Source organism: Cornus florida, unplaced genomic scaffold (assembly GCF_030987335.1).
Source record: "Cornus florida cultivar Cherokee Brave unplaced genomic scaffold, ASM3098733v1 CherokeeBrave_3.0.0_Hap2_Chr10, whole genome shotgun sequence".
NCBI lineage: Eukaryota > Viridiplantae > Streptophyta > Magnoliopsida > Cornales > Cornaceae > Cornus > Cornus florida.
Window position 1 is genome coordinate 42,682,900 of NW_026775580.1, and position 144,179 is coordinate 42,827,078.

Consider the following 144,179-nt stretch of genomic DNA (forward strand, 5'->3'; position numbering starts at 1 on the left):
GAGAACATTTGATTAGGTTTTAAAACCTTTTATTTAATTATTTTCTAGTATTAAAGTTTAATACTCATGGCCGTACCTTGCATGAAAAATTCTTGTAACATGCTTTTAAATCAAGTCTTGACATGTTGTATAACATACATTAAATTAAGATCATTTGGATAAATTTCAAAATCTAGAAATTTTAATTAAATAAATTAATTAAAATTCATTCAATGGCTCATTGGTCTTGATTAAGTTTCTAACTTGGTATTCATGCTTTCCTTGACAAGTTCCTTCACATGTATCAAATTGAGAATAATCGGATAAGTTTTAAGACTTGCATTTATTTATTTCCCTTATATGGAATCTAATTCACATGATTGTATCTCATATGAAGTGAACTTATAACTTGACATTGAACTTGTCCTTGACATATCTTGTTCATAGAACATTGGACTTGCCTTGTAATCTTGATGATTTAATCCCTTTAGTAGATTAAATTCCATTTTTGTGCTTCCATCGAGTTAATCATGCTTTGATATTGAACTCTTGTTAACTTATGAATTGGACTTGTGTTCCATGAACTTTTATCTTTTTATCAAGTATCGTGACCCCTTGTACCTAGGTTTCATTAATGTACTTAATGAATATGCACATTTGTCTTGGAATGATTTAATTACACATGTGTTGTTTAGTAAGTAATTGAATCATGTATCTTATACTTGTGGTATATTTACTTCAATGGATTTCTTGTGCTATATATCTTGGTTCTAGTCTATATATATAGATGCACACTATGATTTCTTGACATTTCACATGCTATCATAGTTGAGAACTTAGGGCATGACTTGTGTGTTCTAAAATCTTGGTTGTGCATGAAACGTGGTTAATGCATTTCTTGTATTTTGATACAATCTTGACTTGCACAACTTGTTGATTTTGGGACTTGAGATATCAATTAAGAATTGACATGGCTAGGAATTGATTCTAGTACGGGAGATAGAGAGCTCCCTATACTATAGTGCGCACTAGGGGAAGGTACCCATGGGTTAGTAGCCCTAAAGTGATTCCACAAGTACGGTTTTAATCCGAGCGATATCCGAGTATTCACATTGGCTGATTTCACTCTTTAAATTTCAAGTTGTTATTCTTTGAAGATTTAAAACTTGTCGTGTTATGTGAAATGCTCCAATCTTGTTTCATTGCATAAATATTATGCATTATCTTTGATTTCATGTATTCTTTTTATCATGTTAATTTGAATGTTCCAATCATGTAAATTGCATTGACAATGTGATCTTTGTATTCTAGTATCTTCTTGTCGTGTTGTATGAATTATTTCAAATCTTGCTTAATTGTATTTACAATGCAATTCATGTTGATCTATATTCAAGTATCCTTCTTATCGTGTTCTTTGTATTATCCCAACCTTGATTCATTTCATATATGTATATATATCATGATTCTTGTTGATTTATATTCTAAGGTAGCTTGGGATGCTCCCTGAGTCTCACCTTTGACATAGATGTTAGGTGGCACAACCCTTTTGAATTGTTCCATATTAATGTAAAAATCTATAAGAAATCAAGTCGATGCATGCTCATTTCCTACGAGTAAACTTGTTTACTCACCCCGAAGTTACTGGGGGTATTGTTCAGCTACAGAATTCAAGATTCGTAGATTTGCAGTTGCCTTGGGTGGTTTGGAGATTTGAAGTTTCTTTTAAAGCATTCTTGTTCACATGCAAGTGTTAGCATGTTTAAGTTTTACTTTTGATGTTGTAACACTCAATTAGGTTCAATATGCCATTTTTGCCTTATGATATGTAAAGTGTACTTAGATACACTATTTGAGACCTATTTGATATGTATGACATGAGGCCATGGGCCACGAACCTTAAAGTTTAAGTGTGTGCATTTAAATTCCAAGTCTTGCCTTTGAAATGTAATTTTCCTATCTTTGAGGTTTGGCATATGAATTGGAGTAAATGTTATGAAATGAGGCCATGGGCCATGGTGACACACTTCAATACTTAAAGTACACTTGTTGGGATGCTTACATAGCTTAAAACCTTGTTGTTTTCGGACCACATTCATGTTGGGGGTTGAGGCATGGGTGAAACCTCAACATTTCTTATTCATAACAGGTCATTCAGCAGCTTTTTAAGTCATTTCGGTCGTCCGAAATGCTAGTTCGGTCGACCAATGGCTTTTGGAAACTTCATTACACAATAAAACACTTGTTTTAGTAGGCATTTTCACTGTTTTGGCTTGTTTCGGTCGTCCGAAACTTTATTTCGGTCGACCGATGCCTTATTTCGATCTACCGAAGTGACCTTCCCTCAAAAACATGTTTTTAGTAGAATTTCAGTCCAGTTCAGTCATCCGAAACTCCAATTCGGTCGACCGAAACAGCATTCATTCACCAGTCTTCCAGATTTTGTTTCAACACTGATGTTCCGACTTCAAATGGTCATATCTCCTTCATTTCTAATCCAAATGGGGTGATTCTTAATCCTAAACTCAAGGATTTTGAGTCATCTTTCCAATGGTACCTATGCCATTCTCATATTCAAATCACTATGGGAGTTATTCAAGTTTTAGTGAAGTAGTGTCAGGATTTTGTTCGAATTGGGAAAGGTGTTTTGTGGAATTTGTGTCCAAAGTTCTTAGAACCTCTTGGAATGTTGTGAAACGATTAGTTTTGGTTGTGTGGATCTCATTTGACTTGTTTAGAGTCAAATCTCTCTTCTTATTTTGCCCTTGCTTAGAGTTAAATCTCCCTTCTTATTTTGCCCTTGATTAACGGGTTTTTGCTCATTTTTCTGCATCTTGTTGTTTCTCCTTCGTTCGGACTCTAAATCATGTGATTCTTGAGTCCATCTTGATTAGTTTTTCATTCTATTTCTAGTGGTGTGCTCTATGGCAGCCGAATGCATATTTCAGAAATGACTATTTCATCCCTGGGGGCTTAATTATTATTATTATTTTTTCTATCTCTTGCCTACACACTTTATTCCTTTGGGTTCCATGACCTCATGGAAGGTCATCTTAGGGTCTTAAAGGTGTGTTATGCCTTGGGAGACTGTTGTTTTGTTTCTTGCTTCTGCATCTGGATCCATTAACGGGTCAATCTTCAGTTCATCACTAACGCACCGGGTTGAATAAAAACTCGGGTCACTACAAGACATATATATTTTATATGGAAACACCATCTTTATTTACTTTACATTTTCTATTATTAGGTGGAACAATTCAATGAGACACGATAATAGACGCGCTAGATTGAATGCATATTACAGAAATAGATATGCAAGTTTGTCACCTGACCAAAGAGACAACCATATTCGAAATGTAAGAAATTCAATAAAGAAAATAAAACGAGTGGAGATGGAAAAACCATATAATGACATAATGTCCTATGAGTTGAAGAAGGTCCCATAATGTGAATTTTGTTTTGCTAAAAAATTTGAATATGAACCTCCAAGTTTCTATTGCTCAAATGGTGAAGTAGTCCTAATGTCTACGAATATAGGTAATGATTTATATGAATTATTCACAACCCAAAGTGCACTATCTATAGACTTCCACCGTCACTTGCATGTCTATAATAATATATTCTCCTTCACATCATTTGGAGTCCGTCTTAATAAAAAATTATCAAATCTAAAGACCGGGATCTATACTTTTCGTGGACAAAGTCAAGTATACCATGAATTGCCATCACTTACACTTGGACATAATGGACCGTGTTACCTCCAATTATACTTCTACGACACTAATAATGAATTGAAAAATAGAATGACAATTCTTAAAGATGCAAATTTGGAAGAGCCAATTGTCGCAAAGTTAATGGAGATATTATCTGCAAATCCTTACGAACAGTTTTTCCGAAGGCTAAAAGATATTCCTGTCCAAGAGAGTTATGAGATCATGATAAAAAATGATGCTCACCTAGATCAAAGAGTTTACAATGCACCTTCATCGGACCAAGTTGCAGCTATGTGGATAGAAGGAACAAATTTAAAAATACACGTTCAAAACGAGATATAATTGTTACTGTGCACTCAGGAAGAAGACATAGAGTAAGGCACTACTTTGGATGTTATGATCCATTACAATACTTTTTGTTATTTCTATTTGGTGAAATTGGATGGCATCGTAATATCAAAACACGACATCAACCAAGTATCATTCAACATGTTACATGTGAAGAAGATATTTTTGAACATGATATTACAAAAAGAGTTGAACAAGGTAAATCTTATTGCAATATATTATTTAAATAAACAAAATTGATTCACATATATGTTGAAGTGATAATTCAAGAACTCTAATAAATTATTTTACGATGATGCAGCAAAAAGAACAAAAAAGGTTTCATGCAGACAATATTATTGCTACAAACTCCAAATAAGTGAAAAAGAATGTCAATTCTATTATATTCTGGAAGACTTTTGCAACAATATGTGGTTGATATGTACATTAAGCTTGAATTGACCCATTTAGATTACTACCGGACACAACAATCACATATTCGATCCGAATTATACCAAGGAATTGTTGATAGCATTGTGGTAAGATAATCTAGAGGAGATAAAGTTGGAAAACGGGTTGTTCTTCTTGTTTTTTTTTCATAGAATGACCTAGGGATATACGTAGATGATACATTGATGCCATGCGTTTGGTTTAGAGATTCGAAAAACCAGACCTTTTTATTATAATGACTTGTAATCTTGATTGGAAAGAAATTCGTGACGAACTAAAATTTGGTAAGTTACCACAAGATAGACCAGATTTAACAGCTAGAGTGTTTAGAGCAAAACTATATGACATAAAGCAACAATTATTTAAAAGATCGATATTTGGAAAAGTGACAGCGCATGTTCATGTGATTGAGTTTCAAAAAAGAGGTTTGCCACACGCACACACATTGCTTATATTTCAATCTGAATTCAAAATTACAAATGCTGAACAATACGACAAACTGGTTTGTGCAGAAATTCCTTCTGAGGAAGAAAATCCATCACTTTGTCGGAAAGTAGTGAAACATATAATTCATGGGCCTTGCGGAGATCTCAACAAAAAGAATGTATGCATGAATGATGGGAAATGTAAAAATCTTTATCCATCTAAATTTGTCGAACATACGATTCAAGGTAAAGATTCATACCCTAGATACAGAAGAAGAAAAGACAGCTAAATAGTCTTTGTGTGTAATGTAACGTTAGATAACAGATGGGTTGTTCCTTATAATCCATATCTTTTAGAGAGTTTTTCTTTTTTTTCTTTTTCTTTTTTTTTTTAGTTGGGACTCATACACACTACCTCCATTGAGTTTTGAACTCTTGACCTCCCTTTGGAAAGTAGGAACCTTGTACTGTTAGGCCACAGTCCTATTAGTCTTTTAGAAAGATATGACTACCATATAAATGTCGAGATATGCTCAGGAATAACAGCAATAAAATATCTCTATAAATATATATACAAGGGACATGATCGTGTTGCGATTCATATCTTAAATGTTGATGGAGGGAATTTCGTGAATGAAATAAAAGAATATCAGGATGCAAGATGGGTATCACCACAAGAAGCAATGTGGAGACCTTATGAGTTTAACTAAAATGAGATGTATCCTTCGGTTACCAATGTCCAATTACACCTTCCAAATAAACACACAGTTTGGTACTGGGAGAACAAAAACCTAGAATATGTCATTCGATCTAAAGATATATCATGTACAATGTTGACAAAGTTCTTTCATTTAAACTCTATATTTGAAATAAGTAGAAACTATTTGTATAGGGAGATTCCAGAGCATTATGTTTGGAACAAGTAAAATAAATGTTGGAGTCCCAGACACCACAAGGCAGTAATAGGACGAGTTAATATTGCCAATCCTTCCGAAGGAGAAAGGTATTATTTAAGATTATTGTTAAACCACATGAGTAGACCAACATCATATAAAGATTTATTATATGTTAATGGTCTGCAATGTGCAACATTTAAAGAGTCAGCAGAAAGAAGAGGTCTCCTTAAAAGTGATAATAGCATTGTTGAGTGCCTCAACGATGCTGTGTGCTTCCAAATGCCAACGACTCTTTGAAGGCTTTTTATAACTTTATTAGTTTTCTATGACCCAAGTAATGTTAGAAAACTTTGGGATGACTATTTTGAAGCTATATCAGAAGATTTTTTACACGACCCCAATTCTTCCCCTGACTACCAACTCTTGGAAACACTTAAGAGCATAGAAAACTTTTTAATAAGCATGGGCCGAAATATAAATGATTACAATTTGCCAAATATTGATTAATCGAATGATTCCAACCATTATGATTCCTCTAAAGAGATCAGCAATGAAATGGCTATTGGTACTCCCTCTGACGATTACAATGCAATGGTAAATCTTAATAATGAGCAATAAAATGCATATAAAACTATAATTGAATGCATAATCTCAAATCAACCAAACATCTTCTTCATTGATGGGCCAGGAAAAATGTACTTGTACCATGCATTACTTGCGAAGGTTAGATCTGAATATGGAATTAAACTTACAACTGCAACTTCTGGAGTGGCTTCTTCGTTATTACCATTGGTAGGACTGCACATTCAAGATTTAAGATTCCTACCATAGCTGACGAGTCAACTACTTGTAACATTTCAAAGCAAAGTTCAATAGAAGAACTCTTACGAAAAGCCAAAGTAATTATTTGGGATGAAGCGCCAATAGCTAAACGTTACGCAATTAAAGCAGTTGATAGAACTCTACAAGATTTACTTGGCAATAATTTATCTTTTGGAGGAAAAGTTGTGGTTTTTTACAGAGATTTCAGATAAGTGTTACCCGTACTACCTCGAGCGACTAGAGCTGAAACTATTGAAGCAAGTCTAGTAAAGTCTATATTATAGAAAAAAAAATGAAGAAAATACGATTGAAAAAGAACATGAGAGCAAGAAATGATCAATCATTTACAGAATTTTTACTACAAGTAGGCGACGGAGAGGAGTTGACTTTATTAGATAACATGATTCAACTGCCGAAAGAAATAGTTACAAACTCTATAATCGAAGAAAACTCTAAAAATGCATTGATAGATGCTATATTTCCATCCCTTCAAGAAAATTCTCACTCAGCGGAATACATTACTAATTGAGCAATTTTAGCAACAAGAAATGATTTTGTTGATAAAATAAACGGTCAGCTTATTGAACATTTTCTGGGAGAATCTTCAACATACTATAGCTTTGATAAAGCAAATGATGATGATGGTACCTACTACTAAGAAGAATTTCTGAATTTTTTACTCCCAAACGGCCTTCCACCTCATAGACTAACGTTGAAATTATTTGTCCTATACTTTTGCTAAGAAATTTAGATCCTGCAAATGGATTATGCAATGGGATTAGGCTTATATGTCATGGCACAAAAGAGACATAATTGCTGCTGAAATTTGCCATGGACAACATGTAGGGAAACAAGTATTAATTCCAAGGATACCTCTTTCCCTGGTAGAGAGTGAGGGATTGCTTTTTTGTTTTACTAGAAAATAGTTTCCAATATGATTAAGTTTTGCAATGACAATAAATAAGGTACAAGGGCAAACAATTCCTCATGTAGGAACATATCTTCCAGAGCATGTATTCTCACATGGACAACTATATGTGGCATTATCTAGAGGAACATCAATGTCGACAACTAAAGTCTATGTTAAAAAAGACCAAAGAATTGAAGGCAATGCTAAATATACAGAAAATGTTGTTTACAAAGAGGTTTTGTTGCTGAGCATGTAAGAAAGTTTATATATATATATATTGCAATCTTCCACTTGCATAATTACATAATAATTATTATTATTTACAATCTTCCACTTACATTAAACATATTATTGTTTTTATCTTGTGTTATAGAAACAATCTTCAATATAAGGAACCAATGTACTTTTAACACTATAAATTCGCTATGATGTTTTACAAAAGGAATTGGACAATAAAGGTTATAATGACCCTATCATTTTTCTTCCTTTTTTTTTCCCCTGTTTTTACGGATTTTTTTTTTCCGTTGATGTTTTCCTTTCTGAGTCTGAGTTTTGACCCTTTAGATCATCGTGAGTGCTTGGAAATAGTTCCCGACACTTATTCTTTTGGGAGATTGGTATCATCCTTGTGAAGACCGTGTCGTCTCCTCTTTTCTTTTACGGACATTTTCCTTTTTCGTCTTTTTCCCGTTTGTCACTTATTTTGTGTAACCTTACTTTTTGTGCTCAGATTTAATTTCCAATTTCACGTACCTTCATTCCATTTGGTTTCCATAAAATGCGTATCTTTACTTTTATAGAAAAGTACGCTAGTTGTTCACTGTGTCCGTAAAGGCATAGATGTAAAATTTATTCGAAAACATTCTTCTTTCTTGGGGTGTTTTTCATAAATATCTTTTGAAGATATTTTATTTCGGGAGTTTTTAAGAAAGTATCTTTTAGAAGATATTTTCATTTTGGGTTAATTGTGCAGTTATCCTTTTTTGGAGGGGGCATTTATGCAATTAATGAAAGTTAATGCCAAGTGTCCTGTTTTAGGCTTGGATTCTTATATGGTATTCATTTTCACTTTTCATCGAGTTGCGTACTCTTAGAATTGTCTTCCGGTCATTTTTTTTCCAGTTTTAGGGTTTTTGACCCAGTTGCCACCGAACTTGTTCGAGGCATATCTTTCTGTTCGGAACTCAGTTTTTGAAGCCGTTTCTTTTGTTGTTCATTTTTTCTCATTTTGGTTCTTTTTTGTCCGTGGTGTTTTTCCGTTTGAGTATGTCTGGATAGATTTAACTTTTCGAGGCCGCGCGGGGCCCGTTTAGGGCACTTTTTAAAATTCTATAAATAGGGGGTAAGAGAGAGAAAACATCAGATATTTCCTCCCTCTCCCCTGGTTTCTAGCCATTTCTTTTCCCCTTAGGGCTGCCATCTTCTCTCCTCCATTTCATCTCCTTCCCCTTTGATTTTTCCCTCATCGATGAAGGCTTTATCATCGACCTTGACGAGGCCTTCATTTCCTTTATTTTAGAATCCAATTTTGACTATTTTTTAGTTCGGGTTTGGATTTTGCTATTGCCGCAAGAGGGTTTATTGGTCCCCCAATTGTTCCCGTTGTAACCCTGAAGTATCGTAGGATTCGGAGAGGTTTCATTTTGATGTCATTTGAGATTTTTATCTCAAATTGAGATAGGGGATATTTATAGGTTTACAATCTTGGTGTCTTAATTATTTTTGAGATTTATATAACTTGTATGCATGTTTTTGTATATTATCTAGAATTTAATTTAATTATTCTTTGTATGAAATCTAATTCACATAGTTGTATTTAGTGTGGAATTAACTTAAGACATGATATTAAATTAGGCCTTGGCTTGTTCTTTGACATATATTAATTTGAGAATATTTGGATGAGTTTTGAAATCTAGAGATTTTAATTAAATGAATTAATTAAAATCTATTTAATGGTTCCATTGATTTAAGTAGGTATTTAACTTGATATATGTAATGATCCTGACTTGCTCCTTAGCATATATTAATTTAGAATCATTTGGAGTTATTTTAGAATCTAGAGAATTTAATCATATAATTTAATTAAATTCTATTTAATTGTTTCAATGATTTAATTAAGTTTTTGGCTTGATATATGCAATGACTATGACATGATCTTTGACATATAATAATTTGGAGTCATTTAGATGACTTTTGAAATCTAAAGAATTTAATAATTTAAGTTAATTAATTTCTATTTAATTGCTCCATTGATTTAATTAAGGATTTAACATGATATTAGAAATGATCTTGGCATGATCGTTGATATATCTTAATTTGAAGTCAATTAGGGTAGTTTTGAAATCTAGGGAATTTAATTATTTAATTTAATTTAATTGTCTCATTGATTTAATCAAGTGTTTGATTTTGTTTCTATGCTTAAATCATGGATTTAGACTTGTTGTATATTCATGTGTTTAAGATTTGAAAGCATGTTTAGTATATATGGATATATTGTATAACATGTTATAGTAAATTGTTTCATTTGTTAGCTTTTTAAATTTTAGAGATTTTGTTGTTGTGTTGATGAAATCATGTATAATAATAATGAAGTTACTTTTAAGGCTTATTACTAGATTATTGTATCCCTAGTAATTGTAGCTTGCATGATAGCAATTTGGTTTAATTAATAATTAGAAATTCAAAACATGTGTAGCATATGAATATTGCATAGAGGTTATTTGATTTAATAACTTGTTAATTCCGAGAAATGTATCTTGTTGTGTACTACTATATTTACCTTGGAAGCTGGTTACTAAGTTGTAGAATATTTAGTACTTGTAGCTTACTTGATGGTAATTTGATTTAGTTGAATTATAATGTCATTATAGCGTGTAACGAATCGCACATTGAAGATTCGACATTGTATACATTTGCATGTGTAACGAACCGCACATTGAAGATTCGACATTGTATACATTTGCATGTGTAACGAACCGCACATTGAAGATTCGACATGGTGTATGCCATTGTAGACTTGAATCCTTAGGACATGGTATGTGTGGTTTCACCTTACTTATGTTTGGCAAGTAGTTCATGTATTGTTGTAGAGTATGTGACGGCCCAAGTTTTTCAACCTGGTGCGTCAGTGATGAACCAAAAGTTGACCCGATAATGGATCCGAAATGCGGAAGCAAAAGATAAAACCAAAGTCTCTAGGGATATAAATCATCCCTAAGACACAAGAGTGACCTTCCATGAAGTCATGGAACTCAAAGAAATAACCGAAAGCGAGAGTTAAAACAAAAAGGGTCAAAGGTACCCTATGGCACCAATGACGGCCAAAGGAACGAGATTTAGTTCAAACTAGACTATGTACACCATTGAATAGCTTAAATGAAATGAACAAGGTCCTGTGGGGACAAACAAGCGGAGTTAACAAGCTTAAGCAACAAACCAAACAAAACCCACAAGACAACCCCATTTCGGTGCCGAAATGGAGCTTCGGTCGACCGAAGTGAGCCAAGAGAAGAAGGGAAATGACCCTTCATTTAGGTCGACCGAAATGACAAACCGGTCGACTGGTTTGTGGCTCGAGACTGAAAACGGCTACTGGAATTGAGTTTTTACAATGCAATTAAAACCCAAAAGAGCATTGGTCGATCTAAACAAACCATCGGTCGACCGAAACAGGTAAAAAATGTGAAAATGAACCTGCTATGCATTAAAATTGAAAAAGAGACTTTAAGTCTCATTTGAATCCCCCAAGGTATGATCAATTTGCATTAAATGCAAGTGTGTGATGATGTGAACATACACGCAAGTGTAATATAGCATTTTAAACATGCTACAATGGCCTATGGCCTTATTACTGTAACGACCTGGGTTTGGATTTAACCTGGTACTACAGTGATGAATCGAAGATTGACCCGATAACAGATCTAGATGCAGAAGCAAGAAACAAAATGATGGTCTTCCAAGGCACAAAGCACCTCTAAGACCCTAGGATGACCCTCCATGAGGTCACGGAAGAATGACAATTTAAGCCCCCAGGGGCAAGGTAGTCATTTCTGAAAGTATGAGTTCAGATGTCACCGAGCACACCACTAGAAAGGTAATGAAAAACAAATCATGATGGACTCAAGAATCGCATGATTCGGAGTCCGAACAAAGGAGAAACGACAAAATGAAGAAAGATAAGCAAATAAGGTCCACACAACCTAAACCAATCATTACACAACAGTCCAAGAGGTTCCAAGAAAATTGGACAAGAATCCCACGAAATGCCCCTTCCCTGTTTAAACAAAAACTGACACCCTCTCAGAAAAACATGAATAACTCTCACCACAATTGTATTTTGAATGTATAGTTGGTGTCATTGGAAAGCTGACTTCAAGTTCATGAATTTAAGCTCAAGAATCACCCCATTTGGATTAGAAACGAAGAAGTTATGGCCATTCAAAGTTGGAGCAACAGTGCTAAAACTGAACTGAGGCTACTCTTGGGATCTAGCTATTTCGGTCGATCGAAATGACCCACTGGACGATCGAAATGGACAAAATTTGTGCTAAAATCATGTTTTCAAGGCTTGGTTATATCGGTAGACCAAAATGAACCATCGGTCGACCGAAATAAGCCATCGGTCGACTAAAATGGCCCTGAATAGTGAAAATGGCTACTGGAAATACATGTTTTGAAGTTCAATCAAAAACCAAAAGGCTTCGGTCGACTAAAATGCCATTTCGGTCGACCGAAATGACTCAAAAAAGTGCAAAAAATTTCATGTTATGCACTCAAGGCTGAAAGTCTACTTGGAATTCCCATGGCATGTTCAATACACATAATATGCAAGTGTGTGATGATGTGAACATACGCGCAAGTGTAATATGGATATTTAAACATGTTTCAATGGCCTATGGCCTCATTACACTCCGTTTACAAAATTTCACATATCAAACCTCAAGGTTGGAAAAGTTTACATTTCAAAGCAAAACTTGAAGTTGAAATACATACACTTGAAATTAAAAGGTTGTGGCCCATGGCCTCATGTCATACATGTCAAATACATTAAAAAGAGTGTACTTATGTACACTTTACATACATAGAATCAAGAATACAAGTTTTGTCATGAGAAACTACAAATCATCCAAGGCAATGAAATCTTTAAGTCTTGAGTCATGTACCTGAAATATGCCCCAGTAACGTAGGGGTGAGCAACATAAAGCTACTCGTAGGAGATGAGCATGCATCGACCTAGCATTTTATAATTTTATCACCTTAAGGTGAAACATGTTAAGAAGGCTCATACCACCTAACGTCTATGTCACAATGAGACTCAGGGAGCATCCTAAGCTACCCTAGAGTACTAACAACAAGAATCATGATATATACTCATATGAAAAAAGTCAAGATTTGGGACAACCCAAGAACACGACAAGAAGCATACTCGGAATCAAGAACTAGGCATAATATCTATGCAAGTAAATAAGGATAGAATACACGACACGAAGTATACTTGAATCACGAATAAGGCATAATATCTACATTAATGACAAGATTAGAACATTCTAATTTACACCATATGAGTTATACAAGGAATCAAGAACAAGGCATAATATCTATGCAAATAACAAGATTGGGATAATCCAATTAGCAAGACAAGAGTCATACACGAAATCGGGAACAAGGCATAATATCTATGCAAATAACAAGATTGGAACATTCCATGAAACACGAAAAGAGTTATACATGAATCAAGAACAGGGCATTATATCTATGCAAGTAAATAGGATTGGAGCATTTCACATACACGACAAGTTTAAATCTTCAAGGAATAGTAACTTGAAATTTAAAGAGAGTGAAATCAACCAATGTGGAAACTCGGATATCGCCCGGATTAAAACCGTACTCTTCACTTTAGGGCTACTAACCCATGGGTACCTTTCCCCTAGTGCGCACTATAGTTGTAGGAGGACATTCCCCCATACTAGAACCAAGTCCTAGCCATGTCAATTCTTGATTGATATCCCAGGTCCCAAAATCAACAAGTTGTGCAAACCAAGATAGTATCAAAATACTATAAATGCATTAACCACGTCTCATGCACAACCAAGATTTTGGAACACACAAGTCATGCCCTAAGTTCATCAACTATAATGGCATGTGAAATATCAAGAAATCATAGTATGCATCTATATAGATTATAACCAAGATATATAGCGCATGGAGTTCATTGAAGTAAATATACCACAAGTATAAAATACATGATTCAAGTAATTACTAAGCAACACATGAGTAATTAAATCATTCTAAGACAAAGGTGCATGTTCATTAAGTACATTAATGAAACCTAGATATAAGAGGTCACGATGCTTGATAAAAGATAACAGTTCATGAAATTCAAGTCAAGTTCACTAGTTTAACAAGAATTTATATCAAGGCATGATTAACTCGATGGAAGCATATAAAGGAAATTTAATCTACTTAAAAGATTAAATTATCAAGATTACAAGGTAAGTTCAAGTGTTACAAACAAGACATGTCAAGGATCATGTGAAGAATAAGTCTAATATCGAGTTACAAGTTCATTTCATTCAAAACACAACCATGTGATTTTAGTTCCATACAAAGGAAATAAATGAATATAAGTTTCAAAACTTATTCGGTTATTCTTATTTTGATACACATAAAGGAACTTGTCACGGAAAGCATGAATCCCAAGTTAAAAACTTAATCAAGACCAATGAGCTATTAAATCGATTCTAATTATTTCATTTAATTAAAATCTCTAAGTTTTGAAATTCATCCAAATGATCTCAAATTTATATATGTTATACAACATGCCAAGACTTGATTTAAAAACACGACACAAGTAAATTCCATGCAAGAGAAGACCACGAGTATTAAACTTTAATACTAGAAAATAAATAAATGAAAGGTTTCAAAACCTAATCAAATATTCTAGATTTAATATATGTGAAACCATATAGCCTGCATATCAAGAATGTCAAGTCGGAATTCCAATGGGGTGAATAGTACACCCGGAGCAAATTAATTAATCAATTTAATTAATAATTACTAGATTTTAAAACATCTCCGATTAAGCTCAAATTAATCTATGTTGGAGAGCATGCTAGGGCCTAATTTAATATGCTAACACACATTGATTTTAAGCTAATTAAAGCCACATGAATTAATCTTTCACTTAGGATAAATATTAAATAAAAGCTTTAATACTTATTCAAATGTTCTAATTTTAATACACGACAATGAGCATATCAAGGGGCAATATAATATCATGCTACATGTTTAAACCAAGTCATGAGCAACCGGGAAAATCAGATCCTATACAAGAAAAATAAATAATAAAATCTCTAGATTTCATATTTAAGCATGTAATCAAGTTGTATAAGCATCAATATCATGCTATATAACAAGAATTAAACCTAGAACATCCCCTACCTTAATTTGAGATGAAAATCTCAAAGGCCCACCAAAATAAAAGTGCTCCGAATTTGACGATACCAAGAGGTTTTGTCGGGGACAACACTGTGAACAAGAATCCGCAAGAAGCCCCATGAAAATCTCAACTTGACCTCAAACCTAAACTCAAGAAATCTTCATAAATGAGTTCTAATAAGGGCATAAGGTAGAACACGTCGAGGGGTACAATAAACTTTAAGGCCGAAGGATTTCTACCAAGGAAAAATGGACCAAAAGAAAAGAGAGAAGATGACAGCCACGACTGCTATGGATTCCGGCCAGAAGAGAGCAGAGAAAGAGAAAAATCTGACTTTTTCTCTTAAGGCCTCCTCTTTATAGAAAATCTTAAAAAGTGCCCCGAAAGGGCCCCGCCGAGTCTAGAAAGTGGATTTTGAGTAGACGCGCTCAAACGGCGAAACTCCATAAACGAAAAAGATTCCAAATCAGGCCCGAACAAGTTCGGCGCTAACCGGGGTCAGAAATCCCGAAACTGGAGAACAATGATCAGAAGGAAATTCTAAGAGTACATGACTTGACGAAATATGAAAATGAATCCCATACGAGGATCCAGTCGAGATATTTAGCAATAACTTTCGTTAATTGCACAATGACCCCTACAAAAAAGGTTAACTGCGAAACTGCCCCAGAATGAAAATATCTTCCAAAAGATATTTTCTTAGATACCCCTGAAATAAAATATCTTCAAAAGATATTTATGAAAAATACCCAAGAAAAGAAAAGAATTCCAAAGAATTGTGCATCCATGCCCCTATGGACACTGGGAGCAACTAGAGTACTTTCTTGCAAAAGTAAAGATACGTATTTCATGGAAACTACGCAAGATCAAGATATGTGAAGTCAAAAACTAACTCCGAGCATGAAAAGTGAGGTTGTGCCAAAAACTGACAAACGGGAATAAGACAGAATAGGAAAAATGACGAAATAGTGGAAAATGACGAAATAGTGCATAGTGTCCGAAAAGTGAAAATGTGGAAATGACTCAGTCCTCAAAGGAAGTTGTCAATCCGAACGAAAGAGTCTCAGAAACCATTTCCGAGCACTCAAGACGACCCTATGAGATGAGAAACTGAACTCAGAAAAGAAAATTAAACGGAAAAAATTTATCCGTAAAATTTCAGGAAAAAGAAAAGGAAGGGAAATTTCCAGGTCGTTACAACCTACCCTCCTTAAAGAAATTTTGTCTCAAAATTTGGAACATACCGAAAAAGAACAGAACAAGGACTGAACAAAAGTTGAACCAAAGGACAGCTTATAAAGCACCGAAAGATAACTTCAGAAGTCTCAAGATCAACTGAAGAAACGTGAGACCACGAACTGAGACAACACCTCATACGAATCGGCACGTTAACTCAATGTCAACTACCGAAAGAATGCCGAGACAACGAAACGTTGAAACACGATAAAAGAATTGAGCGACAAGGCAGCACGAACAGTGACCAGAACCCGCCCACACTTACTCGTCAGCAAGGTAGCATGACAGTATAAGGCACTAGTTCATAACATGCCCCGAACTAGGTCAACTCAGAAAAACCTATCGATACCAATGACATTAATGTCAAAAATGATCATTACCAAAAGCACCACGGGAACCAGGCATCTGCGAGAGTTGGGGTAGCTAATCCCAAAACTCAGACAACAATGACACTGACACCATTACGCTTAAGGCCTTGAATCTAGAAGCCATGAAGGAAAAAGGAAATGAAACGATACCTCCCTAGCGTATGTCTCATTCCACCAGATAAGGATTGCGATCCTACGCTCACATGAGCTTTCTCGCATCAACCGACAGAACAGACAAGAAGGTTCCCTATATGGGTCCTTATGGAATGAAATTCTCCTATCCAAGGAAGAAACTCGTGAAACAAGAACAGATCCAAGGGATACGATAGATCCAAAAAGACAATGCCAAAACTTAACATAAAGTAAACAAGTAGCATGCAACATAGCATAACTATTTACTCAAACAAGTGCCCCGAAAGGGCCCCGCCGGGTCTGGAAAAGTGGAATTTGAACAGATCAGCTCAAACAGCAAAACTTCATGAACAAAAAAGATTCAAAATGAGAAAACATGAACAACGGAAGAAACAGAATCAAAAATCGAGTCCCGAGCAGAGAGATATACCCCGAACAAGTTTGGAGTAAATCGGGTTCAAAAACTCTGAAATTGGAGAAAAATGACCAGAAGGAAATTCTAAGAGTGCACGACTTGACGAAATTTGTAAATGAATCCCGTATGAGGATCTAGGCTCCAGACGAGGTATTTTTGCAATAACTTTCGTTAATTGCACAATGGCCTCTCCAAAAAGTAAAAACTACACTAATGGCCCCGAATGAAAATATCTTCCTAAAATATTTTCTTAAAAACCCCTAAAATAAAATATCTTCAAAAGATATTTAAGAAAAACAACCCAAGAAAAGAAAAAGATTCTGAAAAACTATGGATCCATGTCCCTATGGACACCGGGAGCAACTAGAGTACTTTATTACAAAAGTAAAGATACGTATTTCGTGGAAACCACTTAGAATGAAGATATGTGAAGTCAAAAACCAACTCCGAACACAAAGAGTTAGGTTATACCAACAAAGTGACAAATGAGGAAAAGACAAAATAGGGAAAAAAAATGAAAAGTGAATAATGTCCAAAAAGTGAAAAATATGAAAATGACTCGGTCCTCAAAGGAAGTTGTCAATCCAAAGAAAAGAGTCTTAGAAACCATTTTCGAGCACTCAAGATGACACTAAGTGACAAGAAACCAAACTCAGAAAGGAAAGATCAACGAAAAAAAAAAAAATATCCGTAAAAATCTGAGAAAAAGAAAGGAAGGAAAAAGACCGGGTCATTACAACCTTCCCACCTTAAAGGGATTTCGTCCCCGAAATCCTACCCGAGCAAAACAAAAGGCGAAACCAAGATAACTACGGAGGATATCTCTGAGTATCCCACACAACACGCTACACCAGCGACCTCAAAACTGAAAAGAAATCCACAAGCCAGTGTCATTTGCACCCAAATGCTCATGACAAGACAACCTCTCAGAGGAAAAGTGACCACATGGCCACATGACAAGTCAGAACTCATACATAGAACCCAAGGTCAGACAAAAGAACGAAAAACAATAACCATAAGCATCCCTTCAGATGAACCATCATACCGATCCAGAAACAATCGCCAAAAGAACTCCAAGATAACCACGTATCAAATCAAGGTACCGAACAAAGACGACATGGCAGTTCGAATAGCGACTAGGACCCGCCCACGACGTACTCAAATGTGTGGTAGCAATGATAGTACCTAGTGCCCACCCACACTTACTCGTCAGTAAGGTAGCATCGATGGCAACTAGTACTCGCCCACAACACACAACTTTATACGGTAGCATGACAATATAAGGCACTAATTCATAACCTGCCCCCCACCAAGTCTACCCATGAAACTTTCGATACAAATGACATCAATGTCACAAACGATCATAGCCAAAAGCAATGTGAGAACCAGGCATCTATGAGAGTTGGAATATAGTACAAGGACGTTCTAGACCATCCTGGCCAATCACAAACTCTGACAATAATGTCATAGGCACCATTATGCTTAAGGCCTCAAATCCTCAATACAACAAAACCAACAACTCCAATGTCTCAAAATACTCTTATTAACAACATCAATTAAGAATCCAAAGCCCGATAAGCAAATCAACGCCTACTAAAATCAAAACAAACCTGACAATAAGACATTTTATCGAAAGTCCTTCATTTCTCCCCGAAACAAATCAACTACAAGACTACACTGTAATCAGACATCGGATCCACATCTCGTTCATGGATAACTAAATGCTCGAAATGCAAGTCCACCAAGTAGCACACATATCATAATCTCGACGAACGAGGTCACAAAACGAGTCTCTCAAAATCGTGCTTGGCAACACCAAGCTAAATCAAAATTACTCAATTTCGATCCACAACCAATCATCGAAACTACGATTCCTCAAAACTACGCCTAGCCATCACTAGGACGAGAAAACTCCACAAACAAGCCATATCCAATAGCGATCCTCCAAAACTTCTCCTAAGAGTCAACCACATCCTGGCTCCAAAACGGTAACAGTCTCCAAAAGACATTCTCAAAAGAGCATCGAGCTCACCTCACGAATCAAATAGATCCTCAATGATATGGACACAAGTCCCCGAAAAATGATCTCACACCAAACCATTCACTCTGAGCACCACAACTCCGTCAACAACCACGGTAAAACTCCCCAAAGGAAGACACGAAGGAAAGGAACCACCAGTCCTAAGAAAGACAACACCACGACTTCATTTCTGAAATGAAAGACAACAAGGTCAAAGACTTCACCCCCTACACGGAAGTAAGTCGACCAAAATCTATCAAATCCTCAGCAAGGACTCAAGACAACGATAGTCATCCTTACGGAACCAGCCAACCCCAAAGTTGTGCACAACGTAACGAAGAAAAGAGACTCACTCCTTATGAAGTCCCTTACTTGAACCAAGAAAAGAGAAGAAATCCTATTCTCGCACAAGTATCGATATGACAAACACGAAAATGGAGCATCCTTCCCACCTTAGGGAAGTGGATAGCCCAAGACAAAACAACTGTGACAACTCCTCTTCAAGGAATCTCATAAGGAAACCCTTACGGAAACCCACATACACACTACGTGCAACCGAGGGGAAACAAAAGGGAAAAAGTAAACATGGAAGTCATGCAAATAACAAGGAAATGCAACTACCAAGAAAGTAATTCTACTCATATAGATAAAATCAAGGGTACATGCAGCACGTCTCCACGTAAGCACAAAATTATGTCGCTAAAATACAGTAACAACATGGCATCTCTACGCATATAAGGAAGGCATACTAATGTCACACAACAAGAAGGCAAAAGTGGATAGACCTTCACCAGACCTTCACCTACTCACGCATCACAATAACATAAATCTTACTACAAACATGGTAGTAAACGAAACTGCATAAGATAAAAATGATGCAACAATGAACCCTATGGACATCGTGTCCTAGAGTGTCTAGGTAAAAGGAAAGATCAATCCTAGCCATAAACGGACTCCAAAAAAACCAATGCGAAAATAACCTGTCTCAAAACATACGTAAGCCCTTACCACAATGGTAAGATTCTAATAATCCATCTCTGAATCTAAAGGTGACACTACAAGTGACACTAACAATGTGATGTTCTCTTTACCCAAACATCAATCAATCGACTTGATCCCAAAAGCGTCATCACGTAAGGAGAACTCAAAGAAAATGGCAACTATAGTGATACCAACAACAACCAAATCAATCACTACGACAGACCCCCAAAATAACCATCATCATCATCGATCATAAAGACAACGCCTATCAAAACAAAACCAATACTGATTCCATCCGAACTACACTTATAGTTAGCCAGTACGGTAGCATAACAGTGCCATGCAACCGCCCACAACGTACTTGCCCACGAAAATTGTAATCCCAGAGGATTCATCCCGATCGACCAAGGATCCTACGAGGTCCATAACCTCATCATGGCTCAAAACCAACAAATCCAGCACTACGGCAACGCCAAATGACTCACCTCATGAGAGCCTAAACAAAAGGTGTCCATCCACCTACCCCAAAAACCAATGCTAGGTCAACAACAACCTATACCACCACGAGACTGTGACTATAATCACCATCAATCCCAACTCGTGCCTTAAAAACTAATCCCGTGTCATGCCAAATATGCAACACAGTCATGCATATACAATTCTACTCTAGCATACATCACATGTCATGCTCTTTACATAGGAATTAAAATCATGCTTAAACAAACTGCATACTATATATACCACAGAAGCACATAAACATGTTATCAAACCACAACATGTCATCAGGAAGCATATAAACACATAGAGCATGGCAACATAAGCATAATATGTACCCAAACTCGTCGTCTAAGGTATTCAAACCTAGGAGCTCTAATACCACTTGTGACGGCCTAAGTTTTTCAACCCGGTGCGTCAATGATGAACCAAAAATTGACCCGATAATGGATCCAAAATGCGGAAGCAAAAGATAAAACTAAAGTCTCTAGGGATATAAATCATCCCTAAGACACAAGTGTGACCTTCCATGAAGTCACGGAACTCAAAGAAATAACTAAAAGCAAGAGTTAAAATAAAAAGGGTCAAAGGTACCCTATGGCACCAATGACGGCCAAAGGAACGAGATCTAGTTCAAACTAGACTACGTACACCATTGAATAGCTTAAACGAAATGAACAAGGTCCTGTGGGAACAAACAAGCGGAGTTAAAAAGCCTAAGCAACAAACCAAGCAAAACCCACAAGATAACCCCATTTCGATCGGCTGAAATAGAGCTTCGGTCAACCGAAGTGAGCCAAGAGAAGAAGGGAAATGACCCTTCATTTCGGTCGACTGAAATGACAAACCAGTAGACCGGTTTATGGCTCAAGACTAAAAATGGCTTCTGGAATTGAATTTTTACTGTGCAGTTAAATCCCAAAAGAGCATCGGTCGACCGAAACAAACCATCGGTCGACTAAAATAGGTAAAAAATGTGAAAATGAACTTGCTATGCACTAAAACTGAAAAAGAGACTTTAAGTCTCATTTGAATCCCCTAAGGAATGGTCAATTTGCATTAAATGCAAGTGTGTGATGATGTGAACATACATGCAGGTGTAATATGGCATTTTAAACATGCTATAATGGCCCATGGCCTTATTACAAATTATTTACAACATTTGACATGTCAAACCTCCAAGTTAGAAAAATTACATTTCATAGGCAAAACTTAAACATGCTAACACTTACATGTGAACAAGAATGCTTCTAAAGAAACTTCCATTCTGCAATTCACCCAAAGCAAGTACAAATCTCCAATCTTGCATCCTGTACCTAAAATATGCCCCAGTAACTTTGGGGTGAGCAACATAAAGCTACTCGTAGGAAATGAGCATGCATCGACCTAACGTTTTACAATTTTATCACCTTAAGGTGAAACATGTTAAAGGGCTCATGCCACCTAACGTCTATGTCAAGGGTGAGACTCTGGGAGCATCCTAAGCTACCCTGGATCATTTCTAGCATAAATCACATCATTCATGCAATTCAAACGACATAGAAGCATGCTATATACAAGGCAACAAGATATAGATTCTCGAAGTTATCAACTTGAAATCTAAAATATAGAAACAACCAAAGTGGGTCATGCCACCTAACGTCTATGTTCCAATGAATTTATAGGATTGTTCCTAAGCCACATTTGAACAACAAAACATGAATCACAATATCTATGCAATTAACCAACATAGATGCATGCTATACCAAGCAACAAAACATAGATTCTCAAAGTTATCAACTTGAAATCTAAAATACGAGACCAACTAAATATGGCAATTTAGTATAATTATAATTTCTAATACCACACATCAAGACATAGATTCTCTATGTTATCAACTAGAAATCTACAAGTGCGAAGTCAACTAAATATAACAATTTAGTACAATTAGAAATCCTAATACCACACATCAAGACATAGATTCTCAAAGTTATCAATTTGAAATCTAAAAGTGTGAAATCAAAAAAGTGGGAGACTTGGACATCACACTCGGAATTCTGCCAAGACCTCAACGGTTATTCCGGGCATTAACCTGCTGGGAAGACCACCCAAGTGCACACTATCTAAACAGGGAGAACTCATACCTCCCGTACTAGAGCTAAACTCTGGCCATGTCACAATAAAAATGTCCCAAGTGACTCCAAAATAGATAAGTTAACAACTTATATACGTATTAAATGGTACACAAAACTATCTTCATACACAAGTAGGTTGAAACCACACAATACATGTTATAAATCCACAACTACTATAGGATGACAAATGTCGAATCTTCAGAGCGTGATTCGTTACGCGCTATAGCATGGTCATTACATATACCACATGAAAAACTTAATTAGGTCATTAAAACAATAGGATGGAATTTAATTAAATCATGATAATTAAATTCCTAGATTCTAAAACAACATCAAATGGTCCCAATTTAACTTATGCTAGCGTGCAAGTCCTAGTCTTCGCAAATATCACGTTAAAAACTTAATTTAAGCCAATGGACCCATTAAATAGATTTTAATTAATTCTTTTAATTAAAATCTCTAGAATTTAATACTCATCCGAATGCTCTCAAATTAAAGTATGTTAAACAACATGCCATGACTTAATTTAAAAACATATCATAAGTTAATTTCATGCAAGGTACGACCATGAGAATTAAACTTTCACCAAAGATAATTATTAAATAAAAATTCCAATTCTTATTCAACTAATTTCAATTTAATATATGTTAACAAACATATCAAATCCAAGCTTTCTAGCATGCCCCAATTTATGTCTAAGTTATACATTATCATGAGAATTAAATCCTAACCATAGAAATTAATTTAATTAAATTCTAGGACTTAAACAAAAGCATGCATACAAGTTGTATAATCATGGAAAACACTCCATACAACACATAAAATCCTAAAACATCCCATACCTCAATTTGAGATGAAAATCTCAATTCCCCACCGAAAGAATAGTGCTCCGAATCCGACGATACCATGGGGTTTTGTCGGGGACAACACGATGAATAAGAATCCCCAAGAAGCCCCATGAAAATCACAACTTGACTTCAAACCCAAACTCAAAAAATGGTCAGAAATGAGTTCTAATAAGGGTGAAAGAATAGAGCATGGCGAGGGGAACAATAAATGTTAAGGCCGAAGACTTTTCACTTAGGAAAAGTGAATCAAAGGAGGAGAGAGAAAGTGGCAGCTCCATGGGCATCCATGGCTGCCAGCCAAGAGAGGAAGAAGAAGAGAAAAATCTGATTTTTCTTCTTTAAGTCCCCTATTTATAGAAAATCTCAAAAAGTGCCCCGAAAGGGCATGCCGGGTCTGGAAAAGTGGAATTTGAGTAGACGAGCTCAAACGGAAAAACTCCGTGAACAAAAAGGATTCAAAATGAGAAAATATGAACAACGGAAGAAACAGCGTCGAAAACTGAGTTTCGAATAGAGAGATATGCCCTGAACAAGTTTGGCGCAAACCGGGTTCAAAAACTCTAAAACTGGAGAAAAATGACCAGAAGGAAATTCTAAGAGTGCACGACTCGACGAAATTTGAAAATGAATCCCGTACGAGGATCTAGGCTCCAGACGAGGTATTTTTGCAATAACTTTCGTTAATTGCACAATGGCCTCTCCAAAAAGTAAAAACTGCACTAATGGCCAAGAATGAAAATATCTTCCTAAAATATTTTCTTAAAAACCCCTGAAATAAAATATCTTCAAAAGATATTTATAAAAAATACCCCAAGAAAAGAAAAAAAATCTGAAAAACTATGCCTCCATGCCCCTATTGACACTAGGAGCAAACAGAGTACTTCCTTACAAAATTAAAGATACGTATTTCGTGGAAACCACTTAGAATGAAGATATGTGAAGTCAAAAACCAACTCCGAACACAAGGAGTCAAGTTATACCAACAAAGTGACAAACAGGGAAAAGACAAAATAAGGAAAAAGACGAAAAGTGAATAGTGTCCAAAAAGTGAAAAATATGAAAATGACTCGGTCCTCAAAGAAAGTTGTCAATCCAAAGAAAAGAATCTCAGAAACCATTTCCGAGCACTCAAGACGACACTAAGTGACGAGAAACCAAACTTAGAAAAGAAAAATCAACGGAAAAAAAAAATAAATCCGTAAAAATCTGAGAAAAAGAAAGGAAGGAAGAAGACCGGGTCATTACAGAGTATTGATAAGTGCTGAATACTGTATATTCAGGCGCCCTAAATTACATTAACAAAGTCCATTAATTGATTATTTTATGTAGATTAACTCCATTTGCATGTTTTTGCGCATTTTCAGGTTAAAGTGCAAAAAGGAAGCAAAAATGATGCCTTGTGGAATTATGAACAAAAAGGGTGCCAATTCTGAATTTCTGGCAGCGGTAGAAACTGACTTTTGTCGCCATTTTTGACCTAGAAAACTCAAGAACTGGACTACCCATAACATGAAAGATTTAGAGCTCTGAATCAACTTTCCAAATCCTCAAGCGGTTCGTCATTCGGAGTTCAGAACAGAGAGTTATGATCTTCTTAACAGAGGTGCACAGAACTGCCTGGCAGCACTGAAGTACTGCCTTTCTCCCCATTTTCGACCAACCAGACTTGAGAATTAGGTCTTCATCAAAACATGAAGTTTTTGAAGCACTGAAATAGCTCTCCAAATCTTCAAACAGATCATCATTCGGAGTTCGGGGCACAAAGTTATAGCAGTTTTACCAAAGTAGGTCAGTGCTGAGCAAGAAGAGCATGTTGCACATTGCACTAATTTAGAGTGCTCGAGACCACTCTTCGAGTGCTCGAAAATCAGCCAGATTGCAGCTCGGAAATGAACCCCTCTTCAGCCCACTTGTGCATTGGTTTCCACATTTCCACCCTCCTTCTTTATGGAGTGGTTGGGAATGTCTTTGGAGGAGAGAGAGAGCTTAGTTGATAGCTATAAGGCAACTAAGGGCCACATGCATCCTATCCTTGAATTCTACAAGATTAGAGGAGAGAGAAGAGAGCAAGAAAGAGAGTTCTTCAAGCTTGAAGAAGGGAGCACGAAAATGGAGGAGGTCTTCAAACTTCTTCTTCATTCTAAGGCTCCGATGGGTAACTAACTCTTCTTCTAGGGAGGTGATGAAGTCCCTCCCTTGTAAGCATGTTCTAGTCTAGATTTTATTTTGGGATTTCAATGTATAACCTATGGTCTTTTCATGGTCTAGAACATTTTGCTTCTTGTAATGGATCTTCATGTATTTTAATGATTATTGTTGAATTAATTATTTATCTTAGATGGTTTATTCTTTTAATCATAGTGCTTGCACTCTCATGGTGACAATGGTAGTGGGATCATGGAATAGTTTTAATGGCATGAAGTTGGAGAACTTTGATAGTCCATTGCTTAGGTTCCCCCTTTGATGGTCTATTCTTGATTCCTAACTTTATGTGCTTTTATCATTCAATTAAGGGCTTGATAATCTTTGGCTTAGGGAGCATGTTGAAGACTACACCCTAGTTTAGGTAGTTTAAGCATGTATTTCTTTGATGGATTATTCTTGTTTTTGATTCAATGAACCTCTTGAGGATATTATAGCAACCAAGGGTTGTTATGTATCATGACCATCGTTTATGTTGATTTCCCGAATTTAAATTTAGCCTAGCATGTGTATAGGGATGGAGACGGATTCACTTCCTTAGTTTTTCTTACTCGTATCTTATCTCGCTTCAATTATTGCAAGTTTCTATTTCATGCACTTCACATATTCAATTTAGTGACAAACAAACAACTCCTTATTTCCCCTTCATCATTCTAAGAACGATTCTAGACATTTAGGTTGCCTTAGACTAGCGCAGTCCCAGTGGTTCGACTTACCCGACCAATAGCCCTATTTTACAATGATTCGTGCTATTGCGAAGGTTGATGTATGATTGACCAACCGATTAATTTTTGGCGCCGTTGCCGGGGATTTGCATACGGTTTAGCAACCAAAGTTTAGGGTTAATTTTAGTTTGATTGTTAATATTGTGTCTTGTGAATATTCCTTGTGTGTTTTGATCATCTTCGTGTAGTAAGATTCTAGGGACTCGAAGCTCGCCGTGGAATTGCTAGCAAATTGTAAGTCTAGAAGACCCCAGGTAAGTCTCGTGACTTCTAGTTTCGAATTGTGGATACAGTACCTGTGTTAATTTTAGAAGTAGTTAATTTAGTTGTGAAGCCTTTGTAGAGGCTATTATCTTGTTTAATTTCGTGTACAAGCATCGGTCCTTGTCGTGGCCATTTATTTTCTGTCTTGATAATTGAGGAGAAAGGGAACATCGTATGTGGAGTATTGATGATGAATTGTGTTGTTGAATATATACTTTGTTGTTGATGTTTGGCCGTAGGTCACTCTCTCTACCCACACTTGACTCGCCTATTGATATAAATTCACTTGAAATAACTCTTAGACGGAACCTTAGGGAACCCACTCTTACAAGGGATCTTGAAACTGAATTCAATACAATGGGGGATAACGTAGGAAATTCGGGGAATGAAAGGGCTGAAATTCCTAATGTAGAACCAATGACTCTTTGAGATCATTTCATTCCTACCACCTATGCTTCTCCTTCTTGCATAGTAATGCCAAACATAGATGCAGCTCAATATGAGATCAAATCAAGCACCATCCAAATGCTTCCATCATTTCATGGCTTTGATAATGAAGATCCATATAAGCATCTTGATGAGTTCCTTGAAATCTGTTCGACCATCCGGTTGAGAGGTTTTCCGGATAATGCACTTCATCTCCATCTTTTCCCATTCTCCCTAAAGGATAGGGCAAAATATTGGTTGAACTCCCTCGCTCCCAATTCCATTACTTCTTGGGCTCAATTGCAACAAGAATTCCTTAAGAAGTATTATCCGGTGAGTAAAACCAACCAAATGAGGCGTTCCATTCTAAGTTTTTCTCAAGTTGATGGAGAACAACTCCATGAGACTTGGGAAAGGCTACAAGATCTTCTTCGAAAATGTCCTCATCATTTGATCCCAAAATGGCAATTAGTGCAAGCTTTCTATGCCGGCTTGACCGAAACCCATAGATTCATGGTTGATTCTTCTTGTGGTGGGATGTTCATGTCCAAGAATGCGGATGAGGCTTGGACCCTACTTGAGAATTTAAGCAAAAATTCACTTCAACATAATTCTCGTAGGGCTCCGACCGCAACCATTGCAAAGAACACCAACCCTTGTCAACCAAAATCAATAAGGGAGGAATCATCTCAAGTGGATGCCATCGCTCATAAATTCTACCAATTGATGGCACCACATCTTCCTCCTTCATTGTCTCAAAATTCGGCAAGTTCAGTTTGTGCTTCATGTACTAGTCCATTCCATCTCTCGGAAGATTGCCCCACACTGGAGCAATTTCCCAATCCCAACCAAGAGCAAGCTAATGCCATGTTCTCGCGGCCCGGGAATAATCCATATTCCAACACCTACAATCTGGGTTGGCGAGATCATCCGAATTTCTCGTGGCGGCAACAAGCCCCACAAAATTTCCAATTCCAAAACCAAGGGCGGCAAAATCAGCCCTCTTCTCAATATTAAGGTAGACCTTTCCAAGCCTCTTCAAGCTACCGTCCTCCTTACAATCCAAATGTCTCCAATCAACCTCCTGTGTAACCAACTGATGAGATAGTAGCTGCAAACAAGCAAATGATGGAATCATTAAATAAGCAAATAATAGATGCCAACAAGTACCTCTTGACATCCTTGCAGCCTACTCTCCAAATGGTTCACTCTCATACTCAATCCATAGCTAATCTCGAAACTCAAGTGGGCCAAATAGCTAACTCGGTGAATCAATTGCTTCAAAAGGACAAGGGCAAGCTTCCCTCTCAACCTTTTGAAAATCCTAGAGGAATGCATGTAATTGATGACACCCCTCCACCGAGTGGGCCGACTCATGAACAAGTTCAAGCTATCACCACCCTTCGGAGTGGTAGAGTGGTTGACAACAAGGTTGATGGAGACACAAGTGAGAAAAACCCTCCTTTGAAAAATCCAAATCCAAGCTCTTCAAATCCAAAGTCTTGTCCAAATACCATTCACGGAAATCCCACACATGTCACCCCAAATGTGGAAACTACTTATGAGCCAAGAGCTCCGTTTCCTCAACGTCTTCAAGAGTCGACACATTTTGGGAACAAGAATTGTAAAATTCAAGACATGTGGGAAGTTTTCGAGCAAGTGAAGATTAACTTGCCCCTCTTGGATGCTATCAAGCAAATCCCTCCCTATGCAAAATTTCTTAAAGATTTGTGCACTCAAAAGCGCACTTCTAAAAATCATTTGCCAAAAAAAGTGAGGTTGACTGAAAATGTTAGTGCTATCATTCAGCACAGCACTCCTCCGAAGTATAAGGATCCGGGTGCCCCCACAATCTCTTGCGTCATTGGTGACAGCAAAATCGAGAGGGCCCTCCTTGACTTAGGAGCTAGTGTGAATTTAATTCCATATTCAGTCTACCAACAACTTGGTTTGGGAGATCTTAAGCCGACTTCCGTGGTTTTACAACTTGCCGATAGATCGGTCAAGCATCCACGAGGTTTTCTCGAGGACGTTATCATCAAAGTGGATAAATTCTACTTCCCGGTAGATTTTGTGGTTCTTGATACGGAACCGGTCCATGACCCAAAAAAGCACATTCCCGTGATCCTTGGTAAGCCATTTTTAGCCACTGCTAATGCATCAATTAATTGCCGAACCGGGGTGATGGACATTGCTTTTCGAAACATGCAAGTTAAACTCCATATCTTTCATGCAACTCAACATCCCTCCAATGAGGATGATTGTTTTCTTGTGGATGTCATTGATAAAGTGGTCGAAGAATCTCTCCCGTTCATTCTAAGCAAAGATCCTCTTGAAACTTGCATGTCCCATTTTGACTTCTCAAACTTTGATGTTGATTAAGCCATTCAAGAAGTCAATTCCTTGCTTGATATTAATGCTATCATGGATGTACCTCCTTGGAAAATTCCAAAAGAACCACTTCCCCAACTTTCCACCACTCCTCCGGTCCCATCATTGTTATCTCCGCCACAACTTGAGCTTAAGCCGCTCCCGGCCCATCTCAAGTATGTGTTCCTTGGTCCAAAGCAAACCCTTCCGATCATTATTGCCTCGGACCTTCAAAAAGACCAAGAGACCAACCTTTTAGCCGTACTCCAAGAGCATAAAGAAGCTATTGGTTGGACAGTGGCAGATTTGAAAGGAATTGACCCCTCCATTTGTATGCATCGCATTCATATGGAGGACGACGCAAAGCCTACTAGAGAGGTCCAACGCCGATTAAATCCAAATATGAAGGAAGTGGTCATGAAAGAGGTGATCAAATTGCTAGATGCGGGAATCATCTATCCTATCTCTGATAGCAAGTGGGTGAGCCCCACACAAGTTATCCCCAAGAAATCCGGTCTCACCGTTGTTGAAAATTCAGCGGGTGAGCTCGTGCCACAACGAACCACCACCGGGTGGCGTGTGTGCATTGACTATCGGAAACTTAATTCATCTACTAGGAAGGATCATTTCCCACTCCCATTTATTGATCAAATCCTAGAAAGGTTAGCCGGCCAAAGCTTCTATTGTTTTCTTGATGGTTATTCCGGCTATAACCAAGTGGCAATCGCCCCCCAAGATCAAGAGAAAACAACATTCACATGTCCCTTTGGTACTTTTGCCTATCGACGCATGCCTTTTGGTCTATGCAATGCACCGGCAACGTTCCAAAGGTGCATGATGTCCATATTCTCTGATATGGTTGAAAAGTTCTTGGAAGTTTTCATGGACGATTTTTCCGTATTTGGCTCCTCCTTTGACTTGTGTCTCAAAAATTTATCTCTTGTGCTCCAAAGATGCAAAGAGACGAATCTCATTCTAAGTTGGGAGAAAAGCCACTTCATAGTCCAAGAAGGCATTGTTTTAGGACATGTCATTTCTAAGCGGGGAATCGAGGTAGACAAGGCAAAAGTTGAGTTAATCTCTAATCTTCCTCCTCCGAATTCCGTCCGTCAAATCCGTTCTTTTCTTGGCCATGCCGGATTCTATCGTCGCTTCATCAAAGATTTTAGCAAAATCTCACGGCCCTTGTGTAATCTCTTGGCCAAGGATGTTCCGTTCAATTTTGATGACGCTTGCATGGAAGCTTTCATCAAACTTCGCACTCTCCTCTCATCCGCCCCAATCATGAAACCCCCTAATTAGTCTCTTCCCTTTGAGATCATGTGTGATGCATCCGACTATGCATTAGGGGCGGTTTTGGGCCAACGTGTGGATAAACTTCCGCATGTCATTTATTATGCTAGCGAAACTCTCTGCGATGCCCAATTGAACTACACCACCACTGAAAAAGAATTGCTAGCTGTGGTGTACGCCTTGGATAAATTTCGCTCTTATCTTCTTGGCTCCAAGGTCATCGTCTTTTCAGATCATGCCGCTCTTAGGCATTTGTTAGCGAAAAAGGAGACAAAACCCCATTTAATTCGATGGATCCTCTTACTTCAAGAGTTTGACATTGACATCCGGGACAAAAAAGGGACCGACAATGTTATCGCCGATCATCTCTCTCGCTTACTTATTGAGAAATCTTCAGAATTCGCAGCCATCCGTGATTCCTTTCTTGATGAGCAACTTCTTCAAGTTTCACATTCTACTCTTCCATGGTTTGCGGATATTGTCAATTATCTTGCGGTTGGCAAAATTCCAGCCCATTGGTCCAAACAAGAGAGGGACCGATTTTTCTCCCAAGTCAAGCATTTCTTTTGGGAAGATCCGGAACTATTCAAGTATTGCCCGGACCAAATCATCCGGCGATGCATTCCTGAAACCGAGGCCACAAGCATTCTAAATTTTTGCCATACTCTTGCTTATGGAGGCCATTTTAGTGCCAAAAAGACCGCTAACAAAGTTCTTCAAAGCGGATTCTTTTGGCTTACCTTGTTTCGGGATGCATACAATTTTTGCAAATCATATGAACGATGTCAAAAACTTGGATCCATGTCCCGAAGAGACATGATGCCCCTTACCAACATTTTAATTGTTGAAATTTTTGATGTGTGGGGGATTGACTTCATGGAACCATTTCCATCTTCTTATGGCTATGAGTACATCCTTGTAGCGGTGGATTATGTGTCTAAATGGGTTGAAGCCGAGGCTACCAAAACCGATGATCATAAAGTCGTGGTCCATTTCATTCAGTCTCACATCTTTAGTCGTTTTGGTACGCCCCGAGCAATCATTAGTGATGGTGGATCTCATTTCCAAAATCGTTATCCAAAATCCGTCCTTGCTAAGTATTCCGTCATTCATAAGGTTGCTACACCTTACCACCCTCAAACGAGTGGTCAAGTAGAGATTTCTAACCGGGAGATTAAGCACATTTTGGAAAAAACGGTTAGACCGGACCGCAAAGATTGGTCATTAAGGCTTAACGATGCGCTTTGGGCTTACCGGACAGCTTATAAGACACCCATTGGCATATCACCATATCGACTTGTCTTTGGCAAAGCATGTCATCTCCCGGTAGAATTAGAGCACCGTGCTTATTGGGCCATAAAAAGGTTCAATTTTGATCTCAAACAAGCCGGCTCTAATCGTGCATTGCAATTAAATGAACTTGAGGAATTGCGTAATGACGCGTATGAAAGCGCAAAAATTTACAAGGCAAAGACTAAAGCTTTTCATGACAAACACATCGTCAAGAAGTCTTTTTCCCCGGGACAAAAGGTCTGGCTTTTCAATTCCCGCTTGAAACTCTTTCCCGGTAAACTCCGGTCAAGATGGGATGGTCCATACATTGTCACTACCGTCTTTCCTTATGGAGCAATCGAACTTCATGATCCTGCAAGTGGATCACTCTTCAAGGTAAATGGCCAACGGCTTAAGCCTTGCATTGACGGCACAATCCTAACCCGAAAAGTTGAGGAAGCCCTCTTGACGGATCCAATTTATGAGGATTAGTGCCTGCTCTAGCTTTGTCTAGCTATCGACATTAAATTTAGCAACTCAAGGGAAGCAATTCTTTCAATTTCCAAGCTTCCTTCTCTTTGAAATTGCTCGTGCCTTGCAAATTTTCTGGGAAACGGTGTAGAAATGCCAAAATTTAACTTTCTCTGGAACTATCTTAAGTTGTGTTCCACATTTTTAGACTGGCTTCTTAGACCTTCTCAACTCTTGTTTTTATTCCCGGAAGTTTTTGGCTCTATCAGGCAATTTTCTCGGACTTTCGACATGGCTCTTACATGCATAGCCTCTCATCTTCGATGCATTGTTGGATCATGGTTTCTCAAAATCATCCATGCGTTGGAAAGGTGCTACATTTTGAAATTTTTTCCAAATTGTCCATGCATTAGAAAGAAGTTGAAAAGTTTTCAAAATTTTCCATCCATGCATTACATTGGAATGAATTTGAAAAAAAAAAAAAAAAAAAAAAAAAAAAAAAAATTCAGAAATTTAATTCATGCATTGTGTGATATTGCAAAGGTTTAAAATTTTTCCTACATTCATCCATGCATTTGAAGAGACCAAATTCCATCCATGCATTTGAGATGAAGTGCAAAGTTTAAATATTTTCCTATGCATTGGCTTGCAATTTTTCTTCCATCCTTAAAAAAATAATAAATAAAAAATAAAAAGAATATAAAAATAAAAAATAAAAAAAAGGAAAAAAAAAATAATAAAAAACAAGAGCTCATTCATCCATGAATGCATGCATGCATTGCATTCATGCATCATCACCTATGTAGTCAACTTCCTTCATGCAATTTGAGTTCATGCATTCTTTCATCCATTCAATCTGCTAGAAAACCTCATGCAAGCTTTTAAGTTTCAAATTTTGCAGCCTTTGCCTTCATGTTTCATGCAGCCATGCATTCAATTTGCATTCATTCATCCATGCCTTCTAGTTCGAGTGCTAGCTGCTTTGCCTCCAATATTGCATGTTCCCATGTTGAAATTATCAACAATCCATGCATTCCTTCATGCATTCATCCATGCATTCAGCCATGAAAATTTCATCCAACCTTTCAGCCCCAAGCACCCTCTGCCTCAATTTTGAGCAATCTCAGCTCCCTTTAGAGTGCCCGTTGATGCCCTTCAAATTCAGCCCTTCATGTGCAGCTACTGTCTCCATTTCGAGCACTTGAATTCCAATTTCGAGTGCTCGAACCTCCATCCCAAACATCCCAAGCACTCTACCTCACATTCGAGCACTTGAAGGCCAATCCAGAGTGCTCAAAACTTCTACAAAAACAATTCCGAGGCTCTGCTTGTTTTTGGAGCACTCGAAGCTAAATTTAGAGTGCTCGAACTCACCTTATCTATCTCATCAACCCACTTCCAGCTTCATCTTCCTCTCTCTCTTAAACCACACCACCCCAACATTCCAAACCCACAACCCAACACCACCATGCTCGGGCACCACTCCTGCACAGCACCATGCAATCTCCACCCTCTCGGCAGTTCCAATAATTAACCAAAAACCCACAACCAACTCCATGACCTGCATGCCCAATGTTCAACCAAGCACCCTTCCAACCTCTCGGTTCCCATCAAGCATGCATGCTAACCCCACCCCCACCATCCAACCCTCCCTCTCTCGGCATGCATTCCTTTCCCATCACACCCATCCTCCCAAGTTGTAGGTGACATGCATGACACCAGCCACCTCATATCCTACCCCCAACCATCAACCTCTACTCCTCTCGGCAACTTGAGACATGCCACTTCAAACCAAACAACCCACACCTCCTCACGACCAAACCACCACCACCTCTTCAAGCCGAGCACCACCCTCCAACTCATGCTCACCCCAACCCAAACCAACAACCTTCCCAATCTCGGCTTCTCTCTCTTCAGCTTCAACCCTACCACGCATGAACCACCTTAAACCATCCTCCACGATCACACCTACTGCAACACACAACCTCACCTCGCAGCCACCATGCAGACCTGCATGCATGCATGCAACCCCCATGCATGCATGCACAACCATCTTCTTCCTTCTCTCACCACACCACCAATCTTCCCTCTCCTCCACAAACCCAACCCTTCCCTCTTCCTCTCTCTCTCAACCCCAGCAACCAAGCATGTAAGCCATGCATGCTCCATCAACCCTCACTATTCACCCTCCACCCTCGGCACCAACCAAACCAGCCTCTCTCTCCATCAAACCATCACCCTCGCCATCAGCATCCCACATATGGTGGCTCACATCCCACACATCTACCTCACACACACATCTCACACACCATGTTTTCACCACCCTCACCTTGCACACCACCTCACTCACTGCCAAGACTTCGAGCACACGAAGTCCTATTTCGAGTGCTGAAGTGTGGAGCACAATGCACCATCCTCAGCTCAGCCCACTGCCCCAATTTCGAGCACTCGAAAACACCCTTCGAGTGCTCGAACCAAGCTTCCCTCTCTCTTTTAAAATCACACAACCTCTCTCTCTCGAACCAAGCCTCCCTCCTCTCTTTTAAACCCCGAACCCACACTCCACTTCCCTTCCCACTCTCGGTCACATTCAAAACCAACCAACCTCACATATCTCTTCTCGGCATTCACCAAGCCACCCACACAACCCTCTCAACCAAACCACCTCAACCATCCCTCTCAACCTCCTTCAAAATCACCCCCACCTCACAACCAACAACCCAATCTCATAACCCCTCACCTCTCGGCCTCCCTCTTCATCTCTTTCTCTAACCCCTCACCTTCGGCCACACACCACATACAACCTTCTCTCACTTCCACACCACCTTCCCAGTTTTCACTCTAATGCATGCATGCATTCAATCCATGTGCCTCCATTCTTAATCTTCTTCTCAAGGTATGTGAGCTTCATATTCTTCTCAATTCCTTGTCTTTATTTCCTTTATAAGGAGGATGGGAATGTATTGTGGAGGTTGTGTTGAATGTGGTTGATGATTGCTCTATGCTAGAGCTTGGTTTGGTTGTCAAAATTTTTGGTTTTCTTCATCCCTCCCACTCATCTTCACATTCTCCCTTTTGTGGTGCACGCCAGGTGCTCGCTGAAAGTCCTTAACCAAGTCCACCTCTCTAAATGTCTCGTGCCGGTCCTTCTCGCCCTCCTAGACCCTCTGCGGGTGCCTGTGCTGTCAATCGTGAGCGACCACGTGATCTATGGGATCGCAAACAACTCAACTACGAGCTTTCTTTTCCGCTCACGGATGCCTTTGACATTCTACCCACTACTTCGTGGGCTATAGCCGAATTGACTAACCGGCGTCTGCAGCACATTTGCGCACCCCTTGCCACGGTTGCCTACCGCCGCGTAGTGCACCTCTTCTATCAGAATCTCCAATGCCCTGAAGAGCCACCCATTTCTCTCACTACATCCATTGATGGCACCACCTATGCTTTCACTGTGACTGACATCATTCAGGTTTCTGGTTGTCCCATTGAGTGCCCCGATGACATTGTCAATCGTGAGAATCTCCCTTTATATGAGGAGCCAGATACATTAACTGTGGAGCAGATTGTCGCTGCCATTTGCACTGTTGACGATCCTACTAGGCCCCGGTCTTTTATCCGCAAAACCAATCTTCCGGAACGCCTCTGGTTCATTGACACTGTCTTCAAGCACAATGTCTGCCCTTTGGTGCATAGCACCAAGCGTCGGGGCCTCCTTTTGCAAGCCTTATATGCCATGGACCAAGGCCAATGGTTCTCCATCCCAAAGCTCATTTGGACCACATTTATGAAGTTTTGGCATGACGCTCATAATGCACGAGTTCCGCGAGTTGAAAATCAGAAATTGCCTTTGCCGTTTTTCATCACTCGGCTCCTTCAGCACAAGGGTTTCGTTGTTCCTCCCCATGAACCAAAAGGCGAAAAGATTAAAATTTTTACCAAGCGCTGGTGGATCAATGTTCTTAGCCATTCTAGTACCCCTCAGCCTGCTGCCCCCCTGTTCATCCAAGCTCCACATCCTCCTCCTTCTGAGGATGCTTCCACCGCAGCAGCCGCTGCAAGGGTAGAGCCTCCGGTCGACTCTCACCAGGACCAGGCTTTCATCCGGGCTAGCATTGCCGGTATTTATGAGCGACTAGATCATTTTGAGAATTCTTTGTCCGCGTACACTCGGACTCTATGTGAGACTTCTTCACGTGCTGAAGAAGATCGTCGTCTTGCTGCTGAAGACCATCGTGTCGCAGCTGAGGACCGTCGTTTGGCTTCCCCTGAACGGCGTAAGACTCAATCTCTCCTCCATTCCATCCTCGCCCATTTACCCTCTGGACCGTAGCTTGTTGCGAGTGTTGAACTTATCTTATTGTTTCATATGTACCTATTTCTCTTGTATCTTTTGTTTTCCTTTTGAACTGTAAGAATTTGCTATGTATAGGTTGCTCTAGTAGACATGATCCCTAAACAGCTCTTTTTGTAATCATGTAAACTCTTTTTGAAATGCAAATTCTTTCTGTTCTGTTAACTTTCGGTACATTCTTTTTCTGTATTTATGCTTATGCTATTAATGCTGTTTGTGGTTGTTTCTTTTTGTTCTTCATGATGCTCTCCAGGTTGCGCAGTCCAATTCAAGTTTGGGGGTTTGTGTATCACCATACCGTTTCCTCCCCCTGGGTATTGTTGTTCCTTTTTATACTCTTTGTTATTTTTGTCTCTAACTTACATCCATGTCCCACATTGAGGACACTGTGTAGTTTAAGTTTGGGGGTGCATCAAAGCATTCTTGGCATAGTTTTGGTATCATATTTTTGTAAAGCAATGATAGTGTAACTTGGAACTTGTCGGAGACAAAGCATATATTTAATACCTTGTGTATAGAAGCAATTGAGAAATTTTTGAAAATAAAGAAATTTGAATTTGAAGTGATCATGCAAATACAATGTAGTCTGTATAAATGTCTCAATTAGATTCTTGCTGGATTTACACTCTTATAAGCTTCACAATGCACAGATGCACATTGGAAACTTAACTGTGAGGCATGCAACTTGATTGACCTTGACCTTGGCCTAGTTAATCTGATTTGATGAACCTGATAGATGGATACCTTTGGCAAGGTTATAAAATAATAATAATAATAATAATAATAATAAAATAAATTTGAAAAGATGACCAGTTGACGTTCGTAGCCTTTCCAACTCGAGCTATTAAGCCCTAGGAGTGTCTCTACACTTAGCACCCTAAAGCCATCTGGTTTGGGAGTTGTTGGCCTAACGCTTGCTACAAGGGTTGGTTAGAAAGCTTAAGGGACTTAAACATTGCACGGTCATTCAAAAAAATAAACTAGTAATAAACATGGTTCGTTGGAGTTCGTAGCCTTTCCAACTTGAGCTATTAAGCCCTATGGAGTGTCTCTACACTTAGCACCCTAAAGCCATCTGGTTTGGGAGTTGTTGGCCTAACACTTGCTACATAAGTTGGTTAGAAAGCTTAAGGGACTTCAGCATTGCACAACCATTCTATGTTTCGCTTATGAGTTGCAATAAATTGTCAACAAGCAACAAAAGTTGTCTTGTAAATAAAATCATGCCTTAGGGACCTCATTTAAAGGGGAATTCAATGATTTGAAAACTTGTGCTTTGGAATTGGAAAAGAAAGTAAAAGCCGCATGTTGAGAATCCAATTCACTTTCACTGGAGTTTGAGTTATTTCCATTTAAGAGATGACAATTGAATTATTTATATGGACTATGATGTTGATGCATGCATGTTGAAATGGTTTTTCCCAATTTTTGTATCAATGCTTCATATATGCAAGGTAGTCTTCCCAATGATCCCGTCTCCTGCTCTTTATCTGTTTCAAGTTGTATTTGAGCTATGTTTATGTTTATTTTTGCCATGGTGAATATTTTTGTAATAGCATTCCCGTATTTTCATTCCATTGAGCTTTGCATTTTGGTTTTGCTAAGGGACTAGCAAAATGTAAGTTTGGGGTGTGATAAGCGCTGAATACTGTATATTCAGGCGCCCTAAATTATATTAACAAAGTCCATTAATTGATTATTTTATGTAGATTAACTCCATTTGCAAGTTTTTGTGCATTTTTAGGTTAAAGTGCAAAAAGGAAGCAAAAATGATGCCTTGTGGAATTATGAACAAAAAGGGTGCCAATTCTGAATTTCTGGCAGCGGTAGAACCTGACTTTTGTCGCCATTTTTGACCTAGAAAACTCAAGAACTGGACTTCCATGATAACATGAAAGATTTATAGCTCTGAATCAGCTTTCCAAATCTTCAAGCGGTTCATCATTCGGAGTTCGCAACAGAGAGTTATGATCTTCTTAACAGAGGTGCGCAGAACTGCCTGGCAGCACTGAAGTACTGCCTTTCTCCCCATTTTCGACCAACCAGACTTGAGAATTGGGTCTTCATCAAAACATGAAGTTTTTGAAGCACTGAATCAGCTCTCTAAATCTTCAAACAGATTATCATTCGGAGTTTGGGGCCCAAATTTATAGCAGTTTTACCAAAGTTGGTCAGTGCTGAGCAAGAAGAGCATGTTGCACATTGCACTAATTTAGAGTGCTCGAAAATCAGCCAGATTGCAGCTCGGAAATGAACCCCTCTTCAGCCCACTTGTGCATTGGTTTCCACATTTCCACCCTCCTTCTTTATGGAGTGGTTGGGAATGTCTTTGGAGGAGAGAGAGAGCTTAGTTGATAGCTATAAGGCAACTAAGGGCCACATGCATCCTATCCTTGAATTCTACAAGATTAGAGGAGAGAGAAGAGAGCAAGAAAGAGAGTTCTTCAAGCTTGAAGAAGGGAGCACGAAAATGGAGGAGGTCTTCAAGCTTCTTCTTCATTCTAAGGCTCCGATGGGTAACTAACTCTTCTTCTAGGGAGGTGATGAAGTCCCTCCCTTGTAAGCATGTTCTAGTGTAGATTTTATTTTGGGATTTCAATGTATAACCTATGGTCTTTTCATGGTCTAGAACATTTTGCTTCTTGTAATGGATCTTCATGTATTTTAATGATTATTGTTGAATTAATTATCTATCTTAGATGGTTTATTCTTTTAATCATAGTGCTTGCACTCTCATGGTGACAATGGTAGTGAGATCATGGAATAGTTTTAATGGCATGAAGTTGGAGAACTTTGATAGTCCATTGCTTAGGTTCCCCCTTTGATGGTCTATTCTTGATTCCTAACTTTATGTGCTTTTATCATTCAATTAAGGGCTTGATAATCTTTGGCTTAGGGAGCATGTTGAAGACTACACCCCAGTTTAGGTAGTTTAAGCATGTATTTCTTTGATGGATTATTCTTGTTTTTGATTCAATGAACCTCTTGAGGATATTATAGCAACCAAGGGTTGTTATGTATCATGACCATCGTTTATGTTGATTTCCTGAATTTAAATTTAGCCTAGCATGTGTATAGGGATGGAGACGGATTCACTTCCTTAGTTTTTCTTACTCGTATCTTATCTCGCTTCAATTATTGCAAGTTTCTATTTCATGCACTTCACATATTCAATTTAGTGACAAACAAACAACTCCTTATTTCCCCTTCATCATTCTAAGAACGATTCTAGACATTTAGGTTGCCTTAGACTAGCGCAGTCCCAGTGGTTCGACTTACCCGACCAATAGCCCTATTTTACAATGATTCGTGCTATTGCGAAGGTTGATGTATGATTGACCAACCGATCAATTTTTGGCGCCGTTGCCGGGGATTTGCATACGGTTTAGCAACCAAAGTTTAGGGTTAATTTTAGTTTGATTGTTAATATTGTGTCTTGTGAATATTCCTTGTGTGTTTTGATCATCTTCGTGTTGTAAGATTCTAGGGACTCGAAGCTCGCCGTGGAATTGCTAGCAAATTGTAAGTCTAGAAAACCCCAGGTAAGTCTTGTGACTTCTAGTTTCGAATTGTGGATACAGTACCTGTGTTAATTTTAGAAGTAGTTAATTTAGTTGTGAAGCCTTTGTAGATGCTATTATCTTGTTTAATTTCGTGTACAAGCATCGGTCCTTGTCATGGCCATTTATTTTCTGTCTTGATAATTGAGGAGAAAGGGAACATCGTATGTGGAGTATTGATGATGAATTGTGTTGTTGAATATATGCTTTGTTGTTGATGTTTGGCCATAGGTCACTCTCTCTACCCACACTTGACTCGCCTATTGATATAAATTCACTTGAAATAACTCTTAGACGGAACCTTAGGGAACCCACTCTTACAAGGGATCTTGAAACTGAATTCAATACAATGGGGGATAACGTAGGAAATTCGGGGAATGAAAGGGCTGAAATTCCTAATGTAGAACCAATGACTCTTTGAGATCATTTCATTCCTACCACCTATGCTTCTCCTTCTTGCATAGTAATGCCAAACATAGATGCAGCTCAATATGAGATCAAATCAAGCACCATCCAAATGCTTCCATCATTTCATGGCTTTGATAATGAAGATCCATATAAGCATCTTGATGAGTTCCTTGAAATCTGTTCGACCATCCGGTTGAGAGGTTTTCCGGATAATGCACTTCATCTCCATCTTTTCCCATTCTCCCTAAAGGATAGGGCAAAATATTGGTTGAACTCCCTCGCTCCCAATTCCATTACTTCTTGGGCTCAATTGCAACAAGAATTCCTTAAGAAGTATTATCCGGTGAGTAAAACCAACCAAATGAGGCGTTCCATTCTAAGTTTTTCTCAAGTTGATGGAGAACAACTCCATGAGACTTGGGAAAGGCTACAAGATCTTCTTCGAAAATGTCCTCATCATTTGATCCCAAAATGGCAATTAGTGCAAGCTTTCTATGCCGGCTTGACCGAAACCCATAGATTCATGGTTGATTCTTCTTGTGGTGGGATGTTCATGTCCAAGAATGCGGATGAGGCTTGGACCCTACTTGAGAATTTAAGCAAAAATTCACTTCAACATAATTCTCGTAGGGCTCCGACCGCAACCATTGCAAAGAACACCAACCCTTGTCAACCAAAATCAATAAGGGAGGAATCATCTCAAGTGGATGCCATCGCTCATAAATTCTACCAATTGATGGCACCACATCTTCCTCCTTCATTGTCTCAAAATTCGGCAAGTTCAGTTTGTGCTTCATGTACTAGTCCATTCCATCTCTCGGAAGATTGCCCCACACCAGATCAATTTCCCAATCCCAACCAAGAGCAAGCTAATGCCATGTTCTCGCGGCCCGGGAATAATCCATATTCCAACACCTACAATCTGGGTTGGCGAGATCATCCGAATTTCTCGTGGCGGCAACAAGCCCCACAAAATTTCCAATTCCAAAACCAAGGGCGGCAAAATCAGCCCTCTTCTCAATATCAAGGTAGACCTTTCCAAGCCTCTTCAAGCTACCGTCCTCCTTACAATCCAAATGTCTCCAATCAACCTCCTGTGTAACCAACTGATGAGATAGTAGCTGCAAACAAGCAAATGATGGAATCATTAAATAAGCAAATAATAGATGCCAACAAGTACCTCTTGACATCCTTGCAGCCTACTCTCCAAATGGTTCACTCTCATACTCAATCCATAGCTAATCTCGAAACTCAAGTGGGCCAAATAGCTAACTTGGTGAATCAATTGCTTCAAAAGGACAAGGGCAAGCTTCCCTCTCAACCTTTTGAAAATCCTAGAGGAATGCATGTAATTGATGACACCCCTCCACCGAGTGGGCCGACTCATGAACAAGTTCAAGCTATCACCACCCTTCGGAGTGGTAGAGTGGTTGACAACAAGGTTTATGGAGACACAAGTGAGAAAAACCCTCCTTTGAAAAATCCAAATCCAAGCTCTTCAAATCCAAAGTCTTGTCCAAATACCATTCACGGAAATCCCACACATGTCACCCCAAATGTGGAAACTACTTATAAGCCAAGAGCTCCGTTTCCTCAACGTCTTCAAGAGTCGACACATTTTGGGAACAAGAATTGTAAAATTCAAGACATGTGGGAAGTTTTCAAGCAAGTGAAGATTAACTTGCCCCTCTTGGATGCTATCAAGCAAATCCCTCCCTATGCAAAATTTCTTAAAGATTTGTGCACTCAAAAGCACACTTCTAAAAATCATTTGCCAAAAAAAGTGAGGTTGACTGAAAATGTTAGTGCTATCATTCAGCACAGCACTCCTCCGAAGTATAAGGATCCGGGTGCCCCCACAATCTCTTGCGTCATTGGTGACAGCAAAATCGAGAGGGCCCTCCTTGACTTAGGAGCTAGTGTGAATTTAATTCCATATTCAGTCTACCAACAACTTGGTTTGGGAGATCTTAAGCCGACTTCCGTGGTTTTACAACTTGCCGATAGATCGGTCAAGCATCCACGAGGTTTTCTCGAGGACGTTATCATCAAAGTGGATAAATTTTACTTCCCGGTAGATTTTGTGGTTCTTGATACGGAACCGGTCCATGACCCAAAAAAGCACATTCCCGTGATCCTTGGTAAGCCATTTTTAGCCACTGCTAATGCATCAATTAATTGCCGAACCGGGGTGATGGACATTGCTTTTCGAAACATGCAAGTTAAACTCCATATCTTTCATGCAACTCAACATCCCTCCAATGAGGATGATTGTTTTCGTGTGGATGTCATTGATAAAGTGGTCGAAGAATCTCTCCCGTTCATTCTAAGCAAAGATCCTCTTGAAACTTGCATGTCCCATTTTGACTTCTCAAACTTTGATGTTGATCAAGCCATTCAAGAAGTTAATTCCTTGCTTGATATTAATGCTATCATGGATGTACCTCCTTGGAAAATTCCAAAAGAACCACTTCCCCAACTTTCCACCACTCCTCCGGTCCCATCATTGTTATCTCCGCCACAACTTGAGCTTAAACCGCTCCCGGCCCATCTCAAGTATGTGTTCCTTGGTCCAAAGCAAACCCTTCCGATCATTATTGCCTCGGACCTTCAAAAAGACCAAGAGACCAACCTTTTAGCGGTACTCCAAGAGCATAAAGAAGCTATTGGTTGGACAGTGGCAGATTTGAAAGCAATTGACCCCCCCATTTGTACGCATCGCATTCATATGGAGGATGACGCAAAGCCTACTAGAGAGGTCCAACGCCGATTAAATCCAAATATGAAGGAAGTGGTCATGAAAGAGGTGATCAAATTGCTAGATGCGGGAATCATCTATCCTATCTCTGATAGCAAGTGGGTGAGCCCCACACAAGTTGTCCCCAAGAAATCCGGTCTCACCGTTGTTGAAAATTCAGCGGGTGACCTCGTGCCACAACGAACCACCACCGGGTGGCGTGTGTGCATTGACTATCGGAAACTTAATTCATCTACTAGGAAGGATCATTTCCCACTCCCATTTATTGATCAAATCCTAGAAAGGTTAGCCGGCCAAAGCTTCTATTGTTTTCTTGATGGTTATTCCGGCTATAACCAAGTGGCAATCGCCCCCCAAGATCAAGAGAAAACAACATTCACATGTCCCTTTGGTACTTTTGCCTATCGACGCATGCCTTTTGGTCTATGCAATGCACCGGCAACGTTCCAAAGGTGCATGATGTCCATATTCTCTGATATGGTTGAAAAGTTCTTGGAAGTTTTCATGGACGATTTTTCCGTATTTGGCTCCTCCTTTGACTTGTGTCTCAAAAATTTATCTCTTGTGCTCCAAAGATGCAAAGAGACGAATCTCATTCTAAGTTGGGACAAAAGCCACTTCATCGTCCAAGAAGGCATTGTTTTAGGACATGTCATTTCTAAGCGGGGAATCGAGGTAGACAAGGCAAAAGTTGAGTTAATCTCTAATCTTCCTCCTCCGAATTCCGTCCGTCAAATCCGTTCTTTTCTTGGCCATGCCGAATTCTATCGTCGCTTCATCAAAGATTTTAGCAAAATCTCACGGCCCTTGTGTAATCTCTTGGCCAAGGATGTTCCGTTCAATTTTGATGACGCTTGCATGGAAGCTTTCATCAAACTTCGCACTCTCCTCTCATCCGCCCCAATCATGAAACCCCCTAATTGGTCTCTTCCCTTTGAGATCATGTGTGATGCATCCGACTATGCATTAGGGGCGGTTTTGGGCCAACGTGTGGATAAACTTCCGCATGTCATTTATTATGCTAGCAAAACTCTCTGCGATGCCCAATTGAACTACACCACCACTGAAAAAGAATTGCTAGCTGTGGTGTACGCCTTGGATAAATTTCGCTCTTATCTTCTTGGCTCCAAGGTCATCGTCTTTTCAGATCATGCCGCTCTTAGGCATTTGTTAGCGAAAAAAGAGACAAAACCCCGTTTAATTCGATGGATCCTCTTACTTCAAGAGTTTGACATTGACATCCGGGACAAAAAAGGGACCGACAATGTTGTCGCCGATCATCTCTCTCGCTTACCTATTGAGAAATCTTCAGAATTCGCAGCCATCCGTGATTCCTTTCCGGATGAGCAACTTCTTCAAGTTTCACATTCTACTCTTCCATGGTTTGCGGATATTGTCAATTATCTTGCGGTTGGCAAAATTCCAGCCCATTGGTCCAAACAAGAGAGGGACCGATTTTTCTCCCAAGTCAAGCATTTCTTTTGGGAAGATCCGGAACTATTCAAGTATTGCCCGGACCAAATCATCCGGCGATGCATTCCTGAAACCGAGGCCACAAGCATTCTAAATTTTTGCCATACTCTTGCTTGTGGAGGCCATTTTAGTGCCAAAAAGACCACTAACAAAGTTCTTCATAGCGGATTCTTTTGGCCTACCTTGTTTCGGGATGCATACAATTTTTGCAAATCATGTGAACGATGTCAAAAACTTGGATCCATGTCCCGAAGAGACATGATGCCCCTTACCAACATTTTAATTGTTGAAATTTTTGATGTGTGGGGGATTGACTTCATGGAACCATTTCCATCTTCTTATGGCTATGAGTACATCCTTGTAGCGGTGGATTATGTGTCTAAATGGGTTGAAGCCGAGCCTACCAAAACCGATGATCATAAAGTCGTGGTCCATTTCATTCAGTCTCACATCTTTAGTCGTTTTGGTACGCCCCGAGCAATCATTAGTGATGGTGGATCTCATTTCCGAAATCGTTATCTAAAATCCGTCCTTGCTAAGTATTCCGTCATTCATAAGGTTGCTACACCTTACCACCCTCAAACGAGTGGTCAAGTAGAGATTTCTAACCGGGAGATTAAGCACATTTTGGAAAAAACGGTTAGACCGGACCGCAAAGATTGGTCATTAAGGCTAAACGATGCGCTTTGGGCTTACCGGACAGCTTATAAGACACCCATTGGCATATCACCATATTGACTTGTCTTTGGCAAAGCATGTCATCTCCCGGTAGAATTAGAGCACCGTGCTTATTGGGCCATAAAAAGGTTTAATTTTGATCTCAAACAAGCCGGCTCTAATCATGCGTTGCAATTAAATGAACTTGAGGAATTGCGTAATACCGCGTATGAAAGCGCAAAAATTTACAAGGCAAAGACTAAAGCTTTACATGACAAACACATCGTCAAGAAGTCTTTTGCCCCGGGACAAAAGGTCTGGCTTTTCAATTCCCGCTTGAAACTCTTTCCCGGTAAACTCCGGTCAAGATGGGATGGTCCATACATTGTCACTACCGTCTTTCCTTATGGAGCAATCGAACTTCATGATCCTGCAAGTGGATCACTCTTCAAGGTAAATGGCCAACGGCTTAAGCCTTGCATTGACGGCACAATCCTAACCCGAAAAGTTAAGGAAGTCCTCTTAACGGATCCAATTTATGAGGATTAGTGCCTGCTCTAGCTTTGTCTAGCTATCGACATTAAATTTAGCAACTCAAGGGAAGCAATTCTTTCAATTTCCAAGCTTCCTTCTCTTTGAAATTGCTCGTGCCTTGCAAATTTTCTGGGAAACGGTGTAGAAATGCCAAAATTTAACTTTCTCTGGAACTATCTTAAGTTGTGTTCCACATTTTTAGACTGGCTTCTTAGACCTTCTCAACTCTTGTTTTTATTCCCGGAAGTTTTTGGCTCTATCAGGCAATTTTCTCGGACTTTCGACATGGCTCTTACATGCATAGCCTCTCATCTTCAATGCATTGTTGGATCATGGTTTCTCAAAATCATCCATGCGTTGGAAAGGTGCTACATTTTGAAATTTTTTCCAAATTGTCCATGCATTAGAAAGAAGTTGAAAAGTTTTCAAAATTTTCCATCCATGCATTACATTGGAATGAATTTGAAAAAAAAAAAAAAAAAAAAAAAAAAAATTCAGAAATTTAATTCATGCATTGTGTGATATTGCAAAGGTTTAAAATTTTTCCTACATTCATCCATGCATTTGAAGAGACCAAATTCCATCCATGCATTTGAGATGAAGTGCAAAGTTTAAATATTTTCCTATGCATTGGCTTGCAATTTTTCTTCCATCCTTAAAAAAATAATAAATAAAAAATAAAAAGAATATAAAAATAAAAAATAAAAAAAGGAAAAAAAAAATAATAAAAAACAAGAGCTCATTCATCCATGAATGCATGCATGCATTGCATTCATGCATCATCACCTATGTAGTCAACTTCCTTCATGCAATTTGAGTTCATGCATTCTTTCATCCATTCAATCTGCTAGAAAACCTCATGCAAGCTTTTAAGTTTCAAATTTTGCAGCCTTTGCCTTCATGTTTCATGCAGCCATGCATTCAATTTGCATTCATTCATCCATGCCTTCTAGTTCGAGTGCTAGCTGTTTTGCCTCCAATATTGCATGTTCCCATGTTGAAATTATCAACAATCCATGCATTCCTTCATGCATTCATCCATGCATTCAGCCATGAAAATTTCATCCAACCTTTCAGCCTCAAGCACCCTCTGCCTCAATTTTGAGCAATCTCAGCTCCCTTTAGAGTGCCCGTTGATGCCCTTCAAATTCAGCCCTTCATGTGCAGCTACTGTCTCCATTTCGAGCACTTGAATTCCAATTTCGAGTGCTCGAACCTCCATCCCAAACATCCCAAGCACTCTGCCTCACATTCGAGCACTTGAAGGCCAATCCAGAGTGCTCAAAACTTCTACAAAAACAATTCCGAGGCTCTGCTTGTTTTTGGAGCACTCGAAGCTAAATTTAGAGTGCTCGAACTCACCTTATCTATCTCATCAACCCACTTCCAGCTTCATCTTCCTCTCTCTCTTAAACCACACCACCCCAACATTCCAAACCCACAACCCAACACCACCATGCTCGGGCACCACTCCTGCACAGCACCATGCAATCTCCACCCTCTCGGCAGTTCCAATAATTAACCAAAAACCCACAACCAACTCCACGACCTGCATGCCCAATGTTCAACCAAGCACCCTTCCAACCTCTCGGTTCCCATCAAGCATGCATGCTAACCCCACCCCCACCATCCAACCCTCCCTCTCTCGGCATGCATTCCTTTCCCATCGCACCCATCCTCCCAAGTTGTAGGTGACATGCATGACACCAGCCACCTCATATCCTACCCCCAACCATCAACCTCTACTCCTCTCGGCAACTTGAGACATGCCACTTCAAACCAAACAACCCACACCTCCTCACGACCAAACCACCACCACCTCTTCAAGTCGAGCACCACCCTCCAACTCATGCTCACCCCAACCCAAACCAACAACCTTCCCAATCTCGGCTTCTCTCTCTTCAGCTTCAACCCTACCACGCATGAACCACCTTAAACCATCCTCCACGATCACACCTACTGCAACACACAACCTCACCTCGCAGCCACCATGCAGACCTGCATGCATGCATGCAACCCCCATGCATGCATGTACAACCATCTTCTTCCTTCTCTCACCACACCACCAATCTTCCCTCTCCTCCAAAAACCCAACCCTTCCCTCTTCCTCTCTCTCTCAACCCCAGCAACCAAGCATGTAAGCCATGCATGCTCCATCAACCCTCACTATTCATCCTCCACCCTCGGCACCAACCAAACCAGCCTCTCTCTCCATCAAACCATCACCCTCGCCATCAGTATCCCACATATGGTGGCTCACATCCCACACATCTACCTCACACACACATCTCACACACCATGTTTTCACCACCCTCACCTTGCACACCACCTCACTCACTGCCAAGACTTCGAGCACTCGAAGTCCCATTTTGAGTGCTCGAAGTGTGGAGCACAATGCACCATCCTCAGCTCAGCCCACTGCCCCAATTTCGAGCACTCGAAAACACCCTTCGAGTGCTCGAACCAAGCTTCCCTCTCTCTTTTAAAATCACACAACCTCTCTCTCTCGAACCAAGCCTCCCTCCTCTCTTTTAAACCCCGAACCCACACTCCACTTCCATTCCCACTCTCGGTCACATTCAAAACCAACCAACCTCACATCTCTCTTCTCGGCATTCACCAAGCCACCCACACAACCCTCTCAACCAAACCACCTCAACCATCCCTCTCAACCTCCTTCAAAATCACCCCCACCGCATAACCAACAACCCAATCTCATAACCCCTCACCTCTCGGCCTCTCTCTTCATCTCTCTCTCTAACCCCTCACCTTCGGCCACACACCACATACAACCTTCTCTCACTTCCACCCCACCTTCCCAGTTTTCACTCTAATGCATGCATGCATTCAATCCATGTGCCTCCATTCTTATTCTTCTTCTCAAGGTATGTGAGCTTCATATTCTTCTCAATTCCTTGTCTTTATTTCCTTTATAAGGAGGATGGGAATGCATTGTGGAGGTTGTGTTGAATGTGGTTGATGATTGCTCTATGCTAGAGCTTGGTTTGGTTGTCAAAATTTTTGGTTTTCTTCATCCCTCCCACTCATCTTCACATTCTCCCTTTTGTGGTGCACGCCAGCTACTCGCTGAAAGTCCTCAACCAAGTCCACCTCTCTAAATGTCTCGTGCCGGTCCTTCTCGCCCTCCTAGACCCTCTGCGGGTGCCCGTGCTGTCAATCGTGAGCGACCACGTGATCCTTGGGATCGCAAACAACTCAACTACGAGCTTTCTTTTCCGCTCACGGATGCCTTTGACATTCTACCCACTACTTCGTGGGCTATAGCCGAATTGACTAACCGGCGTCTGCAGCACATTTGCGCACCCCTTGCCACGGTTGCCTACCCCCGTGCAGTGCACCTCTTCTATCAGAATCTCCAATGCCCTGAAGAGCCACCCATTTCTCTCACTACATCCATTGATGGCACCACCTATGCTTTCACTGTGACTGACATCATTCAGGTTTCTAGTTGCCCCATTGAGTGCCCCGATGACATTGTCAATCGTGAGAATCTCCCTTTATATGAGGAGCCGGATACATTAACTGTGGAGCAGATTGTCGCTGCCATTTGCACTGTTGACGATCCTACTAGGCCCCGGTCTTTTATCCGCAAAACCAATCTTCCGGAACGCCTCTGGTTCATTGACACTGTCTTCAAGCACAATGTCTGCCCTTTGGTGCATAGCACCAAGCGTCGGGGCCTCCTTTTGCAAGCCTTATATGCCATGGACCAAGGCCAATGGTTCTCCATCCCAAAGCTCATTTGGACCACATTTATGAAGTTTTGGCATGACGCTCATAATGCACGGGTTCCGCGAGTTGAAAATCGGAAATTGCCTTTGCCGTTTTTCATCACTCGGCTCCTTCAGCACAAGGGTTTCGTTGTTCCTCCCCATGAACCAAAAGGCGAAAAGATTAAAATTTTTACCAAGCGCCGGTGGATCAATGTTCTTAGCCATTCTAGTACCCCTCAGCCTGCTGCCCCCCTGTTCATCCAAGCTCCACCTCCTCCTCCTCCTCCTTCTGAGGATGCTTCCACCGCAGCAGCCGCTGCAAGGGTAGAGCCTCCGGTCGACTCTCACCAGGACCAGGCTTTCATCCGGGCTAGCATTGCCGGTATTCATGAGCGACTAGATCATTTTGAGAATTCTTTGTCCGCGTACACTCGGACTCTATGTGAGACTTCTTCACGTGCTGAAGAAGATCGTCGTCTTGCTGCTGAAGACCGTCGTGTCGCAGCTGAGGACCGTCGTTTGGCTTCCCCTGAACGGCGTAAGACTCAATCTCTCCTCCATTCCATCCTCGCCCATTTACCCTCTGGACCGTAGCTTGTTGCGAGTGTTGGACCTTATCTTATTGTTTCATATGTACCTATTTCTCTTGTATCTTTTGTTTTCCTTTTGAACTGTAAGAATTTGCTATGTATAGGTTGCTCTAGTAGACATGATCCCTGTACAGCTCTTTTTGTAATCATGTAAACTCTTTTTGAAATGTAAATTCTTTCTGTTCTGTTAACTTTCAGTACATTCTTTTTCTGTATTTATGCTTGTGCTATTAATGCTGTTTGTGGTTGTTTCTTTTTGTTCTTCATGATGCTCTCCAGGTTGCGCAGTCCAATTCAAGTTTGGGGGTTTGTGTATCACCATACCGTTTCCTCCCCCTGGGTATTGTTGTTCCTTTTTATACTCTTTGTTATTTTTGTCTCTAACTTACATCCATGTCCCACATTGAGGACACTGTGTAGTTTAAGTTTAGGGGTGCATCAAAGCATTCTTGGCATAGTTTTGGTATCATATTTTTGTAAAGCAATGATAGTGTAACTTGGAACTTGTCGGAGACAAAGCATATGTTTAATACCTTGTGTATAGAAGCAATTGAGAAATTTTTGAAAATAAAGAAATTTGAATTTGAAGTGATCATGCAAATACAATGTAGTCTGTATAAATGTCTCAATTAGATTCTTGCTGGATTTACACTCTTATAAGCTTCACAATGCACAGATGCACATTGGAAACTTAACTGTGAGGCATGCAACTTGATTGACCTTGACCTTGGCCTAGTTAATCTGATTTGATGAACCTGATAGATGGATACCTTTGGCAAGGTTATAAAATAATAATAATAATAATAATAATAATAATAAAATAAATTTGAAAAGATGACCAGTTGACGTTCTTAGCCTTTCCAACTCGAGCTATTAAGCCCTAGGAGTGTCTCTACACTTAGCACCCTAAAGCCATCTGGTTTGGGAGTTGTTGGCCTAACGCTTGCTACAAGGGTTGGTTAGAAAGCTTAAGGGACTTAAACATTGCACGGTCATTCAAAAAAATAAACTAGTAATAAACATGGTTCGTTGGAGTTCGTAGCCTTTCCAACTTGAGCTATTAAGCCCTATGGAGTGTCTCTACACTTAGCACCCTAAAGCCATCTGGTTTGGGAGTTGTTGGCCTAACACTTGCTACATAAGTTGGTTAGAAAGCTTAAGGGACTTCAGCATTGCACAACCATTCTATGTTTCCCTTATGAGTTGCAATAAATTGTCAACAAGCAACAAAAGTTGTCTTGTAAATAAAATCATGCCTTAGGGACCTCATTTAAAGGGGAATTCAATGATTTGAAAACTTGTGCTTTGGAATTGGAAAAGAAAGTAAAAGCCGCATGTTGAGAATCCAATTCACTTTCACTGGAGTTTGAGTTATTTCCATTTAAGAGATGACAATTGAATTATTTATATGGACTATGATGTTGATGCATGCATGTTGAAATGGTTTTTCCCAATTTTTGTATCAATGCTTCATATATGCAAGGTAGTCTTCCCAATGATCCCGTCTCCAGCTCTTTATCTGTTTCAAGTTGTATTTGAGCTATGTTTATGTTTATTTTTGCCATGGTGAATATTTTTGTATAGCATTCCAGTATTTTCATTCCATTGAGCTTTGCATTTTGGTTTTGCTAAGGGACTAGCAAAATGTAAGTTTGGTGTGTGATAAGCGCTGAATACTGTATATTCAGGCGCCCTAAATTATATTAACAAAGTCCATTAATTGATTATTTTATGTAGATTAACTCCATTTGCAAGTTTTTGTGCATTTTTAGGTTAAAGTGCAAAAAGGAAGCAAAAATGATGCCTTGTGGAATTATGAACAAAAAGGGTGCCAATTCTGAATTTCTGGCAGCGGTAGAACCTGACTTTTGTCGCCATTTTTGACCTAGAAAAATCAAGAACTGGACTTCCATGATAACATGAAAGATTTATAGCTCTGAATCAGCTTTCCAAATCTTCAAGCGGTTCATCATTCGGAGTTCGCAACAGAGAGTTATGATCTTCTTAACAGAGGTGCGCAGAACTGCCTGGCAGCACTGAAGTACTGCCTTTCTCCCCATTTTCGACCAACCAGACTTGAGAATTGGGTCTTCATCAAAACATGAAATTTTTGAAGCACTGAATCAGCTCTCTAAATCTTCAAACAGATTATCATTCGGAGTTTGGGGCCCAAAGTTATAGCAGTTTTACCAAAGTTGGTCAGTGCTGAGCAAGAAGAGCATGTTGCACATTGCACTAATTTAGAGTGCTCGAGACCACTCTTCGAGTGCTCGAAAATCAGCCAGATTGTAGCTCGGAAATGAACCCCTCTTCAGCCCACTTGTGCATTGGTTTCCACATTTCCACCCTCCTTCTTTTATGGAGTGGTTGGGAATGTCTTTGGAGGAGAGAGAGAGCTTAGTTGATAGCTATAAGGCAACTAAGGGCCACATGCATCCTATCCTTGAATTCTACAAGATTAGAGGAGAGAGAAGAGAGCAAGAAAGAGAGTTCTTCAAGCTTGAAGAAGGGAGCACGAAAATGGAGGAGGTCTTCAAGCTTCTTCTTCATTCTAAGGCTCCGATGGGTAACTAACTCTTCTTCTAGGGAGGTGATGAAGTCCCTCCCTTGTAAGCATGTTCTAGTGTAGATTTTATTTTGGGATTTCAATGTATAACCTATGGTCTTTTCATGGTCTAGAACATTTTGCTTCTTGTAATGGATCTTCATGTATTTTAATGATTATTGTTGAATTAATTATCTATCTTAGATGGTTTATTCTTTTAATCATAGTGCTTGCACTCTCATGGTGACAATGGTAGTGAGATCATGGAATAGTTTTAATGGCATGAAGTTGGAGAACTTTGATAGTCCATTGCTTAGGTTCCCCCTTTGATGGTCTATTCTTGATTCCTAACTTTATGTGCTTTTATCATTCAATTAAGGGCTTGATAATCTTTGGCTTAGGGAGCATGTTGAAGACTACACCCTAGTTTAGGTAGTTTAAGCATGTATTTCTTTGATGGATTATTCTTGTTTTTGATTCAATGAACCTCTTGAGGATATTATAGCAACCAAGGGTTGTTATGTATCATGACCATCGTTTATGTTGATTTCCCGAATTTAAATTTAGCCTAGCATGTGTATAGGGATGGAGACGGATTCACTTCCTTAGTTTTTCTTACTCGTATCTTATCTTGCTTCAATTATTGCAAGTTTCTATTTCATGCACTTCACATATTCAATTTAGTGACAAACAAACAACTCCTTATTTCCCCTTCATCATTCTAAGAACGATTCTAGACATTTAGGTTACCTTAGACTAGCGCAGTCCCAGTGGTTCGACTTACCCGACCAATAGCTCTATTTTACAATGATTCATGCTATTGCGAAGGTTGATGTATGATTGACCAACCGATCAATTTTTGGCGCCGTTGCCGGGGATTTGCATACGGTTTAGCAACCAAAGTTTAGGGTTAATTTTAGTTTGATTGTTAATATTGTGTCTTGTGAATATTCCTTATGTGTTTTGATCATCTTCGTGTAGTAAGATTCTAGGGACTCGAAGCTCGCCGTGGAATTGCTAGCAAATTGTAAGTCTAGAAGACCCCAGGTAAGTCTCGTGACTTCTAGTTTCGAATTGTGGATACAGTACCTGTGTTAATTTTAGAAGTAGTTAATTTAGTTATGAAGCCCTTGTAGAGGCTATTATCTTGTTTAATTTCGTGTACAAGCATCGGTCCTTGTCGTGGCCATTTATTTTCTGTCTTGATAATTGAGGAGAAAGGGAACATCGTATGTGGAGTATTGATGATGAATTGTGTTGTTGAATATATGCTTTGTTGTTGATGTTTGGCCGTAGGTCACTCTCTCTACCCACACTTGACTCGCCTATTGATATAAATTCACTTGAAATAACTCTTAGACGGAACCTTAGGGAACCCACTCTTACAAGGGATCTTGAAACTGAATTCAATACAATGGGGGATAACGTAGGAAATCCGGCGAATGAAAGGGCTGAAATTCCTAATGTAGAACCAATGACTCTTTGAGATCATTTCATTCCTACCACCTATGCTTCTCCTTCTTGCATAGTAATGCCAAACATAGATGCAGCTCAATATGAGATCAAATCAAGCACCATCCAAATGCTTCCATCATTTCATGGCTTTGATAATGAAGATCCATATAAGCATCTTGATGAATTCCTTGAAATCTGTTCGACCATCCGGTTGAGAGGTTTTCCGGATAATGCACTTCATCTCCATCTTTTCCCATTCTCCCTAAAGGATAGGGCAAAATATTGGATGAACTCCCTCGCTCCCAATTCCATTACTTCTTGGGCTCAATTGCAACAAGAATTCCTTAAGAAGTATTATCTGGTGAGTAAAACCAACCAAATGAGGTGTTCCATTCTAAGTTTTTCTCAAGTTGATGGAGAACAACTCCATGAGACTTGGGAAAGGCTACAAGATCTTCTTCGAAAATGTCCTCATCATTTGATCCCAAAATGGCAATTAGTGCAAGCTTTCTATGCCGGCTTGACCGAAACCCATAGATTCATGGTTGATTATTCTTGTGGTGGGATGTTCATGTCCAAGAATGCGGATGAGGCTTGGACCCTACTTGAGAATTTAAGCAAAAATTCACTTCAACATAATTCTCGTAGGGCTCCGACCGCAACCATTGCAAAGAACACCAACCCTTGTCAACCAAAATCAATAAGGGAGGAATCATCTCAAGTGGATGCCATCACTCATAAATTCTACCAATTGATGGCACCACATCTTCCTCCTTCATTGTCTCAAAATTCGGCAAGTTCAGTTTGTGCTTCATGTACTAGTCCATTCCATCTCTCGGAAGATTGCCCCACACCGGAGCAATTTCCCAATCCCAACCAAGAGCAAGCTAATGCCATGTTCTCGCGGCCCGGGAATAATCCATATTCCAACACCTACAATCTGGGTTGGCGAGATCATCCGAATTTCTCGTGGCGGCAACAAGCCCCACAAAATTTCCAATTCCAAAACCAAGGGCGGCAAAATCAGCCCTCTTCTCAATATTAAGGTAGACCTTTCCAAGCCTCTTCAAGCTACTGTCCTCCTTACAATCCAAATGTCTCCAATCAACCTCCTGTGTATCCAACTGATGAGATAGTAGCTGCAAACAAGCAAATGATGGAATCATTAAATAAGCAAATAATAGATGCCAACAAGTACCTCTTGACATCCTTGCAGCCTACTCTCCAAATGGTTCACTCTCATACTCAATCCATAGCTAATCTCGAAACTCAAGTGGGCCAAATAGCTAATTCGGTGAATCAATTGCTTCAAAAGGACAAGGGCAAGCTTCCCTCTCAACCTTTTGAAAATCCTAGAGGAATGCATGTAATTGATGACACCCCTCCACCGAATGGGCCGACTCATGAACAAGTTCAAGCTATCACCACCCTTCGGAGTGGTAGAGTGGTTGACAACAAGGTTGATGGAGACACAAGTGAGAAAAACCCTCCTTTGAAAAATCCAAATCCAAGCTCTTCAAATCCAAAGTCTTGTCCAAATACCATTCACGGAAATCCCACACATGTCACCCCAAATGTGGAAACTACTTATGAGCCAAGAGCTCCGTTTCCTCAACGTCTTCAAGAGTCGACACATTTTGGGAACAAGAATTGTAAAATTCAAGACATGTGGGAAGTTTTCAAGCAAGTGAAGATTAACTTGCCCCTCTTGGATGCTATCAAGCAAATCCCTCCCTATGCAAAATTTCTTAAAGATTTGTGCACTCAAAAGCGCACTTCTAAAAATCATTTGCCAAAAAAAGTGAGGTTGAATGAAAATGTTAGTGCTATCATTCAGCACAGCACTCCTCCGAAGTATAAGGATCCGGGTGCCCCCACAATCTCTTGCGTCATTGGTGACAGCAAAATCGAGAGGGCCCTCCTTGACTTAGGAGCTAGTGTGAATTTAATTCCATATTCAGTCTACCAACAACTTGGTTTGGGAGATCTTAAGCCGACTTCCGTGGTTTTACAACTTGCCGATAGATCGGTCAAGCATCCACGAGGTTTTCTCGAGGACGTTATCATCAAAGTGGATAAATTTTACTTCCCGGTAGATTTTGTGGTTCTTGATACGGAACCGGTCCATGACCCAAAAAAGCACATTCCCGTGATCCTTGGTAAGCCATTTTTAGCCACTGCTAATGCATCAATTAATTGCCGAACCGGGGTGATGGACATTGCTTTTCGAAACATGCAAGTTAAACTCCATATCTTTCATGCAACTCAACATCCCTCCAACGAGGATGATTGTTTTCGTGTGGATGTCATTGATAAAGTGGTCGAAGAATCTCTCCCGTTCATTCTAAGCAAAGATCCTCTTGAAACTTGCATGTCCCATTTTGACTTCTCAAACTTTGATGTTGATCAAGCCATTCAAGAAGTCAATTCTTTGCTTGATATTAATGTTATCATGGATGTACCTCCTTGGAAAATTCCAAAAGAACCACTTCCCCAACTTTCCACCACTCCTCCGGTCCCATCATTGTTATCTCCGCCACAACTTGAGCTTAAGCCGCTCCCGGCCCATCTCAAGTATGTGTTCCTTGGTCCAAAGCAAACCCTTCCGATCATTATTGCCTCGGACCTTCAAAAAGACCAAGAGACCAACCTTTTAGCGGTACTCCAAGAGCATAAAGAAGCTATTGGTTGGACAGTGGCAGATTTGAAAGGAATTGACCCCTCCATTTGTACGCATCGCATTCATATGGAGGATGACGCAAAGCCTACTAGAGAGGTCCAACGCCGATTAAATCCAAATATGAAGGAAGTGGTCATGAAAGAGGTGATCAAATTGCTAGATGCGGGAATCATCTATCCTATCTCTGATAGCAAGTGGGTGAGCCCCACACAAGTTGTCCCCAAGAAATCCGGTCTCACCGTTGTTGAAAATTCAGCGGGTGAGCTCGTGCCACAACGAACCACCACCGGGTGGCGTGTGTGCATTGACTATCGGAAACTTAATTCATCTACTAGGAAGGATCATTTCCCACTCCCATTTATTGATCAAATCCTAGAAAGGTTAGCCGGCCAAAGCTTCTATTGTTTTCTTGATGGTTATTCCGGCTATAACCAAGTGGCAATCGCCCCCCAAGATCAAGAGAAAACAACATTCACATGTCCCTTTGGTACTTTTGCCTATCGACGCATGCCTTTTGGTCTATGCAATGCACCGGCAACGTTCCAAAGGTGCATGATGTCCATATTCTCTGATATGGTTGAAAAGTTCTTGGAAGTTTTCATGGACGATTTTTCCGTATTTGGCTCCTCCTTTGACTTGTGTCTCAAAAATTTATCTCTTGTGCTCCAAAGATGCAAAGAGACGAATCTCATTCTAAGTTGGGAGAAAAGCCACTTCATAGTCCAAGAAGGCATTGTTTTAGGACATGTCATTTCTAAGCGGGGAATCGAGGTAGACAAGGCAAAAGTTGAGTTAATCTCTAATCTTCCTCCTCCGAATTCCGTCCGTCAAATCCGTTCTTTTCTTGGCCATGCCGGATTCTATCGTCGCTTCATCAAAGATTTTAGCAAAATCTCACGGCCCTTGTGTAATCTCTTGGCCAAGGATGTTCCGTTCAATTTTGATGACGCTTGCATGGAAGCTTTCATCAAACTTCGCACTCTCCTCTCATCCGCCCCAATCATGAAACCCCCTAATTGGTCTCTTCCTTTTGAGATCATGTGTGATGCATCCGACTATGCATTAGGGGCGGTTTTGGGCCAACGTGTGGATAAACTTCCGCATGTCATTTATTATGCTAGCAAAACTCTCTGCGATGCCCAATTGAACTACACCACCACTGAAAAAGAATTGCTAGCTGTGGTGTACGCCTTGGATAAATTTCGCTCTTATCTTCTTGGCTCCAAGGTCATCGTCTTTTCAGATCATGCCGCTCTTAGGCATTTGTTAGCGAAAAAAGAGACAAAACCCCGTTTAATTCGATGGATCCTCTTACTTCAAGAGTTTGACATTGACATCCGGGACAAAAAAGGGACCGACAATGTTGTCGCCGATCATCTCTCTCACTTACCTATTGAGAAATCTTCAGAATTCGCAGCCATCCGTGATTCCTTTCGGGATGAGCAACTTCTTCAAGTTTCACATTCTACTCTTCCATGGTTTGCGGATATTGTCAATTATCTTGCGGTTGGCAAAATTCCAGCCCATTGGTCCAAACAAGAGAGGGACCGATTTTTCTCCCAAGTCAAGCATTTCTTTTGGGAAGATCCGGAACTATTCAAGTATTGCCCGGACCAAATCATCCGGCGATGCATTCCTGAAACCGAGGCCACAAGCATTCTAAATTTTTGCCATACTCTTGCTTGTGGAGGCCATTTTAGTGCCAAAAAGACCGCTAACAAAGTTCTTCAAAGCGGATTCTTTTGGCCTACCTTGTTTCGGGATGCATACAATTTTTGCAAATCATGTGAACGATGTCAAAAACTTGGATCCATGTCCCGAAGAGACATGATGCCCCTTACCAACATTTTAATTGTTGAAATTTTTTATGTGTGGGGGATTGACTTCATGGAACCATTTCCATCTTCTTATGGCTATGAGTACATCCTTGTAGCGGTGGATTATGTGTCTAAATGGGTTGAAGCCGAGGCTACCAAAACCGATGATCATAAAGTCGTGGTCCATTTCATTCAGTCTCACATCTTTAGTCGTTTTGGTACGCCCCGAGCAATCATTAGTGATGGTGGATCTCATTTCCGAAATCGTTATCTAAAATCCGTCCTTGCTAAGTATTCCGTCATTCATAAGGTTGCTACACCTTACCACCCTCAAACGAGTGGTCAAGTAGAGATTTCTAACCGGGAGATTAAGCACATTTTGGAAAAAACGGTTAGACCGGATCGCAAAGATTGGTCATTAAGGCTAAACGATGCGCTTTGGGCTTACCGGACAGCTTATAAGACACCCATTGGCATATCACCATATCGACTTGTCTTTGGCAAAGCATGTCATCTCCCGGTAGAATTAGAGCACCGTGCTTATTGGGCCATAAAAAGGTTCAATTTTGATCTCAAACAAGCCGGCTCTAATCATGCGTTGCAATTAAATGAACTTGCGTAATGACGCGTATGAAAGCGCAAAAATTTACAAGGCAAAGACTAAAGCTTTACATGACAAACACATCGTCAAGAAGTCTTTTGCCCCGGGACAAAAGGTCTGGCTTTTCAATTCCCGCTTGAAACTCTTTCCCGGTAAACTCCGGTCAAGATGGGATGGTCCATACATTGTCACTACCGTCTTTCCTTATGGAGCAATCGAACTTCATGATCCTGCAAGTGGATCACTCTTCAAGGTAAATGGCCAACGGCTTAAGCCTTGCATTGACGGCACAATCCTAACCCGAAAAGTTAAGGAAGTCCTCTTAACGGATCCAATTTATGAGGATTAGTGCCTGCTCTAGCTTTGTCTAGCTATCGACATTAAATTTAGCAACTCAAGGGAAGCAATTCTTTCAATTTCCAAGCTTCCTTCTCTTTGAAATTGCTCGTGCCTTGCAAATTTTCTGGGAAACGGTGTAGAAATGCCAAAATTTAACTTTCTCTGGAACTATCTTAAGTTGTGTTCCACATATTTAGACTGGCTTCTTAGACCTTCTCAACTCTTGTTTTTATTCCCGGAAGTTTTTGGCTCTATCAGGCAATTTTCTCGGACTTTCGACATGGCTCTTACATGCATAGCCTCTCATCTTCAATGCATTGTTGGATCATGGTTTCTCAAAATCATCCATGCGTTGGAAAGGTGCTACATTTTGAAATTTTTTCCAAATTGTCCATGCATTAGAAAGAAGTTGAAAAGTTTTCAAAATTTTCCATCCATGCATTACATTGGAATGAATTTGAAAAAAAAAAAAAAAAAATTCAGAAATTTAATTCATGCATTGTGTGATATTGCAAAGGTTTAAAATTTTTCCTACATTCATCCATGCATTTGAAGAGACCAAATTCCATCCATGCATTTGAGATGAAGTGCAAAGTTTAAATATTTTCCTATGCATTGGCTTGCAATTTTTCTTCCATCCTTAAAAAAATAAAAAAATAAAAATAAAAAGAATATATAAATAAAAAAAAAAAGGAAAAAAAAAATAATGAAAAACAAGAGCTCATTCATCCATGAATGCATACATGCATTGCATTCATGCATCATCACCTATGTAGTCAACTTCTTTCATGTAATTTGAGTTCATGCATTCTTTAATCCATTCAATCTGCTAGAAAACCTCATGCAAGCTTTTAAGTTTCAAATTTTGCAGCCTTTGCCTTCATGTTTCATGCAGCCATGCATTCAATTTGCATTCATTCATCCATGCCTTCTAGTTCGAGTGCTAGCTGCTTTGCCTCCAATATTGCATGTTCCCATGTTGAAATTATCAACAATCCATGCATTCCTTCATGCATTCATCCATGCATTCAGCCATGAAAATTTCATCCAACCTTTCAGCCCCAAGCACCCTCTGCCTCAATTTTGAGCAATCTCAGCTCCCTTTAGAGTGCCCGTTGATGCCCTTCAAATTCAGCCCTTCATGTGCAGCTACTGTCTCCATTTCGAGCACTTGAATTCCAATTTCGAGTGCTCGAACCTCCATCCCAAACATCCCAAGCACTCTGCCTCACATTCGAGCACTTGAAGGCCAATCCAGAGTGCTCAAAACTTCTACAAAAACAATTCCGAGGCTCTGCTTGTTTTTGGAGCACTCGAAGCTAAATTTAGAGTGCTCGAACTCACCTTATCTACCTCATCAACCCACTTCCAGCTTCATCTTCCTCTCTCTCTTAAACCACACCACCCCAACATTCCAAACCCACAACCCAACACCACCATGCTCGGGCACCACTCCTGCACAGCACCATGCAATCTCCACCCTCTCGGCAGTTCCAATAATTAACCAAAAACCCACAACCAACTCCATGACCTGCATGCCCAATGTTCAACCAAGCACCCTTCCAACCTCTCGGTTCCCATCAAGCATGCATGCTAACCCCACCCCCACCATCCAACCCTCCCTCTCTCGGCATGCATTCCTTTCCCATCACACCCATCCTCCCAAGTTGTAGGTGACATGCATGACACCAGCCACCTAATATCCTACCCCCAACCATCAACCTCTACTCCTCTCGGCAACTTGAGACATGCCACTTCAAACCAAACAACCCACACCTCCTCACGACTAAACCACCACCACCTCTTCAAGCCGAGCACCACCCTCTAACTCATGCTCACCCCAACCCAAACCAACAACCTTCCCAATCTCAGCTTCTCTCTCTTCAGCTTCAACCCTACCATGCATGAACCACCTTAAACCATCCTCCACGATCACACCTACTGCAACACACAACCTCACCTCGCAGCCACCATGCAGACCTGCATGCATGCATGCAACCCCCATGCATGCATGCACAACCATCTTCTTCCTTCTCTCACCACACCACCAATCTTCCCTCTCCTCCATAAACCCAACCCTTCCCTCTTCCTCTCTCTCTCAACCCCAGCAACCAAGCATGTAAGCCATGCATGCTCCATCAACCCTCACTATTCACCCTCCACCCTCGGCACCAACCAAACCAGCCTCTCTCTCCATCAAACCATCACCCTCGCCATCAGCATCCCACATATGGTGGCTCACATCCCACACATCTACCTCACACATACATCTCACACACCATGTTTTCACCACCCTCACCTTGCACACCACCTCACTCACTGCCAAGACTTCGAGCACTCGAAGTCCCATTTCGAGTGCTCGAAGTGTGGAGCACAATGCACCATCCTCAGCTCAGCCCACTGCCCCAATTTCGAGCACTCGAAAACACCCTTCGAGTGCTCGAACCAAGCTTCCCTCTCTCTTTTAAAATCACACAACCTCTCTCTCTCGAACCAAGCCTCCCTCCTCTCTTTTAAACCCCGAACCCACACTCCACTTCCCTTCCCACTCTCGGTCACATTCAAAACCAACCAACCTCACATCTCTCTTCTCGGCATTCACCAAGCCACCCACACAACCCTCTCAACCAAACCACCTCAACCATCCCTCTCAACCTCCTTCAAAATCACCCCCACCCCATAACCAACAACCCAATCTCATAACCCCTCACCTCTCGGCCTCCCTCTTCATCTCTCTCTCTAACCCCTCACCTTCGGCCACACACCACATACAACCTTCTCTCACTTCCACCCCACCTTCCCAGTTTTCACTCTAATGCATGCATGCATTCAATCCATGTGCCTCCATTCTTATTCTTCTTCTCAAGGTATGTGAGCTTCATATTCTTCTCAATTCCTTGTCTTTATTTCCTTTATAAGGAGGATGGGAATGCATTGTGGAGGTTGTGTTGAATGTGGTTGATGATTGCTCTATGCTAGAGCTTGGTTTGGTTGTCAAAATTTTTGGTTTTCTTCATCCCTCCCACTCATCTTCACATTCTCCCTTTTGTGGTGCACGCTAGGTGCTCGCTGAAAGTCCTCAACCAAGTCCACCTCTCTAAATGTCTCGTGCCGGTCCTTCTCGCCCTCCTAGACCCTCTGCGGGTGCCCGTGCTGTCAATCGTGAGCGACCACGTGATCCTTGGGATCGCAAACAACTCAACTACGAGCTTTCTTTTCCGCTCACGGATGCCTTTGACATTCTACCCACTACTTCGTGGGCTATAGCCGAATTGACTAACCGGCGTCTGCAGCACATTTACGCACCCCTTGCCACGGTTGCCTACCCCCGTGTAGTGCACCTCTTCTATCAGAATCTCCAATGCCCTGAAGAGCCACCCATTTCTCTCACTACATCCATTGATGGCACCACCTATGCTTTCACTGTGACTGACCTCATTTAGGTTTCTGGTTGCCCCATTGAGTGCCCCGATGACATTGTCAATCGTGAGAATCTCCCTTTATATGAGGAGCCGGATACATTAACTGTGGAGCAGATTGTCGCTGCCATTTGCACTGTTGACGATCCTACTAGGCCCCGGTCTTTTATCCGCAAAACTAATCTTCCGGAACGCCTCGGGTTCATTGACACTGTCTTCAAGCACAATGTCTGCCCTTTGGTGCATAGCACCAAGCGTCGGGGCCTCCTTTTGCAAGCCTTATATGCCATGGACCAAGGCCAATGGTTCTCCATCCCAAAGCTCATTTGGACCACATTTATGAAGTTTTGGCATGACGCTCATAATGCACGGGTTCCGCGAGTTAAAAATCGGAAATTGCCTTTGCCGTTTTTCATCACTCGGCTCCTTCAGCACAAGGGTTTCGTTGTTCCTCCCCATGAACCAAAAGGCGAAAAGATTAAAATTTTTACCAAGTGCCGGTGGATCAATGTTCTTAGCCATTCTAGTACCCCTCAGCCTGCTGCCCCCCTGTTCATCCAAGCTCCACCTCCTCCTCCTTCTGAGGATGCTTCCACCGCAGCAGCCGCTGCAAGGGTAGAGCCTCCGGTCGACTCTCACCAGGACCAGGCTTTCATCCGGGCTAGCATTGCCGGTATTCATGAGCGACTAGATCATTTTGAGAATTCTTTGTCCGCGTACACTCGGACTCTATGTGAGACTTCTTCACGTGCTGAAGAAGATCGTCGTCTTGCTGCTGAAGACCGTCGTGTCGCAGCTGAGGACCGTCGTTTGGCTTCCCCTGAACGGCGTAAGACTCAATCTCTCCTCCATTCCATCCTCGCCCATTTACCCTCTGGACCGTAGCTTGTTGCGAGTGTTGGACCTTATCTTATTGTTTCATATGTACCTATTTCTCTTGTATCTTTTGTTTTCCTTTTGAACTGTAAGAATTTGCTATGTATAGGTTGCTCTAGTAGACATGATCCCTGTACAGCTCTTTTTGTAATCATGTAAACTCTTTTTGAAATGCAAATTCTTTTTGTTCTGTTAACTTTCAGTACATTCTTTTTCTGTATTTATGCTTGTGCTATTAATGCTGTTTGTGGTTGTTTCTTTTTGTTCTTCATGATGCTCTCCAGGTTGCGCAGTCCAATTCAAGTTTGGGGGTTTGTGTATCACCATACCGTTTCCTCCCCCTGGGTATTGTTGTTCCTTTTTATACTCTTTGTTATTTTTGTCTCTAACTTACATCCATGTCACACATTGAGGACACTGTGTAGTTTAAGTTTGGGGGTGCATCAAAGCATTCTTGGCATAGTTTTGGTATCATATTTTTGTAAAGCAATGATAGTGTAACTTGGAACTTGTCGGAGACAAAGCATATGTTTAATACCTTGTGTATAGAAGCAATTGAGAAATTTTTGAAAATAAAGAAATTTGAATTTGAAGTGATCATGCAAATACAATGTAGTCTGTATAAATGTCTCAATTAGATTCTTGCTGGATTTACACTCTTATAAGCTTCACAATGCACAGATGCACATTGGAAACTTAACTGTGAGGCATGCAACTTGATTGACCTTGACCTTGGCCTAGTTAATCTGATTTGATGAACCTGATAGATGGATACCTTTGGCAAGGTTATAAAATAATAATAATAATAATAATAATAATAATAAAATAAATTTGAAAAGATGACCAGTTGACGTTCTTAGCCTTTCCAACTCGAGCTATTAAGCCCTAGGAGTGTCTCTACACTTAGCACCCTAAAGCCATCTGGTTTGGGAGTTGTTGGCCTAACGCTTGCTACAAGGGTTGGTTAGAAAGCTTAAGGGACTTAAACATTGCACGGTCATTCAAAAAAATAAACTAGTAATAAACATGGTTCGTTGGAGTTCGTAGCCTTTCCAACTTGAGCTATTAAGCCCTATGGAGTGTCTCTACACTTAGCACCCTAAAGCCATCTGGTTTGGGAGTTGTTGGCCTAACACTTGCTACATAAGTTGGTTAGAAAGCTTAAGGGACTTCAGCATTGCACAACCATTCTATGTTTCCCTTATGAGTTGCAATAAATTGTCAACAAGCAACAAAAGTTGTCTTGTAAATAAAATCATGCCTTAGGGACCTCATTTAAAGGGGAATTCAATGATTTGAAAACTTGTGCTTTGGAATTGGAAAAGAAAGTAAAAGCCGCATGTTGAGAATCCAATTCACTTTCACTGGAGTTTGAGTTATTTCCATTTAAGAGATGACAATTGAATTATTTATATGGACTATGATGTTGATGCATGCATGTTGAAATGGTTTTTCCCAATTTTTGTATCAATGCTTCATATATGCAAGGTAGTCTTCCCAATGATCCCGTCTCCAGCTCTTTATCTGTTTCAAGTTGTATTTGAGCTATGTTTATGTTTATTTTTGCCATGGTGAATATTTTTGTATAGCATTCCCGTATTTTCATTCCATTGAGCTTTGCATTTTGGTTTTGCTAAGGGACTAGCAAAATGTAAGTTTGGGGTGTGATAAGCGCTGAATACTGTATATTCAGGCGCCCTAAATTATATTAACAAAGTCCATTAATTGATTATTTTATGTAGATTAACTCCATTTGCAAGTTTTTGTGCATTTTTAGGTTAAAGTGCAAAAAGGAAGCAAAAATGATGCCTTGTGGAATTATGAACAAAAAGGGTGCCAATTCTGAATTTCTGGCAGCGGTAGAACCTGACTTTTGTCGCCATTTTTGACCTAGAAAACTCAAGAACTGGACTTCCATGATAACATGAAAGATTTATAGCTCTGAATCAGCTTTCCAAATCTTCAAGCGGTTCATCATTCAGAGTTCGCAACAGAGAGTTATGATCTTCTTAACAGAGGTGCGCAGAACTGCCTGGCAGCACTGAAGTACTGCCTTTCTCCCCATTTTCGACCAACCAGACTTGAGAATTGGGTCTTCATCAAAACATGAAGTTTTTGAAGCACTGAATCAGCTCTCTAAATCTTCAAACAGATTATCATTCGGAGTTTGGGGCCCAAAGTTATAGCAGTTTTACCAAAGTTGGTCAGTGCTGAGCAAGAAGAGCATGTTGCACATTGCACTAATTTAGAGTGCTCGAGACCACTCTTCGAGTGCTCGAAAATCAGCCAGATTGCAGCTCGGAAATGAACCCCTCTTCAGCCCACTTGTGCATTAGTTTCCACATTTCCACCCTCCTTCTTTATGGAGTGGTTGGGAATGTCTTTGGAGGAGAGAGAGAGCTTAGTTGATAGCTATAAGGCAACTAAGGGCCACATGCATCCTATCCTTGAATTCTACAAGATTAGAGGAGAGAGAAGAGAGCAAGAAAGAGAGTTCTTCAAGCTTGAAGAAGGGAGCACGAAAATGGAGGAGGTCTTCAAGCTTCTTCTTCATTCTAAGGCTCCGATGGGTAACTAACTCTTCTTCTAGGGAGGTGATGAAGTCCCTCCCTTGTAAGCATGTTCTAGTGTAGATTTTATTTTGGGATTTCAATGTATAACCTATGGTCTTTTCATGGTCTAGAACATTTTGCTTCTTGTAATGGATCTTCATGTATTTTAATGATTATTGTTGAATTAATTATCTATCTTAGATGGTTTATTCTTTTAATCATAGTGCTTGCACTCTCATGGTGACAATGGTAGTGAGATCATGGAATAGTTTTAATGGCATGAAGTTGGAGAACTTTGATAGTCCATTGCTTAGGTTCCCCCTTTGATGGTCTATTCTTGATTCCTAACTTTATGTGCTTTTATCATTCAATTAAGGGCTTGATAATCTTTGGCTTAGGGAGCATGTTGAAGACTACACCCTAGTTTAGGTAGTTTAAGCATGTATTTCTTTGATGGATTATTCTTGTTTTTGATTCAATGAACCTCTTGAGGATATTATAGCAACCAAGGGTTGTTATGTATCATGACCATCGTTTATGTTGATTTCCCAAATTTAAATTTAGCCTAGCATGTGTATAGGGATGGAGACGGATTCACGTCCTTAGTTTTTCTTACTCGTATCTTATCTCGCTTCAATTATTGCAAGTTTCTATTTCATGCACTTCACATATTCAATTTAGTGACAAACAAACAACTCCTTATTTCCCCTTCATCATTCTAAGAACGATTCTAGACATTTAGGTTGCCTTAGACTAGCGCAGTCCCAGTGGTTCGACTTACCCGACCAATAGCCCTATTTTACAATGATTCGTGCTATTGCGAAGGTTGATGTATGATTGACCAACCGATCAAGTATATGTCATGAACTTGTTGATTTTGGAAAGCTTGTAAGGACATTGAAAAATGATAAGGCTAGGGCTTGGTCCTAGTACGGGAGGTACGAGTTCTCCCTACATTATTAGAGTGCGTACTAGGTAACCTTGTGGGTCATAATAGCCCGGAATAACTTTTGTGGTCTTGAGACTACATATCCTAGTCTTTCCACTACTTGATTTTGCATTCAATTCCAAGTTGTTAATCATTGATTACTTATAACTTGTAACTTGGTGCATGCGTTTTCAACTTCATATAGTATACTTGTGCTTATATACTTGTTTTATGTGTATTTAAATTCCATATGGTATACTTGCACTTTGTATCCTTGTTTCATGTGTATTTAAATTCCATTTAGTATACTCGTACCATGTATACTTGTTTTGGTTATATTTAAATTTCATTCAGCATGCTTGTACCTAGTATGCTTACATGTTATGTATTCCATTTTCAGTTGCCTAAATAGCTTGAGATGATCCCTTAGTTCACCTTGGAACATAGACGTTAGGAGGCATGAACCACATGGATCAATTTATTTTAGTTTACAAAACTTATAAAACTTTAGGTCATGCGTATGTTCATTCCCTACGAGTAATGTAAGTTACTCACCCCGCTAAATGCGATATGTTTCAGGCAAGAAGACGTGGTTTCAAGACGTACAACATCCCTAGGTTGTTTTGTTAATTTGGAGTACTTTTAATGTAATTTTGCTCACATGTAAGTGTTAGCATGTTTAAGTTTTACTTATAAAGTTGTAATACTTAGCGAGGTTCAATATGCCGTTTATGCCTTGTGATATGTAAAGTGTACTTAGATACACTCTTTAGGACATATTTAATATTTATAAGATGAGGACAAGGGCCATTTACTTTTAAGTTGCTTTTGAATACTTTTGGTTTCATGTATAATTATTGAAAAATAAATAAATTAGAAGTTTTAATATGTCATTTTCAATTCGGAGTATGTAAAGTGTGCCAAAGCACACTCATTAGGACCCTTTTAATATGTTTAAGGTGTGACCAAGGACTAACCACCTTTTCGTTTTCATCTTTGCATGTTGGTTTCAAATTTTACTTTTAAATGTCATTTTTGGCAAATTTGAGGTTTGATAGGTCGTATTTTGCATCGCGCATATTTGGGGGCTGTGGACCATTCCCGCGCACTTCAAAACACTCATTACATTTACATGTATAGTCGTTTTAGCACACAACTTCATATTCGACCAAATAAACACTTGAAGCAAATTCTATTTTTAAGGTTTTATGTGAAAACTTAACAGAGGGGCATTTTGTGAATTTCACATCAAAAATAAAATTTTCTTTTGACATGGTTAGCTAGAAAACATGATTTTAAGGGGGGTTTCTTCTTTGAGTTTTTCCAAAAAAAATCGTTTAAGGGTCCGTTTTTGCTCTCAGTTCTGGAAAAATCAGTAAAATAAGGCTTGCTGCTATCAACAGCAGTGCTACGCGCATAGCGCCCCCGCATCCTCGCGAGTCCGGCACGCATCATTGCGCACGTGCGGCAAGCATTTGCATGCGCGTGGGGGGGGGGGGGGGGGGGCTCCCTTGGTGCCATCCTTGGCCGCGACGAAACCAATTTTTGTTTTGTCCTTACTTTTTCGTCCGGACTCCAAATCAAATGATTTTTGAGTCTAACTTTGTTAATTTTTCGTTGTCTATCCAACAGTGTGCTCGGTAGCACCCACATCTTTCTAAAAATGATCATTTTGCCCGTAGGGTTATACTTATCAATTTTTAAAATGTCATTTCCGTTTTGTTTTCTTTGGGGTTCCGTGGCTTCATGGTAAGTCATGCTTGTGTCTTAGGGATGACATACATCTCTCGAGACGTTGTTTCCTTGTGAAAAGACCATTTTGCCCTTGGGGCCATACTTGGTCTATTTTCAACCCTAGCTTCCGTTTTTATTTTTGTTGTGTTCAGTGACCTTATGAAAGGTCACTTTGGCATTTTAAAGATGTGTTATAATTTTAGAGACGTAGGTTTTGTCTTTTGCTTCCGTATTCGGATCCGATATCGGATCAACCTGCGGGACATCTTAGGAGGCACTGGCTTGAAAAACCAGGGCCATCATAAGGGTGGTTGTACTTCGTAGAGGAAATGTTGAAAACTACCATAATGACAAAGGATTAGGCCAAATATTGAAAGTAATTCTAATGGATGAAGAAGTAAGTATATTATCCATTACTTTTAGTATTCTATATTTATATTTTTTGAAATTGATATATGATATATGATATAAATGTCAATATTAATTGATCATCTTTTACAATTTAGGGAATACAAAATCAAGCTGCATTGTTGAATGATGTGGTCACCATATTCAAGGAATCCCAATCTCTTCATAAAACTTATATAATTTCTAATGGAATTCTGAGTCGAGTGAACTACAAATATAGAAATATTCATAAGGAATTCGAATTAAAGTTTACAACCGAAACATCAATTGAAATCATTAAGTAAAAGAAAATAAGTTTGAACAAAATAAATTACAATTTTGTTGATTTAGAAGAGATAAATAAACACATTGACAGCAAGGAGACAATTGGTTAGTTCCCTTCAAGTCTTTGTTTTTATATATATTTTTTAACAATGAACTCAATTGTGAATTATGGTGATTATCGCGGGCACCAACGTTTAAAGATGTACTAAGAGTGTGATTGTGCAATGTGGCCAAGTTTTAAATTTATAAAAGTCACTACTACCTCTAACTAAAAATATAGCTAGGGTGAGTAGGGATCATCCCAAGGGATTATGGCCGTGCTTGCAATGGAAGCAATGTATAGGGTTAGTAGGTCAAACGATCAAAAAATGGTTTGTTTGGTTGATTAAACTACAATGCAATTGAAATTAAAGCAAGTAAAAAGTAACAATTTAGAATGTAGGGAAAAAGATATAGAGGAGAGGACTTGGGGTACTAGAGCTCACCACTAAGCTTGACTTCACTAGATACTAGCAATTGTATATCAATGGGGGAAATTGAATTGTAACTCTTGTGTGTGTGTGACATTAATTGAAACTAGGCATGGATAGCAAATACGTATAGATTGTCTAGCCAATTCAAATGGAAAGCACAACCTATCAAAAGAGACCAAAATCTATTCAATGAAACCACAATTTATGCACATACAATTATCTAGAAGCATTCACCATTTGCATTCATAAGTATAGAACACCAAGGAACAAGAATAGATTGTCCACCTATCTAAGAATCTAAAGCAATTACATTACATCTACACTAAGACATGGAAATTAAACTAAGTAAGCTAAAGGTGTGGCACAATCCATCAAGAAACAAGTGTGAACCATCAAATAAATTACAAGAGTGTTCAATTAAGCACTATATTTTGACCATCTCTAGATTAACTTCATCCATACACATAGACATGCATAAACTCCACTAAATATAGAGAAAAGCACATGAATCATCCATTCTAGCATACATAGACATATGGTTAGAAATAGATAATCAATTGAAAGCATTAATCCATACACATCAAGTAAAAATTACAAGATATATATATATATATATATAAATCCGAGATCAAAACATTTATTACAAGCAAATCCCCAAAAATATACAAAACACTAGGTCTAGGAAGCAAACTTAAGGGCTACTCTAGCCCCAAGTAGATGTCTAGCCACTCATTAAAGTAGTCATCCAACCCTCAAGGGCTATCTCCATGGTAGGCATGACCTTCTTCTTAATGGAAACCCTAAAAGAATGGGAGAACTCCCAAAGATGTGTAAAAGTTCTCTAGTCTCTAGCCTCCTCTCCAAAATAGGAGATATGATATGTGTATTGAATATATGTTCAATCCTCTTCTCTTAAAATGGCTCCCAATCCTTATATAAGAGGCTCAAGTGTCACACCTAATGGTCTGGATTCGTGCACTAGGGTTCTTGCAATGATTGCACCATGAGCTAACTTTTAATGAGATAGAACTTGTTTTGACTCGAACTTGAGGAGGTTCGATCGATCGAACATTGGTGAGATCCATCAAATGCTGTAAAGATCGATCATCCTTGGTGGCACCTTTTTGAATAAAGATAAATCTCTGAGATATTTTGGGATAATTTGGGAAACAGACAAGAGTGATATGTGGGGTGGTAGGTGTGGATAAGATCGAATAATTTCGATTGATCGAAGATAAGTTGGATCGATCGAACATGGTGGAATCTTTTGGATAAGGATAAAGGCTTGGATCCATCTTGAAGTGTTTAGATCGATGTTTCTCTGATCGATCGAAGGAATGTTGAGATCGATCGAACTTGCTAATTTTTCACACTTTGCTTCATTTTGCTTCCACTTCGCTCCTTTCTTCCATTCAGCTTGAGATAACTTCTTTAATGCTTTTATTTAGCTGATTTAACTTATTTTTGGGATAAGTACCTAAAAAGGGCAATAACATGAAATTAGTCTAAGACGAAAAAAATAAGATAGATAAAGGTCCTAGAATACCTAAGCTTAAGGGGTTTAAGTGCGCACTTTTCATCCCTTATCACACCCCCAAACTTAAATATTGCTAGTCCCTAGCAATGAACTACGAAGTAAAGGAATGAAATGAACAACTATACAACTATGAACTAGAAAGCAATAAATGGATAATGCCACTTTCATAGGGAACACGATTGCATTTAGCTTATGCAACAAGCCTTTTAAACCCCTAGGTTACCCCTAGTGGATAAGCGAAGTCTCGTAAGAGTTTCCAGAAATGATACCCACAAACATTAAGCTCTTTCTCACTAAAGAGACACCAATATTGTAAACAAGCATTGGGAGAAAACTACCTCAAGTATGCAATTTTTCAAACGTTTCCAAGCAATCTCCCAAAATTTCAATATCAAGTAAGCAAGTATGGTCCTCCACACATCAAGAAAATGATCATGCAAATCAAAACAACTCTAGAATCTTTTTTGAGTGGACCAACATCAAATATGTTGCTATCTTAGCTAACTAAAGAAATTATCACATCCTTACCCTCAAACTAGCATACAAATCTAGTACTGATCATCAAGATAAAGAGTGGACCTTTTATTAAAGCTTTATTGACCTAGGTGCGCTTATTCTTTTCGCTCAATTTTTTTTTTTTTTTTTAATCTTAAGGATCAAAGAGGAAGCATAGTGCAATATGTTGATCTATTAAGCTTTCTAGCGATCCATGAGGTCAAGTGTTAGGTCAATTACTCCCAAACCAGACGGCTTTAGGGCACTAGGTGTTAAAACTCCCCTAAGGACTTACAAGCTCAAATCAACTAGGCTATAAATCAAAACAACCTCCATCTAATCATTTCCCAATTCTCACCTTTTGGGAGAAGTCCTCACTTTTTAATTACTTTTGTAAATTTTATTTATTTATTTATTTTTTAATTCAATTATTAACCAAGAGTTTGGGCCCTCCACCTTTCGGCGCGAGAAATTCAGTGCTTGATGAGGCTAGAATCCCGGCTACTCAACGAAAAGGGTTTGTTATCTACCTTTATCAAGAATGAAAGCTTTTAATGCACTACTAGTCCAATTGGGATATAACCAATTCAATAATCAACAAAGCATGTACCCCACAAATGAATGCCAGTGTGCACCTGTGCTAGTGTAGAATCGTAGAGTAAATCTCAAAACAATCACAAAATCAGGATGATGTGGACCACAAGTGCAAGCAAGAAATCAATCTTTCAAAAAATTTACTCATAAATGGCATCCACAAGGCATACAAGGAATATTGGACTCTCAAGTCAAGCAATTTTTAAATTTTAAGCAATATAGTTCTCAAAAGATCAAAATCACAGCTAGTTATGGATTAATCATGGAAAATCCCTCAAATACACAAGTCATGCTTAAAATTTTGAATTGAAAACAAACATTGCAATTAACACCCATTACCCCCAAACTTAAATGGCACAGTGTCCTCAATGTGCAAAGAGAACAAAAAGAAAGAGTATACTAGTGCAACTAAGGCAAAGAATGGCCGGGACACAAATATCCAAAGAGGGTGGTATAACCCCCCCAAACTTGGAATTGACTGCGGTCCTGAAAAGATGGCACTTGGATAAAACTCATCAGATAACAAAAGGGATAATAACAGTGCACAGTGGACATACAAGTGTAAATGGGATAGGAAAAGAGGTAAAGAGAGAGTAATAAAGGTGGTCCTGAAAAAAAAATTGGGCAACACTCTCTTTTACTGAAGTCACTAGGATGTACCTGGTAAATAAAGTCAATCACAAATAAATGTATCAATATAAAATCCAAACATCCAAAAATATCATGCATAGAAAAAGAGAAATAATGTACAGTACATTACAGTATCAAGGCCAACAGACTGGCCGTAAAAATATCATATTAGTAGTAATGTAATAGTAATGTATCACAGATATATCAAATGATGAGAGTAAAGAGATAGAGAAATCAGACATAGGAGGTAGGGCAAGCGTGGCGTGATCCTTGGATATCTTTGGATATGTCACACAACGCAACTAAGACATCTATATGAAGAGTAGAAATGTCTGCTCTGAGAGAGACTACTGCATCCTCCAATGCCTAGGCACACTCTCCTAGGCCAGGTGTCGAAACTGGAGCGTCAGGAATAACTGGATCATAAAACTATGGTACATCCTGACGCTGTTCCTGAGAATGAACTGGTGACCCAGCTGGAGAGTGATGCTGTAACTCCTTTGAAGGCTGTTACTCCAGGTCTATATCCATATGTACTGCAGCCACCGGTGCATCTACTAGATCGTCCGCTGCTGCTGCTACTACCATCTCAGCCTCTGCAGCCTCTTTTGATGCTAAGATAGCATCCTCTTCCATGCTCTTGATAAGAGCATTGTAGCTCTTATTCCAATCCTTTTTGCTGTAATGGCAAGCCCCTGACTCAGAATGCTCCTGTGGATGGAAGGGTAGCACTGGTCCCGAAGGATTTGAGTATAAGATGAGCGAATGGGAGATACTTAGCCTGTTTGGGCTTGGCTTTGCTGATATAATCTGTATACAACTTCATCATAACACTTTAGTAAAGTGCAGGAATGGAGAACCAATGCTCGGTGTAGAATGCATAAAGGGCTGCTAGAAAATCAAAACGCCTCTGGATCTTATGCCACACCATAAACACATTTCGGTACAAGACCGGATCGAAAAACCATAGGTCATCGGGTAGATAAGTCGAGGTGGCGAAAGTCTCGCCAGCTGCGTAATGGCCAGTAAGGGCAATGGCCATGTTTGCATCAGAAGGCCTCCTCAGAATAGGATAATCAAGACCTGGAGGGCAGACATGTGGGCACTGAGAAGATGTGGCCAACGTATCAACTGTACTGCGGATGGGATATCCATCGATGGTAGTCTGTAACTCTGACAGATTACCCGGGGCCAGCTAGAGGTTCTGGTAGAACAACTGAACAAGCCGCGGGAAAACAGGATAAGTAACTGGCACTAGAATGGCTAAAATGCCGCGCCGCTCAATGTCGTCAAAAGCTGTCCGAGTCAAGACTAACCGGGAGAAGAAAGCTATGTTAAATACGGACTCATGGGACACCGAAAGGCATCTGAACTTCCAAATAGGTGGGTCTTGGACCTGGCCAGGCTGTGCCGATGGTGGAGAAAGAGAAGATATATGCTCATCCTTATCAGAATGGGATGAAGATGCAGAAACGGTAGAGGCAGAGCGGTCAGACTGAGCCGAAGCTGGCTCCCCATACTCCTGTAACTGCTCATGCTGCTCAACCTGCTCTAGATCCTTGGTATGAGAAGGCTCTGCAGGCTCATCTACTTGCTGTCATACTCTCCTCTCATACTGTCGACAGGCGACTGTCTTAACCCGTGCCATGGCCTGCAAAACAGAAAAAAAAAAACACTTGTAAAATAAGTCAGTGACAGATAATAGAGAATTAAAGCACATTATATAGAAACATGTATGTCAAATAAGATAGACAACTCAGAGTAATTGATATGAATCTATGCAAGTGATGACGCAACCAAGTAAACAGTGACTAAGTGAAGCATGCTAAATAGTGTAAGTATGGAATGCATCCAGTGGAAAACACAAGCATTGGGCATCAAGAAACTAGCATGAACACTATGGATGGTGTGTGAAGTGTGCATATGCAAATCTGTGAAGTTCGATCGATTATGACTTGAGTGAGATCGATCTCTCTCAGATCGATCAGGACAAAGTTCGATTGATTTTTCTTTGATCGATCAGAGAAAACTTTGATCGATCGAACTGCTGCAAGAAATTTGAAAAGTTATAAGTCTGTGACATGGATGACACGAGGGGTACCCAAGCAAGCTTATAGGTCCCTCTACACCTTAACAACACAAAAATGGTCACTTGAATAGGCACGTGACCCCCAAAATTGGATTCGGAATGAAAATATATACAAAACTATATACAAATATATACATAGATATATACATGCTCAAAATCATCAAAAATAGCAAGAAATCTAACATAAAATCTTAGATCTATCATGGCAAGTCTCAAATATAGAAATGAAGCTTTGGATTCAACAATAAAATGCAAAACTTACCAAATCAGGTGAGAGAAGTGGAGACGAATGAGAGAGATGAGATCTGAGCCGAGAGATGAAGTGTCAAAGCTTGGGAAGCTCGCTGGAGGTTCGCAGGAGGTTAGGAAGAAGGGTTGTAGTGGCGAAAGGGAGCTAGGGTTGAGATCGATGTGTAAATCGATCAAAATGATCCTTGACTTCTATTTTTAAAAACTGTTTCCGACATGTTCGATCAATCTGGAAAAATCTAAGATCGATCAAACATAGATCGATCTAAGCTTCAAAACGACACAGTATTTTTGAAAAAAATATTTTTTTTGGATTTTTGAAAATAAAAAATAAAAAAGAAATGTTTTAGGATTTTTTTGAAAATATTTTTAAAATAAAAAGAAAAATAAAGGAAAAATATTTTTTGTATTATATATATATGTTTTATTTATTTTTTATAATTTATTTATTTATTTATTTATTTATTTATTATTATTATTATTATTATTATTATTATTTTTATTATTTTTTATTAAATTTAACATTCAAAAAGGGCAGTCAAAGTCAAAGTCAACAAAGGGACACAGATGGATCAATCCAAGATCGATCTGGAAAATACTTCGATCAATTGAACAAGTGAAAACCTGCAGACAAATTTAATCGATACACAGAGAGGTGATTTTCATAGGTTTCAAAAAAATTTCTAAGTATGGAATGAAGATCGATCTGAGGGAAATTTCAATCGATCTTGGAACACTCAGATTAATCTGAATTGAAGTTCGCTCGATACACAGAGAGCTGAAATATGCAGGAAATTCTCGATCGATGGGATTAAGAGATGATTGGATGTAGGGTTGAATGTTCGATCAATCGAACCTCTTTTGAGATCGATCGAACAATTGCAAAATGCCTATTGTCAAAGTAAAAGTGCATGCATTTTCAATCATAGTTCCTAGCCATGTATATAAACCCAGAATATATCTAGACGACGCAAAAAATGAAAAGTAAAATAGAAATAAGGGAGGAATAGGGTTGTAAACCCTACAAATTCACTAGTCTTTAACGTCTCTAGTAAGATGTTGGGCTCTTTTAGCCTAGATCAAATATCTTGTTATGCATCCCCTCCTTGACGGGGTGAATGGATTTTTGAATCCCACCTAACAAATGGTTCTCTAAAGAACTTGTTGGATTTGATTCAAAAGACATTGACGGTCCTTTATCAATGTAATCTTTGGGCTTCCATGCCCTTGGAACACTTGGTTTCAAAACAACTTTCTTGGAAATCAAATTGGAAGGTGAACTTTTAGAAATTCCATTCTCAAGCAAAAACTCATGTTTTTCAAGTTCATTGTCAATGCACTACACACACTTCTTCATGCTTGTCTATTAAATTAGGGGTTGGATTAAAGATGTTCAACTTCACCTTCATGTGGCCAAATGAGATTTTCATTATCCCCGCCCTACAATTGATGTTGGCATTTGCAGTTGCCAAGAAGGGACGGCCAAGGATAAAGGGAATTTGGCTCTTGGGATTTGGAGCCGGCTCTGTGTTAATGATAACGAAATCAATGGGGAAGAAGAACTTATCAATCTTAATCAAAACATCCTCAATGATACCCTGGGGCTTTTTGATGGATCGGTCGACAAGTTGTAAAACCACCGACGTCGATTTCAAGTCTCCTAAGCCCAATTTGACATATACTAAATATGGAAGAAGGTTAACACTTGCTCCTAAATCAAAGAGAGCCCGATTAATGATATGGTCACCAATGAAGCAAGATGTAGTAGGTGAACCAGGATCCTTAAACTTTGGGAGTGTTATGTTGCAAAATAGAGCTCACTTTCTCGGTTAAGACCACTTTTCTTGGTGTTTGGCTCTTGTTCTTCCTCTTTTGGGTGCAAAGATCTTTAAAAAAATTGGCATAAACCGGAATTTGCTTAATTACATCCAAAAGCAGAAGATTGATCTTCACTTGCCTAAACATTTCAATGATTTCATTAGTCTTGGTCTTTTGTTTGTCAAGAGAAATGGATCCTTTCAAGGCATCCAGAAATGGGGCTTCAGGCTCAAAAGCTGTTTCAAAATCTTTCTTTGAAGAATCTTCAACACAAGAATTTTTCAAACTATCACAAGAATTTTTCAAATCATCTTTCAAAACTTTGTTCAAGTCATTTTGCATTACTTTTTCAACAAAGGGGTTATGCACATACAATGAAGGAGGAATAGGATGTGAAACGGGACGGGTGTCAACTTGTGGTTGCACCGGTTCACTCTCTTCATTGGAAATACTCACTTGGTTGTCCACAATTCTCCCACTTCTCAAGGTTGTCACCGCATTGAGATGTTCAATTGTGTGACCTTCCGATGAAGAATGAGTCTGCACAACACATTGTTGCTTTGGTGGTGCATTCAAAGGCATCTTCCCTTTCTCTCTAGCATTCAAAGTACTAGTTATTTGCCCGACTTGGGTTTCTAATTTAGCAATGGATTGGGAATGGGAATGAAGTGATCGGTTGTCAATTATACATCAACCTTTGTAATAGCACAAATCATTGTAAAATAGGGCTATTGGTCGGGTAGGTTGAACCACTGGGACTGCTAGCTTATGGCAACTTAGGTGTATATATTCATTTTTAGAATGATAAAGGGGGTTATAGAGGATTTGTTGGATTGTCACTAAGATTATGAATTGAAAAGTGCATAAAACATTAATGCTAAGAAGTAAAGAGGCAAAGATAATTAAAAGGGGACTAGGGAAGTGAATCCACTACCCATCAACAAGCATGCTAGGACATGATTTACTTGGGGAAATATATATATATAACCATGGAATGCAACAACATAGCATTGAAACATTATCTTTAAGAAATATATGAAAATAAGATACAAGAATAACCTATCAAAGCTTACATGTTTTGGTTACCTAAACTAGGATGCAAGCTTAGACATGATCACCAAGCAATAGATTATCAAGCCCTTAGTCTCATAATAAGAGCACATGAAATAGAAATCAAGAGGAATCTATCAAAGGAAAGCCCTAAGCAATAGATTATCAAAATTCCTAAGTATCATGCCAATAAAAACACTTCCATGAACTCATCTCCATTGTCACTATGAAAATGTAGCAATAAAATCATGAGAGAAAAACAATTTAAGACAAGATATTCAACTTAAAATGATCATTTATAGATAATGAGGTTCATTACATCATGTGAAGTGTTCTAATTCATGGAAAAGTTACATATATACATTATACCCCAAATATAAATCAAAACAAAGCAATGCTTACAAAATGGGGCTTCATCACCTCCCTAGATAGGGAGTTAGTTACCCATGAAGACAAAAAATGAAGGAGAAGATGAAGAATCGCTCTCCATTTTCACACCTTAAGCTCAAGAACACCCAAGACCCTCTAAACTCACTCTTTCTCTCTCTAGAACTTAACAAAATGTGAGATCCCAAAATAATGAGTTTTTCCCCTTATTATACATCAAAATCTACTCCCCATACTGAAAATCCCGAGCTCCCCCTCTGCATGAAGCTAGACCACACAAAAGAAGGATAAGGGGACCAAGATGCTGAAATTCAGGGGCAGTTGAGCTGCCTGCTGCAGGTCGGTGGGCGCCCTCGAGGCTCTGGCGGGGCACCCGCGGTGGCTCGCAAAATCAAAGAGGGCACTGGCATGTTTGGTGGGCGCCCGCGGTGGCTCGCGGGGCTCCAGCGGGGGCTCAACAAGGCCCCGCGAAATGGGGCAGAGAGATGAGGGAATTGGCAAGCGCCCGCGGTGGCGCGGCGGGCGCCCGCGGAGGCTTGCCATTCTAGCTTTAAACTAAGGCTTTTCGTAAGCCTTTCTGAGCCGGAGCACTAAGGCGGCTTCCACTATGCACACTAAGCCACGGACTTCACAAAAACGGTGACTGAAGAGGTTAGGTCCCGAAGATGACTCCCCGACATGGCACGCGTATTTCAACAGAAAGTTGTCAAAACTGCTTCTTTGATCATTGTTGGGAAAAATACCTAAAATCAGAAAGAAATACACAACTGAATTAAAATTGCACATTATCCTCTAATAATGGACTTAACTAATGCAAGAAAGGGTGCTTGAATATGTAATATTCGGCGCTTATCACACCCCCAAACTTATATTTTGCTAGTCCCTTAGCAAAATAAGACAAAGAGCTTAATGCAAATGATGACCAACGAAATGCTAACACATGCATCGATCATAAAACAAAAATATCGACGAAGCTCAGTTATAATTTAGAGCACAGAAAATTTTAAAGATAGACATTAGGCAGACTACCTTACATATATAAAGCCTTAACACAAAATGGCAAAACAAGTTCAACTTAAATGCATCAATCATCAAGGTCTATATAAACACTTCAATTGTCATCTCTTGAATAATCATGAACTCACTGAAGTGAGCCGGCTTCCTAATATGTGGCTTTTACCCTCTTTTTCCAATCTCAACAGCACATTTTTACATCTTTAAATCTCCTTCTAAATGAGGTCTCCAAGGCATAACTTCATTAACTGAACAACTTTTGTTGCTTATTGACAATTTTATTAATTAGCTCAAAAGATCACCTACTATGGTCATGCAATATCGAGAATTCATTAAGCTTTCTAACCAACCTATGTAGCAAGTGTTAGGCCAACAACTCCCAAGCCAGATGGTTTTAGGGTGCTAAGTATAAAGACACTCCTAGGGCTTAATAACTCGAATTGGAAAGGCTACGAATTTTGACGAACCATCTTTATTTATTTTTGAACAACCGTGCAATGTCTAAGTTCTTTAAGCTTTCTAACCAACTCATGTAACAAGTGTTAGGCCAACAACTCCCAAGCCAGATGGCTTTAGGGTGCTAAATGTAGAAACATTCATAGGGCTTAATAACTCGAGTTGGAAAGGCTATGAACTTCGACTGGCCATTGATTGAAATTTTTTTTTTTTTTTTTTTTTTTTAAAAAAAAAAAATTTTTTGCCAAGGATATCCATTCATTAGGGTCATCAATTCAGATCACTGAGTCCCGATCAGGGTCAATTTGGGTTGCATACCTCACAATTAGGTTTCCGGTGTGCAAATGTGCAATGTGAAGCATAACAGAGTGTGAAATCCAACGAAAATTCAATTGAAGTTTTTATACAAACTGATTATGAATCAACATGTTTAATTCAAAAGTTTCTTTATTTTCAAAAAAATTTGTCTTGGGCTCCACACACAAAGTATTAAGCACATGCTTCAACCTTCAAAATGTTCCCTTTAAACAATATGATTTTATTAACTTACGATGAGCAAAGAATATCGAAACTGCAATAACATGCTCATGCACCAAAAATGTAATAGCATGCACATACACCCCCAAACTTGAATGTCACATTGTCCCCAATGTGAGAAGACAAAGGACAAGCAAAGAGAATGAACAAAGGGGGAAAGGAACAATAGTACCAAGTTGATAAGATTGGAGTGGCGATGCAAATATAGGCCAGCTCGTAAATTCCCGGAGCATGCCCTTAAACTTGGTTTCAAAAACCTGTCAAAAGATATCTATACAATATAAGAATCATATGAATCCAAATTCAATGAAAATAACTGCAATTATTTGACTAAAAACTATAAGCCATGCAAAATAGCAAAAGTGATACAGTTATAAGTGCCAAAGAAAAACTGAAAAGCAAATGCCAAACGAGGCCCAAAATAAGTCTAAAAAGTACTATTGAAACGGGAAATAAGAAGAAAAACATGAAATCACTCCACCATTGGAGTAGAGGAGGAGGCACCAGGTGGGTCAGGTGCACGGTCAATCAATGACTGGAGCATAGCCTGCAGAATCTCTTGATTCTCCTGAGTTTTCTGGATGGCACCCTCTATAGCATCAAAGCGCAAGGAAAAGGCATCGAGACGAGCATCCAAGGCGAGATAGTCGGCGCGAGTCATGACATCCGGCAGCGGGACAAAAGGGGCAGCTAGAGAAGTAGGGGCATCAAAAGGAGGAGGAGCAGGAGCCACAGGGGGGGTCGGAGCACCCCAATCCAACTCGTCACCAATGCGGGCCTAACAGGACGTCTGAAGCTAAGCTGTGCAGGACTTCCAGACCCCAAGGTTGAAGATCAACACATCTTTCTCTTTCTGTTCACCACGGGGAGCTCGGAACCCCATATTTTTTAGCAACCTTGTAATAAGGTATGGAAATGGGAATGCCCAGGTGGTGGTGATGCGTGACCGAACCAAGATTAATTCATTGTAGATTTTTAGCAATTGGTCCCAGACAAGCTGTGGGACATAAAACCAACACTCATTTTCAGCATAGTAGAGGGTTTTAAGAAAATCCCCCTTCCTCTCAGAATGGCCTAGCACGGGTAGGACATTCATAGCCAGGACCGAATCGAGAAACCACAACCGACATGGTAAGAAAGATTTATTGGTGCTTGTGGTTCTGTTGCCGGTGAATTGACCATAAAAAATTTCTCTCACAATGTCCACCAAGGTAAGCAGATCGGGACCTTCAACATAAAGGGCGAGGCCTGCCTCATCCACCGGCGAAACCAAGGGGCAATCCATAGCCATAGCAAGGTCATCGAGGTCGAATTCATAATCATAGCCATCAATGGTGGTTTTGATTTGGTTCAATTCCTCACATGAGTGGACCATGTTGGCATAGAACAGATGGATCACACGCGGGAAGTAAGAATGAGCGCGCGGTTTGAAAAGAGAGGCGAGGCCACGGGCCCTTAATTCGCGGACGGACCAGGCGGTCTCCAAATTGTTCTCTAAAGTATTTGTAATGTCGAATCGAGCTTCGGTTTCAATTGGCCATTCAGCCCAATTTGGGGTCGGAGGAGCATTAGAAGGGTCCTCAGATGACCGAGTACGCTTAGAAATAACCCTAGGAGCCATTGAAATAAAGAAAACTGGTTCGGGAATTTCTACGAACACCTGATGTGCAACAGAATTAGGAAGAGAGCAAAAATAAGGTTAGAGATGCAAAAACCCCAAAATTTTAACCTGCAATGGAGATTTAAGCACAACCCAAAAATCACCAATCCCTCAGAACAAGAATCCCATCCTCCTTAGTGCAAAAATTTAAAGAAAAAGAAAGGTAGAAACACTTACCCAAAGTGAAGGACTCAATCCCCTCAAGCTTGAATGATGGATGATGAGGATGGAGATTGGAAGATGATGATGGGTGAGATGAATGAATGAGAGGATTAGGGAGGAATTGGGAGAGAGAGTGGGATGGTTTGAGGGTTTGAGAGAGATAGGGGCGAGAGTAGAGAGGGAGAAGGGTTGAAGGGAGAATAAAATAGGGAAAAATGGGCTTAAAAGCCCATTTAAAACCCTACCTGCAAAGGCGGCGGGCGCCCGCGAAACGGATGGCAAGGGCCCGCGGGTCTTGGCGGGGCCCCGCGGGAGCTGGCTTGTTACTGCCTTAATTGGCGGGCACCCGCGGTGGCTCGGCGGGAGCCCGTGGGGCCTCTCTACAACTGCCTTGTGCAGCTTAAGATGGTCTTGCAAGGCCAGGCCTGGTCAAGGAATACCGAATTTGAAATTTTAAGTGTCTAAAGACCCTTAACACCTCGTAGAACTTGCGGAACAGGAATTGAAGCGCAATTTCAAAAATGTAAGACTTAAAAGAATAAGCACTTGGAAGAAGAGGGCTCGGAAAATGGAAGAATTTCTTCCAAGAATGTTAAATTTATTGTCGATAGCTAGACGAACCAGGCATTGCATAGCGCACTAATCCTCGTAGATTGGTTCCGTCAATAGGACTTTCTCAACTTTTTGAAAAGGGATTATGGCATCGATGTAAGGCCTAAGCCGTTGGCTATTAACCTTGAAGAGAGATCCATTGGTAGGATCTTGGAGTTCAACTGCACCACGAGGAAAGACGGCGGTGATAATATATGGACCATCCCACCGTGAACGGAGTTTACCGGGAAAGAGTCTCAATCTAGAATTGAAAAGCCAAACTTTTTGTCCAGGGGCAAAAGACTTTTTGACAATGTGCTTATCATGAAAAGCTTTAATCTTTGCCTTATAGATTTTGGCGCTTTCATACGCATCATTTCAAAGTTCCTCAAGTTCATTGAGTTGCAATTTACTAGTAGAGCCGGCTTGTTTGAGATCAAAGTTGAGCCTTTTTATGGCCCAATAAGCACGGTGCTCTAGTTCAACGGGGAGATGACATGCCTTGCCAAAGACAAGTCGATATGGCGACATGCCAATGTGTGTCTTATAAGCTGTCCGGTAAGCCCAAAGCACATCATTTAGTCTTAATGACCAATCTTTGCGGTCCGGTCGAACCGTTTTTTCTAAGATGTGCTTAATCTACCGATTAAATACTTCCACTTGACCACTCGTTTGAGAATGGTAAGGTGTGGCAACCTTGTGAAGGACGGAGTACTTGGAGAGGACGGATTTAAGATATCGATTTCATAAATGAGTTCCACCGTCACTAATGATTGCCCAGGGCGTACCAAAATGACTAAAAATGTTGGACAGAATGAAGTTGATCACTACTTTATAATCACTGGTTTTGGTAGCTTCGGCTTCAACCCACTTGAAAACATAATCCACCGCTACAAGAATGTACTCATAGCCATAAGAAGATGGAAATGGTCCCATGAAGTTTATCCCCCACATATCAAAAATTTCTATGATTAAGATGGGAGTGAGGGGCATCATGTCTCTCCAGGACATGGATCCGAGCTGTTGACATCACTCACAAGATTTACAAAAATTGTATGCATCCCGTAACTAGGATGGCCAATAAAATCCGCTTTGAAGGACTTTGTCGGCAGTCTTTTTGGCACTAAAGTGTCCCTCACAAGCAAGAGTGTGGCAGAAATTTAGGACACTTGTGGTTTCATTGTCGGGAATGCATCTCCGGATGATTTGATCCAGGAAATATTTGAATAACTCCGGATCTTCCCAAAATAAATGCTTAACTTAGGAGAAGAACCGGTCTTTTTCTTGTTTGGACCAATTGGATGGAACTTTGCCTATTGCTAGATAGTTGACAATATCCGCATACCAAGGGAGATTGGAATGAGAAATCTGAAAAAGTTGCTCATCCGGAAAGGAATTACGGACTGTAGCAAATTCATAAGATTTTTCAATGAGTAAACGAGAGAGATGGTCTGCGACAACATTGTCGGTCCCTTTTTTGTCCCGGATTTCAATGTCAAATTCTTGAAGTAAGAGTATCCATCGAATTAGACGGGGTTTGGTCTCTTTTTTAGTGAGCAAATGCCGAAGAGCGGCATGATTCGAGAAGACAATAACCTTGGATCCAAGAAGATAGGAACGGAATTTATCCAACGCATACACCACAGCTAGCAATTCTTTCTCGATGCTGGTGTAATTTAACTGAGCATTGGAGAGAGTCTTGCTAGCATAATAGATGACGTATGGAAGTTTTTTCACACGTTGGCCCAAAACCGCACCTAATGCATAATCGGATGCATCACACATGATCTCAAATGGAAGAGACCAATTAGGCGGTTTCATGATTGGGGCGGATGAGAGAAGAGTGTGTAGTTTCACGAAAGCTTCCATACAAGCTTCATCAAAATTGAATGGAACGTCCTTGGCAAGAAGATTACACAAGGGCCGAGAGATTTTGCTAAAATCTTTGATGAAGCAACGATAGAAGTCGGCATATCTAAGGAAGGAACAGATTTGACGGACCGAATTTGGAGGAGGGAGATTAGAGATTAACTCCACTTTGGCTTTGTCAACCTCAATTCCCCTTTTTGAAATGACATGTCCTAAACCAATGCCTTCTTGGACCATAAAGTGACTTTTCTCCCAACTTAGAATGAGATTTATTTCCTTGCACCTTTGAAGTACAAGAGATAGATTTTGGAGACACGAGTCAAAGGAGGATCCAAAGACGGAGAAGTCATCTATGAATACCTCTAGGAATTTTTCAACCATATCCGAAAATATGGACATCATGCATCTTTGGAATGTGGCCGGTACATTGCATAGCCCAAAAGGCATGCATCTATAAGCAAAAGTTCCGAAGGGGCATGTGAATGTGGTCTTCTCTTGATCTTGCGGATCAATTGCCACTTGGTTATAGCCGGAATAACCATCAAGGAAACAATAAAAGCTTTGGCCGGCTAACCTCTCTAGGATTTGATTAATGAATGGGAGTGGAAAATGATCCTTCCTAGTGGTAGAGATAAGTTTCCGGTAGTCAATGCACACACGCCACCCGGTGGTGGTGCGTTGTGGCACGAGCTCTTCCGCGGAATTTTCAACGACAGTGAGGCTGGATTTCTTAGGAACAACTTGAGTGGGACTTACCCATTTGCTATCGGAGATAGGGTAGATGATTCCTGCATCCAATAGCTTGATCACTTCTTTCATGACCACTTCCTTCATGTTGGGATTTAACCAACGTTGCACCTCTCTAGAAGGTTTAGCGTCCTCCTCCATATGGATGCGATGCATGCAAATAGAAGGGTAGATTCCTTTCAAATCAGCCACTGCCCAGCCAATCGCTTCTTTGTACTCTTGTAGCACCGCTAAAAGGCTAGTTTCTTGATCCTTTAAAAGGTCAGAAGCAATGATAACCGGAAGAGTTTGATTTACAGCAAGAAACACATACTTGAGGTGAGCCGGGAGCGGCTTCAGTTCAAGTTGTGGAGGAGACTCCAAGGAAGGGACCGGAGGAATAGAAGAAAGTTGAGGAAGCGGTTCTTTTGAAATTTTCCAAGGAGGAGTATCCATGACAGCATTAATGTCAAGCAAGGAATTGACTTCTTAGATTGATTGGTCAATATCAAAGTTTGAGAGGTCGAAATGAGACATGCAAGTTTCCAAAAGATCTTTGCTTAGAATGAAGGGGAGAAATTCTTCGACCACTTCATCTACCACATTGATAAGTAAACAATCATCCTCATCGGAAGGATGCTGAGTTGCATAGAAGATGTGGAGTTTGACTTGCATATTTCCAAAGGCGATATCCATCACCCCGGTTCAGCAATTAATTGAAGCGTTAGCCATAGCTAAAAATGGCCTACCGAGGATCACGGGAATATGCTTTTTTGGGTCATGGACCGATTCTGTGTCAAGAACTACGAAGTCTACCGGAAAGTAGAATTTGTCCACTTTGATAATGACATCCTCAAGAATGCCTCATGGGTGCTTGACCGATCTATCGACAAGTTGCAAGACCACGGAGGTTGGCTTTAGATCTCCCAACCCAAGCTGTAAGTAAACTGAATATGGAATCAAATTTACACTAGCTCCTAAGTCAAGGAGGGCCCTTTCTATCTTGTTGTTGCCAATGACACACGAGATAGTTGGAGCGCCCGGATCCTTATACTTTAGGGGAGCACTGTGTTGAATGATTGCACTCACATTTTCAGTTAATCTCACTTTCTTTGGCAAATGATTTTTTGAAGTGCGCTTTTGAGTGCATAAATCCTTGAGAAATTTTGCATAGGGAGGGATTTACTTTATAGCATCCAAGAGAGGCAAGTTGATCTTCACTTGCTTGAAAACTTCCCACATGTCTTGAATTTTGCAATTCTTGTTCCCAATATGTGTCGACTCTTGGAGACGTTGAGGAAACGGAGCTTTAGGCTCATAAGAAGTTTCCACATTTGGGGTGACAAGCTAGGGATTTCTATGAGTAGGATTTGGATTAGAAGAACTGGGACTTGGATTTGGATTTTTCGAAGGAGAATTTTTCGAATCCTTGTTTCCATCAACCTTGTTGTCAACAACATGACCACTTCTAAGGGTGGTGATTGCTTGGACTTGTTAATGAATTGGCCCACTCGGAGGAGGGATTTTGTCAATCACATACATCCCTCTAGGATTTCAAATGGTTGAGCGGAAAGCTTACCCTTGTCTTTTTGGAGCAATTGATTCATAGAGTTAGGTATTTGGCCCACTTGATTCTCAAGCTTAGCTATGGATTGAGTATGAGAATGAACCATTTGGAGAGTGGGTTGTAAAGATGTCAAGAGTTGCTTGTTGGAATCCATCATTTGCTTATTCAATGATTCCATCATTTGCTTGTTTGCAGCCACGATCTCATCAGTTGGGAACACATGGGGTTGATTGGAGACATTTGGATTGTAAGGAGGACGGTAGCTTGAGGAGGCCTGAAATTTCCTATTTTGAAATTGAGAAGGGGGCTGATTTTGTTGTCCTTGATTTTGAAAATTTGAATTTTTTGGGGCTTGTTGCCTCCACGAGAAATTCGGATGATCTCTCCATCCAGGACTATAAGTATTGGAATATGGATTATTTCCAGGCCTTGAGAACATTGCATTTGCTTGCTCTTGATTGGAATTAGGAAATTGTTCCGGTGTGGGACAATCTTCTGAAAGATGGAATGAACTAGTATATGATGCACAAACCGCACTTATCGAATTTTGAGACAAAGAGGGGGAGAGATGTGGTGTCATCAATTGATAAAATTTATGAGCTATGGCATCCACTTGGGAAGATTCCTCCCTCAGTGTTTTTGGTTGACAAGGGTTGGTGTTCTTTGTATTGGTTGAGGTTGGACCACTACGAGAGTTATGCTGCAATGAGTTTTCACTCAAATTTTCAAGTTAGGTCCATGCCTCATCCGCACTTTTAGACATGAACATCCCTCCACAAGATGAGTCAACCATGAACCTATATGGGTTGGTTAACCCAGTATAGAAGGCTTGCACCAATTGCCATTTTGGAATTAAGTGGTGCAAACATTTCCTTAAGAGGTCTTGAAATCGCTCCCAAGTCTCATTAAGTTGTTCCCCCTCGCTTTGTGAAAAGCTAAGAATGGAACACCTCATTAAATTGGTTTTACTCACTGGATAATATTTCTTTAAGAATTCTTGCTGCAGTTGAGCCCATGTGGTGATGGAATTGGCAGCAAGGGAGTTCAACCAATATTTTGCCCATTGTTTTAATGAGAATGGGAAGAAATGCAATTGGAGAGCATTATCAAAAAAGCCCCTCAACTTGATGGTAGAGCATATTTCAAGGATTTCATCAAGGTGCTTATAAGGGTCCTCATTTTCAAAGCCATGAAAAGATGGAAGCATTTGGATGGTGCTAGATTTGATTTCATATTGAGCGACCTCAATATTTGGCATCACTATGCAAGAGGGAGAAGCATAAGTGGTAGGGATGAAATGGTCCCTAAGAGTCATGGGAACCACATTTGGAATTTCGGCCCTATCAATCCCCTCATTTCTGACATTTCCTACATTTTCATCCATTGTGTCAAATTCAGTTTCAAGCTCTCTTATGCTAGAAGATTCCCTAAGGGTTCGTCTAAGAGTTCTTTCAAGAGAATTTATATCAACTGGATATTCTAGAGTTGGTAGGGAGAGTGATCTACGGCCAAACATCAACAACACATCACACATCATTTTCATGGTCGTTAAGATAAGAACCACCGATAGATGCATCAACCATACCCTTGTGATTATCCGATAAACTTTCAAAGAAATATTAAACTAGTTGCCACTTAGGTATGTCATGATATGGTCACTTCCTAAGCAAGTTATTAAACTTTTCCCATGCCTCATGAAACATTTCCCCATCCCCTTGAGAAAATTCACGAATGGAAGTTCTCATAGCATTGGTCTTCGAAACTGGATAGTACTTCTTCAAGAACTCTTATTGCATTTCTGCCCAAGAAGTTATCGAAAAAGGTCTAAGATTGTTGAACCAATATTTTGCCTTATCTTTAAGGGTAAAAGGAAAAAGTTTGAGTCTTAACACTTCTTCTGGCATGTCCGTATATTTCACGGTGGAACACACTTCAAGAAACTCATCAAAATGCTTATAAGGTTCTTCACTCAGAAGTCCATGATAGTTGGGAAGCATTTGAATGGTTTGTGGTTTAATCTCATAGTGATGTGCTCTAAATGGGGGCAATTGAATGCAAGTGGGTGCATTATATTCATTAGGCACATAATGGTCTCTTAAAGCAATGGGAGGATTCACAACCGGCGGTGCCACTCGAACACCTTGATTGCCTTGCATAATAGGAGGTTGTGGAGCAAAAATTGGCTGAGGCATTCCCAATGGAATTTGGCCTTGTTGTTGTGGTGGGATGAATGGCCTTGGCATGCCCAATGGTACTTGAATATTTTCATGATGCACATTAGGGTAAAGGATGCCTTGTTGGTCTATATGACCAAGGTCTTCCACATGGTCATCATTCAATTCCTCCATTGGTAAAATGGAGTGATGAGAACTACCTCTTCCCCTAGGATTACGAAAAACCGATTCAAAATGCAAATTAGGAGGGACAAGAGTAGGATTTATTGACCTACGACCATGCATGCACTAGCAAAACAAATAACAAGAAAATAACAATCACTTCGCCTCCACAACAAATCAATCAACAAACATTCTCCACATACATTGGTCCCATACTCCCATGTTTGAATAATATGCAAATTAAAAGTAAATTGCCTCCACGCGGGCTCACGATTTATCTATGAAATGGAAAACTTGCCACTGCGCGGACCGACGATTTAACTAGAGATTGAGTTAGAAAGATCTCACAAAGGGTCCTTAGCAACTTCAATTCATTTTCAATTTCCAAGGATTGCTATGCTTTGCAAATTTTTAGATTTCAGCTCCTTTTTGTGCTTTGGCTTAGCTTTACTTGGCTTACATGCTTCCGTTGCTCTTTAATTCCCTTTGCTGGACTCTCTTAGCTCAATGCACTTAACCAATCAAGAACAAACACAATAAGTAACAAAAGAGAAAATAAAGTAAAGACACGATCAAAAGAGTACCAATTCCTATTTGTTTCCAAAACACGGCATTGCCAATTGAATCCCCGGCAACAGCGCCAAAAACTTGGTGGTTATCGTGGGCACCAACATTTAAAGATGCACTAAGAATGTGAGGATGCAATGTGGCCAAGTTTTAAATTTATAAAAGCCACTACTACCTCTAACTAAAAATATAGCTAGGGTGAGTAGGGATCGTCCCAAGGGATTGTGGGCGTGCTTGCAATGGAAACAATATATAGGGTTAGTAGGTCAAATGATCAAAAGATGGTTTGTTTGGTTGATTCAATTACAATGCAATTGAAATTAAAGCAAGTAAAAGGTAACAATTTAGAAAGTAGGGAAAAACATATAGAGGAGAGGACTTAGGGTACTAGAGCTCACCACTAAGCTTGACTTCACTAGACACTAGCAATTGTATATCCATGGGGGAAATTGAATTGTAACTTGTGTGTGTGTGTGACATTAATTGAAACTAGGCATGGATGGCAAATAAGTATAGTTTGTCTAGCCAATTTAAATAGAAAGCACAACCTATCAAATGAGACCAAAATCCATTCAATGAAACCATAATTTATGCACGCACAACTATCTACAAGCATTCATTATTTGCATTCATAAGTATGGAGCACCAAGGAACAAGAATAGATTGTCCACGTATCTAAGAATCTAAAACAATTACACTACATCTACACTAAGACATGGAAATTAAACTAAGTAAGCTAAAGCTATGGCACAATCCATCCAGAAACAAGTGTGAGCCATCAAATAAATTACAAGAGTGTTCAATTAAGCACTATGTTTTGACCATCTCTAGATTAACTTCATCCATACACATAGACGTACATAAACTCCACTAAATCTAGCAAGGAGCACATGAATCATCCATTCTAATATATATAGACATATGGTTAGAAGTAGATAATCAATTGAAAGCATTAATCCATACACATCAAGTAAAAACTACAAGATATATATATATAAATCCAAGATCAAAACATTTATTACAAGCAAATCCCTAAAAATATACAAAACATTAGGTCTAGGAAGCAAACTTAGGGGCTACTCTACCCCCAAGTAGATGTCTAGCCACTCATTGAAGTAGTCATCCAACCCTCAAGGGCTATCTCCATGGTAGATATGACCTCCTTCTTGATGGAAACCCTAGAAGAATGGAAGAACTCCCAAAGATGTGTAAAAACTCTCTAGTCTCTAGCCTCTTCTCTAAGATATGAGATATGATATGTGTATTGAATATATGTTTAATCCTCCTTTCTTAAATGGCTCCCAATCCTTATATAGGAGGCTCAAGTGTTACACCCAATGGTCTGAATTCGTGCACTAGGGTCCTTGCAATGATTGCACCATGAGCCAACTTTTAATGAGTTTAATTTTGTTTTAACTCGAACTTGAGAAGGTTCGATCGATTGAACTGTATTAAGATCAATCGAACATTGGTGAGATCCATCGAATGCTGCAGAAATCAATCATCCTTAGCAGTGCCTTTTTGAATAAAGACAAATCTCTGAGATATTTTGGGATATTTTGGGAAAGAGACAAGAGTGGTAAGTGGGGTGGTAGGTATGGATAAGATCGAATAATTTCGATCGATCGAAGATAAGTTGGATCGATCAAACATGGTGGAATCTTTTGGATAAGGACAAAGGCTTGGATCCATCTTGAAGTGTCCAGATTGATGTTGCTCTGATCGATCGAATGAATGTTGAGATCGATCGAACTTGCTGATTTTCCACACTTTGCTTTATTTTACTTCCACTTTGCTCATTTCTTCCATTCAACTTAAGATAACTTCTTTAATGTTTTTATTTGGCTGAATTAACTTATTTTTTGGATAAGTACCTAAAAAGGGCAATAATATGAAATTAGTTTAAGATGGAAAAATAAGATAGATAAATGTCCTAGAATACCTAAACTTAAGGGGTTTAAATGCGCACTTTTCAGCGTTCATCAAATTACAATATAACTCAATTGAATATATTAAACTAACTTGCTAAGCTTGCAGATGCTTTCGGAATCGATATTCAAGCAAATTTTATGTTGATCAAATCTAAGAAGAAAAGTGATGGAATATACAAAATGTGTAACATCACTATAACAGTTACAAAGTGAGTAAAACTATTTTTCACAAATTCCTATTTTTACAATATATACTTAAAGTAATTACTAAACTATATAACAGGTCAATAATGATGACGTTGACATTATGGGCAGACCTTGCAGAAAATGAAGGACAAAAAATAATACAAATGGTAAATGAGAGACCAATAATCACTTTAACAAATGTGGCAGTTAACATTTACAATGGTACCCTACATATAAATAGACATCAATATTCTCATTTTTCTTTTCTTTTCTTCGAATCAATGTTCTCATTTTGCAATATATCTTTCCTTATGATGTTACAAATATATAATTAAATAATTGTACTTTTAAGGTGTCGCTCTTCAAACACATCCAGGATCCACATTGCAGATCAATATGGACATTGACAAAATAAACACATTAAGAAAATGGTTTGTTTTCTTCTACTAAAAATAGTTACTTTCATTCATAAATTTAAATACTTTAAAGTGTTCAATATATATAGTAATCATTACATACGTACATACAAATTAAGTTATCATTGCATACATACAAATTAAGTAATTTTGTAAATACAATCACATACATACTACAAATGCAGGATTGATAAGACTATATCTGGCAGTGATATAGGTGCTCTCATTATGAATTTAAGATCTAAAGCTTTCGATGGAGCCGAAAAAATTTGTCTCAATGAGATTATTGAAAAATCAACAACTGCATTTATGGTATGAATCTATATACATCTGTTTTTTAGTATAGACTTTCCATCATTATTTAATTTATTATATTAGTTTTCTTATTAAATGTTTTAATAAAAAATAAATTTATTCATACAAAAATAAAATTTACTTATCATTGTTTAGAAAACAAATTATTATTTTGAAGCAACAATTCAAGAAATTGAAAATGAAAAGAATCCATGGTACGGCGCTTGTATGGAATGTAACAAGAAAGTCAAACTACTCAACAATGGCATTTTTTGTACCAATTGCAACATAAAGAATGTAAAATACGTTTAAATGTATTCATTTTGTATTACGATTATTACTTTTAAAAGTACATTAGTTTTAAAAACTTTATAAACGTAAATAGCTTATTATTGTAATTGGTCATTATGTAGATTTGTGATGCAACTAAAAGTGACAAATACAAATGCAGAAGCAAAGATAACAGTTTTTGATGATTGTCAGTCACTAATAAATTATTGTTTGGAAGATCTTCTACAACTAAAAAATGAGGTGACAATTTGAAATCATTAATAATATTTCAATAGAAGAAAAAAATGTGTGCATTACATTATATAATTTATAAAAGAAAAATAAGGTTAGGTTTTTTTTTTTTTTTTTCTTATAAATATTTAAAGGAAGAAGAAACAAATGAGTTCAACGACATTGTTAAAAGATGTGAAGGGAAGTCATTTATGTTTTTGGTGAAAATAGACAACAAAATGATGAATTAATCAGAGGCCTCCTCGCCGCACAAGCAGTTAAAAAAGTCAGCCGAGACAATGATACAACAGAAGAACTTAGCATTGACAATGATACAATTGTAGAACTTGGATCGCCCAAAAGGATAAAACGCTCCTTCCAAAGGAAAAATAAAAAAATCCAGAATATTGATTCATAGTGTGTTAACTCATATTGTTTATAATAATGAGTAATATCGCACCACAATGCGAATACTATTGGACCACAGTGCAAATACTAGTATGTAACCACAAAATAACGAACCCACTCTAAAATACAATGTAGTTATTTTTACACTCACTACATTATAAATTTCTAAATTCATTTTTCTCAATTCTTGGTAATACATTAAGAATTGGTCAAAACTTGATTCATTACTTCTATTCCTACATGCCAAAAACATTCAAACAGTATTTTAGTTTTGTTCATCTGCTAATTTCAAAGATTCGACTAAATATGTTATGACTCTAGGAGAAAGTACTTGTTAAACCTTTTTTGGTTTACTTTCAATGAATGATGTTATTTTTGTTTTTATTGCTGTTGATTTACTTACCTTTAAAGATTAAACAATTCATCCATTAGTCAAGGCCCAATAATGTACTAACTAATTCCTTCCCTAAAGACACAACAATAACCAACACACTCTACAACTGTTGTTATACTAAACATAATCCCATTATGATTGTATTGTGGTCGCTTAATCGAAAAAATTTCCGATTAGTTTTTTGACAAAACAAAGCTGCTCCTTATTTTGTTACCAATGGAGTACGGCATGTCTTGTGCCATTGTCTTTGGAATCCTTGATTATATTAGTCATTGTTGCTGGTGATAAAATATAAGTTGAGTAAAAAAACCAAACAAATAAAACCAACTTAAAAGAATATGGTGCTAAATTAGAGAAAAAATAAGGAGAGAAAAAATCAGCTAAGTTTGTAAGTTATCAAGAATATACGGAATAGGTTGATAGGTATTTTTTTCAATATTACTGGGTGCAATATATATATATATATATATATATATACACACACACACTCGGTTTTAGTTTTCTAATTGGAACTTGGATAATGAGACAGATTTGATTATGATTATGACTGTTTGATGATAGACTTGATGATAGGGTTAAATGAACGACTTTAGGATTAAGTTTCTTAATTAATAGTATATACATTATTATTATTTTTTAAAGAGTTAAGTGCATTAAACCTCCCTCAACTTTACTCTTCTTCTTCTTTTTTTTTTTTTTTTTTTTTTGTTTCAATAAACATCTTGAACTGAGTGAAAGACACTTAACCCCTTAAACTATTTCAATTGTTACAAATCATTAGTGAACTGTTTGAGATCTAACGTCCAAAGAGGCACATGACGGATTTGATTATGGTTATGAAATACATGTTCAGTGAGAATTCATTTTTGTTTTCTTTTACGATAAAATATCTTCTTAACATAATAAAATGTGTGTATGAATCCATCTCTATCTGTTATCATCTTTGTCAAAAAAAAAATTTCTCTTTGACTTGTGTGCAAATTGAAATACATGGTTAGAACTCTTTTTTTTTTTAATTTTTTAAGGACTTTGAGGTTTCATAGAGTTTATTCTCTTGGATAATATTTTAAGATATTTTTGCAATATATTAATAAATATAACATAATTTTTTGTTCTTTTTTTAAAAAATTCAATGGATTTTTTTATTTCTCATGTATCAATAATCATATAAAATCATATAAGGACTCTCTTTATCACTTCAAATTTTTATTTTTTAAGTTATTTATTATTGATTGTTTACGTAACTTATAAAAAAAAAAAAAACAAAATGTAAAACACTTTTAATATTTTAATAATTAAACAGAAAGATAATTAACACCCTCATATAAATCATATTAATATTTTAATTTAAATTAACATCTATTACATAAATCTAAATTAATTTTTTTAAATAAAATAATATATAAAATACCAATTATTTATCCAATATAGATTTTTGTTCATAATCTAGTATATATATATATAGATAGATAGATTCCTACAACTTTCTCCTCAATTTAACTCCGTAAAAATCCACACCCATGCGCTAATCCTGAATACATTCAATCAAAATCTTTTTCATAAGGTATAAACACTTTTTGTCATTTTCTCTCTACATTACTCACCTATATGATATAAGTGAATACATACATGTATATATATATATATATAAAACATTGATGCATCTAACCTTAAATTGTTACCAGAAGTTACTGTAAACATACAATCGTTATGCATAATAATCGTCATTCCATGATAATAAACATATATAAGCTCGTGTGTATATATATACACACACACGCATAATCAAAACTAGCACTGCACAATTAGGTACTTCATTAAACAATATTACACCATATAATTATCAAACAAATCTAAAACATATTAATTAAATTCAAAAGATCAAGACAATATTCGCTTAAATATCATCATTATCAGGATTTCATCATAAGTAATTTGTGTATAAATTCTCTAAAGCATGCAAGATAGTTTTCTAAAAATCATATATAGTAAATCAAGTTACTCATCATATGTGATAATACAGGGCAAGATTAACTTACCTGATAAAATCGCTATTTCTTCCTTTCTACACGAATTTTCGGTCGCCATCCCTTCTCCCATCTACTGCAGAAAGTCACAATGTCAGATCTCCACTTCTTCTCTCTCTCACTCGGTATATTTCTTTCTTTTTTTACCATATAATATACCCCTAGAACTGCTATAAAAGGATAATTATAACTCATAGTTGAGATAGTAGGATTCCTTTTTAAAATTTTACTTTTAACAACTCAATTATCTCTAATATATAGTTGAAATACTAAATAATATATAATATAATATAATATACGGAAGTTAAGAGTTTTACAATATATATGAGACTCAACTTATTACCCAACCCACATAATTCCATCTCATACATTCATCAATTGAATTCATATAACATCATCAAACATAAGCGTGAGTAATATTATACATCCTTAATAGAAATAACTGATTACTATCATTCATACAACACATTACACAATCCATCTTGATTAGTAGCAGTTATCACAATACATAAATATGAGCCTTATTCCTGCAATGTGACTGATCGCAAAAGGGTCGCGACTAATAGCGTTTGGGCACGACCATTCACATCTCCATACTTAGAATATTTTATCAAAACTCCAAATTACATGCTCTCAGTCCCATTGTTCGCGTCAAGGGCTCGACCAATCGCGTTGATGACGCGATCGATTGCCCTCTCCACGCGACCGATAGCGTTGGTCCTGAACGCGAGATCTCCTTCGCACGACTTTGGGTTTTAGATCTGCCTTCGCCTGATTAGGAGTTCTAATGATGCAAAAACATGCCCAACAGTTAATAATACGAATCTATATGATAATACCAAGATTAATAAAGGAAAATCAAGCCTTATGAACACGTATATACATATAGATACAAACTTATATACACCTATATATATATATATATATATATACCTAACAACACATATATTCATACACTTACATATAGATTCGAAATCACCATTACACATACATAGGTTTAGATCTAAAATTATAGATGCACAATTATACTTATTGATTCGAAAACATAGATATACATATATACATATATAATCAAATTCCATGCATTTACATCTATGTCTAATCATGAATTAATATTCAATTATTAACCCTAAAGTTTCGCAAAGGTGAAGAGTTTATAAATTCAAAAGGGAAAATAATTACAATTAATATCACATAATAACAATTAAATACACCTTAAGCGCATAAGTCACATAATCAAGTAAAAAAATAATTTGCACATAATTAAATTAAATAAGCCAATTAATCAGCAATAACAATTAAATAAAAAAAAAAAAAGGCAATAAAATAAGTCCTTTAAAATGCAGGGGTATTACAGATTAATGAAATAAAAAGGTAGTTTGGTCTTTAAAATTGATGAACCGCGCGCCCGAGGGGGGTTTTGAATTGGTTCTTTTACAAAATCTTCTTCCAAAACTTAGTTAAATTTTAATTTGAATAGGCTTACACATTCAACCACAAGTGCTAAGTGATTTTACAAGAAAAATCTATCTCAACTAGAGATAAAAAAAAACCTTGGTTTTTGGCCATAGCCAATGTAAGCTCCACTAATTATAATGTAAGTAGATACACATTCAGCTATTTTTCACTTTACACACACCCTAACTCACAACAATATGCACACAACACTCCCCCTATCCTAAGCAACCCTGCTTGGAACCTATGACCTCTCACAGCTCACCAAATACATTTTAAAAGATGAATAAAAACAATACTTAAGCTATTACAAAGAATGAGATTGATTATACAGCTTAAAGTATTAACCAATAGCAACAAAGCTTCATTCCGTAGAATCTGTGTACTGAAGGGTAAATCTGGAATTTTGTACTAACACAGACCGGCAAATGGTTCTCATAGCCTTATATCAACCTTATACACATGGTCAGATGATAATAATAATAAAACAAACGTGGTATAGCAATTTCAGTACTCAAAAGGCCTTAACACAGCTAAAACCCTTGCTTTGATGGTTCACAAGACCAAAAACTGCTCTGGTCAATTTTCTGGCCAACTCTCAACTTGAACAGCCTCAAATAAGTTATATAATCATACTCAGATGATAAGAATGCAACTCATAGCAAGATATCAATCATATATACTTATATCAGAAGGTTAAACCAGAAAATTCAATGACAAATGGAGGTTTGAGATATCAAAACCCATTGTAGCTCTAAAGCAACAACTACAAGCATGTGTTCTGCAGATGTAAAAAGGTAAAACAAACTTGCCTCAACCTCTGTAAACCCTTAGAATGGCCTTAAGCCTGGATTGAACCTTTGAACCTCTCTTCTGGACCAGTAAACCAGCTCACAACAACCTTGAACATCATCTTCACAAGCACACACTCACTATATGTATCTTTGAGATGAAATTAGCTTATAAATTGTTCTCAAATCTCAGGTAAAGTGCATTGTTCTTGGTGTCTCGAGTGTATGTCACAATGCAGCTCACAAGGATGCCACAAGGGTGCTGAACAAGGTTTAATTTAAAACAAGTAAATCAATTAAATCCAATTAAGTGCAATTAATTTAATTAAATAATCCTTCCAAAATATAGGGGTATTACACACAAGGAGAGTACATTTGCTAAAGCCAGCTAAGGCTAAGATTGAGGCTTCCACAGAGCTACTAACACTAGAAAGAAAAACGAGGGACTTATTCTAATTGATTTGTAGTCCAAATAGTTTAGATAATTTTCCCACAGCATTAAGAAGGATAGAAACTGATGATGTGCAACCATGACAAAAGAGCATGATATCGTCAACAAAGATGAGATGGGAGAGGGAAAGGTGTTTACATCTCCAGTGGAACTTGAAAGAGGGGTTGTTGGAGTTGTTATAGGCCAAAATGGAGGATCAAATCTGCCTAATAATGGTGAAAAGGAAAGAAGAAAGGAGATCACCCTGCCATTGGCTACCTTAACGTACCCATGAAATTCACCATTAATGGAGATGGTGAAGGAGGGAGAGGTGATTCAAGTTGAGATCTAATTGATGAACTTTGGAGAAAATCTTATGAGATGTAGTGTGTTAAAGAGGGAAGGGCCAATTAAGAAAGTAAGTCAAAGGCCTTCCTCAATTCAAGTCTCGTGGTGCATCTTAGGAAGAAATAATCTGTGTGATAAACATTGACAAGCTCCTGTGCCATGATGATACTATGATCAATAACTCTGCCTAGAATGAATATAGGTGGAGATTTCCTAATGAGAAAAGGGAGGGCTGGCTTGAGCTTGTTAGAAAGCAACTTAGAGATATACTTGTAGATTGTAGCACAAGAAGATATAGGTCTAAAGTCATTAACTGAAGTGAGATTAGGCACTTTTGGTAACCAAGGAGATGTAAGAACAGTCAACTTCCTTGAGCAGTTTTCCAGATACAAAGAATTATTTGATCACATCATGACCAATGATGGGCCAAGCTTCCTTAAAGAAGAAATTAGCATTGAATTCATCAGTAGTCCCAGGGGGACTTGTCACTACTCAATGATAACATATAGTGGTAAATTTCATCATCAGAGGGAATGGATGCTAAAGAAGATTGAAAATCAGAGGGAAGGGTGTCTGAAACAAAGGGAGAAAGAGCTTAAATCCATGGAACTAGGGGTGCAACTTGGGGGCTAACCCAATCCAACCTGAACCCACTCCAAAAATTTTAGAACTTGGAGCTTTTAAATTCATAAATCGTGCTCATATCAAAACCCAAGCTTGTTCGGATTGGACTGAGTTCAATCTGAACCCAACCCAAAACCCCAAATTAAATAGTAATCTTAGCCAATCTTAGCCATTCAATAATTCTGATAGCCCGATCATACACCCAAAAACCTTAACTTTCTCTCTCCTCATCTATCTCTTCTCTTTCTATAACGCCTCCTAATTCATCTTTTCCCTCTTACACCAGTACCCTACCGGGTCTGATCTCAGTATCTACAAAAACAGAAACAATTTTTAAACATATAAAGCAATATATATATATATATATATGAAAACAGAAACAATTTTTAAACATATAAAGCAATATATATATGTCTGTGTGTGTGCGCGCGCGCGCGCGCGCGCGCGTGTATATATAGAGATAGAGGAGAAAAGAATACTGGGTCTTGGAGAATTGGCTTTGTGTTATCCTTAGCTGGCCCAAAAGGGCGTTTATTCTCTCTCTTCACTTTATCTTCGATGCTGTAACTTCTCGCCGCTGTCCTATCAAACTGGGTTCTCTATCTCAATTTTGTACGAGCAAAAACACTTCCAAATTGAAGCCAAGTTACATCCTAGCTTTTATTATAAGTATTTAATTTTCTCAATTCTCAATTTATTTATTTATTTATTTTATTTAAAATAACGCAACACCATTTAGCTTGTATTTCTCTAAAATAATAAATATAGTATTGATTGTATGTGAAACTATTCCTATCAAATATTTGCATCTCCTGAATTAAAATAATAATAATAAAAATTATACCCATTGTTGCAATCTTAGTCAATCTTACCCATTAAGAGTGTTTCAATATGTTTTTTTGTATTCTTTATCATGCCTTTATAAGATTTCAATTGTAATAGACTGAAAAATAGTATGCTCGATTAAGTGACATGGATGTTCTACATTTGAACTTCTAGATATTACTAAAAGAAAAATGACAAGTACTACTGAATTGAAAAATAAAATTTTCTTGAAAAAAAGAAAATGTAATTTGTATATTTATGTAAATATATATATATATATATATATATATGTTGACCCGTGAAACTCATCCGACTCGTCCAAATATTTATTCGAGTTATAGACATAACTCATTTTTGGATAGACTTCCGGCTAGCCCAACCCAACCCAATCCGATTTCGGGTTGAGATTGGGTTAGGATTGAGCTTGTCCAAGTTGTAGCCCTACTTGAAAGAACAAAATTATGTATCCAGAGAATCTATATCTTACCCAGTTGTCAATTGAGAGAACTGGTAACTGTGGATGAGTGACCAATTTGGGGAAATGAATCTGTGAATTTTTTTTTTTTTTTTGTCATTGTTACTGAACCAGGTCACTCTAGTAGCATATATATTTAGTCAAGAAGAGATTAAAGTTATAAAGAGGTGTGCATTGACTTATTATTCTCTCAATCTGCCCATACTTAATTGTTTGTTCATTTATTCTTGGATGTCTATAGCAGTTGTATACCTTGATGGAATGAATAATATTTTAAAGGATAAATTGAAAGAATAAAACCACTCAACTTTCAAGGATTTGCAAATAACCCCGGTGATACAACCAACCCTCAACTATCTAAAAGTTGAAATTTACTCCCAATATGTTAAATGTGTTATTAATTGAGTAAGTCTGATTTACCATTGAGTAATTCACTATGAGGTTTACCTCATGATAGTTGTCAAGCACTTGGTCTTTTTGTCATATCATGTACAAATATTGAAGTGTGCATCACATAAGCATTTGAAAAATGTTTTACACAAATCAGTCAAACTTTTACTCACTCTTTCTTTTGACTTTATTTGACCAAATTACTCTATTAAATTTGACTTTTTATTTTTTATTATTATTATTTTTTACAATGAGATTACTCTAATATTAGTTATGTGATTATGTAATTTTTGCATTATTTTCTTTGCCCAAAATGTTCTAGTTTAAAGTAGAGACGAATGATCACATGAAACTGACCTCGATCATAGTTACATTACCCTTTACTGTTGCACCATTATTATTATTGTGTTTGATTTACTGTTGCAGCATTTCTTAATGTTTTAAGGGTGTTACGTCCAAAAACAAAAGTTTAGGGAGTAAACTACAAATTTGTGAAAGTTGAGGGAGTTTTTTTGCAATTTATATGAATTTTACCACTTAAAATCGCATGATATGCATGAGATACTACTTTGTCCATTCTGTAACAGTCCGCAGATAAAGGTCAGGGCTGATTTGCAAACATTTCATAATACGTAAAGGAATTATGTGTAAAAACAAAAGTTGAGAGGAATAATCTGTGAAATCGTGAAAGTTGAGAGGTATTATTTATTTATTTAGTTTACCCTATTTTCACAGTGTCGGAATTAGGTACCCTATGAAGTTGTAATTTTACAAATTTACATCTCAAGAAATATGGTTTTTTTTTTTTTTTGAAAGGTAATGAATACATAGTCGTTAAATTAGAACCTCCCTCCAAAAAATTGTTATTCTGAGATACGTAGAAGCTTGTGTTCTCTCCTCTGAACTCCATAAAGTTTACTAAAGTGAATGTTTGATAATTACTAGAATTAGAGTGAACTCCACGGGTAAAAAGATTGATGTAAAATATCCCACTTGTATGTGGTTAGAGTACTGTTATAAAAGTTGTTCAGTATTTTAAAAGAATAAAAACACTTTTCTAAATATACATAAAACAATCATTACTTGTTACAGTATAATTAAGTAAAAACAGTCGTCAAGTATATTATTTGTCATACAATTAGTAAATTAATCATAGCTAGTAAGGAGATTGGTTTGTGCTATATACTTGTACCATAAACAAGGTCTGCCATTGACACCATGCCATGAGTCGCATTACGTATACAAATAAGCCACTTTGAGCTCATGCAAAATAAAGAAAAGCTTAACCTTTTCGGGAAAAAAGAAAAAAAAAAAAAAAAAGAAACCATCAACACATCTCCACAACTTGATTCAACGTTGAGAAGATAATAAAGATACATGCAAAGAAATAACTAGCTTACAGAACTGAAATATCAATTAATAGACTTTTTAGATAATTGGAATATTTTACAAAGAGCTAAAGGCCACATATATATATATATATAACATCTTAGTCCACTGTTACAGACTTTTACAATTAAAATATTTTACAGAAAACTAAAGGCAATATATATTACACAGACGATACATACATATATATATAGTAGTGTCTTACGATAATCTAAAGTTAACAAACCTACTCTAGTTCTAAGACACATGATACATACATACATACATACATTCATACATACATATATATATATATATATATATATATATGTATTTCACAGCATGCATGCACACTAATTACGTATTTTGAAGATTATAAATACATCCATGCTTATGGATCATGGAATAGTATTTGTGCTTGAAGGTCCAACATCATGACCAGCACCAGGACTGTGGCCGGGGGTGGTGGGTCGGAAATCTCCTCCGCCTTCTGTGACTATAGCACCACCACCACCACCGGGAGTCTGACGTCCCTGCTCGGTGGCTTCTGCTTTGGTTTCTTCAGCTTCACGGTGCAACTCACGACTATGGGCACCATAGTACTTGCTCATTTTGGCTACCATTACACTCTCATCAGTGATTGCACAAGTTTTAGTACAGTCAATGTTTTTCTCTGCCTTCAATTGCCTCCCCTCAGTGGACACAATTTCATAAGAGAAAATTAATACAATTAAAACAAAGACACAAGTGCACATGACCATTCCTAATTTGGCCATTAGTGAATGAAATTATTTTGCTCAATATGAATCAAAGACGAATATTGAGGTTAGGGGGAGAGGAGGTGTGCTAAGTATGGCTGCAAGCTATGTTCTTCTTTGGTATTTATAGACTTAAAAGAGTGGCTGCTAGCTACCTACCAAATTTTATTTTATTATATATATATATATATATATATATATACCTAAAGCACAATTGGATGGTTCACACACACACACACACACACACATATATATATATATATTTATAAAATAAAATAAAATTTGGTAGGTAGCTAGCAGCCACTCTTTTAAGTCTATAAATACCAAAGAAGAACATAGCTTGCAGCCATACTTAGCACACCTCCTCTCCCCCTAACCTCAATTGGATGGTTCACACACACACACACACAATTGGATGGTTCACACACACACACACACAGATATATATATATATATATATATATATATAATTTTCAAAAGATGCTTTCTTAGAAAGGATTGGAGGATGTGAATATTCTTAGCCTCTTAGGTTACTTGAATATATATCTATCTAGAAATTCCTCCATTTTGCATGAACCATGCAATTTTCTTAGATCCTCTACTTGTATCTCCTTCGGGGCAATTTTACAACTGTCTATTGCCCAATCAAATCATGATATGTCTGTCTCACTCTGTCCAAAAAGTATAAGATACAAGTAGAGAGGCATTAAGTCAAATTGTACGAGAAATTATTACACGGTCTTAACAATTGGTAAGTAAGAAAAAAAAAAAAAAAAAATTAAATAAAGATTACACATTTGCTTTGTTAGAAACAATTATCCGAGAAGCATATAATTATTTCTCCAAATAGTAGACTTGTAGTTAAGTTTGTACGTTTCAAATTTGCGCCAGTAATACTAGAATAGTGTTGAAACAGTGACACGCACTAGGTGAGAGAGACGTTAACTTCTGGTACGAATCCAACATGGCCGATCAACAATTGTCTGGTCTGTTTTGACTGTGTGCTCGACCGTTGCTGCCTAGCTGGATTGACTGTTTATCAATGGTGATATATAGAAATTCGGAAATTATGGTAGTATGTAAGTAGGTATATCATGTGCCCAAATAGTAACTCTAAGATTCCCCTTTGAAGGGGAGGATCTTTGTGAAAGTGACCTAAATTTGCCTAATACATGCAGCCGAATTGTTTTTAACTAATTAAATTGTTTTCTCTATTTTTGTTGATGTCTTTCTTTTTCTTTTTCTTTTTCTTTTTGTGTGATTAATGATATACAAACAAAATATATTAGTTGAATTTCTTTGCCAACTTATTGCCAATTTTGAAACAAATACATGCACTTTTGGTCTAGAGACATTTATTTTAGAGTAATGTGATATAGAGTTCCAGACTCATGAGACTAAATTCCAGACACATTAGGCTAAATTTTAGACATATCGGACTAAATTTATATGACTAAGAGTAATGTCATTATCATATTTAATGACAGAATAATGATAAGTAGTCCTAAAGTGCATCTCACTATTTTATGTGTGGTGATGACATTATCATTACATCATCCTTACTCATATAAATTTGGTCGTGTACTGTCGGACTTTGTATCACTACTCTTATGATATAATGATGATGTTATCCTCTACTCACATAAAACAGTCAGAAAAATGTTGTACTTCGTGTATTTTGATTTGTGATTTTATTTTGAATTAGGTGGCTACTTACTTGTCAGCTTATCTGGCTACTTTGTGTCTTTTAAAAGTAAATTTTTTAATATAGGTAATATGGGAAAGATCTTGATATAGGAAAGAAAGAAAAAATAGCAAACTTATGATTATAGAATCCAAACCTAAGTCACACAATTCTCCTCAACAGTCATCGCTCTCATACTCCAAGTGCACTCCCGCTCCGCGCGCATTCTTGCTATCATTCCTACTCCATGTGACTTAAATTTTGTCGCTTTCACGCTCCTGCTCTTAAATTCGCTCTTGCTCTTACTCCCATTCTATGTGACTTAAATCTAAACCATAATATAACTTAATAACTTGAATTCAATTCTAATCGTCTTCGTTTGGAACAGTTTTTCTAGTAAATTTCAAATAACTAAAATTAGAGGCTAGAATTTTACCATAAATGAATGATCTCTTTCTCGTGTATAAGAATCCTAATTTATATAATTCACTTGAAACTTTTTATAATTGTATTTTAATTTGTTTTTTTTTTTTACGATTAATTTTTTTTTACGATTAATTTTTTTAAAAAAAAAATATAGAGTAGTTGAAAAATATAGAAAGCGCAGAAGATAATTTTATTGCACAATAATATGCACCATGTTATTAATCCACATGAATTATAAATATAGAAAACTAATTGATATTCATTTAAATAACTAATTGTCACTGCAAAATTTGGGGCACATGCAATAAAGCAATAATATCTTGGTGCATTAGCAAAAGTGCAATGTTATCTAGACCAAAGTGTCGGCAAAAAAAAAAAAAGACCAAAGTGCGCACGCACTGTATAAAAATTCAAAACTCTTACTTAGTTTTAGTATGAACGAATTAATTAAATAAAATGGCCTATAGTATAGTACAGTATAGTATATTCCATCAGTCAATTTTTCTTTTCTTTTTTGTTAGTAGATTCTTGAAAGAAACGGATGGTTGGCTCCCCAAGTTCAGGAAGTCTCTCACACCACTTGATGAAGCTGAATCCAAAAGAATGGATACTTTTTATTCTTTGACTTTAAGTACTACAATATCAGAATGTATTGATTGCTTTTGAACAATTATCGCGTCTGTATCAGAATGTATTGATTGCTTTTGAACAATTATCGCTTCTGTTTTGTGTGTGTGTGTGTGTGTGTGTGTGTGTGTGAGAGAGAGAGAGAGAGAGAGAGAGGGGTGGAGGCTTTTTCTCAAGAGCCGTCAAATATTGGCCGTCAAAAATGACCTATAGGGGAGAGGTACCTTGAATGGTTGAAAGTGCTGTCATTGGGCGTGGTTTCAAAATGAAGTACTATATTTTCCTTTGTGTAACATAGCCTCAATTATATAAGTCATTTTACGGGCAGCAAGCAAGATTGAACCCACTGACATCCACACTGTGTACGTTTTGGTGATAAAACACTATCTAAGATAGCTAGAGAATGAACAAGAAAAGAGAAGTCAATTTGGATTTCCCTTTGTTGTTTGTTTTAATGTAAATTGAGTTTCTACAATGTTAAAGTTCCCTTTCTTTTCTTTTCTTTTTATCACATAATTTTCTATTCAACTAATATGGAATCTTTAGGATGTATTTGATTCAGTTTTTTCAAAGCAGTTTTCTATTTTAAAAAATATGAAAAACAGAATACACTATTAAAAATACATTTGGTTGACATTTTTTTATTATTAAAAATTAAAGGGTTAAGTGTAAAAGTACTTTTTTTTGTAACAATAATGACCCTATTAATTTTGTATATATTTAAAACAGTGAATGAGTTTGATTGGATGTACATGAAGACCTATTCATGGAAATATTTCTCTCTATTTTATTTTATTTTATTTTATTTTTGTAAAGTATCTCTATGTTACTTTTAGCAATCTGTTACCAAGAAGACATCCTTTTTATTTTTTATTTTTTATTATGATACTGTATTTCATTTTGTTTGTCAAGTGAGATTCTCGAATCTATACATTATTTTTAATTTATTAAAATATTATTTATTTCATATATATATAGAAACATAATATTTCTTGACATATATTGTTTAATTTCTAATTCTATAATTTCTTTATATTTTCTTTCCATTCCTAGAGCTTTCCTTCTATAAGAAAATATAATATTTCTCTTTCTAATTTTTTTTTTTTTTTTTTTACTCTCTCAAAAATTTCTCTGTATGGTTGATAGTACCTTTCTCTAACATGGAGTACCCAGAATCAAAAAGTTCCAAGAAATTTCATGGTATCAGAGAGCACAACCCGGGAAGACGTTGCTTGACCCACTCAAAAAAATTAGCAATCTAATTCTAATCTCTTCAAAAGGATCAAAAGAAAAATTAAGAACGAGTTACAAATTTTTGATATAAATTGATAGAAATTATAAAAAAGAGATATGAAAAATAGAGAGAAAATTAGATAAAAAAAAATTACTTCTTGTATTCATAGGAGGTCACGTCAAAGCAATATTAGGAAGTTTGGATCAATATATTCTATGAGTATTTTCATTTATGTGGACTTGTTTATTTTTTATCTACAAATTTTTACACTTATATATTCCTTATTTAAATTTTAACTTTGTGCATGAATACAACGTGACGTTCCTTAATAGTTAAGCAGTATTGTCTCAGTGTTTTGAAAATAGTTGGGTTTATTTATGGCTATACGGAAAAGAAAAATCATTAAATCATATTTGAATTTAAGGATAATTTTGACATTTTGCCTTTCACTTTTTTTTTCCTTTTTAGTTGATGATAAAGTATGGTTAATTTAGTAATTGTACTGCCACAGTTTTTTTTTTTTTTTTTTTGTGCATTTAACCCAAAATTAAATTTAAAAGAAGGTTTAATTTTAAACAAACTTTATTTTGTTGTTCTTTGTTAATTTTTTTTAGGGTAAGTCCTTAGAATTTAACAGCTAATAGCGCATGAGTTCCACTATCCCTTAAAGTAATGTTATAATGATGAAAATACCCCTCTATAAAAATTTGGATAAGTTTTATAATTCAATTTTTGACACAACCCCTACAAAAAAAAAAAAAAAAAAAAAAAAATTACTTACAAATTTAAGGAAATTAAATTTTTTATTTTTTTTTTCATAATTGGTGTTATATTAAAAATATCAAACATTATATACGCACACAGGGCATACTCTCAGAAAATGAGAAAATGCAAACAAGAAAGTGAACCTTCAAATCATGAGAAGGTCCATTTCCAGCACACATTAAAGAAAAAATAAGCAAGCCTACAACTGTAAGTCTGTAACTGTAAAATCATTAACTGAAACACTGCGTACATCCAAGACCTCAAACAACATGCATCTGGCAACCACAGCTGGAACTCTATGATCACTACCATGGAGCCGGATATTCCTCTCTTGCCAAATACGTACCCTAAAGAGCAGCCACAAACACAATACATAACAATTTAGAGTGTCGGAATTTCTGCCAATACCAAGCAAACCAGTCCCAAAACTGTGTGTCAGTAGTATATGAGATAAGTCCCAACCCAACACCTCAGCCAGCCACCTGAGCACCTCCACACAGCCTGCGCAAAAGGACAGGATAAACAAGTGATCCCTACATTCCACTGCATGAAGATAATTAGAGCATCTAGGAGCCAATTGAATCTTCCTCTTCTGAAGATTAGCCATGCTTGGGAGTTTATCTAACATCACAAAAATTGCATTGACAGACCATCTAGGTTTATTTTTCCCCCAATGAATACCATACCAATCCACAACATCAAATGATGATCTGCACTCCTGCCAAGCTTTATGAAAACCAAATGTTGGTCCTTCCATGGCAGCTTATCAACACCTGAATGAACAGGGATAGAATTAAGAAATGCCCTAAATGGAGTAAATATTTCATCTTGCAGCAGGATGAAATTCCATTCACCATTACCCGAAAGACACTGAATCTTTGAATTTTTAGGGAAGCCTAGTCTTCTAGCCAACTTGTGACCAAATTTATTGGCTAAAAGCTAACCATCAGACCATGGATCCAAGAACAAGTTGACTTGTTGCCCACTCCCAATATGAAAAGAAATGCTCTGCAAAACATATTCTCTAACATTTAACGTGGATTTCCAAGTAGCTGATTGAGTAGTTGTTGGAGTAGCAAGCCAGTAAGAGGTAAATGCAGCATACTTGTCCTTAAACCAAGAAATTCCTAACCTATCCTTACTAAGAAGGAAATCCCAAACCAAACAGCATTTTGCAGCAACCTCTATATCAACAATCTTTCTAATACCCAAGCCTCCCTCTGCCTACTTCTATTGATGAAATCGCAGCTGAGAAGATGCAGTTTCTTAGTGTTATCTTTACGTACTACCCCATGGGAAATCTATACGTAACTTCGAAATGTGATTGATCAGAGACATTGGCAAATTGAACACATTGCACCAATAGAGGATGAGAGGAGAGAGAATAGTTTTCAACAACCCTACCTGGCCTATAATAGAGAGGAAGTTATTGGTCTAGTTGTAAATTTTCTGAGTAATTTTGTCAATAAGGCCACTACAATTGGACCTTTTTAAACCATTAGGACAGATTAGAAGCCCTAAATACTTCAAAGGCAAGCTCTCTTTTGGACATTGAAATATATAAACAATTGCATTCTTCTTTCTAACAACTCTAGAGAATAATACCACACCACTTTTCTGTTTACTGATCTGCAAACATATAGCATTTTAAAACATCTTGAATACTTTGGCTAGAATCCTAGTATTAGCGATTGAAGCTTTGCATATCAACAACAAATCATCAGCAAAGAAAATGTCGTTCCAGTTGGACTGAGCTTTTTGGACTATATGGGAAACTATAAGACCTTCATTCTGCACTTCAAAGTTCAGAGCCTAAGTGAGAAATTCAGTTACCAAGGTGAACAAGAGAGGGGACAAAGGGTAGCCTTGTCTAAGTCCTCTACCAGGTTGAATAAACCCAACAGGAGGCCCATTAATAAGTATAGAATACCTAGTAACATATATGATAGCTGAGATCCATTATCTCCATTTCTCACTGAATCCATATCCCATCAAAGCAATCAACAAAAAGTCACAAAGACAGAATCATGTGCCTTATTTATGTCCACCTTCAACGCCATGGTGGGGTGTCTGATACAATTAAAATCCTTTACCAACTCATGTGCCATAATCAAGTCATCTTGAATCCTCATCCCCTCAATGAAGACACATTGTTCACTCCCTACCAGCTTATTTAAAACTCCAGAAAACCACTTAGCAAGAATCTTGGTGATGATTGTCTAAATCAAATTACACACGGTAATGGATCTGAAATCACTAAGATTCACTACATTACCAAAGCTTGGGAATAAGAGAAATAAATGTACTTCCCACGGTCCCACCCCTATAGGCATATAATTACCACAGGGAAATAAATGTTGGACAACATAAATAACATTTGGACCAACTATATGCTAATAAGTTCGAAAAAATCTACCAGGAAACCCATCTTGTCCAGGAGCTTTATCAAGATTAAAGTCCATTACGACCTCCCTAACCTCCTCCAGCATGACATCTCTGTCCAGCCACAAATTATCTTCAAACATCAGCTTTTGGGTAGGTAAATTAATTTGGGATACACCACCAATTCTACTAAACAACTGCTGGTAGTAGTCCACAAACCACTCCTTGATAACTGTTGGGAGATTTATATGCACCACTCGCAAGTGCTCAAATCTTTGCAGATAGGGTTTACTTGTAAGGGATTTGTGTAAAATAAGTTTGTCAACAAATTTCTTAAATTCCAAATTAACTTGAAAGTAAAATAATTGAATTGTGATAATTAATTATAAATTAACTAAGTCGAAAAATAAAATAAACTAAAGAACAATGATTAAATAGGATGTAGAAATTAGAGAAAGAGAACTAGGGGCATGATTTCACCACTAACATCGCATCACCAGTCAATTGCATCAATTTATTAGAGATATATCATATAACATGCATAGGGAATTAATCATGGCTACAAGCACATATTAATTTAGTTAGAAAATAATATAATTTAAAGCTAAGCATGGACTATCTTCGATTGGTATAAACCATCTAGCTATCTACTTTACTCTAGGGCGTAGCATGGTCTATTTTTTCTAGGCATTATCCATCAAATCTCTAACATTATATTCAAAGAAATACCATTGTGTAATCATCTCATTCACAACTACAAGAAGTGAATGAGTTGTGTTCAATCAAAAGATTAAAATATCTAAGACAAGATAGAAAAATATTTGTAATTGAATTAAAACTCTAAAACCAATTCTTATTGAAAAAGTCAATTAAAAATCCTATAGATTACACAATCATGCATGATAAAAATTGTTCTCCAATAATTAAATACAATCAAGCCAATGTGCTAAGCTAGGGCTACATCACAACCCTAGCAAAACGTTTAGCCAAGTATGACTGGAGTGGAATTCTTTATGGTTGAGGAAGACATCTTCACCGATTAATCTCTTCTTTCTTCTGAATGTTTCTCCTCTGATCTCAGCCTCAAGCTCCTCTGTATGATCCTTCAATGCTGTAGAGGACTTCCTTTAAATAATAAAAGATCAGCCTTAAAGTTCCCTTTTTCATATAGAAGACATACATAGAAATTCTGTCAAATAAAGACTCCAAAATTCGTATAGACTTCTAGCCCAATTTTGACAAGGTAAACAGCTATTTTATGGAATCCTTGTGAAATACAAAATTGTAACTCTTCGAATTTTCTTTTAACTTGCGCACGAGTTTAGCTGTTTTGACATTCGAGGAGAGAGATACAGTCAGATTACCAAAACGGGTTCAAGTTACCAACTTTGGCGAAAGTTTCCCTTTTGGAGAAAGATTTTTCCTTTTCTTTTTCTTTCCATTCTCATCAACTTATGGCTTCTTTTGGACTATTTTCTAAGTATAATTAGACTTAGATCTTCAACATTGCTCAGTCTCACGCAGTGTCATCTTTTAAAGCTCAGAATCACTGGTCTTGACTATTTTACAATTAAAGCCCTAAAATAAATAAAAACAATAAAAACAATGTAAAATTACAAATAAACTATTATTAAGAGAATAAAACATGCAAGTAAAGGGCCTAAAATGTATAACATTCAGCGCCTAACACACCCCCAAACTTACATATTACTAGTCCCATAGCAATAAAACTAAAGAAAACATAAATACCGCTTTTTGTGGGAATCACGATTTCATTTAACGTATGCAACAAGCCTTTTAAACCCCTAAGTTATCCCTAGTGGATGAGTGAAGTCTTGTGAGTGTTTCGAGAGATAATACCCACAAACATACAACACGATTCAATCCTTTGGCAATCAACTTATTCTCATATCATCACAATAATGAAGGGGAAGACTACACAAAAGTACTTTAAAAATTATCATCTGACTATACTCCTTAGTCCCTATTTTCATACTTTATCCCAATATTTCCCACACACTTATATAACAAGAACAATAGCAAAATCAATCCCCAATGTTGTGGAATTTGTGAACTAGCAAATCACCTATGTAGTAATGTCTTTTCAATTGAAACCAACTTCTATAATTTCAATTCCTCAAATCCCTTATCTAGTTATTTTCTATGGCAAAATATTATTTATTTCTTTTTTGTCTTATCCTTACCCCCACTTCTTCATGCAAACACTCTATACCTATGAGACATGAGCCCCGATTACTCCATGAAAGGGTTACAAAATATTATTATTATTATTATTATTATTATTTAATATCTATGCCATAGTAATAACCTTCAAAGTTCACCAATTCATATCCATTCATAGTCATCAGAATTCAACAAAAAATACAAATACCCATAGATAAAATTCTAGTGTGCATGTGAAATCCATCAGGGACCGACAATTACTAAAATTCCTATCATACTAGATAGTGGAATCCATATAAAATAAAGTACGAAAATTAAGGATTCAAGACGATCTCAGAAAAGAATTTTAAAAAGTACTTTAGTGTTTTAATCCTCCCAACAATTCTCAAAATACTTGAATTAAAATCAATATGCCAAAGAAAAAGATTTTTTTTTTTTTAACAACTAAAGTAGACTCTATGCCCCCAAACTTGAATTGGATAGTGTCCTTATTGGGCAAAAATCAAAAGTAAGAAAAATAATAACTAAAAAAAATAAAAATAAAAAATAAAAACACAAAATGAAAGCACTTGGTAGGATAGCTAAAATGGAGGCGGTGGGGCATCGGGAGTATCATAGCCATCATCGTTGATAAGGGCTTAAATGTTGCACATTTCAGCACCTAAGTTAGGGTATTTCAGTCTTTGCATCTATCTTAATTTCATGTTTTAGTCCTAATTTATGTTTATGTGTATTTTAGGGCAATAAAGTTAAAATGAGCTAAGAACGGTCCATTAAAGCCTTTTTAGAGTCAAGCAACGATATTCAGAAAAAGCTCAGAAAATGGCAAAAAGGAGGTCGCAGCCCATTGCTCGTATAGTGTGTTTATTCTTCAAAAGCGGTCAATCTCGGGCCTTTGATGATGTTCCCAAAGATGAAGAAACAAACTAATGAGCTCAGGGCCAAAATGGAGCTAAATAGGGCTTAAAGGAAATTTCCAACTCTGGGGGGATCGATCCCCTAGGACTTGACAACATTACAGATTTTTTTTATTGTTTGGGCTTATTTTGTGAACTATTGGGCTTTAATAGGGTTGTTACTTAAGGCCCAGTGAGCCATTAGATTAAGGTTAATATTTATTTTATTTAGATGAATATTATAATTTTTATTAAATTTTTTTTTATTTTTCTGTACCGTGATATTACGTTCTCTCTGGGGGAAAAGGAAAAGCTAGGGTTTGAAGAACATTTTTACAGAGGCTTTGTCTACAATTGAAGGAAGAAGAAAAAGGAGCCAAAAGATGGAGATAGAGCTTGTTGACACCATGATCATCTTCTCCATAAGCTAGTTCTTCACTTAGGGCTTGGATGAGCCCTAAGTTCATGTAACCCTAACCTTTGTATTTCTTTTCTTGGGGAATTATTATGTTGTAATTAAATTATATGGCCTTGTGATTTCTTTATATATACATGCTTGATTTGATAAATTAGGATTTGTATTTATGAATTCTTCTATTGAAATCTCCAATTGATTGTATGTCTATGTATGATTAATTAGGGATTTTATTCTTCATTAGATGATTAGAACTTAATTCTTTCATTAATTCTATATGTAATTTGCATGTCTATGTGTGATTTCTTTAGGATTATATTCTACGTTAAATACTTCTTGTAGTTGTGTTTAGTGATGGCCATAACATGATACTTATTTGATACATTTGTCAATTAATTTGATGGATAAAAGCTTAATCTTGATGGGTTGTTCTACAAATTAGCTTTCTTGTTATTAGTTAATTGTAGTTAAGTAGGCAATTTATGCTTGATTATGTTATTCCATGCTTCTAATTATAATTAGTATTATTCTCTTGGTTGATGTGTGCTCTTATTTGATACATTTGTGAATGTGTATGGTGGGTTATGACGTAGTCTTGAATGGGTTCTACGCTTTAGTTTAATTACCATTAGGTAGACAATTCATTCTTGATGTTGATAATCTATGCTTACAATTGTGATTTGTGATGATAATGTGACTACATCTATAATTACACTAATGAATTCCCCATTAATTGAAAGCATATGGTTAATTGCATGGGCTTAGTGGTGAATCCTAACCCTAAGACTCTCTTCATATCTCTTTAATTCTTAGTTTAATTTAATTTAATTTACTTGCATTGTCATTTCTATTTCCATGCTTTCGATTTAACTCTAGTTTAATCACTTCACCAAAAATCTTTTTCTCTCTCTCTCTTTCTCTCTCTCTCTCTTGTGCAATCTCATTAGCACTAAAATCAAGTTTAATCCCAACACGTGTTCAATCCCTTGGGTTCGATCCCTACTCGCTTCATACTACATAGTATAAGTGTTTAGTGGTTTTATAAATTTTAAAATATGATGCCCACTTAACATTATTTCTAAACCTAAAGTGTTGTACATTATTTTGTGCACACGCTCCGGTCGCATCATAATTTTGGCGCCATTGCTGGGGATTGACGGTTTAGTTGGAATTAAATTAGGCATTAAGGCTAATTTGATTGTTTTCTTTAAATTACTATTTTCTTACAAATCCCTCTTGTTCAATTAGGTACTTGAAAAGAAGAGGAGAAAGCATTGGATCTTGGCACAATTGTGACGTTGTTGCTACGGACTTTAGTGAGCTTCCTTGAATTTCTTTTACTATAATTGTTCAATTCTCTATATGCTTGCGAGATAGCCCTTGTCGAGGCTATCACATTGTTTAAATTCTTGTCCAAGCATAAGCCTAAAAGGAGGCTATTACTTTCTTGATAGAAAGCATCGGCCCGTGTGGAGACAATTTAATTTTGTGCATTGATATAACATGGTAGTATGGGAACATCGTATGTAGAGGTGGTGAATTATTGTTGTGGTTTGTTGTTTGTAGGAGAATTCTTCCTATTCTTGACTATCCCATAATTAATGGAAAATCATTTCTAATATCTAGGGAATATGGATAATCTAGGTGAGTATCACCCTCTCAATGGGCATCCACCTCAAGGTGTGCGTCCACCCTTGAGAATTCCCAATCCTAATATGTTTTCACAACCCAATCAAATACAACAACTTCCAATAATACCAATCAATCCTCAAGATCATGTAGTGTATCCCTCCAATCCTCAATTATCTCTTCGGGATCACTACACTCCCAATGAATACAATGCATCAACATGCATTCAGTTACCAAACTTCCGGGCACAACAATATGAAATCAAGCCCGCAACCATCAAAATGTGCCCCCTTTTCTATGGGTTGAGCAATGAAGAACCACATAAACATGTGGATGAGTTTCTGGAAGTTTGTTCAACCGTGAAAATCACGGACCTTCCGGAAGAAGTCTTAAAAATGAAGCTTTTCCTTTTCACTCTTCGGGAAAAGGCTAAATATTGGTTCAATAACTTGAGGGCAAATTCAATCACATCTTGGGCTCAACTACAATATGAATTCCTAAAAAAATTTTACCCCGCAAGTAGAACCGATGCTATGAGAGCTTCTATCCGTGAATTCTCCCAAAATGAGGGAGAACCTTTACATGAAGCATGGGAGCATTTGAACGATTTGCTACAGAAGTGTCCATATCACGACATTCCAAAGTGGCAATTAGTTCGCTGCTTCTATGAAAGCTTATCCGATACCCAAAAAGATATGGTTGATGCTTCATGTGGAGGAGCCTATTTGGACAAAAATGAAGACGATGTGTGGCATCTTTTTGATCGCATGAGCGAAAATTCAATGCATCGTTCTTCATCGTCCCGATTTGGCCAAAATTTAAATGAATGAGGGAAGAAAACCTCCAGTCTTTCTCAAGTGGAGAGTTCCATGGAAATTGCCTTCGAGGTAAAAAATCTGACTCTAAGGTTTGATAAATTTCTTTCAAGCCAAAACCTGGCAATTCAATCATCCAACTATTTCCATTCTCAAAGTGTGATGTGCATGACTTGCTCTAGTTATACTCACAATACTTTCAATTGTCCTCTTGGACAAGTTTTTCTGAGTAAGTATCAAGAACAAGTCAATGTTGCTTTCATTCATCTGAGAAGTACTCCAAATTCTAACTCCAACAATTCCGGATGGAGTGATCCTCACTTCTCTTGGAGAAATCAAGGAGGAGGTATCATTCCTCCTCTTCATAAAAATTCTCAAGAAAAGTATTTACCTCCCCACCTCCGAAATGCAAACTCTCAAGCATACCACTCTCCATCTTATCTTCCTCCAAATGTGAATCAACTCTCTCAATCTTCAAATCATCAAGCTTATTTTCATCCACCTCAAGAGCCTCTTAGAAATCCCACTTTTGAAGACAAGGTTTTAGAAGCTTTGGGTGATCTTCGAAAGGAAAATCAAGTGTTTTATTCACATTCTCAATCAATTGCAAAACTTGAAGCCCAAATTGGGCAAATGGTTCAAACAATGAAAGGGAAAGGGCCTATTCAACCCAAACTTAACCAAAAGGCATACTCCATTTCCACTTTGAGAAGTGGGAGAAAAATTGATAACAAAGTTAAGAGACCTAGTGAAGTTAGTGTTCCGGTGCAACCAAGTGTTAGCTCATTTACCATTCCCAATTCCATCCCTACTTCACTAGAGGCAAGTGGTCACATTGAGGAGCCAATTCCATCATCATCATCTTCCTCCCATGTAGAGAAGCCTTATGAGCCAAAAGCTCCATTTCCTCAAGCTTTAAACTCTACTCCATTTTCGAGGTAAGAAGGAAAAATCAATGACATGATGGAAGTTTTTAAACAAGTTAAAATCAACCTTCCTCTTCTTGATGCTATTCGACAAATTCCATCATATGCCAACTTCTTGAAGGACTTGTGTACTCAAAAGAGGAAGAACAAGGGACCAAGCCCAAAGAAAGTGCTTCTCACGGAGCAAGTAACCTCTATCCTTAAGCTTAACACCCCACCTAAGTTCAAAGACCCCGGTGCGCCAACCATCTCTTGTACCATAGGGAACCATGAGGTCAAAAGGGCTCTTCTTGACTTAGGGGCTAGTGTTAATGTTATTCCTTACTCCGTGTATCTTCAATTAGGTTTAGGACACCTTAAGCGAACTTCGGTAGTTATTCAACTCGCCGATAGGTCTACAAAACAACCAAGGGGAATTGTTGAAGACATCCTCATCAAAGTCAACAAATTCTATTTCCCGGTTGATTTTGTTGTGCTTGACACTGAGCCGGTTCCCAATCCTACCACTTACATTCCCATCATTTTAGGAAGACCATTCCTTGCCACCGCTAATGCGACAATCAATTGTAGGTCCGGCATTATGGACATCTCTTTTGGCAATATGATAGTTAAGCTTAATGTTTTCAACACACGCCAACATCCCATCGATGAAGGCGAGTGTTTCATGGTGAATGTCTTGGATGAAATTGTTGAAGAAGTCTTTCCTTCCATTCCTTCCATTCCTTCTGAAGATCCTCTTGAGGCATGCCTCTCTCACTTCAATATGAACGCATTTGACATTGAAAGCTCCATATATGAAGTTAATTCTCTAATGGACTCTGTGGCAATCTTAAACTTCTCGCCATGGAAAAACTCAAAAGAACCTCTTCCTCCAATCGCAAGTACTCTTTCTTATCAAAAAGAGGAAGAAGTGGCAAGTTCGCCAATGGCCAATCCAATTTATGAGGACATTCCTTGTAATATTGAGCATGAAGTCATTGAGGCGACCTTAGTGAATGAGGAGAAAATGATCAATGTGGAAGTTGACAAAAAGGATGAAGAGATTGAGTTTCCTAATAATCCAACTGAGTCTTTAAAAGACATTACCTTGCCAAGTGTAAGGCCGATCATGATGGACTTTATTTTCAAGACCGTGGATGAAAGGGAACAAATTGCATCTTCCATCAATTCTTTCCAAATCATTCTTTTGGGAGATGTATTCATTATTATGAGAGAAAATCCATTGGGGAAAATAGATAAACGAATCAATGAGGATGTCTCATATCCGGTTTTTTATTCTTTCGACTAGTGAGTCGCCCCAACGTCTTTCTAGCGACGTTAAACACTAGTTGTATTAAGTTTCTCCTTCGTCATGTTAATTTACATTTTATTTTATTATACTTCATTTTATTTTATTTTATTTTATTTTTCGTTCCCCTTTTGTACATTTATAAATAAAAAAAAATGTAAAAAATAGTATTAGTTCGTATAGGTTGCTTTGTGATTTTATTTCAATTTTATTATTATTATTGTTATTATTATTATTATTATTATTTTTTTTTTTTTATTTTTATTTTTATTTTTATTTATGATATTATTTTTTATTTATTTTATTTTATTTTATCTATATTTTATATAGTGTATATATTCTTCTTAGTTTTTTTTTTTTTTTTTTTTTTTTTTTAAAAAAAATACATAAAAAATAAAAATATATATATTTGTAATGAGTCATGTATGTTGATATTTTATTTTATTTTATTTTATTTTAGTATATATATATATTTTTTAGTTTTGTTTAAATTAAAAATATATATATATATATAATACTAGTTAGTATAAGTTGGTTAGTGATTTTATTTTAATTTTATTTATTATTATTTTTATTATTATCTATTTTTCATTTCAATGTAAAATTAAAAAAATTAAAAAAAAAAAAAAAGAAGCAAAGGATCAATCTCCACAAGGGGATTAATCAATCCCTTGCTCGGCAGAAAGCAACAAAAAATTGCTCCATGTGGATCAATCCCCCACCCATGAGGATCAATCCCCTTCCACTTTCTCACATTACACAGTGAAGGGGAAATTTTTTACCTAAAATTGTCGATCCCCCGTCAAAGCGGATCGAGCGCCCTTTTTAACCCTCACTTCTCTCCATCGCCTATCTGGTTCATCACCATCACCAGCTTCGGCCGAATCAAACTCCACTTCCAATTTTCTTCGCTTCGTGATTTCCGGCGCCATGGTTCTGGGTCGCTTTTCTTCCGGCGAGTTTGAGGGTCGCCGATTTGGTTGGCTGGTTCGTCTTTCCGGCGTCGCGGCTGTTCTCCGCTTCTTCTAACAGCGATCACGGCTGCTTCTTCCAACAGTGATCAAGGCTGGTTCTTCTCCGAACACGATTTTCGACTATTTGGGTTCTTCGCTTCTTGATTTCTGGTGCCGGCTGGTTCATTTCCAACGCCGGCAATTTTGTGGGTCATCGTCCAGCGATTCAGGCTGGCTTCTTTCTGTCGCGCTTAGCGATTCGCGGCTGGTTTTCTTTTCCGGCGAGAATGCGAATCGCCGTTTTCTTCGATCGCATCTGGTTTGTTTTCCGGCGTCGCAGCTTGGCTGCTGGGTCTCGCCGGCGATTCTTAGACGGGGTTTACCAAGCGCTGCCGGTTGTCTTCTCCGGCGAGTTTGTGATGCTTTTTTTTTTTTAAAAAAAAAAAAAGAAGAAAAAAAAAAGAAAAAAATTAACTAAATAATAATAAAATAATAATAATAACAAAATTAAATAACAAAATAATAATAATAATAATAATAATAAATATAAATAAATATATATATATATATAAAAATTTCAGAGTCGCATTCCGTCTAGCAAGACATTAAACTTAGACCCTTTTATTTTATTTTATTTATTTTGTTTTGTAGGTTATATATACATGTTCTTTTTCTTTATTTCTTAAAAATAGAAAACAATTCTTGATTTTATTTCCATTTATTATTATTTATTTACTATTATTATTATTATTATTATTATTATTATTATTATTTTAGTATATATATATTTTTTTTCTTTTTAGTTTACTATATATTTTTTCTTTTTAGTTTAGAATGTTTTTCTTTGTGTTAAAAAAAAAAAAAAAAAAAAAAATACAACACTGGGAGATCAATCCCATTTTTGAAATTAAAAAAAAAAAACCATATCACAAAAATTCAAAAATATGTGTTACTGGTATGCCCTTATGCTTGGATATAACTGTTTTTATCTTTTATAAAGGGCTTGATCTCATATCTCTTTACATCTTATTCTATATTGTTTTGGAATGCATGCTTTACGTATCCTATTTGATATTTGATGTGAGTTGCTAGTGTGGCCTTTCTGGTAGGTTTTTGCATCCAAGTTTGGGGGAGACCTCTTTCATCATGGATCATTACCGGGCGTCATAAACTTTTGCCATCATGGTATACTCTTTACATTTCTTCCATTGTTCTCATTGCACATTGAGGACAATGTGCAGTTTAAGTTTGGGGGTAAGGTATCCTTGTTACATTCTACTTTAAGTTGAACTTTAAATAAATAATTAAGATTTGAGATGTGTTCGGCAATGATTTCGAACTTTTGAAACATAGTGCCATTAAAAAGCAAGTTATTAGAGTCTAATACTTCTTGTATGCTCTAGGATGCCATTTAGGGGTAAATTTTAATTTTTGACATCATGTTTGCTTTTGTGGTACACATCATCTTGTTGGTTGAAAATGCTTTAAAAGTTGATTCTAGAATTCTACACTTGCACTTGCGCACACTAGCATTCAATTTGTGGGGTACATGCTTAGTTGATTATTGTCTTGGTTTATCCCAATTGAGCTAGTATGCTTTGAAAGTTTTCATTCTTGATAAAATGACCTTGTAAAGAAAAGAAATAAAAGCACTCACCAAAGGTGAGGAATAAAAAAAAATAAAAAACTGCATTATTTCAATATGTCAACTGATTAAAAAGAAAGACAAGGAAAGAATGTAAGATGTATGATTAGTTTGAGTTCGTAGCCTAGCCATTCTGAGTTATTACGCCCTTAGGAGTGTCTTTACACTTAACGCCCTAGGACCATCTAGTTTGGGAGTCGTTGGCTCAACACTTGTTACATGGGGTGATTAGAGAGCTTAAGGAACTTGGGCATTACACATGGTCATACATAAAAAATAAAAAAAAATGAAGTCAATAAATAATAAAAAAAAAAGAATGTTTGATTGAATAATAAGGTTCATTCAATGTCTTGATGTCTGGTACTATATCTGTATGCTAGTTTGAAGGTAAGGCTATGCCATTACTTTGATTTGCTAGGATAGCAACACATTTTGATGCCGGTTCACTCAAAAAGGATGATAGAATTGATTCAATTTGCATGATTAACTTGCTTGATGTGTGGAGGACCATTTTTGCTTACATGATGTTGAAATGTTCATAATAGCTTAGAAATGGCAGAAATTTGCATACTTGAGGTAGTCTACTTTTAACACTTGTTTAATATGTGTCGTTGCTTCTCAAGTAAGAAAGAGCTTTTGATGTTTGTGGGTACCATTTCTGGAAGCCCTCACGAGACTTCACTCGTCCACTAGGGGTAACCTAGGGGTTTAAAAGGCTTATTGCAAATGCTAAATGCAACCGTGATCCCTACGAAAGTGGTGTTATCTTTATTTGTTTTATTAGTTCATAGTTGTATATATGTTTGTTTCATTTCCAAGCTTTAGTTTATTCCTAGGGACTAGCAATATCTAAGTTTGGGGGCGTGATAAGGGCTTAAATGTTGCACATTTCAGCACCTAAGTTAGGGTATTTCAGTCTTTGCATCTATCTTAATTTCATGTTTTAGTCCTAATTTATGTTTATGTGTATTTCAGGGCAATAAAGTTAAAATGAGCTAAGAACGGTCCATTAAAGCCTTTTTAGAGTCAAGCAAAGATATTCAGAAAAAACTCAGAAAATGGCAAAAAGGAGGTCGCAGCCCATTGCTCGTATAGTGTGTTTATTCTTCAAAAGCGGTCAATCTCAGGCCTTTGATGATGTTCCCAAAGATGAAGAAGCAAACTAATGAGCTCGGGGCCAAAATGGAGCTAAATAGGGCTTAAAGGAAATTTCCAACTCTGGGGGGATCGATCCCTTAGGGTGGGGGATCGATCCCCCAGGACTTGGCAACATTACAGATTTTTTTTTATTGTTTTGGCTTATTTTATGAACTATTGAGCTTTAATAGGGTTGTTACTTAAGGCCCAGTGAGCCATTAGATTAGGGTTAATATTTATTTTATTTAGGTGAATATTATAATTTTTATTAAATTTTTATTTTTATTTTCCTGTACCGTGATATTACGTTCTCTCTGGGGGAAAAAGGAAAAGCTAGGGTTTGAAGAACATTTTTACAGAGGCTTTGTCTACAATTGAAGGAAGAAGAAGAAAGAGCCAAAAGATGGAGATAGAGCTTGTTGACACCATGATCATCTTCTCCATGAGCTAGTTCTTCACTTAGGGCTTGGATGAGCCCTAAGTTCATGTAACCCTAACCTTTGTATTTCTTTTCTTGGGGAATTATTATGTTGTAATTAAATTATATGGCCTTGTGATTTCTTTATATATACATGCTTGATTTGATAAATTAGGATTTGTATTGATGAATTCTTCCATTGAAATCTCCAATTGATTGTATGTCTATGTATGATTAATTAGGGATTTTATTCTTCATTAGATGATTAGAACTTAATTCTTTCATTAATTCTATATGTAATTTGCATGTCTATGTGTGATTGCTTTAGGATTATATTCTACGTTAAATACTTCTTGTAGTTGTGTTTAGTGATGGCCATAACATGATACTTATTCGATACATTTGTCAATTAATTTGATGGATAAAGGCTTAATCTTGATGGGTTGTTCTACAAATTAGCTTTCTTGTTATTAGTTAATTGTAGTTAAGTAGGCAATTTGTGCTTGATTATGTTAATCCATGCTTCTAATTATAATTAGTATTATTCTCTTGATTGATGTGTGCTCTTATTTGATACATTTGTGAATGTATTTGGTGGGTTATGACGTAGTCTTGAATGGGTTCTACACTTTAGTTTAATTGCCATTAGGTAGACAATTCATTCTTGATGTTGATAATCTATGCTTACAATTGTGATTTGTGATGATAATGTGGCCACATCTATAATTACACTAATGAATTCCCCATTAATTGAAAGCATATGGTTAATTGCATGGGCTTAGTGGTGAATCCTAACCCTAAGACTCTCTTCATATCTCTTTAATTCTTAGTTTAATTTAATTTAATTTACTTGCATTGTCATTTCTATTTCCATTCTTTCGATTTAACTCTAGTTTAATCACTTCACCAAAAATCTTTTTCTCTCTCTCTCTTTCTCTCTCTCTCTTGTGCAATCTCATTAGCACTGAAATCAAGTTTAATCCCAACACGTGTTCAACCCATTGGGTTTGATCCCTACTCGCTTCATACTACATAGTATAAGTGTTTAGTGGTTTTATAACTTTTAAAATATGATGCCCACTTGACATTATTTCTAAACCTAAAGTGTTGTGCATTATTTTGTGCACACGCTCGGGTCGCATCAATCGTCCTTTGATCCTAACAAATTTCTTGAAATTCAGCTCGGAGTTGCTTCAGCTCACCCACCAAGTAAGCAAAGAGGTGCTCATCAATGTCAGCTTCCAGGGGTTGAAATTATTCTAATGGGGTAGGAAAGGTGGTGATGGTATAGAATGATAATGGATTGGGGGAAGATGGAAGTAATTTGGTGGTGGGTTATGGAGAGATGGATGGAGGAAAAAAAATAGAAGTGGAGAGAAAATTTATTGTATTTGGTAATATGGAATGATGGAATTGTGCAAGGAATGATGGAATTTAAGAATAAATTTTGTAATTGATGATGATGGGCAGTGGGTTAGAGAAGGTAAGTGGGGAAAGTGTTGAACAAAGCCAAAGCTGCCCTTTGAAGAATATATTGCCCGCAGCCTTTAAATTTATTTATTTTTTTAATTTTTTTTTTGTATATATATATATATATATTTTGATGGGCTACCTGAAATGCCATTATTCCACCTAGGCCTGTTGCCGGAAAAGAGATTGGCCGGCGCTACTGAAAGAAATGGTCGGGCGATCATGTGCCCAACGATGGTTTATCTCTTCGCCAAGGGCGACTGTCGATGCTGTCTTCTGCAAATCTAGTTGCCATGGGCGACTGTCACAAGGAAGCCGAGCGAATGATCGCCCGGCAATGCGCTGCTGTTACTTTTCTCGGAAAACAAATCACCGAAAAAAATTATAGGGCGATGGTCGCTGTAAAGTAGGGCGATCATTCGCCCGACCTGCTACTTGGCCGGATCTTCCTTTTCTTTTTTTTTTTAAATGGCCATAACTTTGTCATCGGTGCTCCATTTTGGAAGATTTTTTTTTTTTTGTTCATTTTGGGTATTTTTTCGAGATCTATGCGATGCAAATAGCCGTAGGTGGTTTAGTTGATGTTTGGACCCAAAAAATGCTCTGCTCCGCTCAAATCAACCTTTTTTTCTTTGTATGCTATGGAATTTTTTTATTTTCTTCGAAACAAGCACGATGCTTCATTATTGCTCAACTTGTATTCTGCAAAAGTAACTAAAAATCCTATGAAACACATTAAATTTTCCTAATCTACTAAAACAAAAGATAAAATTAAAGAGAAAAAAAATTATATAAATGAAAAATCCTATGTACAATTCCTACATTTAACGTCAGTAGGCGACGTGATACCTGGATGTTTAGGTGGAGTAGATGGGATCCGTCAAAGTGATGGACTCAACTCCTTAGGCACGAAATCCTCAATGTACCAATCCTTCTGATCCGGCCGAATGGTCTTTTTTCTTGTCGCTTTCCAATTCGTAATATCAGCATACCATGGTGGAGTCTCCTTCTGAAGTTAAAATAGCTGATTATCCGGGAATGAATTATGCAATGGAAGAGTGTTTTCTGGCCCAGATATGCAAACTTCAAATGAGAGGGTATCGACTTCAGCTCTAGCTCTGGTGGAGACTTCAAAGATGGCGTAGGTGGTTCACTTGACAATGATAGAAGTGGCTCAATAGGAATTTTCCATGGTGGAATGTTATGCATATTGGCCCCATCAAGAATGACATTCACCTTTTCAATGCTTTTGTCGACATCAAAGGACTCGGTATCAAAGTAAGATAGATATGCTTCCAGTGGATCTTTTTTCAAGGCAAATGGGGCTATCTCTTCAACATATTCATCAATGGTATCGACAAGAAAACAATCCTTATCATCTGAAGGGCAATTACTGGCATTGAAAATATTTAACTGCACCTTCATATTGCCAAAAGATAAGTCCAAGACGCCATTCCTACAATTTATGCTTGCATTTACTGTCGCAAGGAAAGGACGACCAAGGATCACTGGAATATGCCTCTTTGACTCTGGAACTGGCTTGGTATCTAGCACAATAAAGTCTATTGGGAAATAGAATTTATCTACTTTGATGATCACATCTTTGATGACACCATGGGGTTGCTTGGTTGACCTATCTGCCAATTGGAGAATAATTGAGGTAGGTTTCAATTCTCCTAGTCCGAGTTGTAAGTAAACCGAATAAGGAAGAAGGTTTACACTTGCACCTAAATCTAGGAGAGCTCGCTCTACTTGATGATTCCCTATTGTGCATGAAATTGTTGGAGCGCCTGGATCTTTGAATTTTGGAGTAATGCAATGCTGGATTATGGAACTGACTTACTCATTTAATAGCACTTTCTTAGGAACATGGCTATTTGAACGCCTTTTCTGAGTACACATATCTTTTAAAAATTTGGCGTAAGTTGGAATTTGCTGAATTGCATCAAGCAATAGGAGATTTATCTTCACCTGCTTGAATATCTCCATTATGTCCTGAAGTTTGTTTCCTTTCTTTGCTGCCTTTGATGTTTCTTGTAGTCTCTGAGGGAATGGCACAATTGCATGCCTTTGCTCAAGAGATGGCTCAATAGTTAGAGGTACTTCTTGTGCTTTTTCATTACGCTCCTTTTTTTCTTCAAGTTTTTTCTTCCAATTTTCATCCTTTTTTGCTTCTTCTTCTTCCACCATGTTTTCAACTCTCTTACCATTTCTCAAAGTAGTAATTGCTTGCACTTGTTCATGGTGGACTTCTTGGCTAATAGTGTCATCAATTATATGCACACCTCTTGGATTAGCTATTAGTTGACTAGGAAGCTTACTATGCTCTCTTCTGTTCAAGGCTTGAGCTAGTTGGCCAACTTGAGTCTTTAACTTGGCAAGGAATTAACAATGAGACTGCACAAGTTGATTAGTTGGCTCTAACTGCTTTGCTATCATTGCCTCGAGCATTGATAAGAATTATTGAGGTTGACTGAAGGCATTCATAAGAGTGAACCCTTGATGATTTGAAGTCTGAACTGGAGATTGAAAATTGCCTTGCACCTGAGGTACTTGAGGTGGAGGAGCTGATGTCCCTGTGGCTGGATTTCTCTATGAGAAGTTTGGATAGTTTCTCCAAGCCAGATTGTAAGTGTTTGAAAACATATTACCTCTGGGTGTTCCATAGGCAACATTAACTTGCTCTTGTGAAATTCCTGAATACTGAGCTGCACTTGGACAAATGGACACATGGTAAGATGGACTAGAACAGAAATAACACACTTCAAAGCCTTGAGCATTAGTCGAAGGAGGAGTAAAATTTGACTGTGAAGTCATCAATTGATCTATCCTCTTGGTTAGTGCCTCTATTTGGCTCACTAGCCCTTGATTTATTCCTACTTCATTCACACTTTCTGCTCTCCTCAATATGGTATGAGGTCTTGCTACTGGAGGTAAGACATGTTGTGTAGAATTATCAGATATATTTTTGAAGAGCTGCCATGCCTCCTCTACATTCTTTAGCATGAAATTTCCACCATAAGAGGCATCCACCATATACCTTTGTGCCTCATAGAGCCCCTTATGAAAGAAGTTGACAAGCTTTCATTTTGGCATGTCATAATGAGGACACTTCCGAAGGAGGTCTCTAAATATTTCCCAAGCCTCATGAAAAGGCTCGTCAGGCCCTTGAGCAAAACGAGTAATAGCATCTTTGTGACGGCCCAAGTTTTGTAAACCCGGTACGTCAGTGATGACCAAAAGATGACTCGATAATGGATCTGAAATGTGGAAGCGAAAGGTGAAACAATGGTTTCTAGAGATACAATGCGTCTCTAAGACACCAATGTGACCCTCAATGAGGTCACGGAACCTAAAGGAAACAAATGCAGAAGTGTCGTTTAAAAAACGGACAAAAAGAACCTAGGGGCAAAATGGTCATTTTGTAAAAAGTGGATTCAGGTGCTATCGAGCATACCGCAGGAAAGGCAATGACAAATTAGTCAAGTTCAAAATTTTTTTTACTCAATTTGGAGTCCGGACGGGCGAGAAAGGTCAAAAACAAAAATGATGTCGTGGCGGCCCGACGAGGACAACCCACCACTGCTGCAACTGAGAGTAAAAACGGGCATCTTAACGGACTTTTTTGGAAAAACTTAAAGAAGAAACCACCCCTAAAATCAAGTTTCTTACCTTACATGTGGACAGAAATAAAAAAAAAATGCATTGTAAAATGCCCAAAATACCCCCAAGAAAATCAGGTCAAGAGGAAAAAAACTAATCCGAGCTACTGCCCAAGTTTTGAAAATAGGGCTTCGGCAGGTTTTTAAATTGCCTAAATTGAAAATGCAATCTTAAAATGCACTCACAAGACCTCCGGAAGTTTCGGATCGGTTGTGACAATTTTCAAAAAAAAGTCAATGAATAGTACCAACTACATTTGTACTAAAAATTTGCAAAACCTGGCAGCAAGGATTTTTTGGAACAATATTGATTTTTGAGGCTAAGATGATATTTTCTGGAAAAACACAAAGAAGAAAACCCCTCAAAATCAAGTTTTCTACGCGACTAGCGAGGAAAAATACAAAAACTCATTTTAAAATACTCGAAATGCCCCTGTAACAGAATAGGGTCAAACAAAAAAAAAAAAAATGCAACTTTAGGTTTTTGTTTCATCAAGGAAGGTATTGTTTGCCAAAGTGAGCATGCAAGTGTATGTAATATGATAAAATAGATGTGCTACAATGGCCTATGGCCTCATTATAATACATTTACAACATTTGACATGTCAAATCTCCAAGTTAGAAAAATTACATTTCATAAACAAATCATGAATATGCTAACACTTGCATGTGAACAAGAATGCTTCTAAAGAAGCTCAACTCAGCAAATCACCCAAGCAATTGCAATCTCCAATCTTGTATCCTGTACCTGAAATATGCCCCAGTATCGTAGGGGTGAGTAACATAAAGCTACTTGAAGGAAATGAGCATGCATCGACCTAAAGTTTACAAGTTGCATGATTTAATTATTGTGGTTCATTCCACCTAACGTCTATGTCAAGGTGAGACTCAGGGAGCATCCTAGCTACCTAAGATCATTTCTAGCATCAATCACCTCATTCATGCAATTTTAACAACATAGGGTCATGCTTATACAAAGCAACAACATAGGAGCATACTTACACAAAGCAACAACATAGTGGTTCTCAAGGTTACCAACTTGAAGTCTAAAATGCAACATCAACTTAATATAATAATTTAGCATAATTATAATATCTAATACCACACATCAAGACATAGATTCTCTAAGTTATCAACTAGAAATCTAAAAGTGTGAAATCAACTAAATATAACAATTTAGTATAAATGTACTTAATAACATCAAATCGCCGATAGCCAAAACCACAAGTCACAATATAAATATGATTCCAAACTTAGAATTGAATGCGAAAACAAATAGTGGAAGACTTGGACATCACGTCTCGGACTAAACCAAGAACAAATTGGTTATTCCGGGCATTAACCCGCTGGGAAGACCACCCTAGTGCGCACTATCTCAATTGAGGAGAACTCATACCTCCCGCACTAAAGCCAATTTTTATCCATATCACAGTAACAATGTCCCAAGACTCCAAAATAATTAAGTTAACAACTTATATACGTATTAAACAGTACACGAAACTACCTTCATGCACAGGTAGGTTATAACCACACAACACATGCTCTAAATCCACAACTACTATAGGATGACAATGTCGAATCTTCAGAGCGCGATTCATTACGCACTATAATAACATCACATGTTGAATCTTCAGTGTGCGATTCGTTACACGCTATAACAATATAATTCAATATTGGAACATAAACTCATAATTCCATTATAAGCCTAAAATCATGCCTTAAACATATTATCAATGTCAATTACATGATTCAATCAATGGTGCAACAAGGTAGAATTTAATTACATCATGATAATTAAATCTCTCAATTCTAAAATAACTCTAAATAGTCCCAAATTAATATATGCTAGTACATAAGTCATAGTTATCACAAATATCAAGCTAAACACTCAATTAGGCCAACGGAACCCTTAATTAGATTTTAATTAATCATTTTAATTAAAATCTCTAGATTTTCATACTTGTCCAAATACTCTCAAATTAAAGTATGTTAAACAACATGCCAAAACCTAATTTAGAAGCATACTACAACTTAATTTCATGCAAGGTACGACCATGCACTTTAATCTTTCACAAAAGATAAATATTAATTAAAAAGAGCAATTCTTATTTAATTAATTCCAATTTAATACATGTTAACAAACATATTAAAACTAGATTTTCTAGCATGCCCCAATTCAAATCAAAGTTATATATCATCATGAATTTTAAATCTTATACAAAGAAATAAAAATTAATAACTTTTAAGATTTGATACAAGGTATATATATAAGTTTTATAATCATGCTAAACACTCAATACAACACACACAAAAGCCTAAAACATTCCCTATATCAATTTGAGATGAAAATCTCAAAAGCCATCAAAATGGAACGGCTCAGAATCCGACGAAACTACTAGGTTTTGTCGGGGACAACGCCGTGAACATAACTCCCATGAAAGCCCCATCAAAATCATAACTTGATCTCAAAACCAAACTCAAGAAATGGTCAAAACTGAATTCTAATAAAGGGGAAAGGTAGAGCACAGCGAGGGGAACAACAAACGTTAAGGCCGAAGACTTTCCATCAAGGAAAAGTGAACCAAAAGAGGAGAGAGAAGATGGCAGCACCCCTTGGGCTGCCATGTGAGCTCCAAGTCGTGCATGAAGAGGGGAGAAGATGAAAAATGAAATATTTCACCCCCTTTTTATAGAAATCTCAAAAAGTGCCTCGAACGGGCCCCGCCGGGTCCGAAAAAGTAAAATTTGAGCAGACGTGCTCAAGTGGCAAAATTTTGTGAACAAAAAAGATTCAAAATGATAAAATATGAATAATGGAAGAAACGGCATTGAAAACTGAGTCCCGAGCAGAAAGTTATACCCAAAACAAGTTTGATGCTAACTCAGGCCAAAAACCCTGAAACTGGAAAACAATGAGCAGAAGGAATTTCTAAGAGTACACAACTCGATGAAAAGTGAAAATGAATCCCGTACAAGGATCCAGGCTCAAAACAAGGCATTTAGTAATAACTTTCATTAATTGCACAATGGTCCCTCCAAAAAGTGAAAACTGCACTAATGGCCCAGAATGAAAATATCTTCCAAAAATATTTTCTTAAAATCCCTGAAATAAAATATCTTCAAAAGATATTTACGAAAAACACCCCAAGAAAAGAAAATAATTTCAAAGAACTTTGCATCCATGCCCCTATGGACACCGGGAGCAACTAGAGTACTTTCTTGCAAAAGTAAAGATACGTATTTCGTGGAAACCACTCAAGATGGAGATACATGAAGTCAAAAACCAACTTCATACACAAGAAGTGTGGTTATGCCAACAAAGTGTCAAACGGGAAAAAGACAAAATAGGGAAAAGGACGAAATAGGGAAAAGAACGAAAAGTGAATAGTGTCAAAAAATGAAAAATGTGGAAACGACTCAGTCCTCAAAGGAAGTTGTCAATTCATAGAAAAGATTCTCGGAAATCACTCCAGAGCACTCGAAACGACACTAAGCGAAGAGGAACTGAACTTAGAAAGGAAAGACAACGGAAAAAATATATATATATCCGTGAAAATCCAGGTCATTACAACCTTCCCTCCTTAAAGGGATTTCATCCCCGAAATCCAGCCCCAACCAAAACAAAAAGGCGAAACCAGGATAACTACGGAGTATATCTCCGAGTATCCCATACAACGCGATACAAAAGCAATCCCAAAGTTAAAAAACAACGCATAAACCAATGTCATTTGCACCCACATGCTAATGACAGGATAACCTCTCAAAAGGAAAGTGACTAAATGGCCACCCAACAAGTCGAAACTCACACACAGAACCCAAGGTGAGACAAAGGAACGGAAGACAACAACCGTAAACATCCCTCTAGATGAACCATCATACCGATCCAATAATGACCACCAAAAGATCTCCAAGATAACCACGTATCATATCAGGGTACCGAACAAGACGATGCGGTAGTACGAATAGCGACCAGAACCCGCCCACGACGTACTCAAATGTGTGGTAGCAATGACAGTGCCTAGTGCCCGCCCACACTTACTCGTCAGTAAGGTAGCATCGATGGCAACTAGTACTCGCCCACAAGACACAACTTTGTACAGTAGTATGGCAGTATAAGGCACTAATTCATAACCTGCCCCCCACTAGGTCTACCCAAGAAACCTCTCAATACAAATGACATCAATGTCAAAAATGATCATTGCCAAAAGCACTACGGAGACCAACATTTTGTGAGAGTTGAGATATAGTCCAAAGATGTCTGGCCAGACCATCCTAGCCAATCTCAAAACTCTGACAATAATGCCATAGGTACCACTATGCTTAAGGCCTTAAATCCTCAATACAACAAAACCAACATCTCCAATGTCTCAAAATACCCCTATTAACAATATTAATCAGGAATCCAAAACCTAATAAGCAAATCAACGCCTACAGAAACCAAAACGAACCTCATAATAAGACATTTCATCGAAAGTCCTTCACTTCTCCCTGAAACAGATCAACTACAAGACTACGTCGTAATCAAACATCAGATCCACATCCCTATCACGGATAACTAAATCCTCAAAATACAAATCCACCAAGTGGCACACACATCAAAATGCCAACAACTAAGGTCACAAGATGAATCTCTCAAAACCATGCTTGGCAACACCAAGCTAAATCAAAATTCCTTAATTTCTATCGATCCATAAACAACCACTGGAAACCATGCCTAGTTATAACTAGGACGAGAAACTCCACAACAAGCCATATCCAACAGCGATCCTCCAAAACTCCTCCTAAAAGTTAACCACATCCAGACCTCCAAAACGGAAACAAGTCTCTAAAAGACATTCTCAAAAGAGCATCGAGCTCACCTCACAATCAAATAAATCCTCAATAATATGGACACAAGTCCCCATAAAATGATCTCACACCAATCAACTCACTCCGAGCACCACAATTCCGTCAACAACTACAGTAAAAACTCCCCAAGGAAGACACCAAAGAAAGGGAACCACCAGTCCTAAAAAGGACAACACCACAACCCCATCTCTGAAATGAAAGACAACAAGGTCAGAGACTTCACCCCCTACATGGAAGTAAGTCAACCAAAATCCATCAAACCCTCACCAAGGACTCAAAGCAACAATGGTGATCCTCACGGACCAACCAACCAAGAACTGTGCACAACGCAACGAAAAGAAGAGACTCACTCCTTGTAAAGTCCTTAACACGAACCAAGAAAAGAGAAGAAACCCTATCCTCCTACAAGCGTCGATATGACAAACATGAAAATGGAGCATCCTTCCCACCTTAGGGAAGTGGACAGCTCAAGATGGAACAAATGTGACAACTCCTCTACAAGGAATCTCACAACGAAACTCTTACGGAAACCCACATACACACTACGTGCGACTGAGGAGAAACAAAAGGGAACCCAAACCTTGAAGTCATGCATGTGACAAGGAATACAACTACCAGAAAGAAATCTACTCACATAGATAAAAATTAAAGGTACATGCAACACGTCTCCACGTAAGCACAAAAGCATGTCATTAAAGCGTAATAACAGTATGGCATCTCTAAGCATATAAGGAAGGCATGTTAATGCCACATAACAAGAAGGCAAATGTGGATACACCTCCATCTACTCATGCATTACAACATCATAATTCATACTACTAACATGGTAGTAAACGAAACTGCAAAAGTCAAAATGATGCAACAATGAACCCTATGGACATCGTGTCCTAGAGTGTCTAAGCAAAAGGAAGGACCAGTCCTAGCCATAAAGTATCTCTAAAAACCAATACGACATCAACCTATATCAAAACAAATGTGAGCCCTTACCACAATGGTAAGACTCTAACAATCTAACTCCAAATCTAGAGGTGACACTATAAGTGACGCTAACAATGCAATGCTCTCTCTACCCGAAACATCAATCAATCGACTTGATCCCAAAAGCGTCATCACTCAAGGAGAACTTCAAAGAAAATGGCAACTATAGCCATGCCAACAACAACCAAATCAATCACCAAGACTGATCCCCAAAACAAACACCATCATCATCGATCAAAAGGACAACGCCTATTAACACAAAATCGACACTGATTCCATCCGAACTGCACGTGTAGCATGCCAGTACGGTAGCATGATAGTGCCATGCACCCACCCATAATGTACCCGCCCACGAAAAATGCAACTTCCAAAGGAATCATCCTGAACAATCAAGGATTCTAAGAGGTCTATAACCTCATAATGGTCCCAAACCAACAAATCCAGCATTATGGTAACGCCAAACACTCATCTTATGAGAGCCTAAACAAAAGGTGACCATCCACCTACCTCAAAACCAATACTAAGTCGACAACAACCTATACTACCACGAAACTGTGACTACGATCACCATCAATCTCAACTCGTGCCTCAATGACCAATCTTGTGTCATGCCAAATATGCAACATAATTATGCATATACAATTCTAATCTAGCATACATCACATGTCATGCTCTTTACATTAGAATAAAACAATGCTAAACGAACGGCATACAACATGTAGCACGTAAGCACATAAACATGTTATCAACCAAAACATGTTATCACAAAGCATATAAACACATAGAGCATGGCAACAAAAGCATGATATGCACCCAAAACCCGTCGTCCTAAGGTTTTCGAACCTAAGAGCTTTGATACCACTTGTGAAGGCCCAAGTTTTGTAATCCCGGTGCGTCAGTGATGACCAAAAGATGACCCGATAATGGATTCAAAATACGGAAGGGAAAGGTGAAACAACGGTCTCTAGAGATACAATGCGTCTCTAAGACACCAATGTGACCCTTAATGAGGTCACGGAACCCAAAGGAAACAAATGCAGAAGTGTCGTTTAAAAAATGGACAAAAAGAACCTAGGGGCAAAATAGTCATTTTGTAAAAAGTGGATTCAGGTGCTACCGAGCACACCGCTAGAAATACAATCACAAATTAGTCAAGTTCAAAAATTTTTTAACTCAATTTGGAGTCCGGACGGGGGAGAAAGGTCAAAAACAAAAATGATATCGTGGCGGCCCGACGAGGACAACCCACCACTGCTGCAATTGAGAGTAAAAACGGGCATCTTAACGGACTTTTTTGGAAAAACTCAAAGAAGAAACCCCCCCTAAAATCAAGTTTCCTACCCCAACAAAAATGAAAACAAAAAAAATGCATTGTAAAATGCCCAGAATGCCCCCAAGAAAATCAGGTCAAGAGGAAAAAAACTAATCCGAGCTACTGCCCAAGTTTTGGAAATAGGGCTTCGGGAGCTTTTTAGATTGCCTAAATTAAAAATGCAATCTTAAAATGCACTCACAAGACCTTCGGAAGTTTCGGATCGGTCATGACGATTTTAAAAAAAAAAGTCGATGAATAGTACCAATTACATTTGTACTAAAAATTTGCAAAACCTGGCAGCAAGGATTTTTTGGAACAATATTGATTTTTGAGGGCCAAGATGATGTTTTCTGGAAAAATACAAAGAAAAAACCCCTTCAAAAATCAATTTTTCTACGTGACTCGTGCGGAAAAATGAAAAAAACTCATTTTGAAATACCCGAAATGCCCCTATAACAGAATAGGGTCAAACAAAAAAAAATATGCAACTTTAGGTTTTTGTTTCATCAAGGAAGGTATTGTTTGCCAAAGTGAGCATGCAAGTGTATGTAATATAATAAAATAGATGTGCTACAATGGCCTATGGCCTCATTATAATACATTTACAACATTTGACACGTCAAACCTCTAAGTTAGAAAAATTACATTTCATAGACAAATCATGAACATGCTAACACTTGCATGTGAACAAGAATGCTTCTAAAGAAGTTCAACTCAACAAATCACCCAAGCAATTTCAATCTCCAATCTTATATCCTGTACCTGAAATATGCCCCAGTATTGTAGGGGTGAGTAACATAAAGCTACTCGTAAGAAATGAGCATGCATTGACCGAAAGTTTTACAAGTTGCATGATTTAATTATTGTGGTTCATTCCACCTGACGTCTATATGAAGGTGAGACTCAGGGAGCATCCCAGCTACCTAAGATAATTTCTAGCATCAATCACCTCATTCATGCAATTTTAACAATATAGGGTCATGCTTACACAAAGCAACAACATAGGAGCATGCTTACACAAAGCAACAACATAGTGGTTCTCAAGGTTATCAACTTGAAGTCTAGAATGCAACATCAACTAAATATAACAATTTAGCATAATTAGAATATCTAATACCACACATCAAGACATAGATTCTCTAAGTTATCAACTAGAGATCAAAAAATGTGAAATCAACTAAATATAACAATTTAATATAGATGTACTTAACAACATCAAATCACCGATAGCCAAAACAACAAGTCACAATATAAACATGATTGCAAACTTGGAATTGAATGCGAAAACAAATAGTGGAAGACTTGGACATCACGTCTCGAACTAAACCAAGAACAAATTGGTTATTCCGGGCATTAACCCGTTGGGAAGATCACCCTAGTGCGCACTATCTCAATTGGGAAGAACTCATACCTCCCGTACTAAAGCCGAACTTTAGCCATATCACAGTAACAATGTCCCAAGACTCCAAAATAATTAAGTTAACAACTTATATACGTATTAAACAGTCCAGGAAACTACCTTCATGCATAAGTAGGTTGTAACCACACAACACATGCTCTAAATCCACAACTACTATAGGATGACAATGTCGAATCTTCAGAGTGCGATTCGTTACGCACTATAATAACATCACATGTCGAATCTTCAGTGTCCGATTCGTTACACGCTATAACAATATAATTCAATATTGGAATATAAACTCATAAATCCATTATAAGCCTAAAATCATGCCTTAAACATATTATCAATGTCAATTACATGATTCAATTAACGGTGCAACAAGATAGAATTTAATTACATCATGATAATTAAATCTCTCAATTCTAAAACAACTCTAAATAGTCCCAAATTAACATATGCTAGTACATAAGTCATAATTATCACAAATATCAAACTAAACACTCAATTAGGTCAACGGAACCGTTAATTAGATTTTAATTAATCATTTTAATTAAAATCTCTAGATTTTCATACTTGTCCAAATGCTCTCAAATTAAAGTATGTTAAACAACATACCAAAACCTAATTTAGAAGCATACTACAACTTAATTTCATGCAAGGTACGGCCATACACTTTAATCTTTCGCAAAAGATAAATATTAATTAAAAAGAGCAATTCTTATTTAATTAATCCCAATTTAATATATGTTAACAAACATATTAAAACTAGATTTTCTTGCATGCCACAATTCAAATCAAAGTTATATATCATCATGAATTTTAAATCTTATACAAAGAAATAAAAATTAATAACTTTCAAGATTTGATACAAGGCATATATATAAGTTGTATAATCATGCTAAACACTCAATACAACATGCACAAAAGCCTAAAACATTCCCTACCTCAAATTGAGATGAAAATCTCAAAAGCCATCAAAATGGAACGGCTCCGAATCCGACGAAACTATTAGGTTTTGTCGGGGATAACGCCGTGAACATAACCCCCATGAAAGCCCCATCAAAATCATAACTTGACCTCAAAATCAAACTCAAGAAATGGTCAAAACTGAATTCTAATAAGGGGGAAGGGTAGAGCACGGCGAGGGGAACAACAAACGTTAAGGCCGAAACTTTTCGTCATGGAAAAGTGAACCAAAAGAGGAGAGAGAAGATGGCAGCACCCCTTTGGCTGCCATGGGAGCTCCAGGTCATGCATGAAGAGGGGAGAAGATGAAAAATAAAATATCTCACCCCCTTTTTATAGAAATCTCAAAAAGTGCCCCGAACGGGCCCCGCCGGGTCTGAAAAGTAAAATTTGAGTAGACGCACTCAAATGGCAAAACTTTGTGAACAAAAAAGATTCAAAATGATAAAATATAAGCAACGGAAGAAACAGCGTCAAAAATCGAGTCCCGAGCAGAAAGTTATGCCCAAAACAAGTTTGACGCTAACTAGGGCCAAAAACTCTGAAACTGGAAAACAATGGGCAGAAGGAATTTTTAAGAGTACACGACTCGATGAAAAGTGAAAATGAATCCCGTACGAGGATCCAGGCTCAAAACAAGGCATTTAGCAATAACTTTCATTAATTGCACAATGGCCCCTCCAAAAAGTGAAAACTGCACTAATGGCCCAGAATAAAAATATCTTCCAAAAATATTTTCTTAAAAACCCTTGAAATAAAATATCTTCAAAAGATATTTACGAGAAACACCCCAAGAAAGGAAAATAATTTCAAAGAACTTTGCATCCATGCCCTTATGGACACCGGGAGCAGCTAGAGTACTTTTTTGCAAAAGTAAAGATACGTATTTCATGGAAACCACTCAAGATGGAGATGCATGAAGTCAAAAACCAACTTTGAACACAAGAAGTGTGGTTATGCCAACAAAGTGTCAAACGGGGAAATGACGAAATTGGGAAAAGGACGAAAAGTGAATAGTGTCAAAAAATGAAAAATGTGGAAACGACTCGGTCCTCAAAGGAAGTTGTCAATCCAGAGAAAAGAGTCTCAGAAATCACTCCAGAGCACTCGAGACGACACTAATCGAAGAGGAACTGAACTCAGAAAGGAAAGACAACGAAAAAAAAAAAAAATATCCGTGAAAATCCAAGTCATTACAATCTTGGTATTGAGTAGTTCACACCATGGGGAAGTACTTGTTCAAAAACTTCTGTTGCAATTCAGTCCATGTAGTGTTGGAGTTTGTTGGTAATGAATTAAAGTAGCCCTTCGCCTTGTCCTTTAATGAAAAGGAGAAAAGGTGTAGCTTGAGCACATCATCGTCAAAGCTCTAGATCTTTATTATTCTGCACACCTCTGCAAAGTCATCCAAGTGCCGGTATGGATCCTCTTTTGATAGGCCGTAAAAAGAAGGAAGTAGCTGAAGAGTACTGGCCTTAATTTCGTAGTGAGGGGTCCTCACTTGAGGATACCGAACTACAGATGAAGAGTTGTATGCACCTGGTTCATAGTGATCCTTTAAACAGCAAACTGCTTCTGCAGCTGGTGGATCATCCGCCATCTTTTCCTTTTTAAGGCCTCCAAAATCTTTCTTTAAGTTTCTAAGAGTCCTTTAGATTTCTGGGTCTAACGGAAGCTGAGGGAGTGACAAAGAACGTCTACCAAGCATATAATGTCACTTGTAATAATTAAAAGAAAACAGTATCAAAATAAAGAAATAAATAAAATTAAATTAAATTAAATTAAAATCCTAAACTAAGATCCTAGTTGAAATTAATTATAGAATTTAATATTATCTGTTAAGAACTAAAACAAATCCCTGGCAATGGCGCCAAAAACTTGTTGTGAGATTTATATGTACCACTCGCAAGTGCACGAATCTTTGCTGATAAGGTTTACTTGTAAGAGTGTCGTACCCAAAGAACTTGTGTAAAATAAATTTGTCAACAGATTTCTTAAATTCCAAATTAACTTGAAAGTAGGATAATCGAATTATGATGATTAATTCTAAATTAACTAAGTCAAAAAATAAAATAAACTAAAGAATAATGATTGAATAGGATGTAGAAAATAGAGAAAGAGAACTAGGGGTATGATTTCACCACTAACGTCGCACCACCAGTCAATTGCATCAATTTATTGGAGATATATCATATAACATGCATAGGGAATTAATCATGGTTACAAATACATATTAATTCAGCTAGAAAATAATATAATTTAAAGCTAAGCATAGACTATCTTCGATTGGTATAAACCATCTGCCTATCTACTTTACTCTAAGGCATAGCATGGTCTATCTTTTCTAGACATAATCCATCAAATCTCTAACATTATATTAAGAGAAATACCATTGTGTAATCATCTCATTCATAACTACAAGAAGTGAATGAGTTAATGTTCAATCACACTATTAAAATATCTAAGACAAGATAGAAAAATATTTGTAATTGAATTAAAACTCTAAAACCGATTCTTATTGAAAAGTCAATTAAAAATCCTATAGATTACACAATCATGCATGATAAAAATTGTTCTCCAATAATTAAATACAATCAAACCAGTGTGCTAAGCTAAGGCTACATCACAACCCTAGCAAAGCGTTTAGCCAAGTATGACTGGAGTGAAATTCTTCATGGTTGAGGAAGACATCTTCACTGCCATGGATTGATTGATGAGTCCTGAAAAGTGTACATTTAAATCCCTTAAGCTTAGGTATTCTAGAACCTTTATCTATCTTATTTTCCTACTTTAGATTGATTTTGTATTATTTCCATTTTTTGGTACTTATCCCTAAAATAAGCTAACTCAGCCAAATAAGAGCAGAAATGAAGCAATTCTGGGATGAATCAAAAAAAGGAGCAAAGTAGAGCAAAAAGAAGCAAATGGTGGAATTTCAGTAACTTCGATCGATCTCAAGAAAAGTTCGATCGATCCAACTTTCATCGATCTCAGCACTTCAAGATGGATCTGAGCCGTGTTTGCCCCTATTCAAAGATCTCAAAGTTCGATTGATCCAACTTGATTCTCTGATCGATCGAACTTTCTTGTCCTTATCCACATGCTAGATCTTATCCAGCTGTACTACCCTACAAACCACTTTTGTCCTTTTCCTAAAAATATCTTCAAAATATCTTAGATTTGTTTTTATCAAAAAAGGCACCACCATAGAGGATCGATCCAGCTTTAATTCGATAGATCTCAGCCATGTTCGATCGATCTCACCACAAGTTCGATCAATCAAACTTCCCAAATGCCAAGAAAATCCAAATTCCAGCTCATTAAAAGTTGTCTCATATCCAATCATTGGAGGAATATTTGGTGTACAAGCCCAGCTCATTTGGGGTGATATTTGACCTACCTATATAAGGAATATGAGCCACTTTTGAGGGAGACTTTGGATATACTTGAGAGGCACAATTTTCATATCTTAGTAAGGAAGAAAAGAAAGGAGGAGGCTAGAGACATAAGCTTGGAGTTCTTCCATCAACCAAGAAGAGGAGCAATCTCTACCATAGAGTTAGCCCTTGAGGGTTGGAGGACATCATCCATGAGTGGCTAGACATCCTCTTGGGGCTAGAGTTAGCCCTAAGCATGCTTTCTACATCTTGATTTGTGTATTTTTTAGGGGATTTGTATTGTGATACATGTTTTGACACTTATATATATATAGATCGTGTTTATTCAATGATTTATGTGGTTTAATGCTTCCAATTGATCATTTCATTCTATCTATATGTCTATGTATACTAGAATAGATGTTCATGTGTTTGTCTCTATTTCATGTGTTATTGATGTGTGCCTATGTGTATTAATGCTATAGATCTAGAAATTGTCAAGACATAGTGCTTAATGTAATGTTCTTGTGGTTTATTTGATGGTCCATACTCATTTATTGATGGATTGTACCTCTCCCTTAGTTTAATTAGTTTAATTTCATGTCATTAGCTTAATTGTAGTGTAGTAGTAGTTTAGATGTTAAATGGGAGGACAATCCATGCTTGTTGTTTAATGTTCCATACTTATGAAAGCAAGTAATGTATATCTCTAACCTTGTGATGTGTTTGGATTGTGAGCTTAAAGAAATGATTAATGGCTTAATTTGATATATTGTGTTATCCACCATGTTGCTTAGACAATATATGCTTAATTTGTCATCCATGCTTGTTGAAACAACCACACACACACACACTATGTTGCAATACATGTTTTTCCCCTCATTACTCATTTACTAAGGGTGTAGAAAAGATATGCTTAGTGGTGATTTCTAAATCCCAAGATCTCTCTCTTATTTTCTCTCATTCACATTTAATTGCCTACTTTAGTTTAAATTGCATCTTAGTGTAATTCAACCACCAACCAATCTTTTGATCACTCGACCTACTAACCCTAATCTTGATTCCACAACCTAGTACGACCCACCAATCCCTTGGGACGATCCCTACTTACCCTAACTATATTTTTAGTGAAAGGTAGTAGTGACAATTTCTAAATGTAAAACTTGGCCACATTCATCATAGCTCTACACCACTATCTTTTAGTGCATAAACTTTGGGTCGGTGTGCGACAACCACCATTGATCTCTTCTTTCTTCTGAATGTTTCTCCTCTGATCTCAGCCTCAAGCTCCTCTATATGATCCTTCAATGTTGTAGAGGACTCCTTTTAAATAATAAAAATCAGCCCTAAAGTTCCCTTTGTCATATAGAAGACATACATAGAAATTCTGTCAAATAAGGACTCTAAAATTCGTACAGACTTCTGGCCCAATTTTGACAAGGTAAACAGCTGTTTTATGGAATCCTCGTGAAATACAAAATTGTAGCTCTTTAAATTTTCTTTTAACTATCGTGAACATTTAGCTATTTTGACACTCGAGGAGAGAAATACAGCCAGATTACCAAAACGGGTTCAAGTTACCAACTTTGGTGAAAGTTTCCTTTTTGGAGAAGGATTTTTCCTCTTCTTCTTCTTTTCATTCTCATCAACTTGTGGCTTCTTTTGGACTATTTTCTAAGTATAATTAGACTTGGATCTTCAACATTGCTCGGTCCCACGCAATGTCATCTTTTAAAGCTCAGAATCACTGGTCTTGACTGATTTTACAATTAAAGCCCTGAAATAAATAAAAACAATAAAACAATGTAAAATCACAAATAAACTATTATTAAGAGAATAAAACATGTAAGTAAAGGGGCTAAAATGTATAACATTCTGCGCCTAACAATAACACTTATATCATTGGATGATTGGCCATCTCCGTTAGTTATGTGAGTTATAGCATTAACATTTCCATGTTCCTTCATTTTCTGATAGATAGAAAAAACAAAAAAAAAAAAAAGAAAAAGAAAAAGAAAAAACCTTCTGTCATTC

The 144,179-nt window shown here is 37.8% G+C and overlaps 1 pseudogene; it reads left to right on the forward strand.

Annotated features, from left to right (window-relative positions):
- The first annotated feature begins 3,779 nt into the window (after positions 1–3,779).
- Positions 3,780–58,627, forward strand: LOC132277537 (uncharacterized; annotated as a pseudogene).
- Positions 58,628–144,179: the final 85,552 nt, after the last annotated feature.